This window comes from Pezoporus wallicus, unplaced genomic scaffold (assembly GCF_028554395.1).
Source record: "Pezoporus wallicus isolate ANWC-B61680 ecotype Strahan unplaced genomic scaffold, APGP_CSIRO_Pwel_v1 contig_593, whole genome shotgun sequence".
In the NCBI taxonomy this organism is placed as follows: domain Eukaryota; kingdom Metazoa; phylum Chordata; class Aves; order Psittaciformes; family Psittacidae; genus Pezoporus; species Pezoporus wallicus.
Genome location: NW_026642342.1, coordinates 5,547,294 through 5,683,896, shown reverse-complemented (window position 1 = coordinate 5,683,896; position 136,603 = coordinate 5,547,294). Strand labels below are relative to the sequence as shown.

Below are 136,603 nucleotides of genomic sequence, written 5' to 3'. Positions count from 1 at the left end.
ACTTATTTTGAACAGGTTTTTTCCCTTAAAACAATAATCTACTACATACTTCTTAAAATCCATTCATAACTCTACATTCATTAACCTCTACACAGAAACCATTTCAGATTTTAAAACTTGAGGGTCATTTATTCCTTAGCACTCCATAACACATTTCATGTTCAGTCAAGCACGTCATGAGGTGATTCCTTTGAAGCATTCTTCAGCGTTCTGGATGCTCTTTCACATTCATTACTAGGGAACTAAGCCTAGCTCTTTGATGAGACCGACAGGTTTTCTGTCACTGTGTTCTGGTAAGACCCATCTTTAAAAAATAACTACCTGAATTACAATCCAGACTAAAGTAGCACTATATTTTTAAGGAAACCACAGCTTTACAGAAGATGTATCATCACCATTACAATTACCGATACTCAGCAGAAAAAGAGCCCGTGAGAGCCATACTTCTGTAGGAAAAGTGTCAGTGCTCAAAAAGGAAATTCCAATATAAATAAATAAACTGAACATAAAATCCACTTAATTTTGTTTAGCAAAAAATACAGAATTCAATTTTTAAACAGAACAAGTGCAATAAGTTCTCAGAACAAGGTAGCAGTTTAGAGTACCAACACAGAATCCACTCTTCTCCCCAGAGGTCAGCTGGTAGAAGACAAACTTTCTGCGATGTGCCACTCACTGATCACTCTTTAGACATTTTTAAGAGAGACCTGTTTCTTCCTTCTTTGGCAACAAATGGTCAACTGAGTCACTGACTGCCAGATAAAACATAGCCTTTATCATAAAGGCACCCTCCATGCTCAACAGGACATGCACTCTTGGATGAGTACACATACACATTAAAATGGAGGTACCAGATACCTATGGAGTTTTGACCCATGTAGCTGTGAGGTGCAGATCTCTGCCCTTCACCTCAGTTCTCCAAAGAGGAACTGTCCTCTGTCAAGCAGAGACCAGCTACTTTCACCTACCAAATGAAGTACCAGTCCATGAAAATGTACTTTGCTCATATATGAATTTTAAATAGATGTAAAGTCATGAGAATTACAGCTCATGATATTAAAAAAAAAATAAAACTATGTATCTAGCACACAAGCTTTCCTATTTTCTTTCACTGTCAACTGGCAATGATCCAGCCTGACCAGCAGGTCAAAACACTAACTAGTAGGGTTATCTGCAAGCAAAAGAACGCCAAAGAACTAGGAGATCATTTTTTCCAGGAATGACTAGTAATTCTGGTCACCCAAACAGCAAAGATAGCACTTGGTTTCTGGAAAATGAGTCCTTTTACGGTCTGTTCCTTGTTGGGCACCCAAAAACATGAAGCCCTTTGGAAAATATTGACCATTAATGTTTTCCAAATAATCAACTGAACTAGAGAAAAAAAAAAAAAACGTTATTCAGGATATATATAAAAGGCACAATAATGAAAGATTTTTTTAAAGGACATTATCAAGTAAACATGCTCCAAACTCCATTTTAGTATTTTCCTAGAGTGCCTTCTAAACAGACTGGATTTTAAAAAGAAAACTTTTGTTACCAACTACTTTTATGTCACTGTTTTGCCAAAATCCTACAATACTTTTTTCCTAGTGTAGGACAGAAAAAACAAGAAAAAACAAAGACAGGCTTTTTAGTCTGACAACTGCACTGACACCACTGATGTCGGGTTATTTTTACCAATACAATTACAAATGCTGGAAGGTGTGTTTCATGTTCAGAAGCATTTATATATGTTGACTTGAAAACTACACATAAAACATCCATTTTCAAGCCATGGAGTGTAAGGATTACAGAAACAGTTTTATTTTGAAACGGGCTGAAGGTGGACTTAGCAGAAATGGTAGTACTTGATAGTGTCCTTTCAGGAGGTGGCATTCAATGGCCTCATTATTGCTGTGTATTTGCTAGAATTCAGCTTCCTACCAGATATATTTACAGCATGTCAGTTTGAACATTCCCAGAGCACAGCTCTAAATTTTACTTTAGAGATACAAACATAGAACAGTTAAACATATGTAGTCCTGTTTTAGAAACTGAACTTTTAAAGTTTAGGACTTCTATTGTGCTTCTTTGGCTAAGTCCTATTTAAATATCAATAACACTTAAAATTCTATAACTCTGCCACTATTTAACAGCTAACAGAAATCTTTGGTGTGTTTAGGTTAAGAATCCATTAGGGTACAAGCTTCGAAATATGAACATTCAGGCAGCTCTGGCCCCTCTCCTGCAAACTGCTCAAAGCTGAAGTAGATTGGGATTAACAGAATCTAACACCAAAGTACTTGAATAGGATTGAAAATGATCCATGTCACTTAAGAGTTTATAGAACTGTGATGATAAAACAGCTTTTCACCACAGATTGCTTGTGCTCAGGTCATTGGATAAATTTAACAGTTACAGTAATAGACATACGCCCAGTTTCCCATTTTAAAGTTTCTTTAAGATAATAATTTAAAAACAGGAAAACCTGGGGAAAAATTTTCCTTAATATATAATCCTTGTGAGGAATAATGAAGATGATAAGATTACTTCAGGTATTTTCTTTGGCATAATATTCACCAAACAAACACAGAATAATTATTTTTAAAGTAGGCTTAAAATAGAAAGCTTGATGAGGTTAAATTAAACTACATTTCACCATGAATTACACTAGACCTGTAGTTCAAAACGATTCTTTTGGACAAAAAACAAAAACAAACCCAAAGCAAAACAAAACCAAAACAAAACCCTTATGCCTAGTAAAGAAAAGGCTAAAAATAATTAAAGACATAAAATACTCTCAAGAGCTTGACTTTGTTTTATAAACACTGTACAAGAAAGTGAGAAATAAAACAATTTCATTAGTAAGTCACAAGAGATTTGTAAGTACTGATGATTATTTCCTTCTTTTTTTCAATGGAAGTTGAGCACTGTTCTGGAAATAACAGTCTTCAAAATTTCTTCTCCATCACAGATAACCTGAAAATGAGCATGCTAATGTGGGACCCTGACGTAATTTACATTCTCACAAGAATAAGCCATGCCAATCCTTTATGACTGCTCATAGATTAAAATGACCTTGAAAATACCCCCATTTCTTTCAAAGTTAGAGTGTGGGGCACACTTTGGAAGACAAACTAGGTTAAAAATCATGAAAAAATGTGTATTAAAATTATATAGGTCTAAGTGTAGAAAATTAGACAATGTAATTGTCTAGATCTTCCCACATTACTCAACATACAGAGCTCAAGGAAGACTTAAGAGGCCAAATTTAGGCAGCCTAATTATACTCAGGGGGATCACCAAACACCCCGTTTAGTGTCTGCATAAAATATCTGAATCACTTTTCAGAAGCAGCTAGTTTCTGTATCCATTGGCTGAGATCCAGAATCCAGCAGACTTTTAAACCCTCCAAAAATGCCTGAAGGTTCAAGTAAAATTATATTTTAATTTCTGTGTCAAACATAATACAAAGTTTGTGGTTTATATCCCTGCCTGCCCTTACAGCTTCTAAGGAACTTGATGCAGTCCTTATCTGTTCAGAATACTTTCTATTACACTTGAAACATTAACTCAAAGTGAGATGCAGAAAGGCAAACATTTTTTTAAAATTAATAGCCAGATATGTGATTACATTTTTCAGCCACTATGCTTAAAGATATTTCAGAACACAGTTTTTAGAAGACCATCTATAAGATTTTTAAAAACTCTTAAAATCACAAAAAACACTCTTTCAGTATGCATCAAAATGTGCCTTAATGTTCAAATATCATGTAAACAAACCTGGTTTTCCAAAACTACGCAGAAGACTCATGAGTCCAAATAAAATATAAATCTTAATTGCCATATCAGCCTTCTGTTGGCTAATGGCTTAGTAAATTGGGTGGAATGTTATGGTCTGATCATGAATGTTCATTGTTTGAAATATTCTGTACAGTAGGAGCTGTATCAAGGCCCAGTAAAGTTCCGAGATATGACTGGTCTCTAGGATCCAACATTTGCTCAGGCCTTACAGGATGAACGATATTTGCAGGCTGTGGAGTAAGAGTGTATTTCTCCAGAAATGACAGATCTGTTGCTCGTTGATAATCTGTGTGCTCAGGTTGTGGAGGAAGAATGCTATGTGACTGAGTAGTATGCTGTACTAGATCAGCTTGCGGATCAGACATCTGAACTGGTACCAGAGTCACAGGCACACATACTTCTGTGGATACATTCTGTAGCAAAGTTTTGGCTTCTGACTGATATGCTTTGGACTGTTCCACATATTGTTTAGCCTCAGTCTGGTAAACTTTGTCATCAGAGGTGTACTGCACTGGTAAGGAGACTAGCTTTTCCTCTGAAGAAGATGTCAATGCCTCTTCTGCAGCCTTTGATCCATGAACATGATCAATATGATACTTCAGCTTGTCTTTTCGTTTAAACGTTGCATGGCAGTGTTGGCAATTAAAAGGTCGGGCATCTGAATGAATAACCATGTGTTTTGTTAATGTCTTCTTAATTCTAAAAGACTGATTACAGATTTGACATTTGTAGGGTTTCTCCCCTGTAAAGGCAAAGTAAGAATTAGTTATTCTGAGGAACACCATGTCACACATAGATTTACAAATACATACATGGATTTTGGCACAGAGACCTAGTATAAAACAATTTTACTGAAAACAAAGAGCATATGTTTAGCATCAATTTTGGAAGCAGGGGAGCCATTACATATATGTTTAGAAGTTATATTAGCATATCCTTCTCCTTACATACAATTCTCTCAATACGTAGGATTTCTGTCAGGTACACCCAAAGATAATCAGAATATATACCAAATAAAATCTTTAACTGTTATGAAGATAGGCTGAGAAAGTTGGGGCTGTTCAGCCTGGAGAAGAGAAGGCTGCATGGAGACGTCATAGCAGCCTTCCAGTATCTGAAGGGGGCCTATAGGGATGCTGGGGAGGGACTCTTCATTAGGGACTGTAGTGATAGGACAAGGGGTAATGGGTTAAAACTTAAACAGGGGAAGTTTAGATTGGATATAAGGAGGAAATTCTTTCCTGTTAGGGTGGTGAGGCACTGGAATAGGTTGCCATGGGAGGTTGTCAATGCTCCATCCCTGGCAGTGTTTGAGGCCAGGCTGGATGAGGCCTTGGGTGATATGGTTTAGTGCGAGGTGTCCCTGCCCATGGCAGGGGGGTTGGAACTAGATGATCTTAAGGTCCTTTCCAACCCTAACTATTCTATGATACTGCTATTAAATGAGCACAATTAGTATTTCTATATATTTCAAAAGGACAATGCTTTTCCTAAACATAAGGCAGGAAAACCAAAGTCCAACAGGTAAGGACGTAAAACTTTCCAAAGGGATTTCTAATCCTTGTTTAGATTACCACTTGAAAAGTAGTATTCTCTAGACCACAAAAATAGTTAGATGGCCTGGGTAAATTTGGTGAAATATACACCAGTAAACTAAAAAAAGAGGCATACAGAGCACACTGCAAACCTGTGTTGAGGATTATCAACATTTTAACTGATACATTCAGAAGGCATAATGACCAGCTCATGAGAAAGAATAAGAAGTCTTGCTTCTTCCTGCTAAATGCTCAACAACCATAATGAAATAATTCCATCAGCGTTGATGCATAAAAATACATCCCTACATGGTTTGTTTTTTGTTATTTTTACCTGAATGTGTCCTAAAATGCATTTCCAAACTTGATTTCCCTTTAAAAACTTTCTTACAGACTTCACACTGGTGAAATGTTGCTTTGTATCTTTAAAGAAAAAAAGACATTTCATGTTAGATTTTCATTTTTTTAAACCAACAAACAATAAAGCTATGTGCACACTCCTTTCCAAAATCTTTAGCTGGATATCAAAGTTTCCAAATTTCCACACTTATGTTCACACTTCCTGGGACTTGCATACCAATAACGTCAATGAGATTCTTTTCAATATTCAATCTTACTCTCTGCTGAGACTGAAACTTAGTATTAAAAAGCAAAAGCCCCTAAAACTTCTTTTCTGATATGCAAAATATCCTTAAGTAACAGTTTTTGCCCAACTCTACAAGTGGCTTTAGCTTTGACAGGCTTTTGCCATAAATAAAGTACTATGAATTGTGTAGGCTATTGGCTACTAAGAAAAATCACGCAGAATAAGCAATGTACTGTACTTTCAACACAAACATGAGTTAAAACATCATTTGAAAATTATTTTTGGAGCTCAGGAATTTAAAAATCCTACTGCATTTTCAATTTCCAGACACAATTTAGGTTTCAAAGTTTCTACCTACTTTCAGAGCCCCTAATCTTCTACCAGCTTCTAAAATACCTAAGTGTGCGATAGATCTCACAGTGCTTAAATGAAGTCCAATATTTCAGTCTTAACTAGTCTGCAATGACAATATTACACCAAACCATCAATTTAGAACAACATTGAGACAGCTAATTGATAGATGAAAATTCGATTCTTTTTTTACAGTTTTATGTACCTAATTATGATATTTGTATGAAAACATCTTGATTAAATTGTGAAGGTACTTTTCTGACATCCACTTCATCTCTTTCAAGACTCAGGTAATGGGCATGACAAAGACACAGACTGCTAGAATTCTGCAAGAACATGCAAGTCCCAACCAAATCAGTTACAGTACAGAAATAGTTACACACCTGTAAAAACCCCACACTTACTTTTGCCAAACTTTTTCCCCCAGATGAACACTTTTATAATGAACAGTAAGGTGATCTCTACGGCCAAAACATTTTCCACATTCTTCACACTGATGTGCTTTCTCACCTGTATGGGCAAAATTCAATAAATTTTGATTAAATCTTCTGGAACTGTAATTGTAAAACAGCAAATCCACGTTCACAAAGTTCAACGAATCAAGCTCTTCCACACCTTACTCAGAGAAGAATATAAAAGAACAAAATTCAGGAGGTAGGTTGCTTCTACCAGAGTAAAGACTTTTACCACTTGTTATAGATGACTAGTAGTGACCGTTAGTCATTTCTACAATGACATTCACATTCTTGAGTTAAGAGACGCTTCCCCAAACACCTACTGCATGAGAGGTACAAGTGAATGACTAGGAATCTACTCTATGCATTGTGACCCGAACTGTGGTATCTTCAATAATTCAGAGGCTCTAAAAATAGAGGCTTATTTAAAGATACCAATCACTTTAGTACTAAAAATTACATCACAGTATTTATCTTTTTAATTATCCTGATTTACATAGTTACCTTTTTCTTTTAGGCTGCTGTTTAAAAGTATCTTGGTTCTTTTTAGTCATCTTGAGATCTTCCATAAAGTGGCAGAGTATTTCTTCTCATGTAAGTAGGAGGAGTGTGGACAGTCAAAGAATGTAACTTTCTAGAGGGGGGAAAAGCAAATAGAGTAGAAAAGAGGATTTTTTTTTTTTTTTTTTGTGTATTTGAGTTTTCAAAGATTTCTTTATTTTATAGCAGACATTATGATTTCAAACATGAAAAAAAAGAAGCTGTCCTTCAAAATAAAGGCTCAGGAAGTTTAGACTCTGATCACTTTCATATTTTCATGCTGCCTAGAAAGTATTTTGCCTCCTAGAAGGCCTCCCTCCCTTCAGATCCTGTTCTGAAATAGTCCCCAGTGAATCTTCACTTTTCCAATACATTTGATAACCTTTCTGCTGTCAGTGCAACAGATTTTTTTCTTCCTCCTGATCATCCCCATCTGGCTGTTCTCAGGGTTGGCTCCCATCACCTTCCTTCCCTCCTTCTTCCCCATAATAGACTTCAGAAACAACTCTTTAAATTCTTACATTAAAGTGATCAGTGTACAAACTTTGTCAGAGACTGTGACAGCTTCTTCTGTGTTGTGGTAATAATGTTTCACACAATTGCTATTAAAAAAAGAAATCTGGACTCATGAAAAAAAATCCTCCTTTTTCACTTTTGCTTTTTTTTTATTATTCTTATTTTTAAAGCAATTTACTGTTACATGTTTTTGACTGTCCCTCAGCTTTCTATGTTAACATGGAGGAAACACTTTGTTTTCAAACCTTGAAAACATATGTAAGATTAACCCTACTTTAGTAAACCTTAAAAACAGTAAGAAGAACTTTCATCAGACCTAAAACATTCCATGTACTGAAATAAAAAAATCCATAATTAATTTTTTATTTGATCTTATTTTGAAATAGTAATTTCAAAACCAATTTTCAAAGAAAATGCCTACCTGAGTGTATTTTTTTGTGTTTTGTCAGATGATCATGCCGAATAAATGTTTTCCCACATTCTTCACATTCATATCTCTTGTCATCATGGTGGACTCTTAGATGAAGTCTGTATATTTACAGTCATAAATGTAATAAAATGCAATATGTTTAACATAATCTACTGCTAATTCAATGCAAAATACCAGAAAACATACTCTTTAGTGCTTGACATAAATATCAGGAAATAACCTTCAGATGAGGTATGCTTAAACTGCTCTTAGAAAGCAAGAGCAAACAGAGCTAACTCTCACATGTGTTAACTTAGTAGAATATTTTAGTCCTCTGCTTATTTTCTCTTTGAATAACAAAGATGCAAAAGCTTTAGATGTGCAAGAAAGTCAACTTTGACACAAGATTTGTATGGGATTCTGTCTGTTTAAACCACTAAAGTATTAAAAAAGTAAATGACTTCTCACAGATTAATATCTTTTCAATATTTAAGCATGTTTAAAGCATTTACCAATGCTCTCAGAGTGGGAATAAATCAAAACACATGCATTTTGAAGAGCTATGCTGGTAAGCAGAGCTATGTTGGTAACATGAATGCATATGTATCATCAAATATGTGAGACAGTTTAGAAGCTTATCTAATAAAAATCTGTACCTGTACGAGCTTCCATGACGAAAACTCTGCCCGCAAATACTGCAAAGATGAGGCTTCTCTCCACTGTGAATTCTCAGATGCTCTTTCAAAGTTGTTCTGTTTAACAAAGGCAGTAAAATATAATTTTAAGCAATGTCACTACCACTTTAAAAAAATTTCTTCTCAATTTCTTTAACTCTGAGGGATCACAAATAACTGCATCAATTTATTTAGATACACACACAGACACATACATTCAAAAGCACTATATACTATTTACTGAACCTGCAGGGTTCTTTTGCAGTATGCAAAGAAATAAAACATTGTTCCAGCATAAACTGGAGAAAACATCAAGTTTGACAGCATTTTCTACGTAAGAATTTTCTTGTTTCTGCATGTATATCTAAGCCAGAGCTTGAAAATCAGACTTGAAGGAAATCTAGATCATGGATGTTAAAGAAAAGCGCATGCAGATAAAAATTCCCCTCAAGCAAAAGAATCAGGCAATAACATTTACTGCATACACAGCTGGTAAATGTGTGACCAAAACAAGAGAGAAAATTCTTCAATCTCCTTCAGTGTTCACTCTTTTTTTTTTTTTTTTTCAAAATTCTTTTTATGCTGTACAAAAAAAAAAATTCTTTTTTAAAAAGGGCAACATTTTTGCCTTACATAACATAAATGATCTTTATAGCACTGAAAGACTATCTGTGCTTTACAACTTGTTTACTATTTCATTATTGCATTTGTGCATTTCCTTTTAATACATGCATATTTCATATTTCTACAGCTTTCCTATGCCTTTTTTACATACTAGAATTTATGAGCCACCTTTTAGAGCTTCCACTTTTCAAAGTGCTAAAATAACATTTATTTCCTCCATTTAGAGAAGCAGTAGCAAAAGTTGTACAGTATTATTCCACCTTCCATGAAACCATGTCAGTAGAAGTCCAATTCCTTAGTCATTCTTACCATTCTTAGTCATTTAGTGCTCCTGATCTTCCTGTCCTCATTATTTTGTTTACCAAAATACATATGGCAAGATGTTCTTGCACAACACAGGAATCCAAAGTGAATTAGAGGTAATACGTTTTTAGTACAGTTCTGCCTTACAACTAATTACGTACAGGTGTCATCTTCAATTTGAGGTCACCAAAAAATCACATGCTACCTGCGGCTCTAGCACTACCTTTTAATATAGTAGCCCTCTGAAATGGTCTCATTTAAGTTAAAAATTCAAAACATATTCAGAATTAAAGCACTCTCTAAATATTACTCTGTTCTGCTTAAGTTCATGCTTAGTAGTCATGCAACTCCTTACCGCTCCCTAACAGATTTTCCACAGATGAAACATGTCCATTTTCTCTTTCCTCCATGAGTACACTCTACATGGCGTTTCAAATTTCCTGTATCATTAAACTGGCGGCCACAAATATCACAAGGAAAAGGCCCTACAAGGAAACAGACAGGCACAGCATTATTAACTGTCAGTTAAACCAAACAAGATGTACAGACTGGTTACTTGTGAAAATCCTCATCAATTTACAAAGCAAAAGTTTTGTCTAACAAATTAATAATGTTTAGTGCAGTCAACTGTGTACCTTCTGCCCAGAAAAATTATTTCTAATACCTGGTATTTTAGCAAATTTCATGACTGCAAAGCAAAAATTTAGAATAGTCAAAAGTAATTCAGTTCACTTAAGACTGTTTGAAAAAATTAATTCCTATTACTATCACCAATCTAGTTCCTACCTGGCAGAAAATAGTAATAAAGATGTCTTCAGAATACTTCTCAAGGAAATAAAAAGGTCTTTGGAAAATTTTAGGAAGAATTTGACTTAGTTGAGAACCAATTTCACACAGAAATGTTTTGAAACAAAACTAACCTTAATCCTTCTTCCCAAAAGACCTCTCTGCATTTATTTAGGTACAATATAATGCCTTTAAAAGACAGCTGAACAGTAAAAAAATCAATTAATAAACCCTTCACCCCCTCAAAAAATAACCAAAACCCAACCAAAACCGACCACCCAACTCCCCCACAAAACTGGAAAAGGAAGTTGGGTAGAAACCAGACTGATCAAGACATACAATGGTAGAGAAAGGTTTTACTTTAAATCTATTGTTTACATGTCAGAAGGATGTTTCTATACCGAGATGGAATTTTTCTTGATGTTTCAGTCTTGCAAATCGGGATTTAAAATGCTCTTCACAGTAGGTACACTTAAAAGGTTTATCCTGAGAGTGAAGGATCATATGCTCTTCTAAATGAGGTCTTCGAGTGAAAGACTTCTTACAAATCTAAAATGATAAGGCAATTTGTCAAAGATACATCAGTTATAACCAGATTATACTCCTATTCATAAACACTTAACAGTTTAGTTCATCTGCTCTATTCAGCAACGTAAAATTAAACATGTATTCTTCAAATACACACTCTATCGCCACCTGTGAAGTCTTGCAGTTAACATAAAAAAAATCTGTGCTCTCCATAAACCCCAGTGGATTGCACTACATATATTGGTATGCCAACCCATGGCAGCCTAAATCAAATTACTGGCAACTCTTGCATACAGTTACATGTTCCACCCCCCTTCTTTCTACTGACTCCAGCACTTACCAGACTGTTTCCTAGGGTGTTTCAACACAGTAACTTTGCAGAAAATAACCCAACTGAAAAAAATCAAGTAGCTTTGGATTGGTTTTGGATATGAAACAGCTCAGCTGTTGTGGTATAACCTACTGAAGAACTAGAGTCATACCTATTCTTTTATTTCCTCTGGGAAATTCTCTGACAGTATGTACTGAAGAGAAAATGCCAACACCAACAAAGAAATATAATTCAAAACATATTTTAGAGATACAGAACTTTCACAATGTTAAAATTTTGTGAGCTTTTTAGTACTGTTTTCAGAAGAATCAAAACCTAAATGTAGAAGAATTGCTAGTAGAGTAATTAAAGTAAGCACACAGTTCAATTACAGAATTGAAGCCACAGCCCAAATTTAGGTATTTAAACTAGGTATTATAATTTAACATCGGGGCCCTAGGCTCTAACATAAATCAACACAGGGCTCACTCACTGATTTCATCTTGAAACTGTTGCCATTGTTCATAATATCTGAATTTAGTACTTACCTAACTCCCATAGATTAAATTGTGCAATCAGTTTCTCAGAGCACACCTGGATAACACTTTTAGTCTCAGAAAATCAGAAGGAACAGGTTTATTTGTTCAAAAACTCTTCAATGTAAAATAAGTAAGAAAACCCCATACCTGTAAAAAGTATAATGGCCTTCTTGCTTTTCTTTACTATTAATACTCTACTGTTTCTGTGAATTTGCTCATATTCCTCCAGGATTAAAGTATGATCACCAAATCCTTGTGCTCACACATGGACTACAGCATAAACCAACAACCTGAAGAGATCCTGCAGCTTACACCTGTAGCACCTCAGCCCTCAGAACATACTAAACAACTTGAAAACAAAGTCACAGCTCCTAAGGGTTCTGTTCATTCTCCAGCTGCTATAGAAGCTAAAATCCTACCCCTGCTTTCAATTCAAGCCCATTTTCAATGCACATGAGCAGTACAAGAGCAGCAGCTCACATCTTGAAAAAATCCAGCTAACGTAAACTTAACAAAACCCAACAACCAAATCCCAAAATGGAGTTTACCAAAACATTCATCTGGCAAAAGTACTTTCCAAGAAACAAACATCATTAATGCTGCAAGACTGATTCCCACTATAACAACATTTCTTATCTAGTAACAAACAGGATCTATAATATGTTTACACAGCGTAACATCATTTGGAAGATAACAATGTCTGGTCATCGAAGTGATATAATACATTCAGCCATCACCAGCAGAATGAACACTACAAATTCCTACAGTTGGTATCTCCCAGCCGCCTACTATATGTTTATAAGTGAGAGTTCACAAACAAAGCAAGGTTAGTAATTATGTTACAGTACCTAGTATTACAGACACACAGGGGCATATAGCAGTTTGCACAAACAAAACAGCTGCCCTGAAAAAAAGGTAAACTGATTCCCTTAGAAAAAACCCACACATTTGAAATCTTAAAGTATTATTTGGCAGCAGAGAGAGAAACAAAGTTCTACAAACTCATTTTTACATTAGATATAGTTTCACAAATGTACCTCTCCTGAGGAAAATCAAGGAAAGGCTTCTACAATTTTACAACTAGAGGTAAATTTAGTACAAATTTACAACTCTGTTGAGGCACATATGCAGGTAAATGAAAAAGTTTTTCATACCTATTTTCCTCACTAGTGAGTCTTCCAAAACAGTACATATTATGGTCAGTGTTTGATGTGCATAATTAATGGGAGAGCAAGCACTCTTTTTTTTAAGTATTTATAACACTCAAGTCTAATCATCTGCAAATTGATGTAATTTAACAACAGTATTAACTGATCACATTAAAACATACCGCTTTTAACTATTTTGTAATTCAATTTGGTATTATTTACCCAGTGACAAGCTGTACATACAGATAAAGTTCAGTCATTAAATCAGCACATAAAGAGGAATTTTATACCACTACTTACAAAGCTTACTGAGATTTCACAGAAACACATGCTGTATTTTCACTATTCAAGTCACAAAACATAGTATCTATATGAAGAAACAGCAACACAAAAGTACTGAAGTATTACTTACATCACATTTCCAACCTTCACTCTTTGTCTTTTTGATAGACAGAAATTCTTCTACATTCTCTGGATGAAACCTAGGAGAAAAACAGAAGCTGAAAGTAGCTGTAACTTCAAAGACAAAGATTGTCTAAGTACTAAATATCCACTTCTACACTTCACGTGTTATGAAAGTGATCACCAAACCACAGAACAGAATACTGACAGTTAAAGAATTCTAAAGGCACAAGGAAAGCAGTGGTGACTAGATTCCTGTAGAAACTCATATGACAATTGGTAAGAGGACAGTTTCAATTATAATGCTTTATGGATATTTACAAAGAAAAGGGAAAAAAAAGCAGTATGTAAATAATAATGCCTTATCATTACACCTGCCATAAACAAATTATTCACCTAAAGGAATCTGCATGGAAATGATTTATCCACCTATTATCATCAATAGTATAGCATCAACATTTAAAACCAAAGAAGATGTTTTTTTTTTCTTCCTTCAAATTAAATGCAACACAGATAAATATTAAGACTTGTATTCTGACTCACTGTATTAGCTAATCAGAGACTTCTAAAATTAACAGTAAAAACCTACGGCAGAACTCCCACAGAACCATTAGTGCCACTTAGTCAGTCCCTACACACTCCTCATGGCAGGTTAGTTGATAATGCTAATCCGATGTCTTTTCAAAAGATACTTATTTAAAGAAAGTTATAGAAATAATGCAGAACATGCTGTTTGCATACATACATTTCTCTTCACTTTTGAACTCAAAATAAGATTCTTCAGAAATGCAAGACAAATTTACTCATACTTGCCTCTTCACATGCTTTGCTAAAGTCTTTTTGCTTGCATGCAGCTTATTACAGTAGGGACATTTGTGCTCCTTTTTATGAAAGTCAGTATCACTGGAGTGCTTCTTTCTGTGCACTGTCAGGTTGGACTTCGTTGAATAGCGCTGGTGACATATATCACATTCAAAAGGCTTCTCACCCGTGTGTACACGTGTATGGCTCTCATATTTGCCTGTATGACAACAACAAAAAATCCATTAGTAAAAATTGTAAAAGGTATCACCTATAATATACACATTTGGGGTTTGGTCTATAACCTCTCTCTCTCAAACGTGGTCAAGTATCTTCCACGCGCATCTAAAGATTCATACTGGTTTACACCACTGGAAACTGCACAGTGATCACATACATGTTTGATAAAGAGTAAAAATAAAAAGGGCTCTGTATTACCATTATATCTGTGTGAAGGTTACCAATCCCCCTCCCTCAACCCTACAGCACACTCTGGTCTTAAGAACTGAAAGTTACATTACTCTCATTAGGTACTGATTGTGAATTACCTTTTTGGAAAAGGGAACAGCCTTGCAACAAACTGGTTATTCTTAAAGGTACTTTCAAATAACAAAACACCAAATGTACGATACAGATCCTTGCAAATGATCTACATATTTCGCAAGCAAGATATTACCATAAATAAAAATACTACTCTCATTTCTTCCACACTGGTTAAATTCCCTATTCTGTTTGCCAGTTTTTTTCCTGAGGACAGAAATCCATCCTAAACCGAGGACCTATCTACCTCAAATCAATAGCAGGGTCCCTCCTTTGTACTAGGTAACTTTTTCCTCTGTAGAATATGCACTATAAATCTGGGAGTTAGATAGAGAAGCAAAAAAAAAAAGCACTATAGCTCATAAGTAAAGATAAAAATCAATTGCCTAGTGTAATACAATCTTATAGGGAAATACTTCGTCACTTTCACTTGTTTTAACTTATGTATTTTTTGAGCACAAAGCCAGAATTCTAAGTTATGAGCATACACAGAGGAGAAGGCTTCAAATGCATGCAGAACCAAATTGTACCATCACAACCTTACTCACAAGCCATTTATTTCTTCATAGTAGCCTTTCAATATTAAAAAATCTCTCAAGTTCACAAAATTACTATGTTACTTTAAGATACAGCATGACAGGAACAGTTAAGTCCCACATTTTTAGTGTTAAGTAACTTCTACGATATAATTTGTGACCCTGGAAAATTCACTTCACCTCAGCAAGATAAATACACTGTGTATAAGTAAGAATTAACACACACACTACCCCCAACCATCTTCCTAGACTCCTAAAATTTCAGAATTATGAAAGACACAATGCACCCAGTAACACCAAAAAATGCCTCAAAGTATGAGAAACTGTTTCTTTCCTAATTTCCATGATTGACCGGAAGTCAGTACCTTACGGGACCATAATTAAACATTTATTCCAGCTGAAAGAACACACAAATTCTGGAATACAGTAGTGATCTACTTTTAATGTGGGAAAAGAGGACAGGAAAGCATTGTTCATGTCAGGAAGGAATTCTTACTCTTCTGATATCCCAAGTAACTATATTAACAAATACTAGATTTGACTGTAACATTAACAATCCTAACACGACAGATTAAGCTGACAAAGTATTACTTGGTGCTAACCACAGACAAGAAAAATGAAGCTAAAAGTCAGTGACTGAGTCCAAAGCATCTACACATCATATAGAATGGAAGAATTTCAGGCTGTTTGACAATGGTGCTGCTATACTACAGCAACAATGACAGCTTTGTTACTTAAGATTAATTTGGCAGTAAAGGTCTCAGACTTCATTCAAGAAATTTCTGCAGACTTAATATCTTGCTGTGTTTCCCTCCTTTTTCAAGGCTGTTCTTACATGCCACACTAACAGCAGGAATCCAGAGCTGTGACAGAGAAATAAATTTAGTATTTGCAGATTTTTCAACTGATGCACTCAGCTCATTTATTGAAACTGTTTAGTACCATAGACATAACAACCTAATACACTTACAAAGACCAGCAGCATACTGGATCAGTGATTCAGAAATTCTGTCTCTAGGACAGAGAAACAGCTCAGTTTATTTCCCATACAAATAGCACCACCACCATTCACCTATCTTGCTCTTACCTATTCGATCAAATTTTTTGTCACACTTGGGACACTGCAGTATTTTTTTGCTACTGCTTTGAATGATGACTGGAGCTAAGCCTTCAGGAATATTCCCCATTGAATCAACTGCCTCAGAACCCTCTTCAGTATCATTCTGTTCTTTTTCACTTTGTTCTTCAGAGTCTGAATCTTCACCTGACATTTCCTGTTCCTGTCCCTCTTCATCAGCATTGCATTCACTTTCGCTGTCTTCAAATTCACTTCTATCAGACATTTCCTTGTCAGAACTGACTTTTTCCAAATTGCTGTCGGAGGCATCATCGCTTTCATTGTCACTGTTATCAGGTTTAGCTGCGTATTTGCGGTTTCTTGTGGAACATCTAGTGGAAAGGCTAGACTTCTCAACCATTTTTAACCCATGCTTTCTTTCCAGTGAAAAGGATCTGTGGGCTTTAGCCAAATGATTTTCTAAGGACTTCTTGTAGCAGAAACTTCGACCACAAAAAGTGCACTGATGACTGTTTAACAGTTTACCTGTCAGTTCATTGAGTGTTTCTACTGGTGTAGGCACATCAGTTACCACATCAGTCTGTATGTTAGAAACGCTTTCGTTATTTAGCAGCTTCACTGCATCTATGATATCTAAAAATTTTGCTGCTTCCAAAACTAACGGGATTTCATTTTTATACACAAAAAACTCTGAGGTGTAGAGAAACTCAAGCAAATGCTGGAAGACAGAATGAGTTACATGATCTAACGTGACAACATCAGTGCTTGGATTTTTACTCAAACAGGCATGAAAATAACTACTCCCGACAGCCACTACAACTTTGTGAGCACTAAATTCTTTCCCTTCTACAATAATGAGTAAATCACAAAATGATGGACGTTTCTGTCTATCATCATTTAAGTATTTCAGTAGATTTTTGTTATACTGCAATGAGCTTAGGAGCTTTCTTTGCTCTGGTGATGGCGAAAGTTCTTTGGAAGATTCAACCTGATCTGCAGGGGCTATTTCTGCAGCCTTTGAGACAATTTTCTGTGCACAGTCTACTACAAGAATCTGCTCTGAAGTGTCTTTCTCATGGCCAAGGTGAACCTTTTCGTTTAGATTTGCAGGGAGCCGTCTCCTTTTCTTCATTGCAGAAGTGCAGCTTCAAAATCAGGAGCTTCATAGGTGATGGGCAAGAAACTCTTATGAAGACTTGGTTCTGCTCCAGACCTTGAGATAATATGCAACAGTAATTTCATAATCTGCAAAAGAATTATGATACAAATTACTATAAGCACTGAACAGTAGCTTCTTTTTCTATTACCACTTTCTATACTTTACTCTTGGTTTTATCTACCCTGCATACCTTAAGCTTTTATTAAATTACTTTAATCTCATCACTTCCCATTCCAGACCATGGCACTACTCAGAGCAAGTGAGCCGACACTGCCTATTATTAGATCTAAAGAGGCAGCTTGGGCTGGTTTCGCTCCCTAGACACATATAGCCCATGAAATACGCCGGAATGGGCGTCCACTGTTGTTATTATTACCCCGAAGCGCACTCGCTTTCCGTTTAACCCCAACACACCCCGACAGCTCTTCTGCTTTTTCCGCCGGGCGTCCGTCCCCTGGAGTCAGCCCGGAGACGCGCCGGCGCGGCCCTCTCCCGCTCCTGTCACCACCAACTGTCAAGTCAGCGGACGGGATTCCAGCCCTACCACCCCAGCACGGGGCCTTTGTCCGTCGCCAGCAGGTCCGCCCCGAAGGGGGCCCTACGGCACCGAGCTCGGGGACACAGAGGACGCCCCGGACCCGCTCCCCGCATGACGGCGGCCGTGAATGCCCCTCGCCGCCCCTGCCGAGCGGGACAAATAACGGCCGCCCCCTCGCTCCCCCGCGACCGGTCCCCCTCCTCCCCGCAAGGCCCCGGCGGGGGGACCTCACGCACCTGCGCGGCGCCGAGCGCTCCGCGGGCCTCTCTCGGCCGCTAACCGCCTCTGCGCCCCACTCCCGTGCCCGCTTCCGCCGCTTCCGGATCCCGGCGACGCGCGCAGCGTGAGGAGGCGACGGCGCCGTTGCCGAGCATGCGCGGGGGATATGGCGGAGTTGGTGTGGCAGCGGGGGGTCGGCGAGGCGATCCCTTGTACTGTGTCGCCCCGGGCCGCGGCCCTCCGTGGACAGGGCATTGCCGCCCGGGGCACGGTGAGCCGCGGCGGCCTGCGGGGTGGCGCGGGAGAGCCCGGGAGCTGGAAGCATAGTGCGGCTGCGAGCAGGGGGCCGCCTGCGGCGGGCGCTCCTGCGCACTCCACGCCTCCGAAGAGGTTGAGTTTGTTCTGTACGGCCGCTGCGGGGCAGCCGTTAGCGGCGGGCAGCGCCGGGAGGCGGCAGCGCTTAGAGGCAGCTGCGCGTTTGCGTTTATTCCGCGGTTTGGAAGCGCTGTGTGAGAGCAAGGGGTGTTGCGCGTCAGCAGTAGTGAGCTGCACGCAGCTCGGCACTTCCAGGGCGCCGTAGTCTTCCTCAGTAATGTTATCTTGCTTTTGCCTGGAGTATTGTGAAGCACTTGGATGCGTACTTGTGAAATCCATGTTTTCATGCTTCCCGCGTGGCAACAAGCTGCAAGCGTCCCACAGCTCGGGCGAATATCCTCCCAGAGCTGCGGCTCATCACCGTACCAGAAGGCATTAATCCTCCTATTAATTACGTGTCCAGCTTTCCAAAGCTAGTGACAGTGTGGCACTGAAAATGAGTTTGTTCTTCTGAGAGCTGTATACTATGGTATTAATGCATACTGAAACGTTAATCCACAGCACGTGTTAGGTATTTATGATGTGTAAATCGATAGTGGTTGGAACTTCACATAATAAACACCGCGTGACTTTCACGTGTTGCATTGTGCAACAAAAACAGTGAAAATCCTCAAAGCACTTGTTACCTCCTGATTGTTGCTATACTATCTGCCAGCCCTCTTGGGCATCAATAAGTAATAATAGAGCAATCAATACCTCTATGTTTCTGATGCACTGAAGGCAGGTCTACTTTTCTACAAGGATGTCGCTAGTGCTTGCCCAACATTTCTGTAGAGTCATAGTTAAACTGTATAAAACTCTAAAAATAAGTTTCTCTATTTTGATTTTGCATGGAAAATGAAAGTTTTGAGAGCAGGGCACTAAATTTTAAGCTAAGCCTTACGTTTCACTCTAATCTGCATAGTAAGTACATAAAAACATCATTTAGCAGTTAACTTGCTTCTTGGGTCTTACCATTTCCATAGCAAATATCAGAGTTTGGCAGTATAAATCTACATCCTTCATGGGTTTTCATGAGTGAAATATATGAGGAAAATACAACCTCGATGAGAATTGGTTTTGCCAGTGAATGTAACCAAGCTAGGATGCTGCAAGCTGAAATTTGCTTACTCAACATTGTACTATAGTGGGATTCAGATGGTTTTCAGTCTGTAGCTACTAGATTGCCATGGACCAGAAATTCCATACTTGTTCCCTGGCATAGAAAAAATTAATGCAGGTATTCAACATACCTGTTTGTTTTTTTTTATGAGACATTTAATTTCTTCATATACTTGAGAGACACATCAAATGTGGAAAGTTCAATTGCTAGTAGAAACCATTTATTCACATTAAAACCAAAACATGTATAGATATAAATAAGTGAAGAATTATGGCCAAGCAAAAATATTCTTGGCATAATTACTTCCATCAGCAGAATTCAGAGTTGGCATTCAGTCTCCCCACAAAGAAAGCTGTAACTTAAAGTTGAGCCTCTGCATTACAGCTTCAGCCTAGTCATAATTTTCTTCCCATTGCACATCAAGTAGTAAATTCAATGTCTTTGTCCATGCCATTTGTGCCTTCTATGTTGTTGGAGGGTTATTTGTTTATTTTGTTTTTTTCTCTAGATAACTTCCTGATTATTTATTTGCTGCTGATATTATTTCTTGCATTGAATATGATATGATTTCTTGGCAGTCTACAAAGCATCTACATCTGTACTAATTGCCAAAGCCTACAAGTCCAGCAGGCATTTTGACTTAGCACAAGCCTAGGAAACACTTTTTCTCTCAGCTGTTTTGTTACATGAAGGATTTAGTTCAAACAAAAATTACACAATGCTAAATGATCCATTACCATGGCTGGCATTGCTACAATAATTATGCTCTGGAAACAAAATGTCCTTGAAATCTCATGTAATTATGCTTCTTTAAGCATTAATTCTTTTATAGTTAAAGTGGTACAGGCAAAATTTAACTACATTCATCCTTTTTGTTCCAGTGCTTATTCATGCTAAAATTTCTTGCCAGTTAATGGAATATCTCACATTTAGATTTAAAAAGCTGACTTTTATGTTAATTAGAGACAGCACCACTCAAAGAATAAGCACTCAGCTTTGTGAGTGTACATAGTTTGAAAACACAGCTGTGTAAATTTGTCGAAGAAAATAGTGTATTTATCAAAGAAATATTCTTGAATTGTTGGAAATTAAATAGTTTTTTGCAAGAGGGTTTGGTGTTGGAGGCAGCAGTTTCATCATAAAATACTTGTTCTCCAGTTCAAAGTCTTCACTTCTGAAGGTACAATAAAACTAGAAATGACAGATATTTGAATCAAATACAATTTAAACAATAAGCAGGTAGAGAACCAATTCTGATGTTAAGCCCTTAGCTGCCAACCAAACAGAAATAAAATGACATAAAAATAGCATGCAAGTTAAGACCTGGCTGGGTAATTTCAGTTTATTCCATATGCATTCTTTAACAGCTGTTCACTGTAAGTATGCAGTTATAAATCTTAGTAACACAAACCTTCACATCCCCTTCTAAACAACCACCTTCACTTTGGCCATGACATTTAACTAAGGTAAACGTCTCTCTCTCTAGGAATTTTAGAGTTAATTTGCAATGGGTGCATGGTGAATGACACTGCTGAAACATGATCTGTGCTGTCATTCATCGTGTATCCCAGATGTGTCAGTGATGGTTGGGACCTAGAGAGGAGCCCACAAAACCTACACTTCCTCTAGCCTGATATTTCTCTCTGTTTTATTGCCAGTCACCACCTGCGCACAAATGTTTTAAATTAGGCTGTGAAGTGAAAGGGTTATAAGATTGTCTAGAGACTCCAACAAGTGTTCTAGCCAACATTGCTGAATAAAGTCCATTGCTAGAACCATTGCCAAGAAATTCTTTCAAATAGGCCATGAAAAGACCACCCTGGTCTCTTAATTCAGGTTTCTCTCTCTGGGCACTAATCAGTTGTAGGCTTGTTGTACTATTATTGATGTTTGACATGCAAATCGCGTTTATCAGGCTTCTCCTCTTGTCTCCTCTCTCAAGTGCAGCAAGTGAAATGTGTAGAAAAGATCAGATCTACTCTTAACTGTACCAGGCTGCCTCACTTCATCTGAGAAGCTTAATGCAGGGTAGGTGGGCACTGTACCTCTGCTTAGGCTCTGTTCTCTTGAGTGTTCTATCAGTGAGCACGGGTTGAATAACAAAGATCTTGGCTGTTGCCATCTTTTTCTGGGAGATTAATGCAGTGTGCAAGTTACAGAGGGCTGTACAGCTACAGACTCCACAGCGTGGATTTCCTCCTGAACACTATTCCAGTGGAGCCCAAAGTGAAATGAGCAAGGGCCAGGAACAAAACATTCACTGCTGTAACAATAATGCAGAAGTTTTGTTAGGTCTGTTAAGTCTGAGCTCAGTACTAGGCTTGCTCTATAGGTAGATTCATGGGGCACTACATTCCCCCTTTGCACTTTGAAAAATACAGTGGAGAAGTCCTTGGGCGGAGAGAAATTACCCATGTACATTCCTGCCAGTGCTTGTGGTACTGTCACCTGTGCCTGCTTCACCCGATCCACTGGTGGGGGAAAGGAGTGAGAGTGAGAGGAAAGCTGAATGAAAGACAGTAACACTGGAAAAAAATACCTGGTCTGCCCCTCTGCTGATACATGTCTCAAGCAGTACGTTAAACCTGTACCCCCTGCCTGCAGCTGTGCGAAAGAGAAACAAGAATTTACATAATCTTTTATGTTGTTTTAGACCATGTTTTCAACAGAACAAATTAAACCTTTTGCAATAATACACCACTATCATCAAAGAGATATTTTTCTATAAGCAAGGCAAGAACTGGGGAGAAGTGTAATATCTTTTATTAATTCAGGTGGTGTACATGATCATCTGAACTAAGACCAGCTTTGAGCACATGACCTCAAAAAGGCTTCACGTGCCCAAAATCTTCTTTATTTTTCTAGCCCTGTCAGCTAGATCAGTAAAAGGTATTGCCTCTTCCAATAAAATTTGCCTTTTTTATAACCTTAGATTATCATGACTGCAACTTCATTATAAAATTTCCAGTAAAAGAAGCAAAATCAGACTTTCCTGTACAGAAATAATCCTGGTTCTCAAAAATGTATTATGAAAGTTTATGGGGTAAACAGCTTTAAATGGTTTCTGTGTGTCTTACATTGCTGCATTTCTATTGCACTGCACAATGAGAGACCTGTAAAAGCTGCCAGAATGCTCTTGTGTGCTGAGCCCCTATTATGAGAAAACAAGAATTTCCATAATGAAGGGTAGCAGAGAGCTGATGTCACTGTCACTTTTTTCAGTCAACCAGAAACCAATTATCCCTGGCTGACAGGCCCAATTAAATCATTGGGTAGAGGGAAATGCCAGCTATACTCCCCTAGAGTTAGGTAATTGGGGCTTTCTTATGGTCAGAACTGGTGCTGTTTGTTAGGCCACAGGATACAAGTAAGAGCAGTCGTCGTCTCTTTCTCTCCATCCTCCCCATAGGCATTCATGGTCTTTTACCCTGGAGAAAAGTAGTGACATTTTACATAAAAAAATGCTAATCTTTTAATATATATTCTCTGTCATAGTGGCAACCTGAAGGTTATTCTATTTTTTCAAGTTTATAGAAATCGTGAAGTTAGGAGTTCTGCTATGAAAGGCATCAGGTGAAGGCTTTGTACTGTACTTAAGATCCAAGTCCCGTCTGTCTGTCTGTCTGTCTGTCTGTCTATCTATCTATCTATCTATCTATCTATCTATCTATCTATCATCTACCTACCTACCTACCTACCTACCTACCTATCTCTTGCACAGATATAGAAAGTTTTCAACTTGTAATACTGTGAAACTTGAGAGCATGTTTGACATAGTATTAGACTGATGTACTGAGGGGATGACTAGTTTACTGTAGGGATTGTTTGGAGGTGAAGAAACAGAGGCAGTGAACATGCCAAGGTCCATTCTTGTTCACGTTAGCACTTGACTGTGACCCTCCAAGATGTTAAGGAATTCACTCCTTGCGATGATACAAGGAAGAGGTACCAAACTGGCTAGTTCATTTAAATTACCAAGTTTAAATGCTTCTTTAGTATTAAAACATTTGCTATTGAAGACATTTCCAGAAATAAACTGTAATGCATGGAAGTTTCTGAATGGGGTAAAAAATGAGAAGGCTGACAATAGTATTTTGCTGGAAGGTTAGTGTGTGAAACTGAAAAATTACCAGCCGCTCTTAAACATTTGTGTTCTTGAATAATATCCACCATCTAATTATTAGGACAGCTAGAAGCAATCAGTGAGGCCTCCAGCCCAGTGTTTATCAAGGCTTTCCAGAGCTCTTCTCTTTCCCTTTGTGATGAACCTTCACATGGTTACAGTTGTCAGGCAATCAAAATTCATCTGTGCTAGAAAGGCAGGGTGCTTCAAGGTGTAGGAGGAGATTAAAATGCTACTCTATACACTCCTCAATCACTATCCATATAATTTGCAGATGCCATTTATTTTGATTTATAAAGGTATGTATAATCTACAATAAATTTTTTCTCAGACACATGGTTGTAAAAACTGAAGGATGGTTTAAGATTATGTGAGAGTTTTTATCTTTCATTCATTTGTCTGAGCCCAGTTTAAATATCCTGCGACGCATTGCAGGTTTACTTACAGGCAGGATGAAAGGCTGCAGTTACGAAGCTTACTTCTTGTATAACTCTGCTCGCTGTTAAAAAAGAAACACTACATAATGAAAGCATTGTATCTGTTTCTGAAGCATCACTATAGTGCAAGTGAGAATTTCAGGACCATCTTTTATTTCAGATGACATTCAATATCTGATTTCTTAATTATTTTTGAATAGTAATTACAGCATTTTCCCAAGAAAAATATAATTAGATTCTAATATCAAGAGGCTGATTACAAGTCAATTAATTATGCTGTGAGGCTACTATTAAAAACCTGGAGCAAAACAACTTGCTTCCAGCCAAAAAATCAGTAGCTTGAGTATGCACTGTGCAAGCACACAGCACAGAAGAAAAAAAGGAAATGGAGAATTAATTCTGTTTTGTTAGTGATCCAGTATGCATAAACAGCCAGCAAAGAGCCTTGTACAAGAAATCTCTACAGGAAAGTTGCTTAAAAAAACCATACTAGCCAAAGTAAGAAACATAACGACAATTAGATAACAACTGAGTTTGTAAAATGTCTGTATAAATGCAGTAGCAGGATAAGGTTTTCTTGCAGTCATTCCAAAGTCAGTGTGACACTATGAAATAATCCTGTAACAATCACTTTGTAACAGTGACCTTCCCAAATGAAAAACAACGAACAAACAACTTTCTGCTTGGGGTGCCACTGAAGCTAAACCCACTTCAGCAAATTTCAGTACAACATTATGTACATAATGTCTCTCTTGGTGTGGTTAGTTGTTATCCTGAGATAAAACATTAGTTCATTTTAGAAAGAAGTATGCTTTTCCAGTTATAATAGCTGAAGGGGAGAACCTGTTCTTAAATTAATTTTCCTTTTTTTAGGCAAAATTGATAGAACACTTTTAACACTTTTAAACAAAAGGCTAGCTGCTCGTCTTGTGGAGAAGTTACGCTTGCTCCTGTCCTTTCCTACAGTTGGATTTTGTGCCACACATCTGTTTGCAAACCGTAGAGTGGCTCCACCAATCCCAGCCACAATTACCATGGGTGCTCTGAGAACTGCTGGGTTCAGTGGTGAAAGGGCTGACAGATGCTTGGGTGACTGCACGTGCTAAAGATCCAATATTGCTTTTCCTCTTAGGACTATTTTTTGAATTGTGCTTACACTAGTGCATTTTATTTGAATCAAGACAGGGAGAAGAGACTTCAAAGTAAACTTGGGAGTGAGAATGCTTTCCTCTCAGAATATTTGTCTTTTGCTAAACAAAAACACAGATTGAAATCTTTAATATTTGTTTACTACCTTGAAAATATTTACTATAAGAAGTGGCTGGGATTAGTTGAAAGGTTTGGTTAGAGGAATCTTATGTTTTAAACTTTTGAAAACACTTTAAAATTATTTTACTCATCCAAAGGAAAAAAATAGCAAAAAAGTTATACTTTTTTCAATTGTTGAATCAGTTTTTCCCCATCAATTTCTAAATATGAGAGTAAAAAAAAAACCCAAACCAAGACAAAAAAAGAAAAACAAAAACCACAGCAAAACACACACACACACAAGTAAGAACCAACCACAAAACCCCACCATCTTCTTTCTAAAGGGCTCCAAAAATTCCTGAAGCTCCACTTCAAAGACTGGGTGGTTAAAATAGACCACCATCTAACTTCGTATTCATGCTATGTTTTTGGAAAACAGCTCTCACATTTACAGTGGCATACAGCCCAAAATGATTGTACTTACTTTTGCACATGATAAATGTGAGTGGATAAATTTGTCCTTTATTATTACTAGAGAACGTCAGATTTGCATCAAGTTTGGCCAGATGCAAAGATTTTCCTGTCTTGAATTACAAGTGCAACACCTATTTTCAGAAGGATATGACCCTAAAGAAATGCCAGATTGTTAAGAGAGTCATGTTAAGTGACCAAAAAGAGTGCAGTCTACTGGACTAGTTATTTCCATAGCTTCTACTCTAATGAACAGCAAATAGAGTAAGTTCTGCATGCCCAGCCTTCAGAAGTTTAATCTATTTCTTGACCAGCTAGCCAATTGCGATTACCATGTCATGATGAAATTTGGTATAATAATCTACTTTCAGGTTGTTTCCCACCTTACTGAAAGACAGTATTATATAAGGACATGTTAATCTATTTCATTAAGTTAATACTGAAGTCTGACCTTGTTGCTGCAGGAATGGAGGGGATCAAGGTTAATGTGGCTCATGTTTTATCCATTCTTCAGTAGTCAGATGCTGCCGGAGACTTTTATTTAAGAAAAGAGGGAGCTGTACAATCTTCATCTTTAGACTACATTTCAACCATTTGTCAGCATTCTGGACTACATTTTTGAAAGAGCTCAACCTTTGTTATTCTTTGGGCATGTGAGTTGTTCCTATAGGTTAGTTGAGGCTCTGAAGCAAAAGCCTTTCTACAGTCTTTCAAAAGTGTGGGGATGTGGAATTTCTGCTCACTCTGTCACACCAGTGGTTAACATTCTCAATTCTAAGTGCAGCTGAAAGCTAAGAGGAAATCTTACCCTGCCGGCATGAGGAGCTCCTGTAACACATACAGGCCTTCACATGGTGGGTGCTACGAGAACTTGTTTGCTACTGCAAGTACATTTTCTCCTGTAGGTGCTTCTGTATGGGACAAATCAGCTTGCTTATCCTGAAGGTATTGAAGATAACAGTTTGTGATAGCAAAATCATATTTCTCTGAGAGTGGTAACTACCTTAGAAGTACTGGTTTAGAAATTCTTGTACCCCAGAAACTCAGGGTCACAGATTTAGAAGCCCACGTTCCACAGAACTATGTTTGGTGAGTATTGGTGCTAAAATCCAAATCTGAGAGCTAAGACGAGGCCTCTCAGTGCCTACCTATGCACAAGTTATATTCATCCAGGTTTTCATTGTACTGGAGGAAGTTGCTGTATAAATACTGTATTCCATGAAAAACAAAACAAAAACCACAAAAAATCCCAACCAAAAAAATTAAATTATAAAAACCAAACAAAACCACCAAAGTCAAAAGTCTCAATACCCAGAAGAATGGAAAGGACTGTGTGAAATTCATCATATGCAAAGATCTCAGCATGCCCACACACAAAATTTAAGATGCAGTTCAGCAACAAACCACCTGGTGATTCAAGGGACCTCCTGGAGACTAGCAGAATATAAATCAATTACAGAAGTAATGTCCACTCTTTCACCCTCTCATATCCAGTGATGCTTAGAGATCAAGCTGTGTCCTACTCGATCCAGAGGATATTTTGCTTTCACTGGCATGGAAACATGGTGACAACATGTGTGTCATCTTCACTGAGGTCAGTATCACCACCAGTGATTAAAATAGGTGTGAAACATTTTGAATCAACACAAGTTTGGAATCCAGAATAGTTAATTTTACCTTGTGAACGATTTAATTCAAACTGACAAACTTTCAGGATTTAGTTTCGTACAAAACTGCAGCCTTTGAGAAATGCATTGGCATTAAGATGAACGCTGTCTTAACCAATACTTAGCAGGAGCTTGATATCCCTTTGGGGCACTTACTGTTACCTATTCTTCCAATAGTATTATCTAATACTTTAACACAGAGGTCAAGATTTCTCAAAAGAATTTAATACTTGCCAGGACCCACAGTGAGACACTTCAGGGATGCTGCAAAGAAATTTTGCTTTGACTTTCTGGAAGTCAAATCCTTCACAGGAAACTTCCAAATCAAAGAGCTCCAAATTATCAGATGTTTTTCAAAACCCTGTCACAAACAGTCAATAGATACAATGGCTGAATAAAAGAAAAAGAGGGAAAAAAAAAAGAAATAAGGGACCTCAGACATCAGGAAAAATGAAGACGCTTCTCTGTTTGCTTGTTACAAATACTACTTTTTGATGAGTAATCTGTTTTGCATTTCTGTTGCAAATTGCAGTACCTCCGAATGAGTTGTCACTGAAAACAAATGTCACCTCACCTGTGAACAGGCAAAACTAGGAAAGAATTATTTTCCTGGCCTCCAGCCCAGTGCTCAGCTTGTGAATCCAAGTGGCTTGTCAGTTTTTCCTATTTGTGAAGACCAAAATCTGAACAGGAGTTCTAAAACCATCTACTCCTTCCCAGCCTCTCTGTATGGCTGTAATTGTCATCCTGCCCTATTCCTAGGACAATTACAATATTTACCAAAAATAAAATGCTTACATATGTAAAAATAAGCAGACTTGGTTGACTAGTCCTGCCTTCCTGATTCTTGCTCTTACTCCTCCTCTATACTGTTGTCTGCTAGAGTTGTTGGGTCTGAATTCCTTCTGAAACTACTTAGTAACAGTCAGGTGAAGTCATGCTACATACCAACTTAAATCTTTTCCAAATACCTTTGAAATTGTTTCTTGCCTATACAACTATCTCCTCTGAACAGATGGATTTTTCAATTCCAATACTTACAGCTTTAGGACTTTCTGGTCTGTTGTACGAGTTATCTTGCTCTGAAGGAAAGAAAAAAGAGAATTTGTAAGTCTGTTAAAATGTGTGCTCTGGTAAAGTGAAGAACACAAAGGTACAAAATAAGTTTACAACCCATTTAGCACTTAGCATGTCAGTGCTTTTGTAAGAACGCTATTCTTTTTGTCAAGTTCTCCTGTAACCTTGAAACTCACAGGAAGGGTATTGGTACTGACAGAAACTTCCTGAATACTAATTGCCTGTTTTCATCTGCATTGACAAGGCATGACCTACCATTCATCTGACAGTGGAATTGCTTCCCTGGTGATACCAGCCACATATAAGAAAAAGACATTATTTTGCAAAAAAATCATCAAAGATAAGTGAATCACATGCTACCGAGTTCTGCAGGTCCCAGGGGAATCCTGTCATACCTTACAGAATCACTTTGTTTTGCCTACCTAAGTGTAAAATACTCAGGAGAGACTTCATATGAAAAACCAAACAACTGAAATTCCTTGCCAGAAATGCAATAATATGAACAGCATGCACCTTAACTACTAGCTGACCATGGGCAAGTACAAGGTGCTAGCAAACACTGCTTGAAATTCATGTAGCTGAAAATACAGTTGGAAGTGGAAGCTGGGTTAATCACTCCTACCATTTCTATCATGTCCAAAATTAGATACACCTGAGTGAATCCATTTGACACTTCTGTTAATGTTTGGGTAAATTCATGTTAGCAGGTAGGAATCTCTCATTACTTACATTACAGGAAAATGGCTACATGGAGAAGCAAAACAACTAGTCATACTTTCAAAATATGTGTCACATTTAAGGAAGCAACAGGCCTGTCACATCTTTCAAAATGATTCCAGGTTTTCAGATAAAGCCCTTCAGCTTCATAGATACATTTATAATCTGCAAACTGGCAGAACTGGAAGCTTGTGCTCTGCTGGATCTTCTGGAATAGAATATTCTGCTGTGGAGTGCTACTCAGGCTGAGGAAGGAATAAAAAGAGGAAGGCAAGAGTTCAAGGGGAAAAATATTTGTACACCCTTATAACAGTGAAAGAGAAGCTTAAAGAAGGTAATATTTGTAGACTAACATAAGAAGTTAACTATAGTCATAAAATATTTATCTGTGGAAAAGCAGGACCCAAGGGAATTTCCAGATGTCTCCTGTAGGCAGTTAACTTTGGAAATGTTGTGGGAAATCTATATATATTGTTATTCTTGTTGCAAGGTGCCTGACTAAAATGCAAATAGATCTATAGCCTTTTTGTCAGCACAGTAAAAAAATCCCTGTTACAATAAAACTCTATCCACAAGACCTTTTAGCCAGCCATTATTCACATTGTTTTGTCTCTCATCTGCTGGTTTGTCCACTCATAATTACCCAAAAGGGTATAAACTAAAAAGAAAAATGCTATCTTTGAGCTGTTTTGGAGAGAGTGTACAAGTCTACCTTGTAAGAAGATGGTCTGGTCAGGTCCATTGTCCCAGCAAACTCGCTATCATCTCAAATTTTCTAGAAATACTTCTGAATGTAGTATCATGCCCAAGCTGTGATGTTGGACCAGAGTGACTTCATACTCTCATGCTCCACAGTTCTTCATAAAATGAAATTCTCCCAGTGATGAACAGCGGCACATACCTATGATGAAATTCAGCAAGAACTTAACAAAAGGTATAAACAAGGAGCACTGCTGAATGCTAGCGAGAAAAGCTAAAGACCCTAGGAAAAAACAAGTGCTGTTTTATAAAGCAGAAACTTTCTGCATTAGGTATTCAAAACTGGAGCATGAGCTAATACTGACTATAGTCTGATACCACACCGCACTGTAATTATTGCAAAGAAGCAATCGGAAAGGAAAAGGACAGTACTTAAGGGAAAGAAAATGGTTACACAAACCCTTTTTCCCCTAGTAAAATGGCATAACCTCTTATATGACTGCAGGATCTCATCAAAGCTAATCTATATTGAGAAACCATGTAAATTACATTTAGATGTTATATTTCACTGTGTACAAATGATGTTCATGAAGTACCAGTGCCACAGAAATTTGAACCCTCTTCTGTAGGCAACTTCAAGGAATTGGGGCAGTGATAAATTAATGTAGGCATTGCAAACTGCAGAGTTAAGTTTCAAACAGGGTAAAAAAGCAGATCTTTTTGCTATCCTGAAAGCAATTACATTTTAGTAACTTTCAGATTACCTAGGATAATACATAAATCCATACACTTGCTAGATGGCTTGTAATAACCAGAGTTACATGGCAGATTATTTAATTCAAATGTCAACTCATGTGGTTACACACCTTAGGTATGTTCTCAGATCAGTGGCATATCTTCATGTCTGAGGAATGATAAGTGTGCTTAGAGCACATATTTTACATATACTTGTAAAGTATACTTGTACATATACTTGTGTTACTTCCAGAAAAACATCCATATTTAATAGATGTGACTGCTTTCTTTCAGTACTCACCATACATTCCTCAGAACTGAAAACTTCTCTTATCTAGAATTTTGGGTCTTTATTTCTGAATATTCAAAGGTTTGGTTTTGGTTTTGGTTGGTTGATTGGTTTTTTGATTGACTGGTATATTAAGTCTGTAGGTCTTCAGACCAAATATGTTCTAACATTCACTGGAAGTATGCCTTCTTCCTCGAACTTCTAGATTAGTATGATGTTTCCTGAGTAAAGGTTAGAGTAGCTTAATCAGCAGTTATAGCCACCATAAGATAACATGTCAAATCATATCAAATTCCTGTTAATGTACACTGTTTCCACAAAAAGAAAAATTGTTCAACATTATAATGGAAAATGTTGTTCTTCTAAGTTGAATAATAATTTACTTAAAGCAGGTGATTGGCACTGAACTCAACTGCATAGTTTAACTCAACAGAAGATTTCCCAGTCAGCAGAATAATATTTTCATGTTACTGTTGTAATGCTTATGTATTTTACTAGAAAATTTCAAACAAAAACTAAATAGACAGATGGCAAAGAGAGGACAACATCCAAACAACTATAAATGTACATATTAAGAGGATTACTGCAAGATAAAGAGCTAGAAAATACAATTAGCCATTTATATTTTTACTTTATTTATATTTTTATATATGTAGTTAATTATATTTATAGTTATGTGAGTACTTTCCACTAGGAACCCAGTTTATTATAGTTCACGGCCCCTGATGTTTGGCCAGGGAATCCAGCCTGGGTTGCCATCAAAGAGACCAGAGCTCTTTGAAGCCCCCCTGAGGAATAGTGGGTAGGAGGTGAAGGCGTAGAGAAGCTGGAGGGTGGAAGGAAAACCAGAGGCGATAAAACTTCTGGTGCCAGAAATGAAAGGGAATCTGAAAGCAATGTGCTGCAAGGTTAGTAGTGGGTGAGTGCAGTTGCACATGAATGAGGTGGGAATGTAGGAAGGGCCTTGCAGCAAGAGGAATTCTGAAATTATTCAGTTCACTGAGCTGAAAGAGTGCATGTGAAAGTACCTACCCATTATAAACAAATTTTGCAAAGTTATCAAGCATCAACAGTCTGCGCCCTACTCACATGAGGCCTTAAACATATGCTTGACTTCAAGTCTGTCCTTAGTTCAGTTACATGTACACATAAGATTATTATTCCACTGAACTGGGGAGGACAAAAGGCTATACCAGATTTATTAAGCAGTGTCAGTTTTACAGTAGTGTAACATAGCAGTGGCCAAGCAGATTTTCTGGGGTTGTTCCTGGGCTTGGTAATACTTGGTCTCTGCCCTGAGTCAAGGAGAGCAAGCGCTAAGCACTGAGGGCCCCGGGCCAGAAAGGCTGGTAGAAGAGACAATGATGGAAGGAGGAAGTTCACTGGCACACAGGCAGCTCATCCCTTTCTTGGTCTCAGAGCCTGAATGATGCTACAGCAATCATTGCTACGGGGTAGCTTACCCATAGTAAACATATGAACTTATTGCTTGTGTTTTAGGTGTGAGAAGGCCAAAGTTTGTACCGGCATCGTGGCATCTGAGCATGGCTGCTGGGGCTGTTGCTGTCTTTCTTCTTTCCTTCTGCTAGCCTAGGCCAAGGCTCTAATATCTGTGAACAAGGTTGTAATCAATGGATGAAGCGTTAGATACCAAAACAACTCTGGGCAGAAAGAGAGCATTCATTGTCTGTGCTGTGCAGCAGTGAAGAGCCACAGTGCTGCACCGCAGTGGCAGCTGGGGAAAGCTCCTTTCAGCATGGGCAGACACACTGAACTTGCACCAGGCACCTTTTCTAAGGCCAGCTCTAGCTAAAATGAAAAGGAGTCCATCACCTGGCCCCATCCCCTCCTCTCAGCAATCTTACTGTGTCATCTCCTGAATCTGCAAGTGACTGGTTCCTCTATGAGCAGTTCAAGATTACAACACAACCTGCTGAAGTTCAGAGGACTTGTGCCAGCTCCTAATTATTATGCTTTTTAGTGACAGCAAAAACATTTAAATGGAGTGTAAACAATAACAACAATACAAAATATTGTGGAAGGTAACAGGCTACTGTCTAACTACAAAAAGATTGAGAATGGGATGTGCTAATGAGGTAAGATACAGAAAAAATACTGGAGTATTTGTTAGTTGACTTTATGCAAGAAAGCATAAAGTGTTTATACTGTGAATCAGAAGTGTGATGTAAGGGAGGTTTGCTAGAAAATACCAATATATTTTGAAAGATTTAACGAGTGCTGTGCCTTATCTGCTGTGCAGTGTCAGCCAGGCAGAGCGCAACATTCCCCATCGTTCTGCAGCAGAATGCTGTGGAAGGACTCCAGTCCAGCTCAGACAAATCTGCACCAGGTTTGAAAAATCACTCAAACCTGCTGAAGTAAAACCTTAACAAGCACAACTGCCTTTTGAATCAAAGTCTGTAGATTTGCAGCGAACAGGCTGATGAGGGGCATGGGCGAAGATGGCTCGTAGGGGACTGGGTGCCTTGGGTATTACCTTAGTTTCAGAAATGAGAAAGCAGTGAGGATCAGCACCAGCCCTTTGGACAACAGACAACTCGGGGGAGAATGTCCTTTCAGAATGAATATGGCTCATTCAAGAATTAACTCTCTACTCATCTTCTACCTCAGTTTTTTGCTGCTCATCCATCTAAAAAGTAAGATTTGCACTTCTTCTTATTGTTCTGACATGTCCTCTGGGTAGATGGCTAGATATGCATTTCTAGCAAGAAGCTTGTGTTGTCAGAAGGCTTTAAAAATTTGATAGATATGCCAAAAAGATTTGGATGAAGCAAAGTTGTATGAATTTGTAGCATGATAGCTTTCCTTATCTTCATGTTTAAACTTTTTTTTTTAATGAGGAATGAAAGGATTTTAATACCTTGCTTCTCCTATTTAAAATACAACAATAAAATGTTCTGTTAAAACTGTACCTATACTTTAAAGTCTGCATTTTGCTTTAGCATAAGCCTATCTGATTAAACTTTGGTCGAATTTATCCTTTGCTCAAGATGATTATGTCATGTATTTTAGTAGAACTCATTGCTTTATTATGTATGCTTTTTAAATTCCAACCTCTAGAGAAATCAGTTACTAAACAACTGTGATATATTTGATGTTCTAAATGTCTCCATTACAAGGGAGTATAAAAGTCCAACTATTTTTATAGAGAAAATATTCTCGGCAAACTTCCACAGAAACAGAAGTATGAAAAATATGGGAAGTCACAATGGGTTTCCTTGATAATTGTGTCAGATGGTTGAGAGTAAATACAAGCCAAGGAGCTAAATGGCCTCAGCTGGTGAGGCTGATGTATGCGTATGAAAAGCAGTAGCTCTTGAACATGTTTAAAATGAAGACAGGCAGGATGTGTGTCTGTCTGAAGAGGCTGATTTGTGTCTGCTGAATGTGAATCACAGTAAGACAAAGCTTTGAGCAGCTGCCATTAAACAAGAAGATGGCATTAACATACAGTGTTGTGTAATCTGGGTCACCTTCTGTTGCTGCATCACTCAAATTGTTACTTGGACAGTTTACAACCCAACATAAATTAAATACTGAAAAGCAAACAGATGTAGTTGAATCAACTAGCACTAAAAAAAGCAACAGATCCAAACCCAGCCCCCCCCAAAAAAAAACTGAAAAAAAAACTCAACCAACCCCCCCCAAACCACACTTAAAATTATAGGAAAATGCACAGAATGTCATAGAAGCATCATTTTATCCTAGCAGTTTTCTTCCTTGGGGATGTACTGATGTGAATCAGGGAAGCCAAAGTGTTCTTTCTAAATTAACTCACAACAGGACACATCCTGAGAAAAGAGACTGAATCTTCCTCTTTCAGAAAGCAGGTTTTAAAGTCTGCATGCTGTAGGATGAAGAAGCAGAAAGTCTCAGAGTCTGCTACCTAGTTAAAAGAAATTAACAGGAATGGAGTTAGGAGAATTTAATTTGTACAGGTGGCAGGCAAATTGTAACAAAATATAAAAGCTCTGGGAAAGGGCGTAAAAGTTAACTGTTTATGAAATTAAAAGCATCACACACAAAGACAGAATTGCAGAAAGTAGTGGGAAAAAAAAAGGTTCCCCAAGAATCAGGGCTTTGGTTTTTTTTTAATTAAAAAAGATTAACACAAGTTTTGGATTTGAGTTTGAGTAAGCTCTGCTCAATGCAGTATGCCAAAGGGGGGAAAGAAAGTAGCTGTATGTCATTTTGTGCTTTTCCCTTGGCATAGTTTGCTGGGATGACATTTCAGATGTCATGTGTTTTCCCTGTGTTATGGCCATATGGCTAGTCTCAGGCAAGAGGCTCTTCTGTCTTTTGAGGACTCTCCTTCTCGGGTAGATTTGTGGCTATTGCAATCTGATGTGATACATATTGAGGTACACCAGGATGGAGCAGCTACAGCAGGAGCCAGAATCAGGCTCAGGACCATATCTCTATCTACCCATGCAGGGTATTTAATGATCTTGACAGATATTTGCTCTCAAGAAAGTTTTTACATCTTCTGAAACTGCTAAAAATTTCTTTTAACAAAAATATGACTGTGAACAGATGAAACAGAAACAGAAGCAGAACTGACTGCAGTTACTTCCTTACTTAAAAATTAAAGCTCAGAAAGACCAAGACAGAAAAGTTGAGGATAAAACAGAACAGAGATAATTGCTGACATATATACAAGTTAAATGAGCCATTATATTTTGAAAATCAGTTTACTGGATTTGTCTTCCCCCAGGGATTCTAATCCTAGGTCCTGCTTAAATTCTTCTTTATAATTATTTTTTTTTCCTAACAACTTGGAAATAATTAGTATTTAGAAGCCAGGGCTTCCTAAAAACATTTCTGCATATAACTTTTTTCAGCTCACTCATTTTCCTGAGGTGAATAGAGGTATGCATACATTAAGAAGTGTTCTACACAGACAGTTGGTCTTTTAGTAAGAAGTTGTGATGAGATAAAAGCATTTTTTCAGTAATGTTGCTACATTCACACGTAGCATAAAATGAATATGTTAAACTAAAAAACCCCAAACAAACAAACAACTAACCCAAAGTTGTTTAACATTATTAAAATAATTCTATGCCCTCTGATTTGTAAAATAGCTCATGCTTACTTTGGAATATATTATGCAATACTATTCTTTAACTCCTGTACAATACTAAGTGCTGTTACTACCTAAGAGTAGGTAGTAAACTTCTGGCTGCACAGAGATTTTCTATGAAGCTGAAGACCAAGGTGTTAAAGAATGTTGTCCTGTCCCCTGTACCACAGCAGGGATTTTGACACCCTTCCTACAACAATATCTGGAGGTTTTATAATTCCAGTTGTATAAAATGCTTTTGGAAAGACCAACGTAATGGTGTCAGGTGCAACTGTGCAAATACAAATGTGGGTGCTCAGAAAGACATGTACTTGATAAAAAAAAAAACATAGGTATAATTTCACCCTGCAGTTACATTTCTGAGAAGATTGTGGGCTTAGTCCTCTCTTGGCATAGAAACAAGGAGCCTGTTGGAGAGCCCTTGATTCCTTCTTGTTTGTACACTGGCCTGCCTTGGGGCAAATGCATCCATCAGGTTGCTGCGATATTTGCTGCTGTCATATCCCTGAGGTGAAGGGATGCTGCTGGTGGAGGTGTGGAGACTCTACCCAGGGGCAGAATCTCTCTGGTGGCAGACAATGCTTATCCTAATTCACATTCTGTCTTCTTGACATCACCACAGAGTCCATCACAAGTGTGCTTCAACGCAGCAAGCCTGTGGAAAGATGTGGGCAAATCATTGGAATCTAGCCCTATATTCATGTGTTGCGTGTCTCTCAGGGTTTTGCAAAACACATATTGCAGCCTGTTTCCTTCCCATACTGGCTTACCAGTGGAGCTACAAATCAATGAGAGGAAAACTCTAACTCCTTTTATTAGTTATCCTGTGCTGCTTTTTCTGTTGGAAATTGTTTTGCTGACAGCAGTAGTTTTTACTTTTGGGGGCAAAATTAAATCAAATAATATACACTAATTATCTTTCCTTTGCCAGTCATTACTTTATAAAAATCCATATGTACTATAAACTTGAGCACCTGTGGCTTGGAGAAACTCTTTGGTATATAATTCCGTGCACTTTATATGTATGTTTTCTTTTTAAATCTCCAAAACACAAAGCATGAATATGTCAGACTACACAGAACCCATTATTTTTGCCTATGGACTCTCTATAAACAGAGTTTGAGGCTTTGTCTAAAATTGCAGTGCTATGAATACGTGAAGTAGGATTCCCCATTCCCTTGATGTGAAGATAATGGCACAGATCTGCAAATTCACTTATGCCTTGTGTCCATGGTTATGAGCATTGTATGCAAGCCTGCAGTGCAAGCTGGTTTTATACAGGGTTTTGTGAACATATTTTTTTTCCACAAATTATACCAAATCAACCACTCAGAGAAAATTAACCTGGAGGTCATCCAGAGATGGCCAGCTCTGTATGAGGGGTGAACATGAATAATTACATACACTAGTTGACAAGAAGTGTGTCCCAAATCCAGAACAACGTTGATAACTAATTGCTGCCCTAGTATTGTCTAACAGGAATTGCAAGCATGTAACTCTGGGCAGAGGATTGCTTAAGAAACAGAACAAGAGAAATTATGGTAAATACAGGTATATTTAGGCATCAAATTTGGAAGTAATTCTGTTTAGGATTGAGTACAAGCTCAGAATCTTTTGTCTTAATCCAACATCCAACAACTTGGATTTTTTATTTTTTTTTTAAACAAAAGTTGCGATTTATTATTTATCACTAATGAAGAATTGATGTCTTTTCTTTTGGCAAAAAAATCAGTAAAAATACACTTTATGCTCAAATCTATTTTTCTCCATTTTAATGGCTTTGTCACCTTTCAGCAGAGAAAAAAGCCATTTGCTACTTACTTTATAAAAGTTCCCCAAAATGTTCATAAATTAAGAATGTAATTTAATTTGGAATTGCTGTTAATGTGAGCATAATATCTGAGCTTTAGTTTCACCCTATTTCCCCTTCAAGGAAAACCCCTCTGAGATGTTGGCATTATACGATTTTTCCCCGTGGACAAGAAATTTTAATTTCCTCCAAGTATTCCCATTGCTCAGCTTCTAATTACTGCTTAATTACTGTGTTAGGAATAAAGCTGTACTTATAAAGACATTTGTGGTTTTGCTCATACTGCTCATCACTTATGCACACTCAGATGATGCCAGTAGCTTCCCAGAGAAGTATTGTTGGGACGTGCATTCGATGAGTTCATAGCAGATTCAGTACTTCAGCAGATCCTCATTAGCCTGTTGTGGAGCTCAGTGCCTGTCAGAGCTGCAATCAGCAATGTCTGAGCACAGGCACCAAGCCCTCCAGCTTTTCCACTGTCCTAGCTGTCTCACACTGCATCTATATCATATAGAAAATGAAATATCTTTCAGATGTCTGCCATCATCTTCAGTGAGTTTAAAGCAACAGCTTCTTGACCCAATCGTAGGGGGGGTGTGGGTTTTTTTTGGTTTGTTTTAGGTTTTTTTTTCTTTTCATTTATATATTTTATTGTGAAATTTTATTCTCTGGAATCAAATGAAATCCTAGGAATGTAAAGTAATTTTTAAACAAGGAAGTAACTTCTGCAAGATGGAGCTGTTTGCATAAAAGTGACATTAAGAACATCCCAACGTGTATTTGAGCCTTTCAATTCAAATGCTTACAAGGCATCCTTAAGGTGCTACACCTACTATTCCAATAACAGAGCAAGACTACCAGGTTACAGGAAACCTCCCTGCTGCGTGCTTTGTAAAATGGGACCTGTTGATGCTGAGAACCAATGGAGGTTAAACATTTGCCCACATCCTATGTTAGTCATCCAGAAATTACAACGCAAGAATCAGCATCTTTGAAAATCTAGCTCTCAAATGACATTGATTTTGGCAGTACAGGCTAAAACTGAATGATGTATTCACAGTCAAGGAACAGAAAGGGAATTCTGTAGCAAGGACAGCAATCAGTCTCTATAAGCCGGTGTTATTTGTGACTAATGACCTATTAGGAAAGAGTCTAATGGGAAAGTAAGGAAGTTGGGCAAAAGGATGTTTTATCACACATTCTCAACCAGTACCACAGACCTCGCATGCATCCTGTAACGCTGTTACATTGTGCAGCATAATATACTGGAGAAATGGGTGCTGGAATGCTAAAGTATGTCATACAAGAAAAGAATATAAACCCAGTGTTTTAATATATATAAAAACTTGAAAGGTATCTCCACCCAGAGTTCACACCTATATCCATTTATGTATCCAGAGAGTTGGTTTTGGTTTTCTTTTTTTCCCCTGTGTTACTTTTGATGAACTTAAGACAGCTGAGGAGTCCTGTTCCTGTGCAACTCCATGTATCTTTTCCTCCCCACAGGAAGAAACTTAGGAGAAAAATAGCACTGTTTAGAGAATGCTTAAATCTTGATGGCCAAATTGAGTAGTTCCCTACTGAAAAGCTAGTTTTTATGTGTTGGCAGGAAAATGACATGTAAGACACAGGAGAGTAATCAATCCACTATTCAGTACTAGCTGTATTCAGTTTTGAGTGCTGCTGTGAGCAAGAGAGGCAATTAGGGAAATGCTGGAAAGGGACAGCAAAACCAGGAAGACATTTAGAAAGATGTGCCCTTTGAGAAAGGGTCACGGGAAGAGAAGCCTGAGGGAGGGAACGATTACAGTCCTACCCACATAAAAGAGAATGGCAATCAAGGAAGACAATGAGATTGCCTGCCTCCCTGTGACCTTTGGTAGGGCAGGCTCTGCGAAATAACAGATTCCACTTGCAGCACGGAAGAATTGAGGGAACTTTCTCAATTGAAGGAGAATTAAATCACTGTATCAGAACTCTTTATTGAGTGGGTTAGATAAATATCTGCCAGAGATTGTCTAGACTGCTGTTTCACAGCTGGTGTTACACAGATGAAGGGCATTTAGCACCACGTTGGGGGTGATCTGTGAAGGTCTCAGGTGATGGAGTCCCAGAGAAGCACAGGTCTCTCCTTGCCCTAAAGACTGTGGTGGCACTGAGGCTGCAGGGTAACTCAGGCACAGCTCCTGGGCCGGACAAGCAGATGGCTCCCTTCTTTCCTGCACCACAACTGAGGATTATCTGATGTTCAAAACAAAGGCAGCCCTGAACACAGCCCTGTTTGTGGCACTAACTGCTAAGTTCCTGCCTATATTTCATTGAGAAAATAGCATTCTTCGAGATTTCAAGTACCTACTTTTAATTTTTTGGCACCCTTGGCTTTAAATAAGTGCTTTGGCTATTGGAGGCCCTTGTTATGATGGCAATAGTACCCCATACTAGAGAGCATGTAGTTCAATTTCCAGATTTTGGAGTCAAATCACCTCTTAACTCTCAGTTTGAGTATATTTGATATATTGATAGTAGGATGCAAGAAAATATAATTAATGAATGAATTGCTAATAGTATGATTTTCATGGTCAAGAAGTTGAAAAGGAATGGAAAACATAGATTGCCTGCTGAACCCAAATCTTATAGCCAGCTTCTCTTTGCATATAAAAAAAATCGATGCAAGACTGGAACCTACTGCACCAAAAGAAGCATCAGATAATTCCTAGGAAACTCTCTTAAATGGCCTTTCTGGACAAGCTACAACAAATTACCATTGTTCTAGGTGTCTTCACTCTAATGCTTCATCTAAGAGAAGCTTAAAATTTTACTTTTATGACAGTTAAAAAAATAAATTATAAAACAAGGTTTAAAAACTGTACACATATACTCTGCCAACTCCCAAGCAATAAAAGGATATGTATTAGTCCATTTTCCTTTCCTCCTGATATTCAGTGCATTCCACCTAATAAGTAAGTTAGAGAAATAGCAGTGTAGGTCCCTTTCATCCTGCCTACAGGGCTTTGCAACCAAAGACCTCTCAAGAATACTTCTACTTTTTACTTTCTTTAGGGTTTGGTGTTTTTTTTTCCTATTTTTTTTTTAGCTAATTCACTTCTCAGCATTAAGAAAATATTTTGAACGATGCCTCAGTTTCCAGGCAGCCTTGAGTATTCCCTTTGCTCTTTGTGGAGGCCCAAAAAATAAAAAAGGTACTGATATTTTCCTTTTCTAAGGGAAGCCTTTCAACCAAATTCATTCATCTAGAATCACAGACACTAGGCAGCAAGTAGATAAATGATGCATATTATTTTCTAGATTTATATTAGATTGTTGGTTTTAGAGACTGGCACATTTCATCAGTTCTCTCTGTACTTTTCTGTTTCCTCAGCCATTCAGTGCTATAACATATAAAAACTCTTCTCACACCAGCAAATAGCAAAAATACCCCAACCAAGATAAACCTGTTTCCCATGAGATTCTCATGTTTACTTTATATTGATTATATTTTATTCACCCATAAAATGGGTCAACAGAAAATTGCTGCTATCTTTTGACAAATACTCCAATTGACAACACTTCTCCACAGGCAGCCTGACTCGCAGTGACACACACCACGCAGCTGCCACTGGAGCTCTAAAGGACTCCTCCAGGCTGAGCAAAACACATTCCTCCCCAGGCATCAACAAAGCAAGGCTGCAGTGGCTGCTGCAACTCGAGGGGTAGGGCAGCTTCTGCCTGCCTGAAATCTTATCAGTGGGGACAGAAATGAAAGTATTTCTAGGGCTAAATATTTCTGTGGGTGAAAAGGGACATGGGCTGCTAACCCGCTACATGCAGCATCCCCGCTCCAGCAACTAAGCATCAGGGCACTTGCCTGGTGCATCCTTCTGCACTGGGGAGTGCTGTGCTTGAATATTTGTGGCCTGGGTAGATGCTCAGGGGGAGAAACTCCTTGCTTCTTTTTACTGCTGTTGCTTGCCTGCCCAAGGCGGAGCATACTGGAATCCTGCTGCCTTAACCTTTCCTGGAATAATGAGACAAGACAAAGCATCTTTAATTGCATTAGTCAGGGAGTCTGCAGACAGGATGCATTCCTTCCAAGTGCCCTAAGTCACAGTGGATCAAGACTGTGGGTAAAAAAACTAACCTGTATACCCCAACTTAAATATTCAGCCCTGGACACAATTGCCAGACATTTCCTTTGCTGGCAGTTTCTGAGAGGTATCAGTATGTCTCTGGTTTGGGACTGCCAAAGGCTGACTGCCCTCTGAAGTAGTTAAGCCCAGAGCTGCTCTAATTCACATTCAGACTGCCAGGGGAGCTATAGGAGTATATGAAAGGCAGCACACATTGGTCATACTCTTCCCTTGATAGCTCCTATTCTCCCTTGTTGGGGTTTCTAACAGGGATGTACAAAGCACTTCATTAGTTCTTTGTTCCAAAAGGAGGGTACTAGCTCTGAATCTGACTGTGACAAATTTCTTCCTTTCTTAGCATGTCAGCTAGAGGACTTTGAAAACAACATAATTTGACAGGAAGCCAAATCAAGAACTCAGAAAGATAGACAGCCATCAGTCTGCAAGGACCCAAGCAACTGCAATTTAAGTAACCTGCACTGACGGTTTACTCGCAGCGTGGAATCCAAAGTCCTCACAGTAATAATCTAGCCTTGATATACATCTGTATACAGCAGTAGCTTCAGTTGTGTTTTGCTAAGCTTTGTGGCAATTCGTAGGTACTTAAAAAGCAGCTGTGGTACTGCTCCAGCTAGGATTAACCATCCATGAATCTGAACGTAGTCAAGTGTCCAGACAGCTGAAGAAGAGATCAGGCTCTGTTATCAGTGAAAAGCCTGCAGTACGACTCACCAACCTCCTAGCAGCTGGAAAAAGAGTCATAGAATCATAGAATAGATAGGGTTGGAAAGGACCTTAAGATCATCTAGTTCCAACCCCAATGCCATGAGCAGGGACACCTCACACTAAACCATGCCACCCAAGGCTCTGTCCAACCTGGCCTTGAACACTGCCAGGGATGCAGCATTCACAACCTCCCTGGGCAGCCCATTCCAGTGCCTCACCACCCTCACAGTGAAGAACTTCTTCCTTATATCCAATCTAAACTTCACCTGTTTTAAGTTTTAACCCATTACCCCTTGTCCTGTCACTACAGTCCCTAGTGAAGAGTCCCGCTCCAGCATCCTTGTAGTCCCTGAGACTATGTCAGAACCTTGCTGCTGCTTGAATGTCAGCCACCTCTGTTGCAGATATGGTGTAGTTTTGCTAGCACTGTGCTGAATCCAAGATGATGCTGAGAGGCAGAGCATGTTAGATCAGCTGTGTGCTAACACAACTAAATGCACCTGTATTAGAGCTGGCTCAAAGCATGCAAAATGAGTTTTGTCTCTGCATCTGCCTACCTATACCTTGTTGTTTATAGAAGCATCTTTCCAGGGTCTCTCCCTTAAATGCAAGCAGGCAGTGCTAAATATACAACAGTATTTTGCTGGTGGTCCCATTTGGTGGGGTGGAAGTGTAAACTGGAGCTGAAAATTACATATACAGTTCTGGAAATGTTAATTACGGGCTACATAAGATGCAGTCCATTTGCAATGGCCAAGATACAGCCATGTGATATGTAGTTAATTTCTGAGTCTGCTGACTCTAAGAACTATAAAAAGGGCAAAACCTGCTAAGGTCTGACACAGAGTAAAGAAGTCGTAAGTGTACCTGCTTTTCTCCAGCAGCCCCTTACCTTTCTTTGATAGCCTCATGGATAATGTACAGAGAGAGCAGGCACCAGCCTTGTAAAATATGCAACAGAAGCTGCATAACAAAAGAAATACACAATAACAGTGAGAGAAGAAGCCAGAGATTGACACTGATATATCAGACACTACATCACAGCTATTGAATGTGATGAAAATGTGTAACGCCCTTTTAGGCTCTTCCTGTTGCTGTTCAATCTAAAAAGCAGAAGTTAAAAGAATGTTGAAAGTAAAGCTGCACTGATTCCTACCTTAAAAATGTAAGAAAACATGAAAATATGTTTGTGAGAATGATAATCCAAGCCTCTTGGATCACTGTCTGTGTATGTGTTTGGAGCAGTATATATCATGACAGCAGAATGCAAATAGGTGGCTCCATGACGCAACCTCAAAAAGCAAGTATCTGGCCAACATTTTGTAGGACCCACCAGTTCAGACTTACCTCCTGTTAAACACAGCTGACATTTGTAATTCTTTATTCACTACTAATGGTACTGAACATTTTGCAAACCTCAATCCATGTAAAAATGCCCTCTGCTTGATATAGCAAGAACTATCTGTTCTGTACTCTCTTGAGCCTGTCTTAAATGTCTGATTCAATTCAGTCTAACATCCACCCATTTTGGAGCTCATGGAAAAGTGACAGAGCAAAATGACTAAAATCAGTTGCCATTTGCACATTCCAAAGGCTATTACCAAAGAACAATAGATTTCCTGAAAAACAAGTAGACAACTTCAAACTTCCACCACTGTCCTTAGCAGCAAAGTGACAAGACTGAGGGGTGTTTTGTGGAAAACTTTCATGGAATTAAACAGAAGGAAGGACTGGCACTGAATGCCTTTGAAGAATCCAGACAAGATCTTTCCAGCAAACAGACTGACCTAATGATTTGACAAGTGATGGAAAGAAATAAGGAAGAAGATGCAGTTCTGCACACACAGCAGAACAAAACCAGATCTATTTTTACTACATCGCTTCTACTATAGCCCAACACTCCTTCAGACACTTCATTTTGCTTGAGGAAGTGCCCACCAGTTCTAGATTCATATGGGCACTTTCTGTTCCAATAGATCTCTGTAAGCATTCCCACTGCCCAGTGACTGAGGAAAGTACCTTACAGTAGACCTGCTATATCCCCAACCATCATCTCCAAGCTGACAATGGCTTTGCTACTGTAAGATATACATATGTTGTAGGTATTCCTCATATTCCGTGAACAGCATTCAGCAGAGTTGATTTCAGTTTTATTTATTCTGGTTTAGCTTTGTAAGTCCGCTTGTTTCAGTGAAGATGCTGCTGTACTACATCCAGCCAGGACCAACATGGCTTTGATTTATCTAACCAGGAAGTTTTTGGCTGCAATCCACTTCTTTTCAAGTGGATAGAGAATAATGACTTTTGAGATACTTGAGATGAACAGAAGTAGGACTACATTCTTTAGTCTTAATTAAAGAATTTGATTGGCTGGCAACGACTTCTGCTCATTATATCCCAGCTCAAACTTTGAGAGAACTGCATTCTTCATTACTACTAAAATAAAATGGAGATTGTTATTATACTTTGCAGGGATTTTTGTACAACAAATAAACAGCAATCAGAATCAGTTTGCATCCTGAATTGCATCATTTCTTCTTCGGGCTAACACAGAAACATGATGTTTTAGAGGAAACCCACACAGTGGCTTGCCAACACTATTTAGTTATGTCTCAGTTTCAGACATTACATGTCAACTTTTCTATAGAGAGAGGAATACTTTCCCTACTTTTATTAGAATATCTGCAAACACCTAGGGAGCTGAGACTGATTTTCCTGTCTTCTTTTAAACCTGCACATCTTTATGCCAAGACTCTGAATCAGCCTGAAGAATTCCACGTCTTCATGGGTGACTGCTTCTTTTCTGAAATCACTGATGGGCACCAACACTTCCATTAACCACAAGCATGTGGTTCCACATGCTTACAGTAAACCCGGCTTCCTGAAAATAAGGGATTTTTACAAAATCATTAAGGAAAGTTCTGAGGAATAGACACATCATAGTTGATAGCTGCTGAGCTTTCTGCTCTAGTTGATGAAATTATAAACAAGCGGGTTGGATTAGATCTCCAAAGTCCCTTCCAAACCTGTCCATTCCGTGTGAACTATTTTCATTTTAGCTGAGCCTATTACTACAGTGCTGGTAAAGCAGTCATTTCAGGGAGTATATCAGAAATACTGTCCTACCAATTTTGGAACATTTATTGCCATTCAGTAATGAAAAGATCCTTAGAGTTTGTGGGAAGATGGTTAGTGACAGGAAAAAATGGTAAGTGGAAAGTATGAGGAAAAAGACTGCAAAGTATAATTGAGATTGCATTAAAAGAAAAAAAGAATATTTATTTACTAACTTCATGAAAGAAATGAATCAAAAATCTCCAGTGTTACCACTCTGCTGCACACTCAGTGACTATTTCTTCAGAACCCCCTACAGAGAAATGCGAACATGGTCCTGAATAAAACCCCATGCTCAGAAATGTATTCTGACATCAATGTTGAAAACAGTTTTAACACAAAAGAAACTCCCTTGCACAGAACAGAGCTCGAATGTTATAATGCATGTTCAGCTGCCGCAGGAACATCTGCAAAAATTGCTACTGGCCTTAAAAAATTCTAGTGTTTTTAAGATCTTGACTTCAACGAGGGGTCCAGTGATTCAGCCTTTCATATTGCAGTCATGCCCTATTCCAGCTATTACATGCCTCATTTCTGTTAATCTGCTGTAATTAGTTCTGCTTCTGAAGTGAAGTCTTGCAATCTAACATTTTTCTGTGCTAATAGTGAGGGCTTTGCTTTCATGTTCAAGGTCAGTCCAGCATTTCACTTTGTAAAACACGTTTGTCCTCCTAGTACTCACACTTGTACATTTAGTTAAACTTTAGACTCTCTCAAAGACTTTTACTGGCTTTAAAGTTATCATTAAAGGTGTGATAGTGCCCAAAGCCAGCAGTCATGCAAGTCTAGAGAAACAGGCTTCTTTTAGATTCTTGCTGTTCCTTGCAAAGGTGCAGAGAAATTCTTTTCCATAGTAAAACTTTCAGCTTTTTCCTTGTGAAGAGCATTACATGTCTTACAAAACATAAGCAGATTGAGCCTCATAGTCTGCAAGTAGACAGCATCTCAGTTTCCCAGGTGAGAATGCTGAGCTGGAGAAGGGCAAGTTGAATGCCTTGTTTGCAGTGAGAGAGCTGTGAGTACAATCCAAATGATCTCCATCTTCAAACCACTAAATATAGATCTTGCATTTCTCACTTCATATGTTATACACACATATAAATATAGATATATTGAGGGGAGGGGATACACCCACTTTTCCAGATTTTTGTTGAGCCTGAGAGGTCTGTAAATATAGCAAATATTTGTCTTTTTTTTTTTTTTTAAGATAAAAATTTGTTTATTCATTCTTACAACAAATTTCGCAAATTTCATTGCGAACTGTAAGGATTTCTTTTGTATATCGCTTCTTTTATTTGATAATTCTTAGCCCCCCTTTGTGAAGGGATCAGTACACTCTTTGCAATCACTAGCTTGGCGTCTTATAGACTATCCTTTTTGAGGGTTGGTGAGATTCTGTGATTACTAGAGGCACAGGATGGCTGAGGTGTGAACACTAATGGAAGGAGGCATTTGGGCCCCAGGCAAGAAACACACTCTTCTCCAGCTGATGCTCAATTCAAAATGGCAGACTATTTTCAGGTTAACAAAACGTAACTGGGCAACCTTCAGCAGTGCGTAACTTAGACTACAATCAGTTTAAACGGCTTTACTTAGAGCATTGCTGCTGCAGCTGTGGATAAAATTTGCAGTTCATCTAAAAGTCACCCATGCTGTTACAAATTGCAAATAGACATAAACCAGGGATGGGATAACAACAGAACAGCAAGCATTTCTATGGATATTCTCAGTTATTTCATAGGCAACAAGTAAAAAAATCTGTTAACTATTCAGCCTACTTAAAATAGAATAAATTATAATAAATGCAATATATAGACATAGAATAGTTAGCATTAATATATAAAATAGAATAGTTAAAAACTAATTCTTAGATCTGAAAATACTCTCCCTGAAGTATTTTGAGGAGTCTAGAGTACATTATTTCCTGGAAACTATTCAGGAGTTCATTTTCCTTAAACCTCTTCAGCTGTATTTATAAAGTCATTTAGAACCCCTCTATCAGTGGGGGTTTATTTTTCCAGAATTAAGATGATATTGACTACTGTCCATCTAAGCCCTCTTATACCTGATTATCCTGATGTGCAGAAACAGGACAAAAACAGTAAGAAACTCCTTAATTCTTCCCACCTCTAAGGCTGAGGAGGAAGCCACAGAACACACGTAAAAAGAGCAAATCACAGACCTACTGCAAAACCAGTGCTAAATTTTAAATCCTAACAACTGCTCTAAAGGTGTGTAGCACCTTACTCTGCAAATGCTTTCAGTAGAGCAGATAGTACTGCTGTACAGAGCTTTGGTGCCAGAATTGAGTCTCATAAGAGTTGTACATCTGTCCTGTACTTGCCCCTGTGCAAATGTGTCTGTTTTCCAAGGATATTTCAGAAAAAAATCCCCAAAACCAAACAACCCCCTGTGGGGCTGAATTATGTGCCTAGAGTCTGCCCTGCCTTGGGAGCAGGATATTTGGCACCTTGCAGTGCTGAACTCAGAACACAATTAGATCGTGCTCTAGACTGTTGCCACAATCACAGTGTGCCACAAGCAGAGGTTGTGGCTCAGGCACTCAAGAAAGTATCTTGGAATTATGTCAGCTGGAAAAGCCTTCCTCTAGGTGGGCAATAGAATATATTTCCATGCTCTTTAGAAAGAGAAAAATATGGTTTTTATTCCTGTTCTTCAGTTTTCTCAGAAGTGTGCTTGTTACAAGTTAATATGTCTGAAGTTTAAATCCCAGTGGTGATGTATTGATAATATTAGGGACTGGAACATGGTCTAAAAGACACTAAAGGACAAGAGTTAGGGAGGAAAGGCATCCTTGTAAATGGCGTTAAGTCCTTCTTTGACTCCAAGTTTCCTCCAGACAAGTTCATAGTCTAGTAACTTAAATTAAATTAAATGTATTGCTCAGCACATGGTGACAATGGTTTTATCATCAAAATATTTTCTCTACAGAGCACTCCAAGTACTGACAGCTCTTTCCTCTTCCCCTTCTTCACACCGTTGCCCTTCTATATTTGCCTTGACACTGTCTTCACATTGTCTTGACATTGTTCTGGCAGTTACACAAACTCAATCACTGCAGCAAACAGCCATGACAATACAGAGAAGAAAAAGGAAAAGTGTTATGAAACTTCTTAAGGAACTGTGAAGAATTACAGACTAGTGAAAACAAGATTCTGCTCTTTCAAAACTACATACCTAGTGAGTTTTTAATAAAAACTGCTTTATAAAAGCCTTCAGCCAAGGCTGGCAAAAGCCATCTCAAAGAAATCAGCTGGCAGTTATGAATTATGTAGCTAAAATTCAGATGTTCTTAAATGACAATCCCTCTTACTTCCGTGAGTTCAGGTCCTTTATGAAAGCTACTTCAACCCACTTCCTGGGGAGCAGGGCATGCTGGATTACTGTGAAATGCTGACTCCAGAGACACTTTCTCTTAAGCATGCCATTCAAACTGTGACCCCTCTGGGGGCCAGCCAGGACAGAGGGATATCAGAGAAAGAAGAATATTGCAACAGGTTAGCTGGAGCATTACTTCCCTTTACTAATAATAAAAACAGAGTATCAGTTTGTTGGTTCACAACTTAGACAAGAGTAGCCTGGAAAGAAAGCATCACTCCCTCACAATCAATCAAATGCCAAGCATTGTGGTAATAGGCAAAAAAATCAAAAAACCCCAGCATGTGTGGGGTAAGTTTAGTAACTGTGAAGTGTTCCTTTGGTTGAATTAAACTTCCAAGCAAATTCTGAGCTGTTTTAGCATAGTAGGGATGCAATGAAGTGCTTAGAGACCATGCATGTACTTGGCAAGTTAAGCTTTGTGATTCAACAATTTGACAAAATTGCTATTGTTTTGAGTAGGAGTTCTGATCACCAGGAACCATGGAGTGGTTTGTGTGATTTTTTTGTTGGGCGTTTTATAGTTTGTTTGGTTTTGTTTGGTGTTCTGGGTTTTCTTTTCCCCATAAAATAAACCTCTTCATACGTAGCTTTGATACTAATCCAAATTCTTGGTATGTACAAGAGTACCTAGGTGATACAAAAACTACTTTTAAAAACTACTTCATATTATGCTTGCATGCACACAATCCATACCTTACCTGGAAAGCATAATGAAAGCACATCCATTGAAAGCAGAATGGAGCTCATCACCAGGGCATAACAATATGTTGCTCTGTAAGTGATGTGCAGTGTTCCCAGCAGATCAGACAACAATTGGTTCTCCAGCATAGTTGTCCCTCTCCTGTTCCATTACTGCAGCTTGCTTTCTTCTCCCCAGTTTAATTATAGAGGGAAGGCAGTCTGAAGCTTACTGCCTTTCCTGCAGAGCTCAGTCCTTTCTCAGAGAGCCTATGGACAGCAGGGCTGATGACCAGGCACTAAACCTCTATCCTCACAGAGCATAGGCTCTTAATCAGAATCTCCCAAACTTCAGGGCTAGCCTGGCAACAGAAACCCAAATGATGTTGCACAGACTTGGGCTCCAGAGCTATAAGAAACCTCAGCCCATTCTCTCTTTGCCCTCTCCCATTAGTTCCCTAACCAGCCAAGGAGAGACAACAGGCTGGAGGTGCTAATCTGTAATCTGCTGCTAGACCTGCACCTGGCTCTGCATATCCACCCCAACAGGAATCAGACCAATGCTGCTGGGGAACTAAACTTTCTGCTTCTCAGATGTAATCCATGAACGCAATACATGGAAAATACAGTAATTCCCACATGTATCTAGCATGTATATTTAGGATTGCAGGGTGAACAAAATGTCAGTAAAATCTTCTTTTGACATCAGAATGTACAAAAATAAACCATTCTTCAAGAATGAATCAACACATTTAATAATGAGCACATGATGCTAAGAGTGAACTGAGCATGCACATATATATTCTGGTTAATTTTGCGCTGAATTTCATATGTTCAATCATGATAACTAAAGTACAGGTAAGATACAAACAGAACAGAAGAAAAATTAGCCTAAAGAATTATTGGCAGAAACAATATGCTTCAATTCATCCAGAGAGAAAATTAAACCTTAAAAGCATCTGCCTGAGGTCACTTGAAGCATGGGCTGGATCCAATAAAGAAAAATGGCACAAAGGAGTAGGCTCCACATAAATGCAGGCACTTTTAAATTACAGACTGTAATCCATGGTTTAAATGCTATACTGGATGGTGATACTCCAACTGCCCTGGCAAGCTGAATGACAAACATTTTGATGTATCCTTCCTACATTGCTATGCCTACAAGCTCCCTTGATTATTAATGGAGTAATTTTTGTTACAGTAGGCTACTACAGTCAAATCAATACCAAAGTGTCTTGAAAGGACACCACAGCTGAATCTCTAATTAAGTAATTGTGCCTTTTAAATGAGGAATACAGTTACAGAGCCTTGTTCTGTTCAAGTCTATCTATAATTAATAATCCCAATGATCAAAGGGAATGCTATCCTAAGAGAAAATTGCTTTTGAGAATTCCCAGGTATTAAGTACCGAGAATCATTTCCCAATCTGTTCTTCAGTCTCTCAGCACAGGAGGTTGTATGATGCCCTTTGGGATCAAAAAACAAGTCCTGTCATAGACCTCTCTGCAAAAAACGCTCCCAGCAAGATAGTCACTAAATATTTATCACATATTCATTATTGCTATGAAATCTTGATTTTTTTTCCTGGCTAGACCTTTACTGTTACACAGATCTCTTTTATTTATATAGCATAATTTAATACAAAGCAGGGTCAGGATGCTGCCCTATAATGTACTCTGTACTGGTGAGTATGGACGAGTATCTAGCTGTGAGGAAGGACCCTTTCCCTTGGATAAGGTATTCTTTCTGCTTTTTCATCAATGGATGGCACCAAAGTTTCTTCAGATAGAGAAAGCTTCTCAATCTCAAGCTGTGGAGGCTTCAGTTCTCTCCTCCTGCTTGCTAGTATTATCATCTTATCTTCCACTCCCCAGCCACTACACCACCAACATCCTAAGCAATTCCTGTGTTTTAAGAGCAGATTTGTGTGACACAAAACACCACTGTCACTACAATAGGGATGACTAAAGCTTATATCCAGGGGAATAGCAGGCCAGAGAATCTTTATTGTCCTCCGGATCATTTTGTGGAGTGTGAGCACTTCAACACAGCTCCAGAGGCATCTGTGTTACCCCCTTGAGCTGGTGTCATGAGTGACCTTTCAGGCTTATTTGCCAGCCACACAAACTTGCTGTTACTTCCCATTGCTGCTTGGTAAATCAAAGTCTGCTTTAGATCAGGCCTCAGAGGAAGAAAAGAGGAACGCATGGAAGAAATCTAAGGCGGAAAAGTGAGAACTAGGAAAGGAAGGAGAGACAAGTTCAGATCGACCACTTACACAAATTATATAAACAGAGGAAATAAAGGAGAATAATAACAGGGAAATAAAATGGTTTTTAAAAACCCTGAGAAATGGCACCACGATACTGATTGCTGCTGGAGAGTGTTTATTTATTCATGGTTTTAAATTTTGTATCATTTTACTGGCACAAATCTTACTGATCTAATTTTGATGAAGGCTTGCTGGATACCTCTTCATTTACAGCAGATATTTAATGCCCTAGTGGCAGGTGTTTTTGTTATAAATCACACCACCACATTAGGCTTATAGAAACAATTTGTCTTTTGCTGATATTCCTCTGATATGAGAGGCTTATTACTTAGCATGTTCCCCAAGGAAGGCTCTTAGGGAAAGGTGGAGGTAGTAGAATAACATCTCTGTGCATTATATAGTATGTTGAGGGTGAACATAGAATTTTGCCATTAATCAGTAAACAGTTCTTGAAATCAGGGGAGAGGAAACCATGATGGTCCGTGGACTGAGACCTGTAATTTCATGTCATGTAGGTTAGAGTCTTATTAGGATCTGCTTCTAATCTTACTCTGGAAATAAAATGTTGTAAAATCACAAAACAAATTCATTCTTCCTCTGTTACAAGTCAGTAGATTTTTTAGGATGCTACAATATAGTCTGCAGGTCAGGAATGCAACTACATTGTGGCAAAGCCATGACCATGAAACTAGTGTTCAAAAGACTAGCCCTTTACAAAGTTCATATTATAGCATCCTTCTATTGGGCCTGTGATTGATTTTTATCTGTATGAGGTTAATGAGGGCAACTTGTGCAGATCATGATCACATCATTATTCTTCATCAATCTCAGCATTATGACTTTGGCCTTGCTGATAACTGCTCTCAGCACAGGATCTCCACAGGAGAGCAGATGGAAACTCTGGTTGTGCCAGTTCTCCCTGTTAAGACTCTAGCCTGTCCCATGATACAGGAACTGCGACTTTTCCCAAGTGGTCTCTAAATCCCAATTGGTAATTAGCTCATGCAGAGCTAATTGTGGGAGATTTCTATTGAGAAGAATTTAGTAAATAGCAGAAAGGGTTGGAATGTGAACTCTACAAAGTTCATGCTGGAAAAGAATGACCTTGCTTTCTCTGTACTAACTGTGCATCATAGCCTCACTGAACCTTTCTTCTGGTTCCCGTGGCATTTGAATCACAGTGTACTCTATTTCCAGCAACAAAATGCTGATCTGCCACAGGGCTGATTACTTTTTTAAAGCCTGGAGAGACAGGAGAAGCAATCATGATTTTAATATGAGAATACTGTTACATATATATAACTAAAATTATGTGTGAGGAAAGGACTATACATTCAACAAGCGTGGAGGGACAGCGTGGCTCTGGTGGCTATGGGTATCAGTGTGATGCTAGTTTAAAGCTGGAGCTGATCTTACCATTCCGCTGCATTTTGTTGGCTTCGGCAACATTTAGTTCTCAGCTGTGTTACTGAGAATCTACTAGAGGCAATCTCAACATCTGCACACATCAGTACACAGCTTTGCACCTAGAAACTGTAAAACATTCATTTCCCTGCAGACTTCAAAGTAGAGTGTAGTACGCCAGCTGGGAAAAGGAATAGATCTATAAAAACCTTTACATGTTTTGTCATGTTTTTTGACCCTGTTCTAGCATGTTAAAGCCCACCATTTTCTGAATGTACCTTTTATTATTGCTAGAGATATGACGGTGCGGAAGAGATATGATGCATCTGATATGACGTGCCTTAATGGGATCTTCTGATTATCCAAATGCCATAAAAACAAATTCTTGTCAAGACTATGTTAAATTGTGAGTCATCAAAACCTGGTTCTGGACATATTCCTGTGTGATACACCTGACAATAAGATTTTCCCAATTATTCACTAATGTAGATTTGACCAGCAAGCATACACACACTTGCTTGAAGCCAAGATATAAGCATGACTTACATAGGCAAAAAACCTAATTTCCTGAAGTCTGTGACTTGCAAAGTGGGGCTGAAAAAAATCTCTCACCAAAGAGAAATTCTTGCCCCATGTTAAAAGCTGGTATGACGAATTCCTAACAACCAGGGCTTTAAGCCTATCTGGTTTTGACTCACAGAAAGAAATCACACCTCAGTCAGCATTAAAGGCATTTGAGGCTATGTTTTAAAATCACAGCACCTTTATGTGCAACTGTATATCAGAAGCACTGCTGTATGCTCTTTTCATATTAAGGTAAGAGGTAATGAAACAGAGGAAAGAAATACAGATAAAGGAAACTGAAGAGCATACCTTCTAACAGCTTTCAAAAGCAAACAACACATGGACACAGAACTTCGACCTAAAGTCCATTTTGGACTCATTTTTTAGCCCCTCTAAACCAAGCTCAGTAGAGCAAAGATTTAACAGTAACAGGCAACATTTCTGACTGCTTTTTCTTTCCCATGTTCATAATCGAGCACAGTAGTAGCACGGCTGCTTGCATGTTCTGACCTAAATGAAATCTCAGCGCTGCAAGTCAGTGGTAGCTGGTCTACACTGAGAGGGAGCATCTCCCAGCTCCGCAAAGCCCCCATCTCCTTGCTGAGGCTAAATTCAGTGGGAGCCAAGAGCTCAGTGGGAGCTGGGAGCCTCTGTCTCACACAAAGGCAAAATACCATAAACTCTTTCCAGACCCCAGAGAAGCTGAGACCTTGTGGCTCTCAAGGTGAGATTTGGCCTCTTTGAGAGGCAACAGCTCCTTTGCTCCCTATTTTCCACTGTTTAGAATTCAAACAGAACCAGGAGCAACTGGATTTCACCCAAACTCACAAACTGACAGTTTTATGCTGTGTTACTCCCTCTGTGTTCCTAAAAATTCCCCTATTGCTGCAAAGAAGTGAGACCATGCATTGGTCTTTCTGCAACCCCTTTCACCTCTGGCACCATTTCCCTCATTTATTTTGACATGTTTGCTTCCAAAGTGTATGTTTTAGCCTTTTCCCTTAGTGTAGCTGTGAATACAGGTGGTATCTTTCCAACTCCAAGCATTGCTTTCATTTTTCCACTTCCCCAGCACCACTTGCACTCCTCACTGGGCTCTAGTATCAGGTCTGGAAACAGCAGATTGTGTCTATTAATTTTAAAAGGCTTGATGCTGCCATGTTTGTTCCTCTGGAGAGCAAGGCAGGAGCCACACCTTTCACAAAAGCAGTAGAAATCCACCCATCCCAGCAAGCCCATCTAGGCATGCTGAGAAACCTCACTAATGACAAGCAACACAGGATAACATTTTAAAGTATAAAACATAATTCACACTCCTAACTGAACTACATAGGGTTTTTTCTCTTTATTTCTCTTTTTATATCTGCAAAACATTTCATATCACTGGAGAGATCTTTACACATTGTGCTCTGTATCCCAAGTTGTCTGCTGAGAATGTCCCCAGTTTTAATGAAGCCCTAAGAGCAGCACAGACAGGAATGGCATTGATTGCATAATTAGGACAAACACATTTAACCTGCAAAATCACCAAATGTTTCCTATAAGCAATCAAGTTTACCACTTAAATAAAACTGTTTCAGATTTTGAGCACAATACATTCTCCATGTTATTTGCCTCTGGAAAGCTGATAGAATGGCAAACTCGAAGCTGGCTCCCAGGTTCCCACCACCATGCATCATGGTTGCTGCTCCCCTGTCCATTTATCTTCATGTCCCTGTGCAGGGGAACCCTGTTTTGTAGTATTAAGAATAAATTCTGCTGTGTGAATTCAACTTAAAAAAAAAAATTCATTGCCTCTAAAGGTAGAAGAAACCTTTTTAACACTCAGGTCTTTACTCTTCTTCAGACTTAGAAAATAAGAACATGGAGACACATCATGAAACTATTAAAGAGGAAAGTTAAATTGAGATAGAATGTATACAGTAGTGGAGATTGCACAGTAGAACTCAGTTCAGTTTCTACATCGGTGTCTGCATGTTTACTGTAATGGATATCAGCTACCTTCTGAGTTAGATCAGCCACTGTCCTGCAGAAACAGTAATATCTGTGCATAGTAAAAGCATGATGATCACTATGCACTATCAACTTAAGCTGCAGCTCTGTAGTGCTAAACGTAAAGAAATAGTGGATAGAAACTAGTCTGTTTTCATTGCTGATAGCACTGTGCCTTGATGTCCAATTAAACCAAAAATCTCCAAATTCAATCCATAGGAGCCCTGTTGAACTTTTAGGCCTGGTTCTCCTCTTGTTCTCAACACAGACACTGCAATGTGATGTAACATGAAGTGAGAGCCAAAAAAAATATTTACTTTTAGAAGAAAGCATTTACCTCATTTTTGGTATGTTTGTTTTATTTGTCCTGCACTTTTGCAAGAGCCAGAAAGCAGCCAAGAGTGTGCTCATGTGCTCACACCAAGTGAGTGCCTTCAACTACCACACCTCACCACCATGGGAGTCAGTGCATGGCTGCTTTGTAGGGAAGCCTGTCAAACTGTTGCTGTGTTTAGTACAATCAGTCAGCACAACTGTCAGGATGACTGCTGCCGCTGAGGTGCTTATAGGGTAAGGAAGCCTGGGACAGCACAAAGGTAAAATGACAGGAAAGATGACAGCCACCAGTAATGGTGCCCATTCTCAGGGAACAGCACCAAATTACTGTGAGCTTACAAAATTATTTGGGGACCAGTGGAGACATTGATTTAATAATCAGTTCTGTAATTTGAATCACAGATCATTTTAAGTGTTTCCTAAACAACATTTGAAATTTTAATGCTATTCAGTTGTCATTCTTACACTAATATACGATAGTTCTGCTTCAAAACATGAGTTGTTAATTGACTTTCCTTGGTTTTGCTGATTCAAATGTACCTGAAAACAAGATCGGCTTTTTTGATAGAAATGAATATTTGTATAACAGCCTTTTTTTCTTTCCTGCCTGTGTGCAGTGGTGGTTACTATGGTAATAATCGTGATTCAAGATTTAAAGCCTGGAAGTGGTTTCTATAACAACATATTAGGATGTTTTGGACACACAACTGAAGCTAAAGATTCAGGATTAACCCTTTATGACCACAGTATTTGTGGACACTGTGACAAGTGCTTTCTTTTTTCGTGAAAGTTTGTTCATACCATCCCAAGGTGTGCTTTTTCATTGAGCAGACTGAGTAGTAATTCTGGCTGTGGATAGAGCAGGTCAGGTACCTGGGGCAGATGCTTTCCTCCTTGGTAAAGCTTACAAAAGAGAAATGGAACCACAGTAACTACAAGCTGTTCATTACATTAAATAATTAAAACAGAATACAAATGTACTGGGAGATGGGAAGGGAAGGGGTGAAATAACTTGAGTGCAATGTTTAGGAAGTCTGAAGCTTTGGTCTAGAAATCAGAACTGTATGAAAACCCTGAAATGATCTATTCGCAAAGAATCTCAATGGAAAAGCTGTTTTGAGGGCTGAGATAACCCCTTACCTGGCTGTTTTGTCCAGAAGGTGTGGTTTTGTGTCCTTTTCTTCCCCATATGCCAGATGCTGATCCATGAATGGCACCTTTCTGCCTCTCAGTCATGGTGAAGGTGCCTTATTCCAGTCTCTGTCTCTGCCAATTATGCAGCTGTGCTCATCTCCTCCATAGTTCTTCAAGTTACATCAAGATTGAATGTATATGCACACCCACAACTTTATAAGGCTGCCTTTGCAAGGAAATTATTGTCATAGTGATGAACTGTATTTTCTATGTCGTGGTGCACTACAAATAAATGGAGATATGTTCAGTTATACCAAAGCCAAGTGTTCTTCAATGCAACCCTAAATGCCTTGGGCAATATTTTAATATTTCCAGTTAAATGCTAATTATTTCAAGATCTTACTAAAGTCACAGAGCTTGATATTTCAGTGATACAGATTCGCACACTTGTTCTAAAATCCCAGGGGCCAGTTTTAAGCAAGAAATGAATACAAGCATTGAAGGTTCTCATTACTAACTCCAGACGCTGGGCTATCTAAACCCTTGCTGCCGTCATGTTATCCCATGAGCTTATAAGTGAGCTTATTTGATCATAAGGTAAGCCTTCAGTTGTGAACAAAAGCTGTATGATGGTTTTGATTCAACAGAAAACAGATTGAAGTAATAGCTTTAAGAGAGGCAATGGTTGCTTCATTTATCCCAATGAAATTTTATCTTTTTATAGACTGACCACAACCAAGATGTCAATTATAAAAGCTATTTTAGCAAATTCAAAAGAACAAAATCCCCCTATCCAACACACATTTTCTGTGTTGTTAAAGAAAAAAAACACCACCAACAACAAAAATAACGACAAAACAAACAAAAATCCCAACTCACAAATGCACACTTTTTAAAATATTTTAAACTGTAATTTGGTCATTTTTTCCTTTGGAGTATTTTTTTAAGTTTTTTTTCTCAACTTGTAAACCAACATATTGGGCTTTTGCTATCCCTTTCTTTCCAAAATGTATGAGTTAATAAAACATCAGGTTTTGCTGTGAACTGCTGTATCTGCATTAGCTGGTGCAGCTTCCTAGTTTCAATTCAAACATGTGAAGTAATAACTCTTTGTTTTAAAAAAACATAATTAAAAGAAAAAAGTGCTCCTCAAAGCACAGTAAATTTGTCAACAGTGGTGACTATATGGGTATGAAGTTCTCCATCTCCTGATAGATTTTTTTTTCCCCCTAGAAAATAGGCTGGAACTGTTAAGGTCAGAAAATCTCTGCAATGTATCTAAAAGACCCTGAAGCTGTTAGTGTTGAGAGCTTCTGTGAAGCTTAAGAGTTCTCTCCTTCAGGGGAAGAAGGCTCATTTGAAGAACAGCATTGCAAATTACATGCAGCCTTCCGGCACGATGAGATGATTAACAAAGTGCAGGCATGACCACAGTCTGGAGAACTCCAGTTCATAACAGTGTGATTAGCAGTGATTGAAATTTGATATTAGATTTTGCTGCTGATTATGATATTTCACCAACTTGTAGGAAAAGTCCTGTCAAACAACATCAAGGAAAAAAAACCCTCCAAATTGTCAGATGAGCTCATTTTGGCTGCTTTACTGGAAACATCAGTTTCCTTGTCAGGAGTTAGAAAATCTGTGCCCTTTCAAAGATCTGCTTTGGCCCTTTCAAAACTACAGCCGTGTTTATGTTAATTTTCCCATTAATTTGATTTTGCTTTCTTACAATTATCATCGTGCATTTCCAACATCCTAAAAATTGCTTTGTATTATTACTGTGCTTTCTGATCACTAAGAAGTCTTTATTGTCAAAATCATGCATTTTTAGTGCTGATTAGCTATATAAGTTCAATTATTCATACACCAACAAGATCACTTTAATGAATTTAAATAAGCTTATAGAAAAGGAAAAAATTGCTGTCTTTTTCTGAGCATTTCTTATGCTTAATATTTTGCGCCAGTTCTAAAAGATGGAGGTATTGACACATTTCTGGTAGTACTGATGATTTGCCACTAGATGTCAAGCTTTACTGTAAGGAATTTTACTTGCAAACGCCTCATCTGCATCAAAAGGATTTAACCATGGGGTAAAATGCTTGGCAGTAATTCTTCTTATAATTATATTAACATACCAACGTTTATAAAGAGACTGTTAAATACCTCAAGTGTCAATCAGTGTAAATCCAAAGTGATTGGCATTTTGTTTCCATTTTTCTAACATTACACACAAGTTTTAAGGCTCTCTGTCAGAACAAGTCACTGCTGAAGTGACCTTAATTGTTTGAGAATGAAAGCAACTTCTCTGCATATCTGAGCTAGAGCATGAGGCCTTTTCAGGTTCTCTCTCTGAACCTTACCAAAAAACAAGCTCCCCCAGTCACTGAAACATTTTCTTAGAGCTCTTTCTGCAAATGAATTAGGGAATATTCTTTAGCCATCAGCTCAAACTAAGCCAGCCTTTGCATCAGACATGATCATACCCTGCCACACCACATTACAGAGCATGGGGGGAGTTCAGCTTCCACATGCTATGATCTTCTTCCTCATAGCTCTCAATAGCTCAGGAGGTTCCAAAAATATATCGCTTCACATCATTCCAGAGCAGCAGCAAAACTGAGTTTCCTTGGGGCAGGAAGGGAGGTAGTATAAGTAACTTGTCTCAAATAGGCAGAAAATGATGCTGTAACTAGCAATCTAGGCTCCAAGATTTTCTGAATTTCTGATTTTCTGAAACCCATCAAAAAACCATATTGGGAATGTCCTGGTAAACTGCATACCATTTGATAACCACAGTATAATAATTGCATACTGCTTGGTGATCACCTTTTTGAGGTGGAGTTTTGCTGCTGGGGCAAAACTACTCTACCACCTCTAACAAAAAATCTTGGACCTAGCCTTTAAATCACAAGTTAAAACTCAGCAGTGATTGTATCTCTGTTAAGACCTTCAGAACTCAAGAACTATACAAATAATAAAAAACATGGCACTGCACATTAGAATGAAGATAAAAACATCAAAAACTTTATTGCTTTGCTGTAAACTTGTAGCACAGATCAGACAAAAGCATCCTCTAAGGAGTACTGGGTTTATTGAACTATCTGTTCACATTTGCTACCTAAGAAATTTGTTTCCTAAAAGCTAGAGGAGTTGAAATTAAAAAAAGAAAACCCAACAACTAATTAAAGAAAAAAAAATCCAGGAATGGTTTTCTGTTTCATGATTTTTGCATTGTGGTGTCACCTTGGAAACAAATTGGTTGCCTTCACTACAGGCTGTGCTTTCAGGGTTTTCTTGCCTTTTCCTTCATTTTCCATCCACTATGACTGCCCCAGAGAGCTAGGAAGCTTTTTAACCCATGCTCAGAGCTAGTATGTTGCTATCAAAACTACGCACTGGCGAATGCTTCAGTTTCTCTCGCAGTCATTACAAGAAATTGAATTGTTACATGAAAATTATCTCTGGAAAAGCAGTAATAATCAAGTAAATTGCTTCTGGTGTCAAAGTGGTCCTACTTAAGAAGGACTTGGATGATTTACCTCACTTCTTGTAGTTTACACGCTACAATAGTTAGGTAACATAACTTTATCGTAGTTAATGTCTTCAGATTTGCAATGTTTCTTCAAACATTTGATGAACTTTAAGTAAGTAGACAGACTGAAAACTCTTTAAAGTTGTGCAACTCCAAGAAAAATGTGGGATGCAAAAGTTCCTAAAGAATGCAATTTTCTCATTTTAACAGTAGTTAATAGGTTGCAGTAAAGCTCCTTATTACCCAGGCTAAAGAAACTAAATACATAGGTAATACAGAAAATTGTGTAAACCAGGACAGTGGAACATACATGGGGGTGTGTTGAGGAGGAGAAAAGTCCATGATACTGGTGACTGGAGTAAGTCAACACACCATGGCCAATGTCTCTAATTTTGCATTCAGTGAGACATGTATGCTGGGGGAATTACAGCTGATATCACATTAGGATGAAGTATCTGTTCCCAGTGCAAACCTGAATGTTGACTGGTTTGGGGGTGGTCATTTTAAAGGCAGTCTAAATCAGAGGTGCTATTTTTGTCCTGTTTTCTTTCAAAGAACATGAGGTAAAGCTCCAGTTCTCCTTCTGGTAATCACGTTTAGCTTGCATTCTTAATCAGGTCTGTCACAGCCTGTATTAAATAAACTTAATCTTTACCAAAACCATAACTTCTCTAGATATTTCTCCTCTGCATCTCTGGTATATATGATCAGGACAACAGCTAAAAACAGTCTGAACAAAAACATTTCCAGGTTTTACTTATACATGCATAACCCTAATGAAACAATCAAGAAACTATGCCTATGCAATCCTTAAAACTTTAGGGTTTTAAATTATGACACTGTTACTATCAATGTTACTACATAAATCTCTATTCTGCTTGTTCAAACAAGTATTAATTATTTGACTCAGTGTACCTACTCATGAGCATCATGTTCAGATTGGGATTTTTATTCCCAAAGGCACTGCTGCTCCTCTGTACATCTCAAGTCAGAAGGCACAATGATGAAACACAGATAACTTTTCTAACATCCCCATTTATTATCATAGCTTCATATCTACATAAGCTGTCTTTCCTAAGTAGTAAAGCCTTCTGAGGCTTTCTTCCTCCACTTCCTCTTCCTGGGAAAAATGGATTAAGTTGTTTTAGTCATTAAAATATATGTCATGAAAATGCACCTGCATTACTCAGTTTGTATTCTCTGACAATGCCAGTGGTTGGCTGTTATCCTCAGATGTCCAGCCCCAACCCCTCACTTTCCCAGACAACCAGAGGATTTCATCATCATTGGTCTAGCCCCAGTTATTGATAACCGTCTCAACAAGTTGCTTCTCTTTCAGTGCCCCATCTCCTTCTCTATTGTGTTCACTCTCCTGAATCTCAGCTCCAAGAACCTGGAAGAAATTAGAGACTCATGGTAGATAGGTCTGAATTTCTTCATGAAGCGCAGCTTATCCACAACACCCTTTTTGCACAAAAGTACACTGTCCTGCCATTCATTTTCAAGTAACTGCTGCAGAAGACATACCCTTCATACTTCCAAACAGGACTCCAGAATGAAAACATAAACTGAAAGAAGAAAGCAGGATGTTTACAGGACTCTCATATAGGTCATTTCATGCAATTTTCATTCTCCAGCCCACCAGTCTTTCCTTCTGAATTACTACATTCTCTCCAAGAAGACTATTCAGCTTTATTCCATAGATTCTTGGCCAAGATATGCCTGCTTTTTTCCCCTCCCATGGTACAAATAACTTTTTTCTCTAGGAGTATGCGAAATATTTGTTTACAGTTTTACCCTCATATTTTGTGTAATGTCACATTGCAGTCACCTTAGAAGTCTGATGGCATTCAGATGTTTACTGTTCAGTAGAGGATTTCTTATAATATGGTGAAAATCAGTTACAAAATCAAAAATTCTACTGGATACAACTCTTTTTTATCATACTCCAGCTAAGATTTTCCAATTTGATCAGTAGGAACGAAAATACTATACATGCACTTGGCTTTTTAGGTCAGTATTTGTGGTCCTTATCTTCTAGGTGGTTTCTGTCAGTAAATAACTATTGGCCTTTCTTCTCTTCATTAAGCATTGTCTATGACTTTTCATCTGCCATTATTTTATTTTACTAGCACAGTATTTGGAGGTAACTCCAGGATTTCTTCCACTAGCTTCTCAGCATTCAAAAGCTTGACCTTTAGACCAAGATAGAAATAGAGCAAACGCCCCATTTGCAATCATCTCTTTGGGTCTTATTATCTCCACAGCCCTGAGTCATTTTGTATGTAACAAAATTCCCAAGTGCTGCAAGATGTGTACTGGTGATTAACACTGTTATTACTGACCCATACCAAAACAATGGTAAATCATGGCAGAAGCAACTTGATATTACAGATGAATTCAGTGATCAATAGAACCCCATTGCACTCTTCATCTGTGTCATATCTGGGTGACCTGATTATAGCACACGTAAAAGTACGCAAGCTTCAGTCTAGCTCACTTGGTGTTGGCAAGGAAGCTGTGATTGCAGAGGATTCAGCCCAGACCAATGCACCTACTTCATGCATTCTGTATTAGGAACCTTGTTGCAACTGCTTAATATGCCTAACAGTAAATTCAAGACAGCAGGCGCATACCTACCTATGTGTGCTATGCTTATCTCAGTACAGCCATTTCTTTCATTATGGAGACAATTAATCACGGTTAAAAACAAACAAACAAACAAAACCAAACAAAAAACAAACCAAGATACAGTTTCATGCCAAATTCTTGTTTTCTTTTACTAGAAAGAAAGAGCTTCTTTCACTTCTTGCCCTGCTTTAACGTTATCAGTGCTTCTCAGCTGTGAGTTGTGAACAATGCTGGTAACAGCTTCCTCCTCCTTGATTAGGATGTGAGAAGTAGCTATTGTTATCCTCAGCCAGTCTTTGCAGCAGCCAGACAACTCCAAGTAGTCTTTAATTGCTGCCAGGAGCTCAGTTCCTGGAGGGTAAGGAACGTGCTTACACTACGTTCACCATGTCCTTACAGCCTCAGAGGCTGGAAGGCTCTCAGAAGACTATTTTGAATCTCAGGTGTTTGGGAGATTCTTTGTGGTGGAAATAGGGTACAGCTGTCCAATTACTATTTATAATCAGGAAGTCAAAATCAAGGTGCATGATGGTTTGAACCACTCAGTTGAGCTGTAACTTCATCTGAGTCACTCAGCTTTGTTGAAATCTAATACAGAAAACTTCACCACAAAGGAATACAGAGTGGTATTGAACTGAAATACGTGGTTTAAGTCCTTTCTCTAGTAAAAAAAAAAACAGTGTCTTAAATATACCTAAATGCATTCCACATTGTTGGGTACCTGTTGACAACCAATATTCTTGCAACTGTACTCAATATAGTGTTAAGCAATCCTGACACTCCAGGCCATGGCTGTTGGAAGATGGAAAACCAGGAAATAACAAACTACCTATATTTTCATAATTGCTTTCATTTTACATTTATTAGTTAGCTTACTAATATGTTTCACACAGTTACCATCCATTTTCTTCTCAACAGCCAACAATTGGAGCTATTTGTTTTGAAGCACAGTTGTGTTAAGACTTGCACTTCTTTTATCCTTGGTTACTCCCAGTGCTGAGGAATTCCTCAGGATTTTTTTGTTTCCTTTCTAGAGTCACTTTGCACGAGGAATGACTCCAGGTGCCTATCAAATTCTTGCCAAAAGAACTCTACATGTGTTCCTGGTCATAAAGACAATACTTGCCATTGTGCAGATGCATCAGTGGACAGTGTGGAGAAATTCTGCAATAAAACCTCTGATCCTTGCTCCTCAAACCCTTGTCTTCAAAATGCTACCTGTTTAAGCTCTGCTGGAAACCTCAGCTTTACCTGTGAGTGCCCTGCTGGATATAATGGACCTACCTGTGAAAGAGCTGTCAGCATGTGTGACACAAACCCTTGTGAGCATGGAGGCACCTGCCAAAATGGCGTGGCTGGGCCCACCTGCCTTTGTAGCACAGGATACACTGGTACACTCTGTGAAATGGATTTTGATGAATGCATTTCTGAACCGTGCCACAACGGAGCAGTCTGCAGGGATGGGATTGATGAGTACTCCTGCTACTGTGTCCCAGGCTACCAAGGCAAGCACTGTGACTTGGAAGTGAATGAGTGTGTGTCAGATCCGTGCCTGAATGGGGCAACATGTCTCAACCAGATAGGACAATATGGCTGTATCTGTCCACCTGGGTACACAGGTAAGCACCGTTAAAACAACTTTTTACTTGCATCATGAAGAACCATCATAATTCGTGTTCCAAGTTCAACTCACCCACCTACATATTTAGTCATGTCTCTATTACTACCTTGCCTTCAGCTTTAGCACAGTGGCTGCTGGTACGTTATAGGTTACCTTATCATTGTGAACTACTGATATTACATCGAGAAGGAATACAGAAATCTCACATTTACTGAGAACTGCAGAGCAGTTTTGTGCACATAAAGCTATGTCACAGGGCCAGGTTAACATTCCTTTTTTTAAAAAAAACATTTTAAAAATGTATGTCCTCAGATAAAACCTCTGTTTGATAGGGTTAAGAACTAGATCTAATTAGATTTGCATGTTTTGCTAATCACAACAAACTGTATTCTTAAAACTACATGTTACGCATTACTCTCCTCTTGTCTGCCCCTCCTAGAAATAGAGGACACGTTTGCAACTAGAACATTATGTAAGTTAAATAGAATAGAAAAGTGTTATCAGATTGCCAAACTGAAGATTTTTTTGATAATCCCATTTTACGTGGCTCCATTTTTAAGTACAGGTATGATTTTTATTGCCTACTTCCTCTGCTGGAGGACATAGAATCTTTGCAGGAAACAGCTCCCTTCAAATTTCAAAGCTGTATTCAGGGGCAGGACTGCAAGATGTAGCACACTGAATCATTAAAAGGAGAAAAGGGGAGGCATTTTAGTGGTAGATTGCCAGTCAGGTAAGCAAAGGGGAAAAAAAAAATGATAAAAAATAAAAAGAGTCATAGAGCAAAAATAGAGAAAAACCCCAGCTATTGCTTCAAGTGATTCAAATGAATAAGAAATAAGAGATGTGGTTTACAGCTCCATCCCCAAATCCCCATGCAGGAGGGGAAGTCAGAGGTAAAAAGCAGCTTTCCTGTGTCTGACACAGCACTTGTTGGAAGCCAGCCCTTGGTTAATATCCCTCATGAGTACAGAGAATGTTATTTGAAGGAAGCTTGTTACCTTCCCACCACCCTGCTGCTGCCAGCGGGTGTCTGAGCCCAGGCCAGCCACTACACAACTGGAGGAAAGCTGAAGAGCAGAAGGAAGGAAAAACCTATTAACAACCAGCATGGTTACTCTGCAATGATCAGACTCAGCCCAGACCTCCTGTCGTATTCAGGAAACTGTATTTATTTAACTGGGGTCCAGGCCTGGATCCATAGCCAGGGAACTCTGTTTGAAAGAGAAAGAATATAAAACTTAGAGACAAAATTAGAGAAAACATAATAAAATAATGAAGCCCAAACAAAATGAAATGAAGATTTAGATCAACACAAACTGCTGGAGGTAACTCTCTCTGTTTGAACTGCTTCACTTTCATCATGAAATTCTGCTGTTTCCCAGGCCGATGCTCTCTGCTCTCACCCAGAATCAAGCAACACCACCACGTACTCCACACTGGGCACAAGAGGAGCTAAGAAATGAGGAGAGAACCAAGGAAGGAGAAAAGGTGTAAAACACAAAGAGGCCGCAGTGTTTTGACATACAGTTCTGACACTGCTTCCAGCAGCAGAGAGACTAATCATAAGAATTCTATAGAGTCGCAGACTATTCCTTCTGCAGTAAAACACCAGCTTTTAAAGGCCACTTAACAAAATGATTTATCAGAAGCATTCTTTCTTGTTGTTTTCTGCACCTTGCTGTGAGTTGTGCTAAATGCACAAGCCAGAGGGATTACCGGATGAAAGCCCTGAGGTGTCCCCACTGGTAATAAAACCCCTCATTTACTCTATCAGAGGATCTTGCCAACCATTATTATCCTGGCCTGACACCATGAATTACTGTGGGAAGTCATCCAGCCTCATCTCATTTCCCTAAGATGTTAAAAAGGTTATATCTGTTGGTATGTAGGTAGATAATGTACAGTAAATCTATGGCAGTAATGTTAACCGAATGCTGGAGTTACTGACTGCAGTTGCTACTTGTTTCATGGACTATGACTGCTATTTTGTATGACTGGTATGCTGCAGCACTTCTGAAAATAGCTGAGAAATGTCACACATAATTCTTACACAAATGGAAGAGGTTAGAACACACCAAGAGCCAAAGACTGGAAAATTTAGCATGAAATCCAGTTTCTATGATAATGTTCTGCATGTGTTAAATTATTTACAAGACATGTGTCACACAGCTGTTAAATAATGAAGCTTAATTGGTTTGTTGAAGTTTTCCTGGCGACCTTAATCAAATGCATTTTTTCCACCGTTGTACTAATTGCACTTGTTTTTAATTCACCCCAGCAGAGCACGATGTAAGAGCCTGTTATTACCCACCTCTAGGTACTTTAGTTGCCTTGCTGGACACAACTGAAGTGGATTCTCCATTGCCAACAACCACGTTAGCGTGAACTATCAGGGGTACATGTCAGATCCAAAACCCAGTCTTAGCCCAAAACAACAGCAGGAGGAAGTGTTTCAGTGGAAGACAAAATAGGTGCAATGAGCCATTTTCATACTTTGAGCAATACCTTTTGCTATGATGTAACCATAGCTGGGATGAGCTCTCTACAATATGAAGAAATTATTCCTGATAAGTTCTCATGCATTAGTCTTATCAATCATGCATACACCATGAAAATATTTAGGGTAGATGCATCATAAGCCTTAGGCACTTAAAGGCAAGCAGGGGCTCAGCAGCCTCTACAATGGGATGAAGTATCTCAAGTACACATCTTTCTTCCCAGCAAGTTCATGGCAATATCATTGTGGATACTGATAGCAAACACCACTGCCCATCAAATGACAATTGCCAACAAAGCGAAAAGCTGGTTTCCTTCCTCAACTTTCGAGTTTCAAACCAGCACTCCTAACTTTGTGCCCTAGCCAGACTCACAGAGGATTCAACGCAGGTTACCAGCTCTGACGAGATTCCCATACGCAAGACTGCAATGAGGGAGGAGCCCAGCAGTATTTGCTGCACGTCAAAGGGTTTTCAAAACAAAGATTAGCAGCGCACAGGTACATGCAAAGTGTGCTTGTTGCAGTTCGTAACTCCACGCTGCTGAAACCTTTGATTTGGTTTAGCCCTGCTGTTCTCCTGATTGTGTCTGCATAGTGCAGTGTTGCAAGACCTGTAACAGCTTACATCTGTGCATGGTGGTTAGCATAGGCCTGGGCTCAAAAAAGAGGAGCCTTGCTCCAAGAAACTGACCTCTTCGCTCTGTCTAATTTCTGATGAACAATCTTCACATCCTTTCAAGGCTGGTGCCTAGAAAATAGCTGTCTGACACTTGATCCAGTCTATGGCACATAACATTACTGTATACAGATTGAGGAATTTGGGGACAGCACTACAGCACAGGAGAGCAGAAGGGGTGACCTGCATACCAATTTCCAGCTGTACTAAGAACATGCAGGTCCTCCTGGAACTACACTGAGCCTGCAAGCCCCTGGTATCTTTGACCAGAAGGTGATCTTACAATATACCTGTAGGCATGCAAGTTTGAAAGTATTTGCTGTATTTCATTCATCCTCGCCTCCATTTACTTTTTATTGACTGTGGCTGTACAAAAGTGCATAGTAGGATTCATTTGAAAAGCAAGCAGTATAAGAAATAATCTTAGTTCTTCAAAGAAACTGCAAAAGTTGTAAATAACAGTAATATCTACCTTCCCAGTCTTTCAATTCAAACCACTTGTGTGGTTTGAATTCCTACCTGCTGAAATACTCAGCCCGCTCTAGGACGGAAAGCCTTTGCTCTTGATGGTGTAGTCCCATGCAATAACTGTGGCAGGGCTGGTCGGTGCTCTTTTTCCTTTTTGGCATATGATAATTGGCATACAGCATATTTATGACAGAATGTTAGACTGAGGTGAAAATGCAGATCTAATCCTTTCATCTCTCTTTTTCACATGCAAGAAAGCCTGACAGCAGATTCAGTAGAGGCTAAGGAAGGAATTTCCCCTGTTTGCATGGCATATCAAATTGGCTGGATGCATTATACAGAGAGAAGTTTCCTTCTGAGGCAACATTGCCAAAGGCAGGTTACTGGGCTTGATAGATTAAAGACATGAACCAAAACAACAACGCTATGTTCTCATGTTAATTGTCAGGCTGTTCTCAGGCCTGTAGTTTTAAATTTGGCTGAACCGAGGATCAGTTGAACAGGGCTTGTTTTGTCACACGATTTTTAGTGTTCGCAGTAAGCTGTTAACAAGCTCTGGCAGATTTACGGTCACTAGACATAATTCTGCAAACACATTGTTTATAATTACAGTGAATTCACAGGGCAATGACCACAGAGGGATTGCTTACTATATCTGGATATAATGTACATTACCATAAAGCCATAAGAAAGCGTTCCTGTGCTAGGGTCTCGTGATAGGCTCCCACTGAAAGTAGTGGCTAGCTGATCAGTGAACCTTAAACTGAAGGCATGGGATCATTGACTTCTCCCATCCAGTGTTCTATATGTAGTCTCAGGGAACTATAAAAATGTGTTGTCTGAAATTAGAGCAGTAGTATTTTTTGTTGCTGGAAAGATGAACTTGCACTTTAATGTTTAAATACAATGAAAAATATAAGTTAACATGCTCCATTTTTTTTTTTCATTCTAAAATGTTTCCAGATATTTATCCTTAATATGGATTTAATTTTTTTTTTTTTAAATAAAGATGCTACATTCGAAAAGGTCAAAATAAATTAGTAACTTAGTAAAAGTGCTAAGTATTAGCAATCTCAGTCAAGACTGTCAGAAAGATATTCCAAGTTAGAATGTACAAATCTCACAGCAGGACTGTGGCTGGCTAAAGCAGCATAAAGAAAGAATTAGAGGTGAGCTCTGAAATTAGTTATGAAGATAATACCCATAATCAAAACTTGGCTGTTGCCATCTTTTGAAAGCCTGCTCCATCGTCTTGTACTGAAAAATTCATCCTCCAAAGAAATTAAACCCATTCTCAGGGCTGCAGACTCTCTTTCAAGTAGAGAATTCCCCTGGAAACTATTTACAATACTACTGCTACCTTGGTAAGCCAAATAAAGATGGGGAAGTCCACATATATAATGAAGTTTCTTCATTATAATTTCCCATTTTGTGTCTGGGTTGTGGCAGATACCGTAGCTGTTAAAAGAAATTTGATTAGCGAATAAAAGTTATTACTTAAAAGTCACTTTATTACTCAAAACACTAAGTAGGTGCATAAGCATACAAACCCCTGATAGAAGCAAAGCAGGACCTGCAAGGCATTAATTATACATTTTTCTTAGTATTTCTTGGACTGTGCTAGAGATAAAAGGAGTGCAAATTTAACATGCAAACTATCCTAAATAGCTGTAATCTAATATTAAAACTGATAAAGGTCCAGCAGTTATCTCTGAAGAGCAGCTCCAAGATTTTGACCTGTTGCAAACACAGCATCGTAACCAACTTATTTACATGTAGCTAAATCTTAAAAGGCAATAAACTGCAGCTAAACAGACAGCTTCCCAATGAATTCAATTAACTCTGCAGCTTCAAACAGACTCTTCTGAGGTCATTAAATTACTAGTTATTTCTGTGTTTTATAAGACAGTAGCATGGTTTCAATAATCTGAACATTTTTTGTTCAGTTTCCGTGTTCAAGTTCACATAAAAAGTTGCTATTCTAACTATTCTTTTGCATAACAGCTGGCTTGTTCTTTTGTAAACTGCCAAACCCTGAAAAACTAGTCTTGCAGTACACATTGAGGAGAGCTGCCTTTCAAACATAAGCAATTGCTGAAGAAAGAAAGATTATGTGGATATTGTACTTAAAACGGTCCTTGCTGAGATCTTCAAAACTAGCTATCTCCTACATTTGGGGTTTGCTCATTTTCTTTGGTTTTGAAGGTACAAACTGTGAGCTGGAAATAGATGAGTGCTCGTCACAGCCATGCCTCAATGGCGCGACCTGCCATGATTCCATCAGGAGCTTTTCTTGCTCCTGTGCACCGGGCTTCCTCGGCGACCTCTGTGAAACCGACATCGATGAGTGTGTCAGCCAGCCATGCCTCAATGGGGGACAGTGCCTGGACAAGGCCAACGGGTATGTCTTCTACAGCTGGGTATCACTCGCGTGAGGTGCTATCAGCTCCTCTGTTCACAGATGAGAATGCTATGAGAGCCTGCACTGCCAGGTAGCTGATTTCACTTCAAATTGTGGATTTCACTCCTTGATCCTGCACCGATTTCAGTTTAAATTTGAAAAAGATTAAATAAAGCAAGTCTGGTCTCAGACCCAATAGGACAACAAAATATTTATGGCAAAGACTGACCAAGAAGTACATTTTTCACATTTATGCTTAAAAACATATGCAATGTGTTGTGTTTCTGGCTATGAGGATTGTCATTTAAAAGTGAATTCTTCTTCTAACACTTGTCAAACTTTATTTTCCAAGAGAGACGTGAGAGTGTATAAAATTGAATTTGCCAACAGCAGCTGCCCACACTGACAGACAGAAGCATCAGAAAAGAGAGGCAGAGGAAAACTGTAGTAACCATAGTAATAGATACCATTAGGAAATGTGTCAGGAACTTTACAGGCATATAGGAAAACAGCTCATTATCCAAAACAACCTGCAGTCCATGGACAAAGAAGAAAAATTAAAGAGAATACAAGCCAATAGCAAAGTGAACTTCTCCACCTACTGTTAATAGCCTTACACAGAGGTCGGAGCACAGCCCAGGCAGCCAGAGCTCTGGCATTCATTCACCAGTAATGGCTTTAGATACTCAGCATGAGATTCCCAAACTGAAAATACATACATATAAGCTGAGTCTGAAAGTTTGTAAACGTATCCATGCAGGTGCTCCTCTCACCAGTATAAGATTTGTCCTCTGTTGTGTATTTTTCCGGTTTTTATAAAGCAGTTTTGAAGATCTTAGTTCCCCAAAAATCAGTCCAAAATTCATGGCAGCAAAAGGTGTGCTTGCCTTGAATGAGGGGGTTAAAAGATCGTGTTCTGGGAATGAGTACATTGTGTTGACATGGCACCAGCCTTGTGGAGCTCCTTTTCAGCAGCACTGAATGACTCTGAACAGGACAAAGCAATTTACTATTTTCCAGTGTAGCTAAAGCATGACAGCAGGGAGAGGGAGGTCACCTTGCACCAGACTAGTTCACAGCAGACACACTTAATAACCTGCGAGCCTTTTGAGGATACATGCATGAGGTGAGCAACCGGGATGCTCATTCAGGCCAGATTTAATCCTCATTTTTCTCCTAGTTTTTGAAGCTGAGGTACATGTAAAAGCAATTTTAATTGGCTTGTAATACTGCAGGATATCTGGAGAGCGATTGGAGCTCTTACTGCATTTGTTACATGATGAAAAGGGTTAGACAGCAAAGCAATTCAAAACCAAAGGGTGCCTAACAATTTCCTTTCTTTTGTGTGTTTTTCTGGGTTAAATGAAGAACTGTAGTCTTTAACTGTAGTTTCCTTTTCTGACTAATGCTGCGGTATAGCTGAGGCTTTTGTGTGTGTGCCATCAGCTCTCTCAGAAATGTGCAAGGTTTAGCACTAATAAAAACCATAAATACAAACACCAAAACAAATTCTCTCCCAAATTTCAGACTGATCTATCAGTGATGTTTCAGTAATTCAACAAAGTAGAACTTGCTCTCTTACAAAAAGAGATCACATTATTGGACATTTCTGATTTAAAATCAACAACTTACAGAAGTACGTTATTCGGACCTACAAAACCTGGTGTGCACAGACACAGAGGATACCTCTGCGTGCTCCAACTCTTTTTTTTTCATTGGAAATATTCCCAGGACCTTCAGTGTTCTTTTGATTGCATGGGAAAGAATACCTGCGTGTATTGCTTTCTGCGCACTGTGAGAACATCAAACAAGAAACCCCAGAATATGTTAGGTAGAGTATCTAAGAGTATTGCTGTTTGCTCTTACTAGAAGGTGGCATCTGCCTGTTCAGTCATAGCCTGCCCATAAGCAGGGCACCCTCCAGAATCCTTTAAGGTCCACAGCAATGTCAAACACTTAAAGATACCAGAGAGAAAAGGCACACAGGTGGGGCTTCACATTAATCAGCGAGTTGTGAATATTTCTAACTTCTCCATGATTCTGGACCCAAGGGAAAAAGAAGCTTGGACTAAGGCAGAAAAAAATCTTTCCCCACAAAGCTGAACAGCACCAAACTGAAGGCGCGTAGAGGAAGTGTGTGAAAAATACAGCAGAAGAAAAGATTTCTGCTTTAAGAGCATACCTTGGAATTAAAATTGTTTTTCTGATTCACATCTTCCTCATTACTTTTTATACCCTAAATTCAAATGCCACCTGGCCTAAGCCATCTCTGATTTTGATTTAAGAATAATCCATACACTAGTAATAAACTGTCCTGCCAGAAATTTCTGCTTATGTACACTTAACCAGTGTAGTAAAACACTTACGCTTTTTGGTCTGTTAGACTGCATGAGTCAGTTCTCTGATGTTCTCTTATGGTCACCAGTTATGCTTTCTTTCCATATATTTTTTCCAACTCTTAGGTATTAAGCACAGACATTATCAAATAAGTATACTTACCACTTGTTCAGCAAGATTCCCCATGATTTCAATTATACAATAACCACTGTATCATTTTAAAGCAATATAAGAATAATTTTTTGTTTTAAATCATTAAACAAAGATTAACCAGGCATACATATTTAACATTACTTTAATGCAAAAACTTGTTGTTTCTTACGACACAAATAAGTTAACCTTACACCTTATGATCTAAGCATGTGAGTTATGTATTTTATATCTAGCTAGTTATAGCCAGTTCTCTTGAAAAATACCCACAGACAGAAACCCCAGACCTTACTGATTAACTGCACATTATTCATTTATATATACCAGTTAGTTTACTTCTAAACCCATAATAGTAACAATGCTATCAAAAAGAAGATTGGTTTACTGTTATTATTGGAAATATGAAGCAATTGACATCTTTGTTCTAACCTAACAATAAAATAGTGGTTTTCATCAAACAGAAAATATCACCTAGTCAAGAAACAGACAACGCCTGTTTCAATTTCTGTCAGTCCAAGAGAAAAGAATACTAACACACTTTGTACCTCTCCCAGTTTCATTTTGTGGATAAGGTTAAGCCTACAAAAATCACATTGGAAATTGCAGAATTTTCTTTTCTCCAAAAATTTTTCAAAAGAAGAGAATAAAAAAAATAAAAATTAATAATTCTTAGAAAAAATAATCTGTCAAAATCAATTTGAATTCACAAGCAGGTTTTTTTCCCCAGACAAAACCACATATTTCAGGAAAAAGCTCATTGTTAATTCCCAATTTCTGCATTTTCTCCTGGAGCACCAGATGGTCTCGAGCCTGGACTCCACTGTACAAGCTGCTAGCCAAGACTACACAAGAAGCCTGTGCATGTTTGGGAACAAAGCCCAGATATCCTCACTTCCACTTAAGAGTGAACATTGCATTCTGTGTTGCAGGTACAGCTGTAACTGCACCGGCACTGGATTTATGGGCCTACACTGTGAGACCCTAACTCCCTTATGTTGGTCACAACCATGCTACAATAATGGCACTTGTGAGGACAACACTGACAATTACACATGCCATTGTTGGCCAGGTAGGCTCTAAGTTATTTAAATGCTCTCATTCCTTGTGTGGTAGATATAGCTTTTTCTGTTTGTTTTGTTTCGGTCTGAGTATTCTTTTTTGTCTAATACAATTAATGGTTGAAGCTACCTAATCTTAAAATACTCTATGGGCTTGTATTTAGATGGGCTTCACTCATCATGAGTCAGAGCCCTGTGGGTAAGTTGCTGTCTTTTTTCAGCTAAGGATTGTTTTCCCTGCACAGCAGAACTGGGCAAAAACAAAAGTGCCAGTATTAGGGAATCAAGATAGGAGACGAGTCAAAGTTGGAAGCCATCTCCTAGTTTCTTAATCTGTCAACCTGTGTGATACATTCATCACTGCTGCAGCTGACCCTTTTTTAGTCTTCATTAACATGACTTTTAAACCCACCTAAAAGCTCATGTTTCAATGCAAAATGTTGTTTGTTTATGAATAAAACTTAAGCTAGGTGTTACACTCGGAAACTAGTCTCCTTCAGCACTGCAAGTTCTTGCGTCTAGCAGTGTAGGGTGAAACATGCTGGCCTGTGTTCTCCTCTACCAGCAATGTTTTCATATCCAGCTGTTTGCGAAAAGGCTCCCACATCCCCATTGCAGACACAGAACCTGAGTTCTCGAGAGGCTTTGTGAGTCTTCCAGCACATGGACTAACTTCAAGAAGTCTCTCTATAACATTTAACATCTGCATCCTTACTGAGGATGCAGGAGCACAGCTCACTGTGAGGAGTTAATACCACAGTGTTCTTGGACTACACAGTTCTTGGTGCATTAGGAATGGCAGAACCCTTAGCATTTTCCGGAAACTGGGGAGTTAAGTGGCACTTCAAACTCCAGGTAAAGCACTTTATGAAAACCTTAAGTTATACTCTCCGACCTCCTCTTTCATAGGCAGGTGGTGCAGAAAAGAAAGAAAACTTTACAAAGCCTGAGACCATATCTACACCACAATGCAGGGGCTTGTTATCCACGTGGATTCCACATTACTTCCAAAAAACACCCCTGAAGTCTGTACGGCACAGCAAAGCTCAGCTACATAATGCAGAATAGCCATAGCAATATCCTGCTGCTGAGCCCTGGCAGAGAGCTGCAAGGAAATGTTCACACCTTCAAGAAGCAGAGGAAATCTTTTAGCACATGACAAATTCTGAAACCAAGCATTTCTGATATTCACAATATATATTCAGAATAGCATTTTTGTGTCTGGAATGAATGAAGAGCACATTAATTGAATGCCTTCCCCTCATGGCTCTTGGCAGGCTATGTGGGTTCCCGCTGCGAGGAGGACATCGAGGAATGCAGCAGCAGCCCCTGCCTCCCTGGGGGTGACTGTGTGGAGCGCTCCTGGACCCACTACTATGGGAGCATCCCAGGCCTGCCGCCAGCCTTCAGCTACGACCAGGCTGAGGGATACATCTGTAGCTGCAGGCCAGGCTTTACCGGTAAGATTCCTTCTGGGAAAGCTTAGGAAGTGACCTACTGCAGTATTCTGTTGTTTAGGCCAGGCTATAAATAAATCTTTCAAATAAGCTCTGTGTTTTAAGGTGCCATAGTGTGAAGGGTCCCTCTGGTGGTCACTACGGACGCGTTTCGTAGGGATTTGTATGGGATAAAGGGAGCTGGGTGCACAAGTTACAAACATGACAAGGGAGCAGCAGCTGGGTACGGTCCCTAAGGCAGCCCAGGCGGGAGAGAGACGTGGTTTCTTTCATCACTTTGTCCACAAAGCCTCACTGTTCATAACCACATTTGCTCAAACAACGCATAAGCTTCAGTTGGCAGGTGTGCTATCATGAGTTTGAAATTCACTGTGCACAGGTATTCTATTACATGGATGACAACCATGAATAATAAATGAGAGTATCTTCATTAAATGGCCATGAAGAAACAAACACTCTTAAGATTTTGGTGTTTCTGTCTATACAATCCTTTAATAATTCTACACAGCAGCAAGGGGAATGGCAGGAACACTTCATCTGAACACAGGGCAGCATTTTGTATAAATATAGTAGTGTAGCGTGTCAGTGCTATTTTACAGCTTAAGAGAAAAATAATTTTAGGTTGTGTACATAGCTGTGTTCTTAAGGGGGAAAAAGCCTTGCCAAATTACAGATAACCATAATCCTTAAAAAGATGTATTGAGATTTGCATTTGACACAGCCACAGACGAGTTTGGATTGCACACTTCTGGGTCTACAGCATTTTTCTATCAACTCCATTCTCTTGTTCTTTCTAAAGGAAAAAATAACTAATAGCTGAATTCATTTTACCAGCCCTCAGTTTCTTATCCATTTCACCTGCTGAGCAGCTTATAAACTTTCTTGTGCTTTCCAGCGAGTTGCATGACTGATGCCTGCCATGTATCAGGTGCAAAAGTATATGGAGACCACAACTTTCACTTGGAATTCCCAATTTATTTTTCCTTAAAGTGGCGATAAGACTTCTTCCTTTCGTCCCATCCTTTCCCCTTAACTGTCCTTCCCTATTCTGTCACTAAGTGTTGCTGTTGTTCTTTTTGTTCTGCCTAAGAGAGTGTACTATGAGGCTTCTGCTAAGGCTTGCAAAGTTACCCAGACTGTCCTAATCACCCTTACCTCTTCACTTGCCACGTCTTTCTGGTTGCTTCCTTCTAGTAATGTCCACCTCTCAAGTTTCTTTTGCCTCCCCTCTTGCCCTAGCTTTAAAACATCTGTGCTCTGTGAGACAGCCCAGACAGTGATTCCTTTTTTAATCATCATCTTTTATCCTGTCATTTCCTTATCAGTTGCCTTCACCTGGCTTATTTGCCTGATTTGAGTTGTGATTCAGCTGGTTTCATTCACATGGATGACTTTCCTATTCCCCAGTGAGTACACAGAGTCTCTAACACTGAAAAAAGTACCAGAATACATTTAAATCAATTATTCCTAAACATTTCAATAGATAAGCTCCTCAACCACAATGCAGAAATCTCCAAAACATGACTGAGAGAAGTCTTAGAGACCCTGAAATTTCTGCTGACTTCATATGCAAATTATATTAAAGTCTTTAACACCTTATGTAAGTTTAGTTATTACATTCCTGTAGGATTATATTATATAGCATATCTATAACTATACATACATAACTTTCATTAGAAAAAATCACAAAATAGGTCTACTAACCAAACAGCGTACTCAGACAACTGGAGGCAGGAAGAACATAATCTTTAACAAAGATGGTTGTAAAAGCTGCATGTGAAATGTCATTCAGTAGCATGCTACAAAATAATGGCACAACAAGGTTAATCTGGCTGCTTTTGTCAGCTCCTTCCCTGCCTTTGTTTTTCAGCATGGCCTAAATTTTAAACTCTTCTTTTTGTTGGCCTGTGTGAGGTACAACGCTGTCAAGCAATTCACATGTTTATTGAGAACACAGCAGGATTACTCTGACTGGCACCTAGCATCCTAGTCTCCCAGGATTTGCTCTAACAGCCTTTAGGTACAATGCAGCCGTCCTCTCCAGTCACCCCAGTAATACTCTGCATTTTTCTTTAGCCCTTCTCCCAGGTAATCTGGAAGTAGAAAATGCTCAAAATGAGCCTCAGCCTCCTTGCGTATCAGAAACATACACACAAAAAGCCTAAAGGGTGGAGTGGAAAATTCAATTCTCATGGTGATAAGTAATTTCTCCAACTATAGCCAAGTTCATGATACATACACCACATGTTCTAATGGGAATTAAAGATGATTAGAGCTGGTAGCAGGCAGTATGATTCAAGGCAGCAGATGAATTGCTGATCAGGATCCCTCACTATATGGGTGCTTATCTAATGTATATGAACCAAGAGACACCTGGAAAAAAGGTCAGATCCTTTCATTCTGTATCAGTACAATTCATTGACAGCTGAATTTCTGTGGCTGTAGGTCAGGAGTTCTTTGAGCCTTAACACCTGAACAGTTGTGCTTTAGACATAAAATCTCAGATTCCTATTGAAGCAGGGCAAAGATTTTCTTTCATAAGTCATATTCAGTAATTTATTGTGCCTCTTTCCTCAGTAAAGCATTCACAGAATATTATACTTCACTGTTCAGGGTAATACAAAGAAATAATAATCTACATACCCTACATTGTGAGGGCCTGATCCAAAAGCCATTGAAATCGATGGAAAGATGTCATTAAGTTGAGGATGGCTGCCAATTTTTAACAAGCATAGAATGGTATCTTTGAACTTAATGGATAAAATTGCAAATGCATTACTGTAATTCAACTGAAAAACTGAAAATACCTGCCTTTTGGACTACAGTCTTAATCCCAAGGGCAGTAGATAGTGGAGCCTAAATACACGCCTATGTCAGGATAAAATACTTCCCCACCCAGCTGTGAGAAACGAGTAAGTATTATCTGGCAGTATCTTGTCATAAATAGTGATTTTTCAGGTGACTTGAAAAACAGTCACTGGCCATAATAAAAGTCTTGGAAGGAACAAATCTGCAACAAATTTACACAATTGAATTCTTCAAAATAAAAAGCAAAAACATCAGTCTGGAGACTTCATCCCAGCTAGAAACTCTTTGAGGCCATTCGATAGAGGCCATATCATAGATAAAAAATTTCTGCACAGATTCTACAAAGGGTTAAATTCTTCAGCTCCCTATTAAAACAAAAGTTTCTGGGATACTCAGGTTTCAAGCGGTCTCGGTACTTCTGCAGTAGCAAGCCCTAGGTTTTTTATATTACCTTGGTTTGCTGTCCCCTCCCCAGCACAACAGCACTTTTAATAAATTGGGCTTTCATTGAAAGGGCTTGTGATTTGTTACTGCTAGCTAAAGGCAGTACTTACCCTGGAACTGCATCCCTTCATACCATGGATATATTGTATAGCTCTAGCACTGCACATTTTTTAAAAAGACTGTTATTTGAAAGGTTAAACTTTTCACTTTGCTCATGAAAACATGTGGGAAAGGAGGAGGAGGGTAGAGCTATGCATTTGGTAGTGACTCATTTCACCAGGTTGTAATAAACTTAACACCATGTCAAAATTAAAGAGCTTCTGAACTTACAAGGTCTATCAAGTGACACATTCCAGGGTTGAACTGAGCCAAGGAGCAGTGAGTGTGGAAGGCAGGTGGCTCCTGCTCCCTGTGCCTTGAAAGCCATGCTGCCCATGCTCCCCAGGGGTGTGCGACAGTACTGCTGGCAGGAATGAAGATCATCCATTTTGTTTCAGCAGAATGATTGGAAGAGGAGCAGAGCCCACCAACCTATTTGTAGGCAGAGTGCCTGCTGCCTGCTGACATGCAGACGAGTGCTGGCTGCTGAGGACCTTTTTACTTCTGGTGTTGTTATCTGATATGTGCCAGCTGTGCCATCAGCACTGCTGCTTGCTTTGGCATCATGAATCCCTAAGTGTTCTTGGCCTTTTCATTTATTTGTCTTGTTTTCTGGTTTTCCCTTTTAAATTTCTTTGGCCCTTTTCCCAGCCTGTTGGACTGCTGCAAGAGAAAATGATCAGACTGGTTTCGTATGCGTACTGAATTCCTGGCATATGCACGGGGGAAAGAAACTGTCTCCTGGAGCCAGAAGATAGGCAGATAAATGGCCAGTATGAGAGAGTACTGAACACTCAACTAAAGAAAACCTCAGCCCAGATACTGAGCTGTGAACATCATGGGACCGGTTCCAAACCATTTGGACTTTCATTCTGCACTTAAGCCAGGGTGAAAGAAACACAGACGCATCCAGGCAATTGTGCTTCCATTTCTCTGCACATCTTTAGACGCTGCAATAGGCAGACCACCCAGCAGATGACAGGCTAGACTGTCTCAGCCAGGCATATTCCCCTCCCCTGGTCTGTGGCAGTATATACAGACATAGGTATTCTTTATGAGTAATGGGTAGGATGGGTAAGATAGTAGGCACAGTATCAGTAACTTGGGAAGCTTAAAATACATGCATATATTTTTGGTTTCTTTATTTCTTAAATTCCCTTCTTAACCAGCAGTTAATGATCACAGAGCTGCCATCTTTCTTAGGTACATAAAGTGATGTCAGTCTTGCAAAAAATGAATCAAGCAGATGAATAGAAGAGTTCTCATCTTATACCCAAACTCCAAATATATTTTTTCTTTTATTTCCTCATCTGTCCTTCAGCTGTTCACACCATGGTAGTCAATCTTTCCTCTGTTATACCAGGTTAATTCACTTTATTGCATGGCTTGTCATCACAGTTTAAAAGGTTATTTTCTCTTGATTCTGAGACCCTGTTCTGGGAAAGAATAAGGGCAAAAAGGAGGAGATACAGAGAGAAAATGCAGTTTTTAAATTAAGAACATTTTAAGGGCACCGCTCATTTTTTCAGTAGGACTCGGGCTTCTCCCACAGGCAAAGCAGGGACTCAAATTCAACATTAACAGGTCTGGAGGTACTGTTAGCTAATAATTATTCCCGCAGGAACAAAGGTTCAAAAAGTAAAATGCTGCTGCTGTCAAGCACCAGTCAAGGTTAGCTGGTTTAAGGAGAAAATCCAATACATGTGTGAATCACTGAAAAACAGAATTAGGACTTGATGTATATATAGTCTTCTTACCACTCCGTCACTGCAGAGAAGTTGTAATGGGAATGCAAACATACACCTTTCCTGCCTAAATTCAATTCACAATTGGTAGAGGGTCCCCTTTACACTGTTGGTTTGCTGTGAAAGATTCCCTTACAAAATCAACTTTGTGGTGCTGGGCAGTTGTGCAGCAAAACATTAAAAATTGTCGCTATTTTCTGAACATGGGGAAGAAGTTACTGCTTTCCTAGAGATATTTCTACAGTGCTGCCTTATCTCTGTTCCAGAATCCGTGATCTCCTTATACTCTTATGTTCAAAAGCACAGGGAGGGGAGGGGGAGATCTCTCTCTGCTCCGAGCCAGTCTCTGGCAGCTCCAGTATTACAAGACCAGCTTAGGCAGGGCTGTACCAACACAGGATGCCCTGAGGGCCTGGAAGACGCTTGCTGCTGTAAAAGCACTTACACAAAAAAAAGACAATTAGCACTTTTTCCACCTCTACTAAAGCCTCTGATCTTGAAAGAACATTGGAGAGGCTTTTAATGATTCTATTCCCTAACGCTGTTTAACATTTCTTCAACTGCTAATCATCCTGGTAAGGAGATGTTCTCGTTGTCATCAGAATTGGTTCCTTCTCAGTCTTCCCCATCTCCTCTACTTTTGTCACGGAGTTCTTTCTTCTCTTTTTTTCTGAAGTTTTGGTCAGGCTATTCTCTCGGAATGGCAGAGTGTACCCTTTAGCCCTGCTCTGTAGACTACTCCAGGGAAAGAGGCAAACAGCTTTGCAGACTCCGAGAATGCAGCATGCTCACTAGATTCTTGCTTGTCTCTTTACCCACTGTTGATCAAACTGCTTTCTTTGCAAGAAGCACTACTTATTTCTCATATGCTTAGCTCCCAAATAAAATCATTGTTAAGTTAGTCTAACCAGTCCTTCTCTGAATACCCTTTCTCCTCCAGAAGCAAAGGTGAGGTTGAATTCAGAACTGGCACAGTCTGTGCTGTAATGGACATATAGAATCATGGAATAGAATCATAGAATAGTTAGGGTTGGAAAGGACCTTAAGTTCATCAAGTTCCAGCCCCCCTGCCGTGGGCAGGGACACCTCACACTAAACCAAAGGCTTGTCCAACCTGGTTTTGAACACCGCCAGGGATGGAGCATTCACAACCTCCCTGGGCAACCCATTCCAGTGTCTCACCACCCTATCAGGAAAGAATTTCCTCCTAATATCCAATCTAAACTTCCCCTGTTTAAGTTTTAACCCATTACCCCTTGTCTTCTGAAGGAAGCATACCTCAGAACACTGATGGCAGAACTGCCATTAGGCTGTATCTGGAAAAATTCATGAATTTGTCATTCCTGTATCAGTTTCCATTACAGAACTATGGGACATTTCTATTTAACTTCTACTGCAGGTAGTGCTCCTCTTCAACCACTGTAAGAAACACCATTTAGTGCAAGAAAGTGTAATTTTTACATTCTTCAGCCACATAAATCACCACAGCAGCTAATACTGGCTTGAGTTATTTGTGGCAGCTCTTTCCTTTACAGCTTATATCTTGCGATACTTTGTGAGATCCTAATAGCATTTTTTGCAAAAATTAATCTTATGACTTAGTTTGCCTCCCTGCATGCAAGAGCAGTTGTTTAAATGCACCAATTCCAGTTGTAATGGTTACCTAGTGTTTATCACTAAACAATTATGATTTAGTGGGAGCACTTCAGAAAACAGCAGCATATATCTGTAACCAATATTGCTACAACTTGATAATCTTTCTGTATGTACCACAATATTCTGCAGTTTGGGTTTCGATTCACTAAAATCTGACCATTTCATGAAAACAAGCAAATTCAGTTACATATCGCCACTGTGAAGTATGTCTTTTCCCCTCTTCAGAAAGACCGAACATTAAAGTCCAGTATGATGATGAGGTATGACATTACCTTTTGAAGAGTGGAGTCTCACAACAGCCCATGTATTTGTACATCATTACCAGATCCAATTACCTTATTTAATGTACTCCAAGTAGAGACTGATACAATTTCAGATCCTAGGTACAAAATATGAACCAAGCAGTGCACTAACTATGCAGCGGACTCCTTTTAATGAAATAAAATTTGAATTTATTGAAAACTTCAGCTTGTCTCTATTATTCCTATTGTGCAAGGGAACCTTTTGACAGAAGATGACTTTTACTGACAGTGACAATCTACATTAAAATTTTGTGAAAGCTGAACCATGATCATTAAGAAAGGAGCCCTTGGGCTTTCCATGGCAATGCTTTACAGAATTAACCCCCGGACCTGAAAATCTGTTTTCAACCCTGAAAATTATACTTGAGGCCCTAATATATTTATATATATTTTTTTTATGAAAAATATGCATTACATGAAACTTATCTCTCCTCTTCTTGGTGCAAGTTTCACTGAAAACACAGAAGCCACAGACATGACTACTGCATTATTCAGCACCAGAAAATGCCCAAATGTAAAGTTGTTTGGGGTTTTTTTTGAGTTATAAATATATGAGATTAAAACAGTAGGAAGCATCTACCAATATTATTTTCAAAACATATATAGATTCTTATGCTTTAAAATCTGACAGCTGACCCATCATTACTATGATGTATTTACCCTAGTTACACTGATATGTTAAGTTGTACAATGTAGTCCTCTGTGATTGACAGAGCCTGCAAGCAGTGGATATTTTGAATCTGGCACATCTCTCTGTGTTAAACCATGTTGCACACAAACACTTTTTAGCATGAAAAGCTTTTATCCTTGAAGGGAAGGAGGAGGGGATGAATGGCTTTCAATCCATCTTGCAAGACACAGGCAGATAATGTCCTAAGATTTAAGGAATCTGTAAGTCCAGTGCCTGTCAGAAAGTGCTTAAAAAAACGGGGAAAAATAATAATAAAAAAAGACAGTTGTTTATTATTTGGCAGCAAGAATAACGCTTTTCAAGCATCTATTATTTTCCTGTCAAATATTCCTGGTGGGTCATTCCCTCATATGATCGACTACTTGTTAAAACTAGTCTAAATATGCAGTAAGAATTTTACTTCTGGGGCTCTCTTCAGGCTCTGTCTACTTACCTTTTTGATTTCTTTCTTAATACTGTGAATAAACTTTTCCTAGCCTTTTTAATTGGCATGCCTCAGATACTTATAGTCTCCTACAACCCAGTTTTATCACCTCTTGGTTGAGCTCATGAACCCGCTCAGTTCCATCTTTGCCTATTGAAGAATCTCTCTGGCCTTTTAATTTCTTGCTTGGTTTGTCAGCCCAGCAGCATGCTGGATCCAAACAGAAGACTCATTTTGCATTACTCTTCCTGTTGTTGAAAAACTAGTAATCTTCATCTCCCTTATATAAACAGAAAATGCTATGCACCTCCTGATATATATTCTGATGTAAGTTCTACATGGCTAGCACACCCTGGCATTAAGCATAATCCAGTATGTTTCCTAAAGAGAGGCTTTTCTTGCATATACACGTTCACTCAATGGCAAAGACAACCACTAGTGAAAGCAAAGTTTAAAGTGTGGTCTAAGCAATAACCATGCACAAACCCTGGAGAAATCAAAGCTATCGCACATACTAAACTGACAGCAGAACTTTGCTCATCTCCTTAAGAATTTGATTGACCATCTCAGGAGCTACTTTACAGCATATGCTTTTTAGCATTGTATTGCATAAGCCTACATCATTCTGGTCGATTTACAGCCAAATGGCAAAGTCAAGCAGATGCACAACTTTTCCACAAACAGAAATAAACTTTCTTTAAATCTACACATTGTACATTTTTCATTAATCTGGATGAAGTTCTTAACAAGTAGACAGTAAAGAGAAGACCTGTGCTATGGGACTAATATATTACACTTCCTCAATGCATTCTAATTTATGGAATATTTAAGGTCAAAAGTCAAGTGATAAACAAAATGACCCAATTTAATAGTTTAATGTTTTACTCAACAGATGATTTTGAAAACAGCCTTAATAATCTTACCATTGTGAACCCCATTAAAATACAGTTTACTGGAAATACAGTAAATTATACAACCAACCAACCAAACATTTAAGAGGCATTCTCTTTTCCCCCAGTAACAGAGGAACTTAGAAGTGGCACTGCAGAAGCTGAAGGAGTTCAGTCAGAAATAACACATGGGCAAGTAGTTCTGAACCATATGCACGTATGTCTAAAAGTGTGTACACACATACATATGCGTTAATACACTTATATATAAGCACATACATAATAGCTGCTTCAGGGTACCTTTTTGGTCTGCTAATAGGAAGCCTTTCTTTGATCACTCATTAGAAAGGTCTACAACTTTCATCTTTTCTATTTTGAAGTGCACAGTTTTCTCGCTGGATTGTTTTGTGGTAAGAATGAAAGATTTGTCTTTATTTCTTTCTGCGAGATTTGTGGTATGCCATGCATAAGCTTGTTAATAAGCAGAGTTTATGTCATTCTTCATTACTAATTAATTATTTTAATTGCATGGTTCTGACAGTAGGACATGTGTGATGCTTGCATGCCAAACCTGTATATATTTTTTATGAAAGCAATATTGGCCTATATTCAGGTAAGAAGTCAAGATGCATGAGTAAAGTTACTTAAGATGAAAGTATGCAGGCTGCTATCTTGCTATGGCATCAAAATGAATGGTATAATGCCATTCATCACTTGATTCTTGTAGAGGTTACAGTTTTTATGTAGTTTAGCTACTCTGTTTTCATGATCACAGATTTTAATATTCCTTTGAAATAAATACCCTTTCTTACATATAAACTTCCCCAAATAAGCCACAACAGTGGGGTAACATTCTTGTTCATCCTTGGTAAAGGGCTTTACTTGGTAAAATTCTATTCGTATTACACCTCCAGAAAAAGTATAAGCTGCCCTAATATGTGAAAATGTGCAATTTGCTTGAACTAGCATCAGCATTCTGGTACCAGCGGGGCTCTGAAAGATATAAACGCTTAAGAGAATTAAAAGTTCTCTGTACTCCTTCTGCACCTATTAGCCAGTAGAGGGAGCATGCAACATTGTCAATGTATATCGTCTGCTACACGTTAGAAAAATCTAGTTTTAGCTGATATTTCAGCACCATCTGAACTGCAAGATGCTATTTCTCAAAGGTTTTGTGATGAACAATGTTTGCTAGCCCAAATTCTTAACATCATTTTTTAGCTTTTGCACCACTGTTTGATTAACAGAATCGTCCATGAGGAGCTCAGGGATATTGGTCTTTGGCCAGTCATGCAAGGACCACTCAGGGCTGAAAGAGCTATGGGAAAAACAAGCACTACAGTTTTAAGTACAAAAGAATGATTTGATGATCCAGATAACGGCTATTTCTACTTAAAAATCTGTTAGCGCCTTGGAGGCTTGGCTTTCATATAAGAATAACACCATTTTCCATCCCAAAGTATTGGGTTTTACTGACTATTTCAGTGGCCTGCTGGTGGAGCTATTGGGGTGAAAGGAAGCAGAGGAATTCCAGTCCTGCTAAAGACTGAGCATCCACAGTGAATTTTGCACGCCTGCTTAACAAAAAATGTTTGACCCAAGCATTGTGCAAAATACTCTTGTTTTCCTCTTGACTCTTAAAATACCAGCAAAGGACTATTGTAGACCCTTACATAAGGTTCCCATAATGCCAGTGGCATAAATGAAATCAGTTTTTAAAGCATAAAAAGCACCTCATCTAGGCTCAGAAATGTCAGTAGTAATTACAAACTTTGTTTTCAAGTATAATCAATTCTTTATTTATGGTGTGAAATGTTTTTTACCCTTTTGAACTTTTGCTATTCTAAGCCAAGCAATATTGTTGGCATGTTCCTTTAAAAATAATTGCTTCTGGACTGAGAAATTGAATGTCAAGTTCCAACTTGATATAAATTAAATGGGTTACATTAATAGTCTGGGCCGTGGTAGAAGTGAGTGTTTTGATTCTGGGTTTCACTTCAGGACATGACCTCTTGATCACACAGGTCAGCACAGATGGGAAATATTGAAGGGATACCTGAGGTTGACGTAGGGAAGAAAGTACTGATGTATCACAAACTGTCTGATCCATTAAACAGAAGAAATGTCAGACTCCACTGAGGGTAAAGCTTAGTTGTCATAGGTCATTATGCTTTTCAAAAAGAAGTTAAAAGAGTAGAAGGAAAATCACAATGATGGAAATCCTCAGGGCTGTCATGTACACACAATCTTCTAAACCTTCTTGAATTAACACCGCCAAGCCTATGTACAGGAGGAACAGAGTAAAGAATCCGAAAATTCTTAACTTTTACAGTACAAGTCTCAGATTTCCCACCTTTACCTGTTATAAAGGATATTTAACATACAGCATTTTATATTTAAGAGCAGGGTATCTCTACAGCTGAGCCTCATAGTTAAGTGATCAGGTCTTAAGAAGAATTGCACGCATGAGAGCAATCATGTTTGCAGATCAGGCAATACATGGCTCTTAAAGGGGAAGGAAGGGTGAATCGGAGAGAAGTTTAAATGTGGAGTTTTTTTCTTTGAAATATTACTGCCTGCCTTTACAATTTACTTTCATTTCAACTTCTGAGCAACCCCAGCTCTCAGCTTCTCCTGATTTTCCAAACCCTTCATTATCTTCATGGCCCGTTGTTGGACCTGCTCCAGTACGTTCACTTCTTTCTTGTACCTGAGGAGCCCAGACATGGTCCTCATGTGGTTTTATTGTGCTGAGTAGAGGTGAAGAGTCACCTCCCTTGACCTCCTGACAACAAGCAGCATGCTTCTTAATACAGCCCAGAAGGCTGTTGGACCTCTTTGCTGCAAGGGCGCGCTGATGGCTCATGTCCAGCTTGTTCACCACCATGGCAAAGCTGCTTTCCAGCCATCTGGTCCCCAGAGGATGGGGTTATTTGTCCCAAGGTACAGGGCTTTGCAAATCCGCTTGCAGAACTTCATGAGATTCATGAAGGTTGCCTATTCCTCCAGCCTGTTGAGATCTCTCTGGCAGCACAGCTCTTCCAACTTTGTATACAGAAATGCGTACATATATAGAATTCCAATTTTAATTGTTAAAAAATAACAATAATTAAAAAAATCACTTTCATGCCATTGTTGTATTGTACTCAGTTTTCTAGCTCATTGGCAATTAATTGTCACTGATGAGTCCCAGGTCTAAGGTCTCTTCTAGGACATAAAGAGTATGTTTAGACACTAAGTAATAAAAATAAGCTGGTAAAGCGAGCACCAAAATTAATTTTATGTGATATACTACATAAAAGCTCTTACATGAATTATTCCCTGTAGCATCTAGCTCTTAATTATTCACTGTTTGCTAATAGGATGAAAAGTGATAAAGCCTTGTATTTTTATGTCTGTTCATTTGCACCGTTTCAAATAAACTCTGAGGTGACTATAATAAAGCAGAATCTGCCTCTTGTTTAGGTACCTGGGCTGACATTTTCTGGTTCAAGGAGAATTTCAAAGTTAAGCTAACCTTTTACTGATCACCTGAGTGCTGGGCCCTTTAAAAGAAATGATTTTGAATTAAATTAGAGAAGGACTTCTGCTGATTGTGTAAGGAGAACCAGATTAACCACTCTTTCTCTGGCTGATAATGAACTTTGCATTTTCAATAAACAATCTCAGAGAGAAGAAAAAAAGCCTAGTATAGACAGCTAATTTATGCTAATAATTAACTGCTAGAAATAGATTTGGTGGAACTGATTCAGATTGCTCTCCCACTGTTGTAATTCTTTGAGTCTGGCTGTGTTAAAACAAGGCATTATTACAGAAAATCATAATAATCAATACAATTATGGCTGTAGTCAGTCCTATGGGCACTGTTTTTTCTTAACAGAGAGAGTTCAGAATCTGTCATTAGGCCTGTTTGTGGGGCCAGAACAACATGATAAATCACTACCTATAGTAATAAATAAACTGTTTAAATGCTGGACTGTGAACATGTCTCCACGGCTACAGAAGTTAACTGCAGCACATAAAGACATATAAAAAATAGATTTAATGTAGCTATTTGTCTAAAACTTACCCAGGAAATACCCCAATAAGACATCCAGCACACCATAGCAAGCACACGCAATCTCAGCTGAAGTCCAGGCTATCCCATTGCTATTGGCGTCGTTATATGTCCTAGCCAAAGTGAAACTAGTTTGGGTCTCATGCTTCCCAGCTTCAAGATGCATTAAACATATGACACCTTAGGTAAACAAAGCCATTGTTTAGATGAGTTTTCATACTGTAAAAGAACTTAGATTGTAGGGAATGAAATGAATGCTGCTGCTGAAGTGAATAGAGGCAAGATCTGTCATTCCCATTGATAAAGAACTGGACTGAAAGATCACAGTCCAAAGTCTAAGGTCTTTTGCAGCTACATCTGCTCTATAGCAAGTCACAGCTATTTGCGCAGGAAAGAAAACACACACTAGGTAGAGTAATTGCTTTAAAAAATACATTGTAGAAGTGAATAGTTCAGGGTAGAAGACTTTTTCCCCCCTGTATTTAAAGTGATAATAAATTATATACAAATATATACTGTAGGAATAGAGAAGTGTAATTTTACACAGCATAAATACAGATCATATTCATGCTATTTATACAGCTATGCTACGCACAGCTCAAAATACATGCAACAAAAACATGTTACGTGTGTTCACACATTCGTATGTTCTATTTTTCTATTTTTGGGTCTCAATTCTCAGTTAAGCTGTATAAGCCCCATTAAAACTATGATTTTCTAGCTTACTGGCTTTTTCAGTTTGTTTCAATATGGACTGACAGTGAAGTTGTGTAAATACAGTCATTTTTGTATGTTGCAGAGATTCACACTGGTTTTAACAAAATTAGAAAATCTTGCAAATGACTGCCATTTTTCAAAGCACGGTTTCCAGGGCAGTAGCTGTTTCACACTAGACAGCACAGTCGCTCTGCTTGCCTACCTCAGTTAAAACAAATCGGAAGCAGCCAATAAGAGACAAAGTAGAAAATCCCTTTTAGGGGAGGCTAGACACAGCATACATATCTCAATGGATGTGCTCATCAACAGCAAGCACAGTTTTAAAGCCCTTAAGTGTTTGTAGGACTGAAAATTAATTTGTTTTCCAATTCCAAAGTGAGTCATATGCTCCAAACAGATTTTCAAGTCAATGAAACATGACCTTGTATGATCTAATTAAGCAACTCAAAGGTATTGGTTGTTTTAAGATCCCTCTGGATATACTTGAGTTCAAATGCACACACATCATCTGTATGTACAAGCTCATAAATCTACAAAAAATGCAAATCAGATCATTAATGCTTGGAATTTGACAGTCTTGCCACAGTTCTCTAAAAGGTAAAACATGAAAAAGTCCTGAATAATATATACTTTTATTTTTTTTATGACTTAGCACACGCAGAGTACAAAAATGTACTGGAAGCAGACCACCAAATACCTCTCTTTGGCTTGCAAATATCTGGTCCATAATCAGGTATAAACAAATCAAATTCTCTGAAACCCACTATTCCAATTTCTTGTCTGGAAGATGTCTCAACCCTTTGAGTGCATTGGAACAGATGATGACCTTTGAAGGTCCCTTTCCACCTACCTTTTTCTGTGACTCTATCTTAATTTTCTACATTTTGTGAATTGACTCCTCTGCTCCACCACACACAATTACCATTATTTAGTTGCAAAAAATTCTATGAGTTTTTTCTTTTTTTTTTCCTATTTTTCCCCCAAGTCTTTTGTCTTTGTCATTGTTCCTGTGGTCTCCTTGCTCCATTTCAATTTTACCTCAGACCTCTGTGTAGACCTAATCCCTGATCTGTAGTCTTTATAAGCATCCCTCACATTTCCTGTGTAGATTATTGGTCATACACATATATACCCACTCCTCTTGCTGTCCATAGATGCCTGTGTGTCTAACAAGAATGTTGTCTCAAATGCCAACATAAGTATCTTTTGGGGTATCTCTGTATTTCCATTTCCTTTTTCCTTTTCACATTTTTCTCCACTTGTTCAACTGTTCAATCTCCAAAATCTTCCCTGCTATTTTCTTTTCTTTCTTAAGGGTATCCTTCATAAATCACCTTTATCCACTTTAATCTGACATACCCTGTAATTGTGCTCTCCCTTCTCTCATCAACCCTTTTTAGCTCATATCAACAATGTGGCCATACCTAAATTCCATAGCATAGTTCATGCAGCCAGAAAACCCACTGTAGAAGGATGCTGCCTGGGAAAACTAGGCTGCCACCATTTGATTTGCTTTCTTACCTCCATCAACAGCAGCTGTCTCTTTCACTATATATAAAGCTGACTCTAGAAGTAGGGAAATGAAAGGAAAATGAGTGCCATGCAGGGACATATTTCTTCACCAAGTTTTTCTTTACTCCAGATTCAGACCCTAATCCTACAATTGGATCCACATGGCTGGCTGTGTTAATCAAAATATGGGATGAAGGTGTAGGCTACAAGCAACAGTTTTGCCGTGCTGCCCTTCCAGGACATGGCCCCTTGCCATTCACAGACTATATGTGTCTGACCTCTGGCTGCGCCCCTCACACAAGTTTGCCAAAGGAGCACTCACAGTCTGCAGAGCAGGCCTGTGAAAAAGGCTGGCTGATCAACCCAGAAGCTGAAACCAATGCTTAGCTCTGTGGGCTGTTTCCAATATTTATAAAATAAAATAAACACACCAGATCTCACTAAACAACTAATCACCTACAGCATGTACGTGGGTTTCTTTCTTTCTTTCTTATGAAAACGATTTTAGGTGTGACAAAACATGTGAAACAAGTGGAAAAACATTTCCAAGTACTTTTGCTCTCAGAAAAGGTTTAATGATTGAAGAGATTAAGGGATTGGGGTTTTTTTACTGCTTTAAAAAAATCAATTTTTACTGAAAATTTGAACTGGTCTATGAAGCTTCAGGCCAGCAACATTAAAAAAGATTGAGTTACAGCATGCCATTCTGAATGTAGCACGTTATGAATTCCATATCCCTCAGCTAGAGTGACATATTTAATGATTAAGCCAAGTCATTCAACTCTCTGGTTTAACTTTTTTTCCTAGCCAGTATTAACTTTATACGTACAATTCAAATGGCAAGAGGAAAAATAACAGAACAGTAACTTGCCTGCAATAAAGGAATAACTAGCAAGGTCTTACAACTTTACAAAATCAGAGTTCTGTTAGAAAGGTATCATGTGCTAATTAGCCCAATGTTAGTAAATGCTTGCTATCGTACTATTTTAAAGCAAACAATTTTCCATGTGTTCCAGCTCTGCCCTATATTCCGTCCTTCATTTTACATGAGCTTTTCCAGCTAAGACAGCAACAAAAATTGCCATGCCAGATCAGATCGCTGGTCACATTAACCTCAATACCCAGTATAAGCTGGTCCTTTACTTAAATAAAATAGGAGAAAAAATATCCATTTAAATACCTCTCTCTTGCTCTGCACTGATGCACAAAGAGTAAAATCTCCTTCCTGACCTCCATGACAACTGATTTACACCCAGAAGCATTAGTTTTAATTACAATGACATAGAAATAGTCAATTTATTTCCTTGCGCTTACTCACTCATGAACGTGCATTTCCTCCTTCCAGCACAGAGTAATTATCTCTTTGCAATTATCAGCACAGATGTGGCAAATTTAGAATTTTCATGACTGTCTGCTAATACCTGGAGTCTTGAAGAATAGACGCTCTGCCACATCTTTCCAACAGCCTCAGGATTAATGACCCCCCTTGAAAAAAGCTGTTTCTGCCTGAGGTATGATTCTGTAAACAGACACACTAAAAATGTAGAGTATAGGAGGAGGAAGCGTTATTGCAAACTCTTTGTCTTCCGTAAGGTGTGTTCTAAAGGGTATGCTACAGTTTGAGTTTCTCCAAGGTTTAATCCTACATGCATTTTATACCTGTACGTGTACAGGCACATATATGTGCATGTAGAGCATGGCACATCTACAGCTCAGTTGCTGGCAATTGTTTTAGTCAAGGAAATAACAGAAATATGAAAAAAAAATTGGAAGGGACAGACATGCCGGTATCCTTTGGGTCATCTGTGTGTCCAAGACAGGAGCAACTGATTCATGTCACACTGCACTTGTGTCTCTAATCTATTTTTAAGGATCAAATCTAGACCTTATGGCTCTCAGTGGGTATCTTGTGACAAGGCACTGTTGCCTTAGTATCATTAGAAATGTTTTCCTAAAGTGTGGATCTTTCTCAGTGTGGGTCAAACCCATAACTTCTTCACTTGCTTACTATGATCTCAGTGACCAGCAGTATTCCTGCTAAAGCTGACCTAGGCTTTGTAAACTGGAACTATTGCACCACCTGATTGCTGGTTATTCCAGCCTGAGACCATAGAAACTGAATGAGTCCTTCCAGAACTGAATACATTATTTTCAGATAATTTTTCCAATTTCACCTATAGAGGTAGTTTTGTCTTTAACACACTCAAAAGTTTCACTTAAGCATGTTTTATCAGACAGCTTAATATGTAAACATCGTGCACATCTTTCAGGAAAACACTGACCTTAGCAAACGCAGGACAATCCCAAACCATAATCAAAAGAGCCTCCCAGTTCGACAGGGAACCTCTGACTGTTACTTTCTGGGCAGGGTTACGCCACTTTGTGGCTGTTCCATGAATATTTTTCTCCTTGGTCTGTACACAAAAATGGTATTAAAGACAGTTTCAAATCCTTGGTGTACTTGGAGTATGGAGTTACTTGGAGTAACTACCACCTTCTGTAACCCACCTGTTCTTGACAGGTTCAAAACACCCACTAGCAGTTCTGACATGGCTTCAGCCAGTTTGCTAAATACCCTGGTATGAAGTTCCTCTGTCTCAGTGTCAACTCTGTGTTTTCACTGAGCTGTAATAGTCTATGCCTATCCCAACTTGTTGACAGTTTGTATGTTTATAATCTTACCTCAGAACATTTATCAGGGTCATTCTGCAAAAAGACTGACAATTACCAAGAACCTCCAACTTTTTCTTCTTATTTTCAAAAGAAAAAATGCATATTAAACCTCAGCCTGTAGCATGGGACGTCTGATAAGCACTACAAATAAAGTACATGCATACTAACTTATCAACATGAACATTTTCTTGGGGACAGGCTGAGAGAAACTACACGATCCATTGTTGAAATTTTAAAATGGGAAACTGCCAGAACAAAGATCTGAACCCACAGTTTGCCATATGCTGGGTAGATCGTACGCAGATCAACCTGGGGAAAGACTTTCTTGCCTTATAATTAACTAATTACTCAGAGATATTGCTCTAGCAATACTTAAAGCAATTCATTATTATATCATGTAAATAAAATATAATGAATGTTTTTTAAAAAGTCTGATGCTTAAGTTATCACAGAAATAAGAAGTTCGATCTCCTGAGCTCTATTTTCTTCTCGTTAAATTAGGTCCAAACCAAAATGTCCAGTCCAAGAGCCAAAGAAAGAAAATGTTTTAGTTGATCTTTTTTTCCCCTGTCTAGCACACTCAAAAATCTGCAGTCATAGATTTCCAGTAAGTAGAATGAGAGAAGTGGAACAGAAATACTTTCTAAAATAAAGAAACAACATGTAATATTAGGTCTTTTCTATCTGTTTTTTGAGATGTACAGTTTCTCTGAATGACAGTGAGCATGAAAGGGTTGATCTGGATTAACAAATCTCTTGAAAATTAAAGAAAATATGGTCTTAAAAAAACCCAGCACCTTGTAAAACTCCAAAAAGTGACAAATCAGTTTTGAAGGATCCTAAAAATATGCCTTTCTGTGAAACCTGATCAAAGTTTAGTGTGAGCACACTTGGACAGAACATGCTGAAAAAGAATTTAAGTAGAATACATATCCATTGCGTAAGCAGTTTAATGAGTCTTAGTTTAAGCCTTGTTGATCTGGCTTGGGCAAAATACACCATCAGACTACATCAGCAGGTACAGAAGTGGAGCAAGCTAATCCTGGAAAGGAAGCTGTTATACTGGGAACTGTTTTGAATTTTACAGAAACTTACTTTGTGGACTGCTAAAGTGCTAAATGATCTTTTTCTCTGGAAAAAGATGGTTGCAACTAGGATACAGGTTTACATCATTTTAATGACAATGTTTACAGGTAAATACTTTCTTTTTGTGAAATTATGTGTGCCTTTAGAATGTACTGAACATGTAGTATCTATGTAGACTGCTTGTTTGTATTTGCCTGATATTTATGTCCTGTCTAGGAACTAGAAAGGTAGAAGGCTGTAAACAAATTTCTGACCAAAAGGTGTATCAAAAGTCTAATTTGGATAATACTTTTATAATTTTTAATCAAAACAAAAACTAGTGGCATTCAGCAGAATTGAAAGAAGCGTTTGTCATCCCTCTTCTGCGGGAAACTTTTGCTGCTAAGTTTGAAACGGTTTAATTAAAAGGCTAACTAGAAAATAGCTACCCAATATTAATAATGTGCAGGTTAAAAAAGAAGACATGCATGGCGTTATCAAACTGAGGTAAAGGAGCTGTTTCATCTCTGTTTTGAATAAAACTTCACAGGAGGAAAAAGTAATCATTATCTATAAAAACATGATAAATTTCAGGTGGGTGTGTAATATATTTAGAAGAGAAAAGGTTGAATGATTTTACTTTACCTTTTACTTTAAAAATACAAACATGTTTCGCTGAGTTAATTCATATAACCGCTGAAAAGAAAACAGTAGTTCCCCCTGTGCTTGCTTTTGGTATGTCTTACATCTTTAGAGACTATTTTTCTTACATTCTAAACTTCTCCTCCAACCTGAGCTATTTGAACTGCTTGTACAGTTCTATAAATATTGGTTAATCCTTTTATCTAGAGTGCTTTTATCTTGAGTGACAGTGGTCTTTGCTTGTATAATAACTGGCAGATAACAAGCAATATCAATGCTGCTTGTAAGAACAGCTGATTTATGTATTCTTGACATGAAAAAATGGCTTATTATTCATTTTTTGGTGTGACCTATATTTATGTTTGTGCTAATCTTGTGAAGTTGTAAGCATATAGATGTATGTATATACATGTTTATGTATATATATACAAAAACCTGCAAAAGAATTATTTTGCAACATATTATTAATATAATTACTTAAATAAATAAGCATTGTACGCAGACACTGAATTACTTAAGCATCTCTATGGTAGCCACTTTGCATTTAAAAACTAATGTTATTTGTTTTCCATAAATAAGGAATACCTTTATAATATGTGTACCTCCTCATAAAATTAATTTTATTTCTTTGTTATATATTGACATATTTTTTTTCAGATGTGTTATCTAAATTTAAAAGTTAAAACATATATGATTTCCAAAGAAGTTTAGCATTCTCCTGAAATTATTTCATTAACTTTATATCTAATTTGGTAAAGTAGAAAACAACACAGACACGAAATATTATAGTAAAGTTGGTTTCAATTTATGCATCTATGTCACCCTTTCCAGAGACAGTCTTTATTTCAGGGTGTGACCCAGGCCACAAGCTACAAGGCAAAGATGATGCCTTGCAGGTGCCATGGGATAACAGACTAATATACCCAAGAGTTGTCATGCATTACTGAAAATGCAATGACTAAGTATCCAGCCATTCACTCTGCTGACTTCAACTATGAAAGGTTTTACAAGGGCTCCCAGACTATAAATCCTTAATCATGCTCTGAGCACTCCATAGCCCTATAACAAGGCTAAGTACATCCCTCATCCTACTGCTTCCACGCTGCACTGTTGTCTCTGACAGAAAACCCCCAAGACACCTGCATTTCTACAGCTGTCCCAGTGAGACTGAGTTGTATACAAGACCTATGGACACATTGTTCTCAATGTCCAGGCAGGGAAGGGAGCAATGTCAGGCATGAGATGTACTAAAACATTGACCAAAAAAGGAAACAGCTCGCGGTAACTTCACTTTTCATATACTAGAACAGCAAAAGCAGGGCAAGTCACTAGCACAGAAATTGAAACAAACTGGGCAAAGCAGACATCATCCTGGCCCCCAGTCAGTAATGGTTTGGGAAGTACACTTCAGTTTCAGAAAGTCAGTCCCAATGAGTCATATTTCTGCCAGATGCCACTACGTATTATGGTATACATAGACATCTCACACTGCAGTAAGTATGAGCCTGGCTGGAAACCAGGGAAAGACTGCTGCTGTAAAACCTCGCTGCCAGACCAGGGAGAGAGCACTAGTGTGTTTGATAATCTGAAGCTTCAAGTGAAAACTGTATTCTATAATTGAAAACTCATAAGTGAGGAGCACTACTGCAAAGAGAGCCTTTTATATATATGCTATGACCACTTCACTCTAGCTAATCTTCTAAACAAATCTCAACCAATTCTCAGTTCCCTTCTGGCTCTCCTGTAACTTACTCCTCTCCAAGGTGGGTCTACTTATGACTGTGATTGAATAAAGTCAACAGGCAAGGAATTAGCCTGAGTAACTATGTTTATCTACCATTGGAAGCAATTCATTGTGGCTGAATGCTGCTCTGTAATTTTCTATGAAAAATGCTTGTGTTTTGCTGTAAAAATGCTCAATGCAAATTTGCATATAAAGGTAGATGCACTGCATAATTATGCCTATTAACTACTTTGTGCTGATGATATTAGTTTGAAAACTGACTGCAAATTACTTCTTATTTTCTCTAGAATAACTATGAAGGAAAATGGAAATATTAGGAGCTGCACTTAGCATGAGTTTTCAAAAAAGTATTTGGGTATTTTAACTGCTTCCAAAGAAGATAAGAAACAGATTTTCCCTGATCCATTGCATACGTATCGGTCACTTGATTGCTCAAGGGAGAAGGTATTATAATTACCACTTTATAGATGAAAAACAGTGCAGAGGGATAAACAGGTTAGTTTTGCAGGAGGAACAGATTTTTTTCCCTTTGCGAAGTCTGATCCAGGAGACATACCTTGGACACACCTATTGAATTACAGTGAAGTTGGGATGAGGAGCGCTCCTTTTACCCAATATACCAGAGGCCAAGTGTTATATGGATGAGGAGGAAATATGAGTATGTATTGCCCACATCTGATGGAAGTGTTCTCATCAACAAGCTCTGAGATATTTGAGAAAATATTCATTTCACCTTTTCTTGCTTTATATTTTGTATCTAGGAAAGGTAAAGAAAGTTCCACTGTAGATACATGGTACCAGGAGTATTCTGCTGGGACATACTGGTTCAAACCCCTCCAACAGTTTCTCACAGATCATAGGATTATAGAATAATTAGAGTTGGAAAGGACTTTAAGATCATCAAGTTTCAACCCCCCTGCCATGGGCAGGGACACCTCACACTAAACCATGCCACCCAAGGCTTCGTCCAACCTGGCCTTGGACACCGCCAGGGATGGAGCACACAGAACTTCCCTGGGCAACTCATTCCAGTGCCTTACCACCCTTACTTACTGAATTTCTTCCTTATATCCAATCTAAACCTCCCCCGTTTAAGTTTTAACCCGTTACCCCTTCTCCTATAACTACAGTTCTTAATGAAGAGTCCCCAGCATCCCTATAGGCCCCCTTTCAGACACTGGAAGGTTGCAATGAGGTCTCCACTCAGCCTTCTCTCCTCCAGGCTGAACAGCTCCAACTTCCTCAGCCTGTCTTCATACAGGAGGTGCTCCAGTCCCCTGATCATCCTCGTGGCCCTTCTCTGGACTTGTTCCAACAGTTCCATGTCCTTTTTATGTTGAGGACACCAGAACTGCACACAATACTCCAGGTGAGGTCTCACAAAAGCAGAGTAGAGGGGCAGGATCACCTCCTTCGACCTGCTGGTCACACACCTTTTGATGCAGCCCAGGATACGGTTGGCTTTCTGGGCTGTGAGAGCACAGTGAAGCTGGCTCATGTTAAGTTTCTCATTGACCAACACCCCCAAGTCCTTCTCCGCAGGGCTGCTCTGAATCTCTTCTCCACTCAACCTGTAGCTGTGTTTATATAATACTGTGCACAAGAAAACTATGGCATGTGAATGGCATTTTTATATTTAACATAATATAGGCTTGCGAGTCAATCTTCCATTTATCAAGGCGTTCCCTTTTAATTAAAGATAATTCAAGGAAACAGATGTTATTAAAAAATACCATTTGGGTCTCCAATTATCCAACTCAAAATGTCTAATTCCTTGTTTGTTCTTCAGGTACTCACTGTGATGAAGATATCAACGAATGTTACATGAACCCTTGCCAAAATGGTGGAATCTGTGAGAATTTCCCTGGAAATTACACTTGCCATTGCCCACCTGCTGACAAAGAAGGGATTTATTATGGAGGCTGGAATTGTACAGAAGTTCTCCATGGCTGTACTGATCAGCAATGCCAAAACAATGGAATATGTATCCCACATTTAAAAAATGGCCAACACGGATTCAGCTGCATATGTTCACCTGGGTATACTGGAATACACTGTGAAACTGTAACCACATTTTCTTTTCATGGAAACAGTTTTCTTTTGTTGAAGAATCCCCTGAACCCTAAAAAGGAATTTTTCTATAATATAAACCTGAGGTTTCAAACTGTGCAACCTACAGCTTTTCTGTTTTACCGAGGGGAGAAAAATACATTTGCAAAGCTGGAGTTACTGAACGGCTACTTACACTTATCTGTGCAAGTCAATAACAAGCCACAGGCTCTTTTGCATATTTCACATAATGTCAGTGATGGAGAATGGCATTCGGTGGAGGTAACCTTGGCAAGAGCTATTACTCTTAATTTGCTTGACAGCTCTTGTGTAGAATCGTGTCTCAGTAAAACGTCTGCTGTGATAGATAACGATCACATGATGCTTGCATTTCAGAGCACGTTTTTGGGCAGCTTACCAGTGGGGAACATTAGCGGCAACTCTCTACTTAACATCTATAATATACATTCTGCCCCTTCATTTGTAGGCTGTCTTCAGGACATTGAAATAGACTTGAATGTTATTACACCAGAGAATGTATCACCTGAATCATCTTTAAATGTCGGGACAGGATGTACTAAAAAGGACTGGTGTGAAACCCACCCTTGTCAGAACAGGGGACGCTGTACCAACCTGTGGCTGAGCTACCATTGCGATTGCTACCGGCCGTACACGGGGCCGAGCTGCGCAACAGGTAAGGAAATGCTGTGGGCATTTGTGTTCTAATGGTTACTGGAAAAGTTATTATAAACGATCCTGTTACCATGGTGACGAAACAGCACAACCCTTAGGATTTCTGGAGCTTGATGTCAGCTGGTAAGCAAGTGCAAGAGGTTAGTAGTAGCACACCTTCAGTATTTTCTAGTTACTTTTCAGCCTGACAAAAAAAGTCAGGCTAAACTGGTGGATTCCACTCATCCAGCTTTAAAATCTTCTTAGAGCTCTTAGCGCGGCATGAACTGGAAAACTGTAGTTCGCCATAGGTTATGCACCCCAAGTATAATTTAGAAAGCAACTAAGTCACTTGGAGTTTAAGTCTTACTTTCAAAGCATTCTTTGCAAATTTTATCCTTGAGCTCTCTAGGCTTTTATAAAGAAACTCATTTAAGGTAATGAAAGGCAAGCAGAAGCACTGCAAGTTAAAAAAAAGAGAGATTCCAATTTAAAAAAAAAATGAAAGAGATTATACTATTAACTTAATCTGATTAGCCCAAGGAGAAGGCAGGGCTTCAGAGACTGCAAACAGGGCCCATTCATCTTTCAGCCATTCCCAAGGCAGCTCTGAAGAATCACTAACGAAGGCAGCCATTACCAGATAGCTGCTTGGTGACCAGCGGAAAACCTGCTCATGTCTCAGCAAATGAAAGAGCACATCTCAGCAAACAGCATCTTTGGCAGTGACAGGCAGGAATACAAAAGCTGCAGATGCCCTTAGCATTTTCCCTGCTACAAATGATCTTTCCAAGTGCAGGTTGAGTCAAATTGGAAGGACAACAGGAGGTCCCTGCCTAGTTCCCTGCTATACTGCATCTGTTGTGTGAAACCCTCTGGAGCTGTAAGTACATCATCCCTAAGGAGCATTTTGGGGTGGACTCTGCAATACTTGCCCAGCATAAGTTTTAGGGATTTCAAACAAGCAGTTTTGTTGAAGAAAACTGCACAGGAATAAGTCTTGCACACAGCATCCTTGCCTCTGCTTCCCTCTCTGCCCCCTTGCTAACCATGCACACATGGTCTATCATAACAATGTTTTGGGAAGGAGAAGTGCATGCATGCACACAAATATGCATACTTACATATATTTGTGTATACATATTTGCCAAGTGGACTGAAAAAAATAAAGTGCAACAGCAGAGCCATGGTCAGATTAGAATGGACAGATCCATTCTAATCCATACACCCATAAACTGGTGTAAATCGGCATGGCTGCTCTGTCGCCAGTGAAGATACATTGATTTACATCATCTGAATGACTGGCCTTAGGGGTTTATTGAATACATTGCTGCAGAAAGCTGTAGCTTGAAATACATTTCAAAATGTTTAAATGCAATTTCATTTTGTAATAGTTATCAATACTTTTCAATAGTTTTTCTTCTTGGTTTTATTGCAAAATGACAAAGTCTGAGAGGTAATTGTAACAGACTTCTTTGAAGTCTAGCTGTAATTTATCCTAAGATTTGGAAGGCAACTTTGGAGCATAGGACAACATCTGGTAAATATGTTTGCCTCCTTACATGAAGCAAAATTAAAACCAGTCAGGGCCAGGAGAGGCTTATACTGGCATTAGAACTGTTGAGAATGATTAGAAAGCATGCTTTTTTTTTTTTTTCCTGCTGACCACAGTATTCCTTGCAAATCATGGCACCATGCCATTTTGATACATAGGGTCTAGATATATGCCATATTTAAAAGACCGTGGCAGGTTTCTTAAAAGGCAGAGTTGGGGGGGACTTGCAGTAAAGGATAACACAAGAAATACTAGTGTCTTTTTGAAGAAAAGTTGCTGCCAAGTATTTAATTGACAAGAGGCAATATTTTCTCTACATATACAAAATAACAAACAGATGTTGACTCATTTTGATCAACATCCAGATGTTGTGACCCAAGAGGTTAATATTGACCAAGGTGATGCTAGCCATCTCATCAAAGAGAAGATCAGAATGATGATGTGTATATATATATATATATATATATGTATTTTTATAAATAGAACTGTAACAAAGTCATTGTAAACATGAAATACCTTTTGAAGATTAATGCTTCCTTCTAATACTGCAAATGTGTAATCTTCATTCCAGCAGAAATTTTCTTTTTACACTCATAGAAAAACGTCTTGGTCTCTAGTACACCCTACAGAGAAGATAAAACTTCTCTGAGATTTATTGCCTCAAAACACTCATTTCAACCAATAACTATTTCTACATACCAGAGTTTTAACAAGAAGATGTAGATGTATAGGTAGTCTTATTCATAGAATTAGAATGTTTCATATTTAATGTATTTAAGAAATTGTCTGTTTAGGAACAAGTAAGGGATCTATTCTTGTTGCTAAATAATATTACCACGCCGCATAGTAGTGCAGTATGGTTATTAAGGGTCTGTTGGGGCTTCACAGTCAGTCCCTTATTTTCACTGGGTTTTTTAATGTAGTCATAAAAAGAGCAGTGCTGCAGGCAGAAACTTGGCCTATGAGGTCTCGCTCTATGAGTTTTACTGCACAATAGAGGTTGACTCTTTAGCTGTGTGAGCATTTAAGAAAAAGTTTGGATTATTCTTTCTATGAATTTGAGACATTAAAAATAGCTTTTGAAAGTGTTTAGGCAGGAAGTCTGTAATGTTGAGGACAAGATCACGAAACTTAAAGTGTAAAAATAGAAACACTTTGTTGTGCTTTTAACGAGATGATTCATCAGAATAAAATACGGGTTTGGCTACATATTTTGTATCCTTACAAGTCTGAAAATCATTACTGAAAATAAAGAGCAAGGGAGAGAGACAGATGGTTTTGGTTTAATCATTTTAATTGATAAGCACAAAAAGAGAGAAAAAAAATAAAGCTTACTCAATCCTGGATCATTTTTCCCCCTCAACACCACAGCATGATGAGCACTCATAGGACTGAGCAGGATTCACAGCTAGATACAAGCTAATGTATGCAAGCACGTGTTGAGCCCCAGCAACAGAAAGTCTGTTAGAGAACTGGGGAGCCTATGCAGCACCAAATAGGTGCCCTATTTGGAGGTTTCACACATGAAAGTTTTGCTGAGAAGCTTTGGGCTATTTCTATGATTGAAATCAGTGCAAAAGATAGCACAAAGTTCCAGAATTACATTAACTTCCATGGTCACCACAGGATCAAAGCAGCTAGGTTCTTTTCAAAATGATCTTTCTGAGGATCAACTCAGGAAACTGTAGAAATCTGTCCTTGTTTAGCCATTTGAAAACACAGCATTACACAGAGCATGATAAAGGGGAAAAATATGCCCAATAACATAACATCTGGTCCTGTACTGGGGCTTAATGCTACAGCCATGGAAGCCAAGAGGAATTTTGAAATAGAAGCTATTTACAGCTGGATCAAGTCTTTATTCACCCATAAATAACAGCACATCTTAGTACCATACGTAAATACTATCAAGTAGCTGTTTGATCATTGGCTTTCTTGTCATTTAGCCCTAACAATTTCATTTTTCTACCTTCTCTCTTTTTTTTTAATCTTTTCCCATATCTCTAACCTCAAGAGTACATTCCAGGCCGGTTTGGATCTGAAGACTCCTCTGGCTATGCTGCTTTTCCTCTTGATGCCACTCAGGATGCCACTCAGAATGAAAAGTTGAACGTATCAATGTTTGTCCGAACACGCAAATCTTCTGGCTTGTTACTGGCTTTGAGAAACAGTACTTACCTCTACATAAGAGTCTACTTAGAAGGTGGGAAACTCACAGTACTAGTTCTAAATTCCACTAAGTTATTCGGGAAACACTCTATGAATGATGGAAACTTTTACTTAATAACATTAAAAATAGAACCCAATAAGGTAGAATTGTTCCAGTCCTCTCAATACCTAGGCTTTATTTCTACTCCACTCCTAACCATCCAAAGTAAGGATATTCTTTACATTGGAGGCCTACCAGATAACAAAGAAACTGATGAAAATGGCAGGTATTTCAAAGGCTGCATCCAAGATGCAAGAGTGAATAACCAGCCACTGGAATTCTTCCCCATCACCAATCCACTGAATTCTGCTACCAATCGAACTCTTATCAATGTCACCCAAGGCTGCACTACTGACAACCTCTGCAAGGTAAGAATTACATGTTTCAGAGCACTTTCACATGTTTAAAATGGGGGATTCCCTTTAATCCTTTGTACATTCCCATACATTATTTGAGGATAATGACTTCTTAGGGAAGTATATAGAAATGCTAGAAAGAGCAGATTTTGTTAAGTTATGATACATATGATGACTATCAGCAGCAGAATGTATTTGCATAGGGGAGAATTAAAATATTTTAAGGTTGAAATACCATTTTCACCAATTGAACATGCTGTGCTGTCATAGTGCTGGTCTTTGTCACTTTCTGTCTGAAATAACCAGAATCCTCTCTTTTGCCAAACAGTCCCTCAACCTTAGAGTTCAGTCCACCAGCTTTTATTGACACTTAGGTTGTCTCTTCTCTTTCCCCATAGTCCAACCCTTGCCACAACGGTGGTGTGTGCTATTCAATCTGGGATGACTTTACTTGCACGTGCCCCCCTTATACAGTGGGGAAGGCATGCGAGGAAGTTAAGTGGTGTGAGCTTGGGTCCTGTCCTCATGAAGCACAATGCCAGCTGGTACCCCAGGGATTTGAATGTAGGTACATTTCAGTTATTCCTGTAAACTTTGGAGATTAGAAACTATAGACATTTTCATCATCATTTCCTTAAACTCAAAATTCATTGCCTTTAAGGTTCATTCATTCAAATGTTATTTCTGTATGAAAATAATAATTATGTCTATTCTAAGTAACATTAACAGGAAGAGTCTGCCCTACCAAATACAGAATTTTCAACCAGACCCCCTGACACAGACACTGATGTTTACAAGACCTTTGCTTTTGACTTATTCAGCACAGCTTGTCGAGGTTGTACAATAGATCAATATGTTGCCAGAGTGTAAGTGTACCGCTCATATTTTCACTGTAAAGAGATAAGAGGATATTCAGTGTTGGATTAACCTTAGAATGTTGTCCATCATTCTGAAAAGATAAGCTATATGACATACATTGCATCATTTGATTTTCTTAAATGTTAAATATCTTTGAAGGAAGTCACCTTAATACCAACAGTTATTCAACTAGTAACTTCCTAAGAAGCACCTGCACACCATGTAAAAATTGATGGCCATTAGCTGTCTTTAAGAACATTAGCCACCCTGCATTTCTCTTTCTTTTTCCACTTTCCTTCTCCTTCCCACCCTGGAGTGGAATTTAAAAAGCAAGTAAGAATTTTGAAGCAATATTTTTTCTTTTTGCTATCAAAGAGAGCCCTAACGATGCTGTGAAGAAGATAAATACACACACAGTCTGGTGGAAGCTGTTAGAATGCCTGACTCTTAGGAATGAGAAGGTTGGTCAACAAAAGCTTTCTATCATAGACAATTTGCTGACAGACCAATAGGGTGCTATTTTTGTTGAGATTGTTAGCATCAGCATTGCACCACTTGTTAAAATTTATAACTGAAATTAAAATAATTGCACCTTCTCTAATAGACGGCTTTAATGCTAATATCCAAATAAGTTCTCTCATAAACTTTACTATTGCCTGTTACAGTAGAACATAAACACGCACATACAGCAAAGTGAAAAGTATCTGAACCTTTTCCTTTTGCTAAAATCAAGGTAATGTACAGTTAGATCACGTTTCGATTTTTGTGCTGGTTTATGTGGCAATAGTAGGGAGTTTCCCTAATAAATATTCAAAAAGAACTGCCCTACAGAGCTGTATTTTTAACTAGTTGTTTTCTTAGCTACAGTATAGACTTGTTGTACAGCACAGGGTAATGAAAAAACAAGGAGATTTGCTGGCCAGTGACTTCTCTGCCAGCCTGCTGTGTTATGCTCTGGGTACCGTTTTAAATTAAGGCAGAGAAAGAGCTGTTTTTCAGACACTTGTGGCTCTAGTTGAACCTAGATGGCTATGATTAGCAAGCCCAGTAGGAAAACACACCCTCCAGAAATAAGAGAAAGGTGAATACAGGAAGCGGATGTGTGGAACAGTAACTGATAGCAAATCTGTATTCCCAGTGTCACAACTGAGAGTAGAAGCACACCCAGACAGCTTGCTGCACTCAGGATTTAGTAATGAGTTCTATAGGAATATTTTAGAATTATGAGCTTGAAACTCTCAGCTTTCTGAGACATTAAACAGATCAGAAATAAAAGTTCTGACTTTCGTTTTTAGTGGGGTTTCCTCTGAGGAAACTTTTGCTATGAGAAAGACACACATTTGATGCACAAGGCAGTGTGGTTACACCTCTGCTGCCTCAGCATCAGGATATACAGTTAATAATTTCTTACTGTGATTCCCAGGGGTTCTTTTCATCCAGATTTACATCTGATCTATCTCTGAGCCCACAGATAGATCAGAAACCCACCTTATCTCAGTGCTAGTATCTTACAAAGCTAAATTTGTCTGAAGAATGGACAGAAGACATTCCTTCCTGTCCCTCCTCCTTATCGATAATCCTCGTAAATCTCAGAATGTGCAAATTTACAGCCCAGCGAGTTAGTGCATTTTAGTAGAAACCATGCTAATGAAAGATGTCAAATACCTTTGTGAAGACATCCATAAAACTGCCACAATGTTACCCATCAATTTTCACTCACAGCAGTGCAAGCTGAGTACTCTGCTGCCCTCCCAGCCCAGCCAGCCCAGGCTCTGTTCCATCAGCAGAGCTCTGGCAGTACACACGCAGCAGGAGAAGCTGGTTTTAAATGTGACAAGCACGACTCTTCTTACATTGATTTTAAAGGGACTTATTGTCAACTGACTTCAATTAAATTCATCACCAGTGAGAGTAAATTGGGATCTAATCAAACACTTTTTTAAAACCTTTTTAATGCTTTACCTAAGAAAACAGAAATTGAGAACAAAGGTTCACCCCATTCAGGCCTGTCATGGGCAATAACTTGCTGTACAAAACTAGGGAACAAACCCAAAATGACATTTCTTGTTTTGAAATACCCTCCCAGCCTCAGCTGTGAGATGCATGCAGTTATGATCATCTCCTTCTCTTTGTCTAATAAAGAAAAATAAAGGTAATACTAATGTAGAATTATACCTTTAGAATACAACTTGAGATGATGCAAAGCAGCACACTTTTGATGTCAGTATAGCTTGCACTGCTCTGTAATTTCTATAGCCATAAGGGGCAGACAAGGATAAACTGATACACTTGTGGAATTTGATTGCTTTTCAGCAAACCTGAAAGGACTTATAAGTCAGGGAACATGGGGCATTGAAGAGATACTGTTCCACATATATAGGTTTAAAGCTGGCCTGATTTCTCAATTATTATCTTTGCACAGGTCTTGCTAATGCAGTGTTCAGTGGCCGAAGCAGTGCGATATTTTACAGAAGCAATGGGAAAATCAGCAGAGACCTCACCAGTATCGTATTTGGCTTTCGAACTAGGGACACTGATGTGATACTGCTGTTTGCAGAGAAGGAGCCAGAGTTTGTTACCATCAGCATCCGCAACTCCAAATTACTCTTTCAATTGCAAAGCGGCAACAGCTTTTATAAGCTGACCCTTGCTAGTTCGCTGCCTGTGAGTGATGGGAAATGGCATCAAGTGGTGGTCTCTATGGTAGAGCCCCTGTCCCAGTTCTCTAGATGGCACATTGATATAGACAACAAGAAAGACACTGCAACTAGTACAACTGCTGCAGGAAGCCTCAACTTTTTGAGAGAAGAGACAGACATCTATGTGGCTGACAAGGCTTTTGACAGTCTGGATGGGCTGCGAGGATGTATGAGCACCATAGAAATCAGTGGCATTTATCTCTCATACTTCGAAAATGCTGACATCCCTACAAAAAAACCTCAAGAGGAGCAATTTCTCAAAATATCCGCAAATCCTGCGCTTACTGGCTGTTTGCAAGTAGATGTCTGCAGCTCAAATCCCTGTATGCATGAGGGGATATGTGAAGAGTTCTATACTTCCTACCGCTGCATATGTTCAAAAGGATGGACTGGCACTCATTGCGAAGTCAACATAGATGAATGCTCTTCAAACCCCTGCATTCATGGAAACTGCACTGACGGGGTCTCCTCCTATGAGTGCAGTTGTGAACCTGGTTACACAGGGGTGAATTGTGAAGAAGACATAGACAACTGCCGTGGCCACCAGTGTGCAAATGGGGCCACTTGCATCGATGGGATTAATGGATATTCTTGCCTGTGTGCTGGTAACTTCACAGGAAAATTTTGCAGGTACTATAAACAAAGCACATCCGCATGATTTTGCCAGGTCTCTTCTGAAGGGTAATTGCATCACTGATGTCTCCATTTTAAACACAGATGTTACGCATCTCTATATATTAATCATGGCTGCAGAATTAACATATAAAGAGTCTGCAGTACAGAAAGCTGTACAGATCAATTAGGTGTGGGCTGAGGCAGTGGAGAGCTGGCAGCTCAGGCAGACACCGATGAGGCAAGGAGACAAGAAACAAGGCACAGCTCTGCTGCCCAGCTCTGCTGCCAGCCTGGGTTCTACAGACTCTGATGACAGGATTACAAGTCTACCAGAGCTCAGAAACATGTGTCCCATCTTTCTTAGAAATGAAGATTTTAAGGGTTTTGAATCTCTAAACTATATTACAGTAATAGATCTCTAGAACTGTAAGTAGAGAAATTCGGAGTTGGTGGGTAAAAAAAAATGACAATGGCTTGTAGAGAAGTTTTTCTCTCCACCCACTGTATCTTTGTTAGGTGGGTCTTTTCCTCCAAGCTTGCTCTCCCAGCCCAGCAGTGCTGGTGACTGCAGACACCACAAAGCCCACTATTGACATCACTTCTGAGACTCCTCATATGTCTGTTTCCTAATCTTCTCAGACACAAGTCTGTAAAGGCTGCAGCTGTTCCGTGATCTGCCTCTTCTTTAATTGCCCTTCTCTGCACACCATAAACATCTCCCTTCTGAGCATGTCCTGTTGTTCTCAGAGAAGGAAAACCCCTTCTCCTTCCTCCAAAGGACTCTAACAAACCCAGTCTGATGCAGCTTCATGGATGCAAACAGACAATTGTTTTCATGCTGCCCAACCACATTCTTTTAGGCTATAATTACGCAATTGTCAATTTTTGTTTTTTCACTTTTTTTTGGGGTAGTGAAGACATCCTGAGATTTGAAGATACCTTATATTGGCTTGATATGCTCTATCTTGTATGCTAATTCTGTCTTTTGAAGTACTCTAAGCTGTCCACTTCTCACACAGAGGCATGCCCGTAATGTGGGTAGAGTGTTACCCTTTTTTTTCTAGAAAAGAATCATTAGGTTGCCAGTAAATATTTGGAAAAGGAAAACCAAATTCAACAAATTAAAGTTAAGCAAAGAGGGTTTTGTGAGTTTTAAACCTCCATTCCTGATGTCTTTCCTTCGGTCAATACCTCAACCAGTAACAGCATTGCTTCCCTGGTTCAGTTGCTGCCTACCACTGGCTGTGAGCACTCTGAGTACCCCAGGCTCCAGGTGTGTCAATGCTCACAGATGTGACATTTCCTTTCCAAGAGGACACACAAGGAGGCACTGAGAATGTGCATCCCCTGAAACTTTGTGTTCATATACAGGTAAAACATACTGCCTTTCCCATTGGTATTGAATAGTACTTGCCAGCAGGAGCACTGCTCCCTCTATTTGGAGACTAACAGAACTAGATTCTGCGCTTAAATAACAAATTTATAAGGTAGATCTAAATATTTTCCACCAAAGAATTGGACTAGAGTCAAGTGAAAAGCTGAGAGAGCACAAGATACACAGAAATGAGGAAAGTGCAAATAACTGCCATTGCCATTTTACTTACCTAGATACAGAAGATTACCATATACAGTTTGTGGGAACGAAGAGAGAAACCTCACATGTTTCAACTACGGCAACTGCACTGATCTCAGTGGCGAGTTGACCTGTGTGTGCCTGCCAGGATTTGCTGGAGAACGGTGAGATGCTCAGCAGGTCTCTTTGGAGCAATTCTTCCAAAAGCTGTTCCAGATGGGTCCAGAGGGTAATGGCCATGGAGGTTTTGATCTCCTGCAGAAATACAGACAAATCAGTTGTTTAATTCAGCAGTTCCTTGCTTAAATGACTTTGAGGGTCTTACTTAGAAAAAAAAGACAAATCAATGCAGCAAGAATCAATCCAACACAGCACCACTAACTCCAGTTACTGATACTATTTCTTAGGCAACATCTTACGGTTGCTTCCGTTAAAAACGTGTGTTTTTTGACTTCCATGCCAATTCTGTTTGTGACAATTCATGCCAATGCTTGTTTGTGACAAGCTAGAATGTTATCTTTCCATAGGTGGGGACACATACCTTGCTCATAGATAAAAATCAGATACAATACACTGACACACAAATATGCAAAGCTGTTTCTTTTTCACATATACATGTTGTGAATATATTCTTTCACAAGGGTTGTATGAGAAGAAATACCTGGTCATATTAAAGCTTATTACTTTCTTACTCAACACTGAATTATGAAAACAGAATTATTATATTGAGAATAAATACTTTTTACATATTACAGTTTAGTCTGAGACAGAGGGATATTCCTCACAGTGAAATTTGTATCTTGTAGCATATTGTCGCAATTCACACTTACCATTTGATAACATTCTACGATCAGCCCTAAAGCAGGGAGGCCTGACAGCCTCAGGTGCTGTAGAAACACAGGAAGATGAGCCAGATTCAGTGTGCGCTCACAGCTCAGAAAGCCAACTGTATCCTGGGCTGCATCAAAAGGAGCGTGACCAGCAGGTCGAAGGAGGTGATCCTGCCCCTCTACTCTGCTCTTGTGAGACCTCACCCGGAGTATTGTGTGCAGTTCTGGTGTCCTCAACATAAAAAGGACATGGAACTGTTGGAACAAGTCCAGAGGAGGGCCACGAGGATGATCAGGGGACTGGAGCACCTCCCCTATGAAGACAGGCTGAGGAAGTTGGGGCTGTTCAGCCTGGAGAAGAGAAGGCTGCGTGGAGACCTCATTGCAACCTTCCAGTATCTGAAGGGGGGCTATAGGGATGCTGGGAAGGGACTCTTCATTAAGGACTGTAGTCATAGGACAAGGGGTAATGGGTTAAACCTTAAAAAGGGGAAGGTTTAGATTGAGTATAAGAAGGAAGTTCTTTCCTGTTAGGGTGGTGAGACACTGAAATAGGTTGCCCAGGGAGGCTGTGAATGCTCCATTCCTGGCAGTGTTCAAGGCCAGGTTGGACAGAGCCTTGGGTGAGATGGTTTAGTGTGAGGTGTCCCTGCCCATGGCTCTAGATGATCTTAAGGTCCCTTCCAACCCTAACTATTCTATGATTCTATGATTCTATGAAGACACTGTCCTATTAACAATATAGTTTGAACAGGTAAGGGGACCTTCTTGGATAGTGAGAAAGGAAATACCACATGTGCTTTTAGTGAAATCAGCATTACATTGGAGTATAAAATCCAAAAGTTCAACAGGACCAAGCAAAGCTGGCTCTGCAAACACAAAGTTTTCAACAAAAGGTTTTCATTCTCCCCCAAACACACTGATTTTGTAGGAACGGCACAGTAAGCTATAAAAGATAAATGAAATGAAAATTCCCACTCAATGCACAGTGCAGTTGGCATGTCAAAATGCATTGCACCACTTAACTCACCACCTCAAAATCTTAAAAAAAAAAAAAGGTGGAAAAATCAAAGCAAATAAAACATAAAAAAGTAGAAGCATATTCTTAGACCCTTCTCTGGTGTGTATGCTTCTTGGGACTACGAGGTAGAAAGAAAGTACTTTGTCCTTCTTTTCCCTGCCAGGCAACTTCCTAATTACAGCTTTGGGAATGAGCCTTCCTTATATCCATCCCACTGGCTGGCAATATTCTCCAATTTATGGTTCCCATGATTCTCGTATTGAATGGCAGCTTTGTACCGAGCATGCTGTGCTTTAACTGACTATTGCAGAAAGGCATTCTTCTCCAGTGTCTAAAATTGACTATTTATCCTTTTTTTCCTCCAGGCTGTCAAACCATGTACCAGTAGTACTTCTGTGCTTACAGATCATAGTATATCAAACATGAAAATTTCACTCCTTTTTTTCAAAACAAAGTCAAATATACCAGTTAATAAGAAAACTAAACCCCAAATCCTTTGTATATTTATGTATCAGATTGATAAAATAGGCATTTTCCTTCAAGACAATATTTCATCCCCCAGAAAGCCATTGATGCACAGTATAGAGAAAACTATATCTTTCTATGTCAATGAATTAGGATCACAAAAAAAGTTCAGTGAGCTTAGTAACAGATGGAAAGGGAAATATGGAAAGGTTACCGCTCATAAAAAGAGGTATCGAATTTTTTATACATTGGAAAAGTACTTTAATTTAGCTTTTTGAATTGCATGAATACAATTTACCATTGACGGAAAACTGTTGAAGTGATTTTAGATTTTAATAAAAAAATTATATAAAAGTTTTTAGTATAAAGAACTGCTCTTCTCTAATGCACCACTGAAAGTGTATTGCACGGTTGTGAATGTGACTGGAGAAAGCAATTCCTTGTAATTCAGAAGGAGAATCTCACATTCTTCCTCAAGATTAAACCTGCTTTTTTATCTGGAAAAATTAGGAATAACTGTTACTATTATTCAAAAAAAAAAAAGGAGCAGAGAATTAAAAGGGAACATTATCAGAGCAGAAAATAACCAGATCACGAGTAGTTTTCAGACAATCATCTCACAAATTCCTTATTAATATTTGATTGGTGGCCTTGAGAAATTATGAGAACTCAAATTTCCTTTATCATCAGAATTAACTCAAAACCATGCAATGATACACACTTAAGCTGGTGAAACCCTGCTCTGCACTGTTCTTACTATTCTTGGGCGTGATTTCAGAGAGACCGGGTAGGAGATTCTGCTGGGGTCTACTGGCATTTTGAATTGAGGAGAAAAAAATGAGGAAGAGAAATGGCAGGTGAATATTCCCAGGAGCAGTCAGCTGGGAAAAAAACCCATGCATTTGTTTGACTTACATCCAGACTACTGAGAAGGAAAATGCGCCCTCATGTTCCCAGAACAAACACACTGGATAAGCAAGCTGTAAGCAGGGCTTGTGTCAGATCTAGGTCTAAAGTCACACACAAACTTTCATTTCACCTGGATAAGCACCATTAACCATAAAATGCTTTACAGAAATGAAATTTCTGGCTTAACTGTCTGTGCTTGAAAATAATACAGGAAGCTCAGGATTTGAGTGTGGCTAATCAGGTAGTTAGTAAAATCATAAACGCATGGATATATGCCACAGATTTCAAATAGATCATCCTCCTCTTCCTTGCCCCTAAAGCTTCTGAATTAAAAATGTACTTATCCAGTACATTTGATTTGTGATTTCAGATGCTCACTGTTTGCAATCTTTACTCTAGGTGTGAAAAGGACATTGATGAGTGCAGCTCTGACCCGTGTCTGAACGGAGGCCTCTGCCAGAACCTTCTCAACAAGTTTCACTGTCTCTGTGATGTGAACTATGCTGGAGACCGCTGTGAGATAGATGTAAGCGACCTCTCCTTTTTTGTCTCTTTACTGTTGTGGCAGAATCTCTTTCAGCTTCTCTCTTATCTTATTCTACGAATGGATGATGATCCAGCAGTCGAGTGGGGTGATCAGGAAGACTATTAAGCAGTCTAAACCTTTGTGTTTTCATGCAGCAAAAGATGCCTTGGCCAAACGGCTTAGCAAACCAATACAAAAATCAGAGTTTTAAAACTTGTTTTATATATCTTTGAATGGTTTTCTATGAATTGCTTTGGATCTGGTTTAGTTCTTTCACTTACTTTTAGAAAAAAATGCTAGAAAATGTTTCATCTCCCCTTCACCAGAGCATTTCACCACATACACACTGCCAGTGGACAACAGTGGTACACGTCAAAAGGCAATACGTACTAACAAGAACTGTAAGTTTACTGATTGTGACGTTCAAACCCTACTGCAATGAGTGGCAAAGACCCACTGCCTTCAAAAAGGGAAATTTTACCATTAAATCTTACAGATGTCAACTATCTTTGCATCACATAGCACATTCATTGTTGTTTCTTCAGTAGTTAAGTCTCCCATCTGTGAATTAATATGGGATATTTTGGGATAATTAGCTAATGGTTTGGATTAGCAATTGGCAACGTCGTGAGGACACTTCACACCCATTTGAATTAGTGGCAATCCTGCACTGGTATCACTAATTCTGAACCTCTGCTCCAGTAGCTTGTACAACTCCAGTGTGTAATACTGAGTTAAAATACAACCTTCTTAATTTTCACCATGACTCTTCTTTCAAGAAAGGCCCAGTAAGTCCATCAGACCTTAAAAGCTGAGATTTTTTTCTTTGTTCTAAGATTTGTACGACTTCAAGTAACTCTATGTTCTCCATCAATAAATACGAGTGTCATCAGACAAAAATATGGGATTTTTCTTTCTTAGGAAGCAATCAAGGTGGACCAATCAGTGGATTGCTTGTCCATGGATTCTTTAAAGAATGAAAATAAGGGGCCTGAAAATTATGAATATTGGGAGGTTTAGCAAAAAATATTACCGCAAAACATCTGAGTAGCTGCCTTTGAAGAGTGTAGACACAACTGAAATACATTGCACAAAACAAAAGAATAGTGAAAACTGAGGTTCAGTTTTTCTGAACAATTGTTTAAAGCAAAACCTATTTATGAATGGAGCATCCATTTCTTTGGGCATTCATGACCATATTTGTATAGATTCTGTTCTCTTCTAAAATTCTTTAAACGTAAATAGTGTCCTTGAGTGATGATACAAAAGATAACCATGTAGAAAGTTGTATTTTATTATTGATACGGCATATAGCAGAGTTAGTTAGAGAATAGGCAAGCTAACACTAACAATGAGGTTTTTATGACTCCAGGGAGAGCAGCTGATCTATTGAAGAAGTCTTTGAGCCCATTGATATTAGTTCCCACTCTTCAAACCTGACAAAAACAAATACATTTTTGCATATTTGTGGAAAAAAGCTGTGATTCATCCCTGTGATATGCCACATATTCCTGTCTCAAGCACCTGCCTTAGTATGAAAACTTAAGTACAATATATTTACTTAAAATAATAAACAACAGATTATGTTGAAAATTTTATTCCAAACTGTACCTTTCATTTAATCACAGCTAAAAATGTTACTCGGTTTGGTATTATTGAAATGAACAGTGAGAAATTTAAACACAAATAATTTGAAATGAAAACTATCACATCATTTTGGAATGCTAACTGAAAGCAAATAAATATGAAAGTTTGAAAATTCAAATGAAAACACTGATGCTACAAATCAAAGCTGTTCAAAGCAAGTTTTTGTTTGCAAATTTAAAGTGGCAAAAATCACAATCAAGTTTATTTGTGTTGTTTGCTTTGTTTTTCTACTGGGTTTAGTTCAGCTCTCATAAGTAAATTGAACTGTTACGTACATTATAGAATATATGCTACAGGATACAGTACAATAAGCAAAAATTTTGTCCGGGTATTCCTGTTGAAGGAAGTTAGAAAGCAATACATGAAATAACAGTATGTCTGACACATACTATAGCAATATGTATAAAATGAAAAGCCAAGAATAAATCTGTATAGAGATTCCAAAACTTTTTCTCTTCAATACTAGAAACTTGATATGAGTGTATATACAATATTAAATACAGGTTTTATATGTATTTACAGCAATATGGAAGTTATTAATTTAGAATATATAAGCAGAGCACCAGTTCACTCTTTCTTCTACTGCATATACACCTATAACTGAATTCTTTCCATCCTCTAATGCCTTGTCATCCTGGCTTCCGAAATGTTGCTCCTTTCCTCTTTGTACTTGTGTATTCTTAACTACATTGTGCATGTGTACATAACTTTCCTACCTTTATACATAAAATAAACCTTTTGCCTTTGCCCTTCACGTCTGCTCCTCATTTTCTGCTAATTACTCTCTTCATTTGCTTTAAGTGTTCCATGCTTTCTGAACATTTGCACTTCACGGCTACATCACACAAAAACTAATTGTGTCTTTCTAATGTATTCTCCAAGAATGCTGAGGGTGTGGGGCCATGCAGTTGCTTCCCAATAAAGTTGTTCAGCCATTTAGCCACTTTGGCTTTAATACTGTGTTACCCATCCAAGGTTGTTACCTCTGCTGGGTAGCTCTTGGTACCTTACAGAACACAACGAAATAAACAAGCCCCCAGACCAACAATTCAGAGAGGGAGGGGTTTAATCCTCGTGGCTTAAAGTTACTCTTATTACTCAGTTCCTCCTAGCACACTGTTAATATTTAGAAAACTTAAATGCTACAAGGTCTCTGATGGCATATTGATGGGTCATCTCTTTCCATTGAGCTATCGTAGTCCATAGGTTTTAGCTGTTCCATGCACAGGTCTTTCAGCATACCCAGTGCAGAATGGACCTGATTTTTCTAGTTTAAAAGGTTAAAAATTAAACAAACAAATGTCAGATGAATGCTCAGAATTAGAAGGATAGAAGACATGCAAATGAAAGAAAACAAACAAGGAAGGTATTGAGTTTTGGAGATATGGCTTGTGATGATGAATACTGATATTATCTGTAATGGTTTGCTCTATATTTTGATATTAAGATTCAATTTATTTTTCAGATGCCAGTGACTGTCATTCAGAAATACCAGTAATGAGAAGTAACAGTGTTAGGGCTTGAGGGAGAGTTAAGGTATCTGAACAGAGGGGAAAGACAGCAGTGGTGGAAGTACTGGAAGAGAAGAGCAAAGGGATTTGCATCAGCTGTGGGATGAATGAAAGTGTATTCTTTAATGTGATTGGTAAATACATGCAAGGTATTTCGCTGAGGCAATATACACAGAGAATGACAGATTTGCTTTGTTGACCACAGTTCCTACTTCTGACCCTTAAAAATCAAGCTCTGACTGATTCTCCTCTGCAGATGCTCTAATACAATTAGTACTCTGCCAGCAATATCCTATCACAATTTTAAGTACAAAGAGATGCTTCTGAATTTGAAAATAGCCTTCATGTTGTATGCTTATTTGTATTCTCTTGCGCCCAGAACATTTAATTTTTAAGAAACTAGATCCAATACTCAATTTACTCAGTGCATGTGACTACGCTATGATGGTAAAATTAAATTTAGGAAAAAATCTGCTTCAAACTGGCATTGATGAAATCAGGTTTTGTTCTTTCATTGCAAACATTTTTCCTGGGAATACCCCTTTGGCTAGTTTGGGTCAGGTGTCCTGTCTCTGCCCCTCCTCACTGGCAGAGCATGAGAGATTGAAAAGGTTAAGTGCTACTTAGCAACAACTAAAACATTACAGAATCACAGAATCCCAAGGGTTGGAAGGGACCTCAAAAGGTCATCTAGTCCAACCCTCCTGCAAGAGCAGGGTAACCTAGAGTACATCACACAGGAACTTGTCCAGGCAGGACTTGAATATCTCCAACATAGGAGACTCCACAACCCTCCTGGGCAACCTGTTCCAGTGATTTGTCACTCTCACAGTAAAGAAATTTTTCCTGATGTTCACATGGAACCTCCTATGCTCCAGTTTACACCCATTGCCCCTTGTCCTATCACTGGACATCACTGAAAAAAACCTAGCTCCATCATCCTGACACCCACCCTTTACATATTTGTAAACACTGATGAGGTCACCCCTCAGTCTCCTCTTCTCCAAGCTAAAGAGACCCAGCTCCCTCAGTCTTTCCTCATAAGGGAGATGTTCCACTCCCTTAATCATTAATGTGTTATTCTCATACTAAGGCCAAACACAGCTCTGTACCAGCTTCTAGGGAGAAAAATAATCCTATCCCAGCTGAAACCAGGACACAGTCAGACATTCAGCCAAGAGGGCACTTCACTTTTATCTATTAACTTTTAGCACCTGAACTTTCATGATTATGACTTCAGTTAGTGATCCTCCCACAAGACAGGAAAACTGTTCTACTTCAAGAACCACAAAGCCTGGTTCTAAGAATAAAAACTAAAAACCAACAAAAAACCTCCACCAAGTCTTCCGTCTGAGTTTCCTAGAAACAGATCTCTAGAGGATGAAGAAAAAAAGCAGAGTTTGGTTGTTCATTTTGTGTTTCAGGAGTGCCCTGAGGCTCCATTAGACTCAGGAGCACATCCTGCTAGCGCTGTGTTCTGCTTGTGCTAGCCAAAGGTAGACACATATCTGCACCGAATGGCAAATAGCTCAGTCTGTGCTTTGATATTGTTTCTTCAACATTCTCATCAGCTACACCTTTGGGGCAGCACTTCCTCACAAAGCACACCCTCTCCTATTGTTCACATAAATATACATGAAACTTGAAAGTGGTGGTAGATTTAATGTCCCAGAATTAAAGCTTTACTTAAGAGAACTACTCCTACGTGCTCTGATGTGCACCACTGTTGCTTTCATATCCTCTTCCAGCTGGTACCATTCTATTCTCCTGGGTGCAAGGACAAGCATCATGCACTGGAAGTTATGATTCACATTTACTGTCATTAAAAATACACTGATAAGCATGTAAGATATGTTCAATATTGAAACTAAATTGAATAAAACTCTCTCAGGCTTCCATAGCACAGACACAGAATTTTGATTGAATCTGCTCTACAGCGATAAGCTAATGTATTCATTAACTGCAAGGGTTAGTAATATGAATGTAGCAAATGATACTTAATTACAATAATTAATGCCTGGTGATTCATTAATTATGCATTCCACAGCTATTTACATATTCATACTTATGAGGCTATTAATGGATAATTATCATTTGACTAAAAGATGTGGTCATCAGGAATATAACAACTACATCATTTTCCCACAGTCTCACTGTGGCTTTACCTGGTTGTCTTGCTCCAGTGTACCTCTATCTTGCCATTACACTCAGAAATACAAAAAACATTTTATTTCCAAGACCTATAGAGCAATATACAGCCAGGCAGGTTAGCTTTCACACTGCACTAGTTCTCAGCCAGTACTCTCATCAGTTTGAGTCTTGAGGTTTCAAAACAGTTTAGAAGAGTTTTAGGATATTATTTGAAGAAAAAACCTGACGTCTCACCTCCACCTTTCAGCTGAAAACTTCTCAAATATGAGGAGTTGGAGTGCAAGAGAAAGCATCGGCATTCTGCTTCTTCAAATACAGGACACAGGACAAAAAATTGCAAAGAAGTTTAAACTCTTGTAAGGGGAAGTGCTTGGTGAAAGAACTTTGTTCTCTTTGTCATCAGTAAAGATTTTTCTCTTGTCCTGAGTTTATGCTCTTTCTTATTGCAGATGGTTAGGACACTTTCATAGTTCAGATTGTGTTCATTTGTGGCACCAGGGTAGCAGTATTGTCAATTCCTTCAATCTGAACAAACAATTCTGCCCCTAGATGGCTGGTGCTTCTGCTCCAACACAAAGATTTCAGACAGCATGAAAGCAGATTAAGTCGCTAGCCCTCCCAGGCTTGGAGAAGAATTTAAGAGCCAAAGAAGTGCAGAAATACGACACAGATTTTTAAAAATGTTTATTTTCATACATAAATATAATTGTTTTAAGGTAAGATAATGTTTTTTTCTTCTTAGTCTAAGCTTGTATGCTCAGCGTTGACAACTCTAAGTCAATAATATTCAGCTGCCAGCCTCAGAAGTAAGGCTGGGTAAGTTAACTGAACCTGAGGAGTGCTACCATCCTGATTTTCAGACAAGCTGCTCACTTGTTGCTCCTCTACAGCCCTAGCTGAGGATTTACAGGTGCCCCAGGTCACTGCAAAGCTTATGCCAGCTGTCATAACCTGCAGGGAGTGAACAGAGAGGGTCTCGCCATACATGGAAGCTGCCTCATGGTGTGGCTGAGCAACCCATGACTCCAGGCAGAAAGATCAGGTCAGGCCATTGGGAGCATCAAACTGATGTCTTAGTAAGTGAGCACATTTGTATCTACTGTGACTTCTGTCTTCTCCAGTAGATAATAAGCAGTCTGGTCTTATATAAGCTACATTCTGTAAGGCTGCTGCTGGAAGCATAAAGGGTTTTCCCTGTTTTTTATGACTTTCTCTCTGAAGTATCTTAATTTGAGAAAACCCTCATCATGTCAACTGTTTAAAGACTGCACAGCATAGGTAAACTTATTACAGTCTGATAAAGGTTATTAAAATAATGTTATTTCATTGGCTGAGGTAAGTTTTTACTATTTTTATAGACTAGCAGGGTCAGCCTAACTGAGCAGGGAAAAAGCTAGAATTTACACATTTTCATTCATTCACACGGTTGTAGATCACCCATCATGGCAGAATCATTAGTGCTGATGGTAGGAGCCAGAGAACCCAGCTTTATTGCTGTGCCAGGTCAAATGTGGGGTAAGAGGAAACATCTTTAGATCTGTAAAATGAGCAGCTCTGTTCTGGAAGTCATTGGAAATGTCACAATGCCATTTTTACAGTTGTTTTTCAGAGCAGAGCAGAGCAGCCCCTTAATATCCTTTGCTATTTTCTATTAGTCTATATTCAAAACACAGGATTTAACTAAAACTTCTAAAAGGATATTGCAAGAAACATATTTAATATGTGTCACAACATAAGGTACAAAAACATTAGGATTCAAAGACAATAAGGTTATCTGATGTGTCTAAGCTGGGAAATACAAGAAAGCTCCTCACAAGGCCAACATTACTGCATGCATCAGTGAAAAGCAGTTGAATATTTAATGTGCATGGTAAATTTAAGCAGAAAAGGGAGCCCAGATGACATATGACAGCATAACACTCTGCACTATAGGAATCAGCTCAAATATGGTATTCACATAACACATTTCGTATTCAGGCTAGCACATTTTGTCTATACACCATCCTTTATGCTGCAATGGCATTGTTTCCCTTTTTCTCACCTTTTGATGTTTTCCCTGTAGACTCACATTCACATCACATGGGCATTTACTTCAGTCATTGCTCTCTTTATAACACATTCAAGCGCTCTATGCCTGCATTGTTCAGATACTAAATTTTACATCTTTTTCTCATATCATTCATGAGAGTTCATATTCTTTTCTCTTTTATCTGTTTTTTTCTATCTTCAAATAATGCAGCACTGAAAGAAGGTATTCTGGAAGTTGCTTTAGAACAATTAACTCAAATATAAAAATAATAGTTCACATTTGCTTTTCTGTAAGGAGTAGGAACAAATACTTCTGTCTTCCATCTGTGTAGCAGTAAAGTGTAACTCTCATCTCATCCTAAGAACTATTCAAACATGAATGAGCATTTTGATAATTGTGGTATTTCTAGATATTGCTATGATGTAATGCTGAAACTTGGCATGTTCCATTTACTTTGTTTCTTAAAATACAATGGATGAGAAAATTATTTTGCTGCATGTATCAAAAAGCCTTTTTTTTTTTTTGTATTTTGGTGTCTGTTTTCTACTGAAAATGGAAAGGACATAGAAATGATTAAGTTCAGTGCTAATTTTTTAAAACTTTGTTTTTAAAAAAATGTGGATATTTATCTAGAAAATAGCAGAACAACAGTGATACCCCAACAGGAGGCGTTAGTCACCTATGGGCTTCCAATTTTACCCAGTAAGATGCTTTCCGTTTGCTGGACAACTTAGCCAAACATTGACAGAAAAGAGACAATAAATCTGGTTTAATTCCATAAATCCTAAATAAGTTAATTGACAAATGCTTCTAAAGAAAACAGAATTCCAGCCTCACTTTTAAGCTGAAAATTAGTCTGGTCTTTCACTTGAGTACTTACAAAAAGAAAAAGAAACTGAGCAGAAGTTAAGGAGTTTATGATGGAAAAGATAACTGACTCATACTGCGTGCATGGTGGCAACAGTCTCTTGGGATTCAGTGTTTGTCCTCTTCACTGAAGTTGACAGAACTGTAACATGGTTGTGAGGCTTTACATGAAATTTATTGCCAGATTAGGAACCAGGGGGGCTTCAAAGGAAGCTCATTCACCACCATTACAATGAGAAAGATCAAAAGTTACCCGCACCTTAGATAAGTTTATATACATATAAAGGACGCCACATAAAGGGTAAATAAGGAGATTTCCCAGGTACTACAGATCAAGCACTTCAGCAAACCTACCCACATTTATTCAGGCCTGGATGGAAACCATGGTCCTCGATTCCAATCACTGCTTTTTTTAGACAGCAATAGTGCCAGAGCTCCTTAGGGGTATTGACACCTTAGCTTAGGATAACAAATACATCTTGTAGGTTTGACATCTTGGAAACTTATTATGTGCTTAAGATCACTATCAAGGGTCCATGAAATTATGATGTTTCCAAATAAAGTAAGGCTGGCATGTAAATTTGCCTATGCATCTCCTGATGAACTCTTCTTGTAAAGTGCATTCTTGTGTAAGAGTATTTTTCAGTTCTTGTTATGAAATTCCCATTCCTAATAACTCTTGAAAAAAATGGTACACTTTATTAGGCTTATAGAATATTTTTCCACTAAAAAGCAATAAAAAGATTCCTGTTCCTGAGGATGTGAAAAATATTTTGTATTCAAAAGATCAGGAATACGTATCTGTTTTGATACAGAGAGCCATTCAAATGAAAGGCAGAGCTTGTTACACAAATGTCTAAACTTTGTACCAAAATAGCTGTACAGCAAACACAACAGTCCTTAAATTTATTCAAACACTCTTTGGTAGAACAGATGATTCACTTCTCAAGATGACTAAGAGCAGCAAAATAAAAATGGTGATACTGCTGTAATGCAGTGGAAAGGAAAACGAGCAGCTTCACAAACCTTTGTAATTATTTAGTATGAGCAGATTTTGCACCACTGCAGAATACTGTGGTTGTTGGTGGATGCTGTGAAATGGCAGGGTAGGGATTTTGGAGATTCTCAAGCACATAAATAGTTTGGGCTCTAATTAATCTGTTATAGAAATAGATGGAAATATTTCCACCTGTGTGTGGTGCAGCACTGGTAACACTCATGCTGCACTACCCTTACCCCCGAGGGACCCTCTGTTCCCTTTTCTCCAAGTAGTATCTGTTTGTGATGAAATGGCCATGTACATTTCCTCCACAGAGTTCATATGGTAATGTAATTGATATCTTTTTTTATCCCAAAGCCTACCATTTTGTGAACTGATGCAGCATATTGACTGTGAGAGTCACGCGAGGCTGTGATGTGTCTCATGGAAAATTCCATTTGCTCCTATCTTATTTTATTGTTTCCATTAATCAAACATGATATTTCCCTTCAGGACTCGGCTACCCTCCCCCCTGGAGAAGCACTCAGGCCTGATGCACAGACTGGTTGGGATGTAGCTGGCCTGGAACCACAACCCTAAAAAAACATACTCTACCTTGAGAAAGTTTTGGGTTGAAATTTCCTAGCTCATGACCACATTTTTATCCTCACCCAAAACCACTACTTCCAGAAGAAAATGTTAATGTTAGACATGTCTTCCAAAATTACATATAACTTGCTTGATTTCATGGTTACCTGCCTGTTCAAGAGAGGACAGCACTGGTATTTGAGTATCAACAGGGAGATGTATCAGAAATAGCTTACACCTGCAGATGAAGGTAAATTTTGACCTGATTCAATGCACTGTAGAAACTGCTACTTTCATCCCCAGATCTAAATTAATCATCTGTCTAGAAACAGGGACGAGTTACACTCACAGTTAATACGCTTTGCCTTGAAGCACCGGACATAAATTCAGTGAACTGAGATAGCAGACATTTTTTTAACTCTCTCTAAGAAGTATGATCTAGAAAATCTTCTGGAAGTGTCGAAAATCTTCTTAAAAGAAAAGCATTGATAAGGCTTCCATTACTTCCTAGCATGTTAGAGTAAATCTCTCCTGTCCGAAGCTGGATGTATTTTCTGTTAGTTATCTTTAGGTGGCAGTAAGGCAAAAGCATGGAGTAGAAAATTAAGGTAAATATCTGACACATTTTTACAGACCATTTTCTCATGTACTGTGCTGGCTGTAACACTGGCTATAACACAGAAAGAGATGTCATGAACCACTTGCATCTTCAGCACACATCCAAAAAACAGTTATGAGAGTTAGCTTCATCCAGGTCAAGTTTATGCAAACCTGTTGAATGCCAGCAATAGATGCTATAATAGCTGTGCAGTACTTGGTCCAATAATCTCTATTTACAGGTAGAGGCATACCCGTATGCCTCTAAAAACGCCACAACAAAAAATAACTCCACCAACAAATCGAGGGTCTAAATCAAGATTAAAACAGGGTTTCAAGGAGTAATTGTTGTCATAGATGTTTATAGGGTTTTTTTTCCATTTACGTTTTTCACGTATGCATCTCTTCCATAGTCTTTCCTGAGGCTAAAATGCAATGAAGTTTGCTGTCTCTAATCAACTTCCTACTAGAAAAAAAGCCATCAGGATAAAACCATACTCAAAATTTTTCTCAAGGAATATAATTAGCTAAGTAATGCAACAGTGTCATGTAGCGTGCTAAGGCAAGTATTATGTAGCCAATAAAGGTCTACCTTATACCATTAATATTTACAGTTGGAAGCACGAGATGGCTGCAATCGAAGTGCTGCACCCAACAAAGGCTAGCTGTTGACTTGATACCTTGCTGTCTGACAGTGTGAAACAGTCAAATAGCTACTTACTTCATCACCACTTGACAGCATAATATTAATGCTAGGTAGCAACACATGCCTCTTTTGCTGGAGGTTAACACCAAATAGGGAGAAGTATTTCATGGAACAATTTTGAGATCGTAGGCGTAGTTTATTATCAGAGAAGTAGGGATGGAAAGTTCCTGGCAGTTACAAAATCCAACTCAAATCATAGTGCTGTCTCTGCAATACTGTCCTCCTCTGACCCACCTGTTAAGCACCACTGGGCAGAACAATTTCTTATTCCCACAGTGGGAAGAGGCAACACTGGCCGTTTCAGCACAGGATGCACCAGTTCTCACAGAGAACCAGGATCTGGGGAGATAGATGACCCTGCATCACATTGCCACAGACAGGGACCGGAGTCCGCAGAAGGAGGCTGTGATGCTTGTCTTCAATGGGTACTTCCTGCCGTTCTCAATTGCCTGATCACAGAAATAAAAGGACATCTATCACTATGATCAGTAATTAAGGAAGAGATCTTCAATAGCTGTGTGCTGGAAGGTGGAGTTTTGAGCAATCAGCTCTGTGCCCACAATGCAAATTGTGCAACTCCATTAAAGTTAATAGGAATTAATAATGCAGAAAACAGGCAAATCATGCCTTGTGAAAACTATGCATGGAAACATATTAGTGAGGAGGAACAACGTGCAGGTACTCACTTAGGATTTATGCTTCCAGATTGCAAATACCACAGCAAAGATTCTCTCTTCTCTGCTTTTTCTGTATTGGGGGTGGGGGGTGGGTAAATCTAGACTGAGAGATTGCAAAATTCGGAAAATCAGAAGTTGGTTTACTTTCACCCTTGACATAGCTGTTGATAGCTTACATTATAATTTCCTGCCCTGTTCTCTTATCTAAATGCTGTAATTCCCATCTGCCCTATCCTGAATGTTACAGCATCACCCTTCACAAGCTGGTCTACTCAACACCTATGCAATCAATGAAGAAAGCAGCTTTGTCATTCATTCTTCCTTCTCATCACTTTAACTGTTTCACTCGGAAATCTACTGAATCTCTTTTCCTCAGGAAATTTCCTGCTCTCTTCATCACTGCAGCACCTTTTCCTATTCTTCTGCTGCTTTTGGGTTTAACCTACTGACCCCCTCCCATCCACGTCACTCTCCCATGACAACGGGAGCAGCCTTCTTCAAAAGGTCTCTACTGAGTATTCTTCCATATCCCTCTTCAGGAGTCATTTCTACTGTGGCTGCTATAGGGATTCAATGAACTCAACCCAGCTACATGCATCTGATGTGTTGTGCTGTTACCCATGTAAAAGATAATTCGATATGAAACCTCAAAGCATTCCCCAAACTGGAAAGGGATGTTCCACCCCAGAGTCTGACACCTCTACTAAAACATTTGTCTAGTCTGTGACTTAGCAGCTATGGGACAAACTCCTCCTCGGCATGGTATGCCTGGATTTGCACCAGCTATAGATTTTCCCTCTTATCCTTTCAGATTGCAGCAGATGGTGGAGTTCCTACAGCAGGGGCTGTCGATAGAATTTTAAAAGGCATCTCATAACAACACATTGGAGCTGCACATTTAGTCTGTGCTACACCACCAAGATGATCTTAAAAAGAGCTGGAGCACACTTACAAAATTAACACTGGCAGTTGCTGCAGAAATGCTATCGAGGAGTCTTCTCAAAGCCCACAGCTTGATGAGAGCTTACCTCCCAAACTGCCAGCCAAATCACTTCTCTGTGTATAACCAACACTTTGCTGTCTGAGAGAAAAGGCATTTAATAGTCTGTCCTGTGAGATACTGATCCAGCAAAATATTTGGAGATTTTAAGGGGCTACTTACGTACTTCTGGCCTTTTTCGGTCCTTGGCTGAGCTAACGTAAACTACAGTGGCCAAACCCAAAACTATTATTTCTTCTGCCTAGAACAGACAATCCCAGACTTACTAGATATCACTGCTTTCATGGTTGGACCACTTCCATTAAACAGTTAATACACCAGACATCAATACTGCAAGTAGTTAATTATAGTTACTGTATGCAACCTGTTCTTTAAAGGTTAACTCCTAAAAGCAAGCTTCTGAATTTGAAAAGCTGCTCAGCCAAAAGCCTAATATTGTCAATAGAAGGCCACTTGAGACAAACATTACTGTAAGTACTAGCACTGAGGAGGGGCAAATTGGTCTGGCTTAGACACAGAATTGTTTCCAAGTGATTCAGGAATTGTCCTGCAGCCTAATGTGGGGATGAGGTGGTTTGTGTATACTAATGCGACTGGAAGATCAGGACTAATGTGAATAAACCCCTTGTTTAACCAAAGTCTGCTTTACAATTTAGTTGTACCACTTTAGAAAGGTCCCTCCCCAGTCTCCAACTTCTCGCTCCACTATAAGAACAAACTTCCTCGTTAACTTCTGTAGTGTCACATGCTGTGACTTCACATGTCAGGAGGGAGGCTGTCAGAATTTCTTAATGAGGCGTTTTTCTTGCAAGCCCAGCTAAATCATAGACTTCAATCATCTCCTTTTTCTTCACTTTCTCATGGGACACCAGAGACACAGTACTGTTTGATAGTAAAGATTGCATTTTTCTGATCTATAATTGGTCAAGCCAGATAATCAGTTTATCATTACAGCTGCTAACACTAATTCTCTCTACGTTTGTGCTTTGATTTCAAGAGCTGTCAGGCAACTAAAAGCTGACATTTTCTAGGAAGAAATTCACTCAAACTGCCACATTTCAACTAAGACAAACTATTTGAACCACATTTTATCAAAAATATACTAAATAGAGGTGGTAGAGAATGTAATTTCTTCAGAGATATTTTAACAAACATTCAGACAACAATATCCACCAGAAAACAGAGAAATTAAAAGAAAGATTACTTACAATCACTCTTCTTCAAGGTGAGATGCCTATGTGTATATATATATATATATATATATATACACACACATAAAATAGTTCTGCACACATCAGAAGCAGTCACTTGAGTGTTGTTTTCAGCAATATTCATTAAGATATGTGCAGGACTCAAGGTCTCATCCAGGCTGTCCAGCAATGGGATTGTCTTTTCCTGCAGACATCAGCAGTGACAAAAATTCAGGATTATTTACAGCTCTATATGTAGTATAGATGGATAGACTTTCAGAGGACTACAGAGATAGGTGAGGTTCAACAGGATAGCTTCCTCACAGTGGGCATGGTGTCAGAGGGAGAAGTTCCCAAGATGTGGAGAGAGAAGTAGTCATGCTTACCTTGGGGTGCTACCTGGCATACAAAAGGCACCAGAGCCATCATGTGGCAGCTACAGGACAGCCTAAACTGGAGATATGAGCTGGCTGATTGCAGGTGAAAGCAGTCACAGCTTTAGGCCACAGAGATCTTCATCATGTATTCAAGGCTCCAAGTCTGAATCTGGTCCTAATACAAACTGGTCTTGTTCTTATCCATTAAGAAAGCAAAACTACAGTAGGAAAGCAGGATAGAGCATAAAGAAGATAGAGCAGTTAAGGAAAATAGGCAATGCATATAGAATCTTCAAAATAACGTGCCATTTCCAGTGGCCTGTGCAGTGTTTGGCTCAGCCAGACATGAATCTGATCTCTTTAAATGAGTCCAAAATGGATTATTGGTTCAACTCAGCAGCCCAGCGGCTATGTCAATACAGCTTTCGGGACCTGGTGGCTGGTGTCTAGCACAAGCAGACCCGCTACTTTTTACAGATGATGTGAGGGAGAGCAATAGGTGTTTGCCTGTTAAGGTGAAAAAAATAATCATGAAAAAATGTACTTCATGTGCCACTTAAATAAGGTACTTTTATTGGAGTAAAGTCAATCTACAGATTTATGACCACTTTACTGCTGTTGAAAATAAACTGTAGTCCCACAAGCTGGGGTTATCAATACATCTCATTATAACAGATTTGTGTATAACTGACTGGATTTCTTCTTGAACTACTGGGATTCTTATTTGAATTCAGCCTTTAACAACAACAAAAAAATCTGATAAGATGGTTGTAAATCCTCAGAGAAATAAACTCAGCATATCTATGGGCTTTTTAGTCAAGTTAATGGCTTTTCTTCAGCTGCTCAGTATTATCCCTATATGCCCCCAAACCTTTCAAAGCAATTCTGACATGGATTAGGACCACTCAGGCCAATCGTCCCTCATTACTATAGCAAATGGTTTTGATTTGGGGGCAGTAAATCTGGATGGCTTGGATCAGATGTTCTTACTGTGAATGAAGTGATAACCTTACGAGTGGTGTCAGGAACTCAGGATCCAGACACTTTGCCAGTGAAAGCTCCAGCGCACACAAGCAGCTGCAGAAGTCCCAGAAAGCCCCACACGTGGCAGAGAAGGGAATTCTCTGGGGTTTGGCAGTCCCTGTGGTTTAAAGCTTGTGTTGATGTCTCTGTCTTGTGAAGCATCCAGAATCAGACACATTACTGTGCGAGTGCTGAAATGAAGGCTGATTAATTCTCAACGCCCAGCCACAGAGGCACACTTCTGCTTTCAGAGCATGCTATGCCTGTCACATCCCAAAGACATTTACCCTTGGTCCAAGCCATACTTTCCCATGCAAAGCTCATGCCTGGGTAGCAGCGTTCTGAGGAAGCTCATGCTACTTCTCCCAAAGTGAATTCCTTGCTGGCACTGAGGCTTGATCTCTCTCCCTGATCTGGCTCAGCCCTTGGTGTCTGTGGCAATAATTCTCATCTCCCAATTGACATGAAGCTGGATTAGATCAGCTAAGTCATGTTGATGTAAAACACACAAGAGGAAGAGGCCCTCTGTATTTTTCTGGCTCGTGTGTGCTATTCCGCTCGCCTTTGAAATTTGACACACATGGAAACGTTCATATACAGCAAATCCCTAATGCTCCCCTCTTAAAAATAACCATTTAGAAGATGGCTTGTTTAAAGACAAGCATACATAGGCTGGATTGGTAAATGCTACTGAGCATTTATCTACTTGTGAACTGGACCTTCCTTAACCACATTGTTCATCCACGAAGCAAATCAAGGACAAAAGGTAGAATAGCAAATCTATTTCAATAACCAAATGAAAAGCAAAACCCAGCCCTACAATGAAGTTTCATTCTATCCAATGATTCATTTTCTCTAATCTAAACATTTTAACTCATTTTTATTTTATAATTTTAAAACCCTAAAAACTTAATCAACTTTGAAATGAAACCACCAGGGAAAAGCCAAAAGATTCGTTTCTTAAAGGCAAGGGTTTTTTTCTGCATTTCTTCCTCTCTTTTTAGATTAAATAATCACTACATGAAAACTGAATTCAAGAATATTTTTTCTTCCTTTTTCTTCTCAATATTTCCAAAATAAATTTGCCTTGCTCCAGCTGACATCCAAAGACATATAAATAAAATATGCTACATAAAATATCTCAGTGAGAAGCAGATTGGCTTTCTAGTGTTAGCAGACTTTGTTTTATTGGTACTGCCATAGCACATGACATCATCTTGCCATCAGCATCCATTACCATTAAGGATAGAGCTTTTACTGGCAGCTGCTGTATTTGAAGGGCAGGGGAACTCTCACTCTTTTAAACAGGTTTATAAGATAATTCAGGTTGGAAGAGGCCTCAGGAGGTCTCCCAGTCCAACCTCCTGCTCAAAGGTCAGTACAAATCTCTAAGGTATTGCCCAGTCAGTAAATTAACCCTCCTTCAGTTACCCTACACATATTTACCTATCCATAAGCAGTGCTTAAGTAACCTTCAGAAATAGCTGTGATCACCATGCAGTATTTGTTAGCAAGAATTACTTCTGAAAGGCTATCACAGAGTATGTGGGTCTCATAGGCTTCCCTAACAACAAAGGTCTTTAGCAAAAAAAAAAAAACAGTAACATTTCTCTTCATGTGGCTTTTTTCATTTGTGCTGAGACAGAATGAATTTTGCCTGGCTTTATCCTTCTCTTTCCATAGTTTCCCCTTCTGCTTTTGAAGCTCTAAGTCACAGAACACCTCTCACACGGGACTCTGCCAGGGCTGTGTAATAAACACATCAAAAAACTGCATATTACAGTATCACAGTATGCTAGAGATTGGAAGGGACCTCGAAAGATCATCTAGTCCAATCCCCCTGCCAGAGCAGGAACACCTAGATAATGTTACACAGGAATGCGTCCAGGAGGGTTTTGAATGTCTCCAGGGAAGGAGACTCCACAACCTCCCCGGGCAGCCTGTTCCAGTGTTCCGTCACCCTCACTGAGAAGAAGTTTCTTCTCAAGTTTAAGTGGAACCTCTTGTGTTCCAGTTTGTACCCATTACCCCTTGTCCTATCATTGTTTGCCACTGAGTAGAGCCTGGCTCCATCCTCGTGACACTCCCCCTTTATATATTTACAGACACTTATAAGGTCACCCCTCAGTCTCCTCTTCTCTAAACTATAGAGACCCAGCTCCCTCAGTCTTTCCTCGTAAGGGAGATGCTCCACTCCCTTAATCATCTTAGTTGCCCTGCGCTGGACTCTCTCCAGCAGGTCCCTGTCCTTCTTGAACTGAGGGGCCCAGAACTGGACACAATATTCCAGATGCGGAATTCAAGTGACCATGTCCCAGGCAATCATTCAATAACCAGATCTTAACAAGCTAACATGGGGAAGAGAATAGCAGCCTGCGTGATATCAAGCTGAAAAGTGATGTTGTAGCCTAATCAGAGAGACATCAGCTGTGTGTGCCTCAACACCCCATGCCTTAGGACACCCATAGGCTTGCAGCTGTGGGCGATCTGCTACATAGGTGTGAACACCGAGGTAAGCAGCTAAACACCTGAGCAGCCCCATGGTGGTCAGAGGGGCTCTGCTCTGGGAAACAGCAGAGGTTCATAGCCTAGATCCATCTATGGTGGAAGCAACAGGCAAGGACTTACCAGAAGAGCCTGAAGCAGCGATAAGGGACTTTTTTACTTTCAAGCTGCTTTTTAAAAGGCCACTCCCCATCATTATGCAAAATACACAGTAGGGTCAGTAACAGAAAACCTCTTGTTCTGCTGTCTCAGCAGCACTATGTTTCTAAAAACGCTTCTCAATCCTTTTTCTCTCCGGGATCGTCAGTTATAATCATTTCAGTCTATCATCACCACCAAATACTGCAGTAAATGGACTGAGATGACGGGGGACAGAACTTTTCAGATGTATTTTTGCAGACCAGCCAGATGATTTTCGAAGTTAATTCAACTGTTCAGCCATTCATTACTAAAGAAGTGGTTGATTTTGATGGGACCAGACTGCAGAGCCTTCTGGCAACTCTTGTTATCAGGTCAGTGCTAGCGCTTAAGGGGCTACCTACAGTGTATACTTAGGCAGTGATCTGTGGGCTGATAAACCAGGGAACAGCACTTGAATGGTAGATTGGGGGGGGGGAGTTGGGTCTCAATAGAATCCACCCAAATAAGATAATAATAGGCCTTTTAGATAAAGGCCTAAAAAGATAATAATAAAGGCTTTTTTTTTTTTGTAGTTAGAAATTAGAAGCAACATAAACACAGAAATAGAATTAACTTCTGTATCTGGTCATGGTGAAAACCCCAGCTGTCTGGATTTTAGTTGGTGGAATAACTTTTTTTAACCTACAGGCTTAATAGGAAGTGTTTTGTCCAACACATCTACAGTCAATACAGGCAATTTTCAGTATTTTTTTCAAGTTCAAGTCACTGATTGACCAAACTGAATCCAATTAATTAACAGTGGTTATTAGACAGAAAAAAAATTAATTGAAACAAAATGTGTAGTGGATAGCTGTGGGTAAGGTTTCTGTAATAATCTAGTGCAGAATGAAAAAATGCCCTGTTATGATTGTTTTAACTTGAGAACAAGGTTTAGAAGTGTGAATGGATTTTAATAAGTTTTAATAAGAGGTTTTTTCTCACTGATTCTTTTGCATATTTTTTCTTAAAGTTACAAAATTACTTTGGATGATCTAATAAATGAAAATGCCTCCATAGATACAGACAGACTTACAACAGGAATAGGAAGAGCATGGGCTGGAAAATAAGAGAGTAGGTTCAGAAATTACATATATCAAAGACCAGGCTTTACCATTTGCTTGCGGTAGTGAATTTCTTTCATGAAAGAAATGTCCTATTTAACCCCTGGATGAGAGTTAACTTTAATTATCTTGGTCCTCAGTTTCCTAGAGCAGACAGTGACAATAAAACACAGCTTCTGAGAATAAAGATTTCATTAAAAAGTTGCAGTCTCTCTGAAAAAAAGAGGAACAAGGGTCATATAGTCTAGTACAGTACAGAGGAAAACTAACATCCCAAATATATCTGCTGCATCATCTAAAGATGAAATGACCTTCCCAATCCAATACAATTTAATAGACCACCTTTTGGGGGGGCTGGAGTCATGTGGGCTGTCACCTGCACTGAAATGACTTCTATTGGAAAAATGTTTTTAAAATCATAGAAACCATATATTTAGCTACCAAGGACAGAGGAAAATACCCTAGCTGATCATGCATCCCTGAGAGAGAATCCCTGAGCCCAACTTATTAATATTATAGTAAGACTCTTTACATCAGCGTGGAGGTGGAGACATTAAAAAAGAGGAAGGATTGTTTTAATATTTTCCCTCTGGCATGTTCTGCAAAGGAATAAGTCCAAGCAATGCACGCACAGCAATAACATCCACTTACAGGACATCCATTGCTGAATGCAAAATTATCATTATTCTCAGGACTGTAATTGCACTTCCTTAGAAGTGACGAGTAAGCAGGTCACTAAAGTATCCTGTAACATGCAGCATCTAACTGGGAAATGGGCTTCGACCTGCTGTCTTCCATTTCTAAATACTTTGGGATTTGAAAGTTCAGCCTCAAGCACACTTCCATCTATGGCAGTTCAGCTGTCACTTGTAATACAAATCAAAAGATGATGGATGGCAGAATCTGCCCAGAAGTTCAATTCCTGCTAGGGTCATTCTGTCCATAGTGACCACTTTTCCACACTAACCACATCACTTCATTGGCTTACCTTACCAGAAGCATGTTTTACACATAAAAGCACATATATAGGTATGTATAAAACATTCAGCTACAAACTATAAAACTTCTCTGCTCTCAAGCTTTTCACCTGGCACATTTGTTTATGCACATTGTGCCTTCTGACATCATTACATTTCCCCCTGCCACATGAAAACAGAAAAAACCTCAGAGCATCCTTATGTTCATCCTGTACTGTGCTGCTTGTGTTTCTGTTGATGAAGCTGTAGAGCCTGTATGTAGAAGAAGAGCTGGATATTTTAAAATGTATTTGTGAAGATATATGGATTGCTTTCTCACTGCATAGATTTCAGTTGCACTCGTGTGCAGCCTCTGTACACTTATTTCATGCAATCATGCTGGTAGGAAAGTTTACTGGCAGGGATGCTGCAGAGATGGTGCATTTTACAAAACTATTTACAGTAAGCAGATTTTCTATATCTAAGTATTCACATAAACTTGACTCCTCCAGCAAGAAAAACACAAAGGTGATTAAAAATACATCTAGTCAAAATAGCTCATGTTTAACTTGTAGTAGCGAACACCAGCAATAAAGTGTTCCCAACCAAACTAGGGAAAATGAATTATTATTAAAATGATTAAACAAGTAATTGCTGAATTACAATCCACAGACAGACTAACTTACAGGTTATTTTCAAGCAGAAAGGAGGCTGTCAAATGAAATGGGTCATTGTGTGAATTCATCCAGCTCTGCCTTGTATATTAAATATACAGCATGGTGTATGTAATTTTCTGAAAAGTCAAAAGAACAGAACCTGCAGGGGGTAATGTACTTCTCTACCAATAAACAGTGCTTTGGCAGTAGCTCATCTATGCAAAGCCCTGTCCATAGAATGTTTTTTGTTTTCTTCCCATGGTAGCTCAAGTGTGTCTGCGTATTCTCTTGACAGAAATTACATTGCGATTATTTCAATCCTTCCAGTTGACAACTGACTTGATCTCGAACATATTCACCTCCATTGGCTCAGTAACGCTGGCCTTGTTGTTGATCCTCTTCTTGGCAGTTGTGATTTCAGTCATCGCTGCCAATAAACGGGCAACTCAAGGGACCTACAGCCCCAGCCGGCAGGAGAAGGAGGGATCCCGGGTAGAGATGTGGAACATGGTGCAGCCACCGCCGATGGAAAGACTGATTTAGAAGCAAGCACTCCTCCATCCCGGAAAATGGCTGAAAGTGGACAGTGTACATGTTAGCTATGTTAATTTTCAGTCTGGTACCAGGAATACTCATTATAAAGATCACAATGACTCTGGGCTTTCGATATTTTCGGTATTTTCCTTTTAAGTTCAATAGCATAAAATTTCTCACAGCATTTATGGGAACCAATGCCTTCTATCGTGGTTTTGGACAATGCATCCAAGGACAATTTTTATTTGCACTGGAAACTCCAGCCTTGATAATCAACAGTAGGCATTACAGACAGTAATGGCTTCCGGGATACATGTAAGTGCCTGTCTCAGACGCAACACGAATAACAGCTTCTCATTTGTGCTGTCCTTTGACTGCCTAGGAATCACTGCTGTAGAAGATGATAGAGACAAATCAAGTGAGCCTGTACAATAAAGACACTGTAATTCTGTTATCAAAGGTTTAGTACTAGAGCTCTGTCTTAGCGTATCTACTTTCATCTGTTAATCAGGGATTAAAAGGAAGCTGTGCAAAACCTCCCCAAAATAAATGCTTCAAATTAAATTGGTTTTCTTTCCTCCATGCCTCTCATTTTACACGCTGCCCTTCCACCTTCTACTGAAAAGAATTTCAGTTCCCGCAAAAACATATATTTCTCAGAGTATAAAAGACTGTGTCCTAAAATATTCAGTGGGCCCAATTTGACTTCTTAAGGGACATGGAATCTGAACACCCTAAATGAATTCTGTGCATCCACACTATTGCTATTTTC

The 136,603-nt window shown here is 38.9% G+C and overlaps 2 protein-coding genes across 4 annotated transcripts; one reads left to right on the top strand and one right to left on the bottom strand.

Moving 5' to 3' along the window:
* Positions 1-1,763: 1,763 nt before the first annotated feature.
* Positions 1,764-18,514, bottom strand: ZBTB41 (zinc finger and BTB domain containing 41). The gene is made up of 11 exons (XM_057429298.1): positions 18,378-18,514; positions 16,454-17,689; positions 14,303-14,510; positions 13,500-13,569; positions 10,964-11,111; positions 10,132-10,261; positions 8,832-8,927; positions 8,188-8,294; positions 6,660-6,765; positions 5,653-5,741; positions 1,764-4,525 (listed from the first exon to the last, which is right to left on the bottom strand). Exons 2-11 carry the CDS (start codon positions 17,574-17,576, stop codon positions 3,882-3,884), a joined length of 2,721 nt encoding a protein of 906 aa, XP_057285281.1. The 5' UTR covers positions 17,577-17,689; positions 18,378-18,514; the 3' UTR covers positions 1,764-3,881.
* A 14,973-nt stretch (positions 18,515-33,487) lies between these two features.
* Positions 33,488-136,395, top strand: CRB1 (crumbs cell polarity complex component 1). 3 transcript variants are annotated; one of them, XM_057429142.1, is made up of 13 exons: positions 33,488-33,957; positions 65,158-65,742; positions 71,594-71,789; positions 75,206-75,345; positions 76,612-76,794; positions 86,231-86,260; positions 100,050-101,003; positions 104,551-105,113; positions 105,500-105,665; positions 108,382-109,288; positions 110,882-111,010; positions 114,471-114,597; positions 135,625-136,395. In XM_057429142.1, the coding sequence occupies exons 1-13, from the start codon at positions 33,882-33,884 to the stop codon at positions 135,838-135,840; spliced, it is 4,272 nt and encodes a 1,423-aa protein (XP_057285125.1). In that variant the 5' UTR covers positions 33,488-33,881; the 3' UTR covers positions 135,841-136,395. The 3 variants fall into 3 exon arrangements, with proteins under 3 accessions (XP_057285125.1, XP_057285127.1, XP_057285126.1); XM_057429144.1 differs by having other exon boundaries at positions 135,707-135,838; XM_057429143.1 differs by lacking the exon at positions 86,231-86,260.
* Positions 136,396-136,603: the final 208 nt, after the last annotated feature.

Bases quoted from the DNA above. Each gene is read 5' to 3' on its own strand.
- CRB1 (XM_057429142.1), top strand. From the start codon at position 33,882: ATGAATATGGCTCATTCAAGAATTAACTCTCTACTCATCTTCTACCTC. The intron at 71,790-75,205 runs GTATGTCTTCTA...TCTGTGTTGCAG, and splicing joins TGCCTGGACAAGGCCAACGG to GTACAGCTGTAACTGCACCG. The intron at 105,666-108,381 runs GTAGGTACATTT...ATCTTTGCACAG, and splicing joins GGTACCCCAGGGATTTGAAT to GTCTTGCTAATGCAGTGTTC.
- ZBTB41 (XM_057429298.1), bottom strand. From the start codon at position 17,576: ATGAAGAAAAGGAGACGGCTCCCTGCAAATCTAAACGAAAAGGTTCAC. The intron at 10,262-10,963 runs GTATAGAAACAT...GTTTCCTTGTAG, and splicing joins TCAAGAAAAATTCCATCTCG to GGCCTTTTCCTTGTGATATT. The intron at 5,742-6,659 runs GTAAGTGTGGGG...TTTTCTTTAAAG, and splicing joins GGGGAAAAAGTTTGGCAAAA to ATACAAAGCAACATTTCACC.